This window comes from Scomber japonicus, chromosome 24 (genome assembly GCF_027409825.1).
Source record: "Scomber japonicus isolate fScoJap1 chromosome 24, fScoJap1.pri, whole genome shotgun sequence".
Classification (NCBI taxonomy): Eukaryota; Metazoa; Chordata; class Actinopteri; order Scombriformes; family Scombridae; genus Scomber; species Scomber japonicus.
The window spans coordinates 16,912,303-17,056,481 of NC_070601.1; the positions used below are offsets into that span (position 1 = coordinate 16,912,303).

The 144,179-nt window shown below is 39.1% G+C and overlaps 1 protein-coding gene across 8 annotated transcripts; it reads left to right on the forward strand.

Moving 5' to 3' along the window:
- Positions 1 to 21,934: 21,934 nt before the first annotated feature.
- nlgn4xa (neuroligin 4 X-linked a) lies at positions 21,935 to 119,296 on the forward strand. Of its 8 annotated transcripts, XM_053314327.1 has the most exons (8): positions 22,052 to 22,389; positions 30,436 to 30,453; positions 32,642 to 32,682; positions 38,793 to 38,849; positions 52,754 to 52,906; positions 105,537 to 105,722; positions 110,426 to 111,215; positions 118,402 to 119,296. In XM_053314327.1, the coding sequence occupies exons 1-8, from the start codon at positions 22,196 to 22,198 to the stop codon at positions 119,294 to 119,296; spliced, it is 2,334 nt and encodes a 777-aa protein (XP_053170302.1). In that variant the 5' UTR covers positions 22,052 to 22,195. The 8 variants fall into 8 exon arrangements, with proteins under 8 accessions (XP_053170299.1, XP_053170300.1, XP_053170303.1 ...); XM_053314326.1 differs by lacking the exons at positions 32,642 to 32,682; positions 38,793 to 38,849 and adding an exon at positions 50,696 to 50,797 and having other exon boundaries at positions 22,067 to 22,385; positions 30,441 to 30,453; positions 52,749 to 52,906; XM_053314324.1 differs by lacking the exons at positions 30,436 to 30,453; positions 32,642 to 32,682 and having other exon boundaries at positions 21,935 to 22,385; positions 38,790 to 38,840.
- Positions 119,297 to 144,179: the final 24,883 nt, after the last annotated feature.

Genomic DNA, 144,179 nt, shown 5'->3' on the forward strand with positions numbered 1-144,179 from the left:
CAACAGTTTCTAGAAATTCTTAAATTGACCAGATTCTAATCTGACAGAAAAAGTTTCCATCATATAGATATTTTGAATTACTTCAACCCACTCTTTCATTTTAGGTCCTTCTGTCTTTAGCCACTTCCTGGTAATGGCTTTAGGGTTAGGGTTAGGGTTACCAGCAACTAACATGATCCTGTACATACTGTATCTGTATGTCTCCTGAATTTGAAATAGAATAATTCAGATTCTTAATCAAGTTTCCTGTAACTTTATAATCCAAACTTAACCTTTCATAATCATTCAGAGTCCTGGACTTTTCCTTTTACACTGTCATTGTTCACAAAGCTTGAAATCTCAGCAGAGGAGTGACTGCCATCGATCACTGCAAAACACGAGTGTAAAATGTTACTGATTGTTCCTTAAAATAGTAAAAGAGAGGCCGTCTGCTTCTTCTCTATTGCACCAACACAGTGAAAAAATTCAATAAAGGCAGACAAACTGCTCTTGTTGCTAAGTGTCTGGAGGCCTCGTCCTCGTCTTCACGTGTCAACACCAGAGAGCTCGCTGCTCCTGAAGAATCCCATCGTCATGCCTCAACGGTCTCTTTTACTGCCTTTATGTATCTGTTTGCTACCCCGAGGCGACAGGAATCGTCTGTGCTTTAAACACAGAGGAAGAGAGGAGTCCTCGCCATCCCAGATCTACCACCCCCCCCACCACCTCTCACCCCACCTGCCACCGTCTCTCCCTGCATGCGGTTACTGCCACTGTTTGTCTAAATCATCAGAGGCGAGCGTGTCCTCTGTGAAGTATTAAACGGCACACTTCTTTGCCCCTCATCTCATGGCGCTTGCTGTGAGTCTACAGGTCTGACAGTCTCGTCATTCTGCAAGAGAGCACACAGACCGTTCTCCATCCATCCATAAGCATCCAATCCACTGCCTGGATTTACACTTTGTCTCCATGCTGCTGGAGAAACTGACAGCTGACTCTAAAATACATGTTGTATAATGTTGTTCTGTGGAAGTGAATGAATAACCCTGATGATGTCATAGTGATGTAATCAGGGTAATCTCAGTTTAGGTTTGGAGACTACTCATGCTTAACGCAGGACCAAAGTGTGACAAGTGAGGAGATTTACACATGAGGGCATACACCAGGCATTTTTATAAGATGCAATCCAGTTGCATCATGGGATATGTAGGATCCATTGTTTTGAAGCGTGACCCATGGACCCATAGTGTATCATTCTGTAGTTGGCTCAGTGATAAATAAATGTTGGCAAGTTGATCAATTCAAAACTATCTTAAAAACTAGATTTAAAAGCAGCATCAGGTTTGTTAAAATGTACATTTAGTATTTTTGTTGGTTTTATATCATTTAAATGACATTTGCACCATTTTTATCAAAAGTAAGACTGAATGCTCCTGAAAATGTCAAATGGTTTAACCACAAAATAATGATAAATATTACATATTTTATCACCTACAGTGTATTTAAGTGGACTTATACTAATAATGACTTCCGTTACATAGTGCTCAGAGTCAAATTTGACCCAACTTTACATTTCTTTTAGCTGGACCTCTCCCTAAATGTGGCCCATAATAAACAAAAATGAAAATAAGAAAAAAAATGGTATTCAATTTTTACATTTTTGCGCAGCTGATATACATATGTACAAGTTTGACCTGTGTTTATAAAAAAAAAAAAAAAATCAGCATACAAACATGTTGTATTCATCATATTCTATAAAATGTTCTCCTGGAATCTAAAATAGTGACTTTTTTCTCCCCATCAATAAATAGAACACACTCTCTAACAGCTTCATTAAGGATAAATCAAACATTATTAATGACTGATAGGGAATTTATGAATATGAATTGGTGTAGAGACTAATTATGAGTCATAATATGAACAGAAGGGTTAAAAATGTAAATGTTTCCTGATCTCCACGATTCTCCAGATTAAATGTAATATTTAGAACAATAGTATTCCATTAGCTTTATTTTATATAAAAAGTTATAATGTAAGATCATGCCAAACTAGTTGATATGGTGTTTTATTGACTATTTACTGTTTTTAAGCAAGTTGAATTTTTATGGTTACACCACTTAGACATTTTTGCCATAATCCTCTAATATATTATTAATTAATTAAAAGCAGAAATGTTATGCTGAGTCCACAAAACAAGAATGTGTGCAAGTTATTCATGTGTTTATTTTCACATTTTAACCGTTTAAATTTGACTAAACCACATGGACACACACAAAAAACCTGTCATTGACCCAGTCCAATTGCAAAAAGACCATGTGACTCATAAGACAACTAGAAATGAAATCAAATATTTAACGCAAAAGCAAAGCACATTTAGCTAAAAGCTAAACATGTTTTAAAGCTTCTTAATTTGATGATTTGTTTGACAGTGAAACGATGCATAATGCTATAACTAGATAATAAATCACATTAATTGCAGACTAGCTACACTGTGTTAACAATAAAAAAAGAGATTTTCCAGTGTTCAGTTAAACTAGTAAGATGAATTTACATTATGAATATGGATTAAAGGGTCAGCTGTAGCAGTCATGATGAAATCCTCACTAACAGTTCCATTGTGCAGCATATTAATCCAGAGGAGAGAGGTCACATGTGTCATAATCAAAGGTCCATTGCCACAGGTTGCAGGGTGGATTTATGAATCCAGCTGTACATTTGATGTGCCTTCACCAGGCGGCAGAGAAGTCCCCCCCCCCCACCCCCCATCAGTCTCATGAAAGTCACACAGTCAATCTGGGCCCAGCCGCTGACTGAAGCTGATATATACTTCAGAGGCGTGGAGGATACCCCTGACTGCTGAGGGTTATGATGTAGGGGAGAGGGAATAAATGATGACGATATCAAAGAGAGGCCTGCTGCTTTCTCTGCACTTCTGAGTCTGCCTTGTCCTCAGGCTTTGACTCTATTGCTCAGTCCTGCTGTAGGCCTGACTTCATGAGAAACACTAATTTTATTTGTCTTATAGTAAAACCTTCACCTTTGCTATCTTATGGAATCCTATTGAAACTCGAAAGTCCTTGTAAAGTAAGAATAAATATGTGTTCTGAGTTTGACATACCACAGTTAACCACCCTGCCAAATTTGAATGATTAAAAAAATTGCCAAATATATGAAATCAGGCTTCAAAGTTGTGTAAAAATCAGTCTCTTTCTCTGCTCCCAAACGCTTTGGGAGTGTCCGCCGAGTCCGCTGAAACTCTGCCCCCTACCAAGTGTCACCTGTCAATCAAAGTCACCACCTTTACCAGAAACATGGACGCTAAGTCTGAGAGCTTTCTGCTGCTAACTCAGCTGCTAGCTCGGCGGCTAACTCGGCTGCTAGCTCGACGGCTAACTCGGCTGGTAGCTCGGCAGCTAGCACGGCGGCTAACTCAGCTGATAGCTCGGCAGCTAACTCAGCGGCTAGCTTGGCAGCTAACTCGGCTGCTAGCTCAGCGGCTAACTCGGCTGGTAGCTTGGCAGCTAACTCAGCGGCTAGCACAGCGGCTAACTCAGCTAACTGGCTAACTGTAGACTGTAGTAGTAGTAGTAGTGTGCACTGAATGTATTTATACCTCTACAGCAGCAGGGGCGGGTTTATGCTAACGCAGCGGTGATTTTCAGACCCGCCCACTAAATCCTGAACACAGAAATCTTGAAACGCAGTTTGTGAGGCCTAGCTCCACAATTCAAATCTAAATGATTGAAATTCTTTTTACACCTTTTTTAGAAATATGTGTTTAGAAGAAAAAGTCTGAATTCACTTTACACGGTCTTCAAAAGCTTCCTTTTCCAGCATTTTATCATTATCTCAATTTCAGCATGGACTGTTGAAGGGCAAGCTCAACATCTACGGATTATGAATTCTCCTCCTTGTGTTCTTGAGTTCAAGTAAAGCCATTAAGTGAATTGCATATGTTGGCTTATATCTATAGATTAACAGTTATACTAGCTGAAGTTAGAGTACAGAAACGTGATGAAAATATAACATCCAAGAGTGAAAATAATATCCTGGATGAGCTTAAAAGTAAAAACTGTTATTTATTTTTATACACTTATATATTCTCACTAGAAAAACAGCAGCATCTGTTGCTTCAAATAATTAAAATAACAACTGACCTCTCCTGGCTGGTGTAAATAATAAGTGTTATCTCTCAGAAGCAAAAGGAAATAGCATGACATTGTTATAGTGACTAAAACACTCTGAGGGAGGAGGTCACAAAAGCATCTGCAAGGAGAGCAATATTTACTCCAAAAGGTCTAGAATATCTTTAAAATAAAAAGAAAAATTTCCTTGCAAAGTAACAGTGCAGATGGTAGTGAGAGGGTAGAGGATGAGATGCATTTAAAATAAGTAATACTGACAAGATGTAAAACCACATATAAAACTGTCTTCACCTCCAACTTTAATAAACAGAGTCTAAGATCTTCAGGAGCTAGGAGATTTTCAGAGATTCTAGTCAGTTAATCTTTATTTATATAGCGCCAAATCACAACAAAAGTCATCTCAAGCACTTTACACATAGAGCAGGTCTAGACTCTAGAATATAGCATGAAGTCACAGAGTCTAATATGGTTAAAAACTTACTTTATCACAATTTTTGAAACATTCAGTTCAATAAGCAATAAAAATATGTTTTTTTTAAATGGTTAAAAACATACTTAACAATAAATAAAATGCCCTAAATAGAAATAAATGAACTCGAACAGTTACGGTAAAAATTAATATCACACTCAACTTATTAAATATGGAAGTTAAAATGAAATCATCATAGGAAAATATATAAATTTACACACTAAATACATAGTAAGTGTCTTCCCTAATAATATCTGCTGTGTAACATACAGTATACATATTTCTTTTCTCCTAACGTGACCCACAGTATACTAAAATGGAAATAAAATGAAAATCATTTATTTATTTGTGTGCAGCTGATACACATTTTTATATATGCAAACATACAAGTGTGACCTGTGTTTATTAAAATAATTATTCTAACATATTCCTGTCTCTTTAAGGCGACCCTCATGATGAGCCTGGTCTCTTCTGATTGGTCAGCTTCATAAAACAAAACTATAATAGCAGGATTTCAACACTTTTTTAAAACCTCTCAAATCCATCCATGCATCAAGTTCAAGTGGGAATCTGATCTAAAAAAAATGAGACAATGCAAACAACACATGGAATAACATCATAACAGGATATTAATAACAGCAAATCACAACAAGCATACTATGACTCCTTTAAGCTTATAGAGACAGATCAGGGTCACAGGTGTAGAGTGACATCATCAATCTTGTAGTAGAGTGTGATGTCACCTCCTACCTCCAGTCGGCTGTTTATCTGCTGCTTGTCACATGGTCTGAAACACAATCCCAGTATTGTATTAACAGTGAGGTATTAATAGTTTTACATGTTTAACCCTCCTGTTGTCCTTGAGTCAAGGAAGGAAGGAAGGAAGGAAGGAAGGGAGGAAAGATGGAAGGAAAGGAGGAAGGAAGAAGGAAGGAAGGAAGGGAGGAAAGATGGAAGGAAAGGAGGAAGGAAGAAGGAAGGAAGGAAGGACGGAAGGAAGGGAGGAAGGAAGGAAGGAAGGAAGGGTTAGTTAGAAAGAAGGATGGAGGGAAGGCAGAAGAAGGAAGGAAGGAAAGGAGAAAGGAGAAAGGAAAGAAGGAAGAAGGAAGGTAGGATGAAGGGAGGGAGGAAAGGAAGGATGGATGGAAGGAAAGAAGGAAGGCAGGAAGGAAGGATGGAAGGGAGGAAGAAGGAAGGAAGGAAAGGAGCAAGGAAAGAAGGAAGAAGGAAGGAAAGGAGGAAGGAAGGATGAATGGAGGAAGGAAAGGAAGGAAGGACAGAGGAAGGAAGGAAAGAAGGACAGAGGAAGGAAGGAAGGAAGGAAGGAAGGAAGGAAAGAAGGACAGAGAAAGGAAGAAGGGAGGAAGAAGGAAGGAAAGGAGGACGGAAGGATGAAGGGAGGAAGGAAAGGAAGGAAGGACAGAGGAACGAAGGAAGGAAGGACGGTAGCAGGGTGGAAGGAAGGAAGGAAATAAGGACAGAGGAAGGAAAGAAGGAAGGAAGGAAGGAAGGATGGATGGAAGGAAGGAAGGAACGATGGATGGAAGGGAGGAAGAAGGAAGGAAGGAAGGAAGGAAGGAAAGAAAGAAGGAAGAAGGGAGGAAGAAGGAAGGAAAGGAGGAACGAAAGATGAAGGGAGGAAGGAAAGGAAGGAAGGACAGAGGAAGGAAGGAAGGAAGGACGGTAGCAGGGAGGAAGGAACGAAGGAAAGAAGGACAGAGGAAGGAAGGAAGGAAGGAAGGAAGGAACAGTCAAAACAGACAGGTCAATTTGACCCGGGAGGACGACACAAAGGTTAATATGATCATTTACTATATGTGCCATCTTTTACAATCATGTTGGTTGTTGACATTTGACTATTGCCCTGTGTGTGTGATATGTGCAGCATGTGTGATATGTGCAGCATGTGTGATATGTGCAGCATGTGTGATATGTGCAGCATGTGCTTTCATATCTTGTGTTACTTTGTACTGCTTGGCATGATTTATTGTCTGTCTTGTGCGTTCTGATCTACTGTCCTACATTTCTATTTTTTTTTTCTTCTAATCTGTCACTTTATAGGTCTTAGAACATTGTGCCAAAAAGGACCGCAGCTGAAATTTAGCCAGCTGGCTCACAGCAGCACATTTACGGAAACATTGATTCATGTATGAATAATAATAAAGACATGAATTGAAATTTGTAACATTTACTGCCATTTGACTTCTAACTTAAGTAGCTGCTTAAACTGAACTAACCTTAGTCACAGAGGTGATGGAGATGATGTTTATACATGAATATGTTTTGTGTGAGTCATAATCAGAAGATGCTGATAAGATCATTTTGATATTAAAGAGTCATTTAGTTAATCAGGTTGAAGAATGTATTTTACAACCTGGGTTTTAATTGGGGTTGTATATTGTATGCATGTATATTTCTGAAGATGAGGTCAAGAAAACATTAAGCTTTCATCTAGATCAGAGGTGTCAAACTCATTTTCATTCAAGGGCCACATACAGCCCAATTTGATCTCATGTGGGCCGGATCATTAAAAAGATGGAAGGAAGGAATGAAAAGAAGACAGAAAGGAAAAATGGAAGAAAGGAAGGAAGGGAGGATGGAAGGAAGAAAGGAAGAAAGGACGGACAGAATGAAGGAAGGAAGGACACATGGAAGGACAGAAGGAAGGAGAGATAGAAGGAAGAAAGGGATGAAGGACAGATAGAAGGAAGGACAGAATGAAGGAAGGAAAAAAGAGGAAGGAAGGAGGGAAGGAAGGAAGAAAGGGAGGAAGGAAAGATGGAAGGAAAAGAACACAGGAAGAAAAGTGGGCCGGATTGGACTCCTCGTGGGCCGGTTCTAGCCCACGGGCCGTATGTTTGACACGCCTGATCTAGAGGGATAAATAATAATAGTGCAGATATCATAACGGATATATAAACACATAATATGAGAAGATAAGTATAACAGTAAATGTCATGCAGTCATTTCTAAACAAAGCCTATGTTACAGAGTTTCTCCACCAGAGGGCACTGACAAGTGTATTTTACACTGTAAAATGTTCCACACATAACAATCTTATCAAAGATGTTTATTAAAAAAAAAACTGTTAGACCTCAGTTTCTGTTCAGGTTATATAAAACATCTCACTGTAAAACAACAATACTCCCAGCAAAGGTTTTTCAATGTAAAATACATTAGTTTAGACTAGAGTGTATTTGTGTAGCTTATTTTAGAACTGTGACTCATGCTTGTCCTTGGGCTTTACTAGACTTAGCTTTTACTAATGATTTTAATGTGTACTCTTCCGGATTCACTGTTTTTATTATGTATTGCATTTTTTATTCTACTGCTAGTTGTGTCTTCATAAATCTACAGCTCTTATTTTTGTATATTAGATGATGTATTTTCCTTTATACCACAAAGATGTAAAGTATCCTTCCTGCTTCTGTTGGAATGCTCAAAGGGTCCCTGTGGGGCCCTTGGCCCCCACTTTGAGAAGCAGTCGGTGCCATGTTCCATGCACCATGCCAGAGCTGCCACAACACAGCGCCTGGTTAAGGGTGATGGAGAGAATGCGGCAATCCATTGGCTGCAGGCTTAGTAAATTTCAGTCGGTGTAGTCCAATGGCAAGCGAGAGAGAGAGAGAGAGAGAGAAAGGGAGAGAGAGAGAGAGAGAGAGAGAGAGACCTGGTTTCTATATCACTAATCTTGTCCTCGCAATACACTTGCTCTATGAGAGCAATTAGATTCAGCACCGTTTCCAGTGCCTCTGCAATGACTCATTGAAACATCTTCTGTGCTGATAAAGCCGCATCTCTACCCCCCCTCCCCGCCCCCCCCCACACCACCACTACATATACAGACATACTCTCACAAACACATGCGCGCACACAGGACGTATAGTTGGGCTGCCCTTCAGTGCATCGGGACTGCGCTTCTTACTTTGGATTTGCAGAGCGGCGGGCTGGACGTGGACTTTATTCTATTTTTCCTGTATATGTGGTGTGTAAGTGTGTGTATGTGTGTGTGTGTGTATTTTTTGCCTGAAGTCGGGACTTGCACAAAAGAGTGAGACGGTGGAGATACAGGCTGAGGTAAGTGTGCTGCCTGCTGGATGTGATGCTGTGAGCCTTTCAGCTTTCCTTTCAACAGGAAAACAGACTAAATATAAATATATAGACGCGCGGCTGAATTTCTGTGCGTTTTCAAGCTCTGACCTCCTCTTCTTCCTCTTCCTCTTCTTCCTGTAGTCCTACAAAAGGAGCATCATCTACAGGGAATTCATCCAGCGACATTAACTGGTTTACCTCATTTGGATTGTGCTCATTTTAACCATCATAACTTATCAGAGGCAGATGAGGAAGCAAACACAGTGTTGGAGGGGTTTTTATTTTTTATTTTTTTATTTAGAAAAGCCCCGCAGCAGCAGCAGCAGCAGCAGCTGATCATTCTTGCGCACTTTCATCTACTTGAGCTTTTAATCGCTGATTAGAGAATAAATGATAAAATAACAGCAGCCATAACCAGCAGTGATGCATTACAATCTCACAGTTGTGTGTAAATCAGTGTGTTGAGTGTGCAGACACGCAGGATCCAGCTCGGTGATCCTTCTGTTTTTTTACGCTTAAACCAAACTCGGTGCCAAAACGCAACAGCTCGGTTAACTTTAAGGCAGACAGGAAGGACGAGAGAGGCGGTTGTTATCTGGCACATAGAGAGATTCCCCCCTTTTCAAGATGGCAAAGCATTTAAACCCATCTCACACCTGCGTTTTTTGCCACAAACTCTTCCAGTGTCTGAACAAGGTGGCTTCCTCCAGCTTGCGCTCTGTGCGCGCATCTCTCTCTACACGAGCAGCCACAAGATGGTAGTATGGATATCTGGATGTGAAATGTGTGGGGGAAAAGGAAAGAAAAAAAAGTAGGGAGAGAGGGAGGTGGAGAGGTTTTTTTTGGGGGGGGGGGGGGGTGTGCCTTGCATGAATTTTTACAGCTACACCGCTGTTAATGCTGTGATTTTCAGCTTGTATTCACACTGGGTGGCATTCATTCTGGCTCTGCGTGAAAGGTGGACTGCAGCTCACACAGGCTGCTGCTGCTCTCACATGTGATGACCTTGTGTGTTTGTTTGTCATGCACATATACCTGGGAGATGTAATGATCATATTCAGAGTGGAGGACGTTTGGGGGGGGGGGGGGTAAACTTGGCACAAAAGAGGACACAAGTCTTTTTTTTAAACTAGAAAACTATATATATATATGTGTGTGTGTGTGTGTGTGTGTGTGTGTGTGTGTGTGTGTGTGTGTGATCTTTTGTATTTCAAACCTGCATAGGTCTGCACTGGTGTTGTACCAGAGGTTGTAACTGATAACTAAATGAATCTCTAAGGGAATATACTTCATATCATCCAGTGCAGCAAAGCTTTGACTCATTCTTGGTGGAAAGAAAAGGCTTGCAGGAAAAATTTGTCCATCATGTTCTGTAGGTCTCTGTTCTCTATCTTTCTATAATTTCCTCCTTTCGGCTTTTCTGACCAATTTCCAACAAACTGCACAGTTCATCCAGGAGGAAAGTCAAGTCATTTATAATGAAAGTCAAACATGTACACTACATGCTACATAATCCACTATTGCATGTTCATCAAATCAGACATTCCTGGAAATGACATGAAAATGAAATTAAAAACAGGAAGTGGTTTTGATGCATCACCATCGTACCTCTGTTTCCATAATGTTATAATTGTCACAACTGCAGGTCTACCATCATATGGTTCATCATCATAATCATCTGACAGATCAGTGACAACATAAGGATTCTATGCAGGCAGCTGTTTGCTGATCTGTCCGAACCATATGCACACACACACATGACTAACAGGTAGAAGCAGCAGGAGTTGTGTTTGTTGTGCAGGCCTATCTGCTGCTGGTATATTTCATTTCTTGTAAGCAGAGTCACTGGAGCTGTGAATGAAGGATTATTGCACAGTGAAACAGCCTGTTGTGTGTCAGTCCTACACACACACACACACACACACACACACAGTCATGTTTTCATCAACCCTGCATCGTATGTAATATTTTTATAGCAGTAAAGACTATAGAGGGCGGCAATAGTTTTAGTAAGTATGGCAGCAATCTGAGCAATCTCTACTGTTAAATAAAACTGTGATCATATTATTTATGTGAATGGCCTGTGTGTGTGTGTGTGTGTGTGTGTGTGTGTGTTGACTTGTCCTCTACCATCTGAGTTGTAAGTGGCGTGCACAGACTCATAAAGGGAAGGGGTAAAAATGAGAACACGTCTTCTCAGAGGACAAACTAACTCAACAGCCGCAATCACATCTGGTCAGTGTTCGGCTGGTGACCATTCTGAAACAAATTGGTTTGGAAACGTGTTTCTGTGACTTTATTGATTTTTGGGGGCTTATGTATGTTATATTGTGGCTGCTGGGACCAACATTTCGTTTTTTTCTCTAACAGTTCAAATTGGAATAGCACTTAAATTAAATGGCATGACCAGAGATGAACCCTGAAGCCTTCAAGACATTTATTTCTATGATTCTGTCATAACTAAGTTATATTCTTATATATGTTTGTGTGGTAAATAGAGTTAACCTCATTAATAATTGATAACCTGTAACTAGTGTAGGTTTGCTGGATTGTTTTGACATGGACTTGTCTCAGTTTGATGGTGTTTTGACTTAGACTTTTTATTAGTTTCGTGTGTCTTTTGACAGTCTTGTCTCGTTTAGGTTTTGACCCCGACTCAGTCTCAGTTGAATGGATTCAGACTTCAACTCAGACTTGTCTTGTCTTTGACTCTCACCAGTCTCTATGTTGTGGGTGTTTTAACTTAGTCCAGTCTCTGTCTCATGGATTTTTGATTCAAATGTGTCTTGTCTAGTGGAGGTTTTGACTCAGACTTGTTTCTATTTCGTGGGTGTTTTGACTTGGTCTAGTATCTGTCCCGTGGGTTTTTTGACTTGGTCTAGTATCTGTCTCGTGGGTGTTTTGAGTCAGACTTGTCTTATGGGTTTTTTGACGTGGTCTAGTATCTGTCTCGTGGGTGTTTTGACTCAGATTTCTATCAATTGTGTAGATGTTAAACTCACACGTGTCTTGTGGGTGATTTCACTTGGACTTGCATCAGTTTTGTGGGTGTTCTGACTCTAATGTGTCTTGATCTCATCTTGAGGTCTATTATCCAGTTAGACTTTTCCCCCTTTCCTATACATTAGAGACTTCTCTGCTTCTAATCAGCAGGCAGTGTGTCATAGATATACAAAATTCCTTCATTTTACGTCACTGTTCTGCATAGTCATTTACACGTCAACCTAATACCTATTTTTCTATGTCAAGTCAAGTGTGTGTAATTTTATATACAGATGTGTGGAAAGGTCATTCTTCTAACAGTGTTCCTTTTTCCTATCACATTTCAAACCTTTCTAAATCGTAAAGGTTATATCACAGTTACATGCTGTGAGCAACAGTAAGACAGCAGTTTGAAAGAAATTAGATGGTCACTGTTTTATGTGTTTGGTTCCAGGTTGCAGTCCTGATCAGGTCTTGAGCCTGTTTGGACTCCATCACATCTAAAAACTGGTTGAGCTTTACACTTGGGCTTGATCACAGTCCTGGATGAAAATTTTTCTGACATTTTTGGGACTATCAGCAATGACAGTGAGGATTGACAGCATAACACGGAGCTAGACTACTAGAGATGACACATAACAAGAGTCCCAAGCAGGAACTGAACTGGAAACATTGCAGTTACATAGTACACATTAGACTACCGTACCACAGGGACTCAACCCTAGATATGACAATACGGCACAATTGAAGCATTGAAGCATTGCGTTAAGACAGTTCATCCTTCATCATCCTTAATACATCATCCATTTGGAAGCACCCGACTCATGAGGGAAATGTCTGTCTCTGGAGCTTATCTCGAATTGTATCTGTCTGCTGTTTGGTGCTGAGCAGGTATTGTAGTGTACAGTTTTTCCAATCACAGCATCTTTTGCTTTAATGACTATGTTGTGTGCAGCATAGTGGCACTTCTGTACAGGCTGTCTGGGCAATTCAAAGTCCTCAAGACATTGACACATTGTCTACTGTAGCGTCACGTTGGACAGCTGTTGCCCTCACGTTCTTTTATAGCCACGTGTCGGTGATTTCAGGAGAATTCACGGAGCTCCTACAGCTTGTACATGTGTTTTGATGTATTGTACTTGGCTGCTAAAGTATGATCGTCATTGACAGCATTGTCCAGATTTACACTGTAAATAGAATGTGAATCATATCTCACACACCATTTGAACACACACACCCTTTACAGATGAATGCTGCATTGCTTTCAGCCCCTCTGGAGACTTATAGATAGGTCTTTTCTTGGTATGCCAGGAATTTCAGATGGAAGGAAACATTGTGAGCATTTTAAAGGATGTTTAAAAAAAAAGGAAAGAAGAGGCACTGCACAATCTACAAGCTGGCTCAGTGGTTTGCACTGTTGTCACAGCAGCAGTTAGACCTTTCTTCTAGGTTCTACATCATGTATTTTCTCCCGCAGTCTAAACATGCAGGTTAGGTTAATTGGCAACTGTAAAGTTAGTGGCATGGCTCCACTGTTGGCCATGTTGATCTATGGTCTGTTGATTCACCACTTTGCTCTACACTGCAATATTTCAACAAGTACTGAACAGATTGCCATGACATTTTGAGTACACATTTGTATTCCCCACTGGATGAATACCAATGACCGTTTTTGATCTCCTGGCTTTTCATTTAGCATCACCATCAGGTTGACATTTTTGTTTTTTTTAGTGAAATATATTAACAACTGTTATGAATCGGCATGACATTTGGTGCAGATTTTCATGGTGGTCAGAAGATCATTAGACATTTGTGGTTTAGTTTAGTTTATTTTGTCACAAGTTAAAAATGACAGATAATATACAGAGCAGAGAGGCAGATGACCCGAAACTTGAATTCTGCCAGTAAGAACTTAGGGTGGATGAAGATCTGATGTTTGATGAGTTGAATATGAATGCCAATGGGAAATGTCTTCATGATTGTTACATGTAATTACATGCATTTTGCTTCAGTTATTCATGTTTCTGTGAACATGTGAATAGTGTCATAATCAAGTAAAATTGAGCTTTACACAACATTTTGGTTTATTTATTGAACAGTTTATCCTTTACAACATGCAACAGTTTGTTTGTTAGAGGAAAATGTGACATTCTTTGATTAACATTTTTTTTCTCATTCAATCAACAAACTATTCTTCCCAAACACTCTACTTTTTGTAGAAGAAAAGACTTCATAACGGCAGTTCTTTCTGATTGTGTCATTTTTTTATACCAGCATTTCTGGCTCAGTGGCAGAGCACACACATTCTTTTGCATGTTAAACAGCCCAGCAGCAGGTCTTAATACTTCATGCAGTGCATTCAAATGAATTTGACTCAGGCTGTACCCATTTAGTGTTATACTCTACGAAAATCTGAAAAGATGCAGAGATGTTAAGTTTTTTGTGCTAGGTTTAGTGAAAAGAACACAAGAACATACACACTAACACAAAATGCAGCTAATTATCAACTGCAGCGGTTCAAAGTGTCAGTGACATTTTATAGTTAGGAGAACAGGGTGGCTCAGACAGGATCATTTTATAATGATTGAAATGCAAATGACAGAGAGCACCTTCATTGGTATTCATAAGACTTATCTCCTATAATCATTAAGAGTGAGAACAATGTTCGCAATCTCCTGTGTGCTTCTGCCAAGGAGAGTCTCGATGCACACTCTGCATTCAGCCTGAGCCGTCTGAAGGACAGTTTATCATAAAACCCCACATTATTACAAATACTGTACACTGTGTCAATTTATCACAGAAACATTTACAAGCCTATAACCTCGCTGAACAATGAGCAACAATTTCACCTGTGCAAAGCGCTGCAGCATTCATTCCCTTTTACTCTTGGATGCTTTTTATGTTGCCATGTGAGAAACCACTGCCACTGATATTCTTCTTATAGTGGTAAATTTCATTATTATATAAACATTTTTGTAGCCAGTGATGAACAGCCTGCTCAAGGCGATATATCTCCCGTTGCTAGGATATCTATATGCAGTCATAATGCAATCATTGAAACTATAGTTTAATTTCCATACGGTCAAAGGTGAAGAGGCTAGTAAATAGCCCACCATAATTACCATGATAAACTGTAGCATGAATCAATAAGCACATTTTTCTTACCTAACATGCTTATGCTTTTATGATGCTTGTGGTTTTAAAATGAACTCGTTGTCTTAAGGCATATAGGAGTTGAAGCAGTTTGAAGAAAATAGGTTTTTCATTGTTAATATGCAAATGTATATAATGTAATCAGTGGAGAGAGGAGAACCTGTGGGGTTAATAGGAAGATTCATTATGTTCTATTCTTAGCTAACTGTGTTCAGTAACCCATGGCCATAATAACACTGAATAGAGACACTGGTAATATGAGTTTACTGTAGTTTCAATTAAGTTGAAGAACAGGGCATGCTGGGAATTAAGGGGTGTTAATAACCTGAGGCAAGTTAAAATTCTACAATTAAAGGATAAATACAATATGGGATTGTTCTATAGTTTTCAGTCTTGTCGTCTGACAGTTCTTTTTGACTTCCATACTCTTAGCACCATGCCCAAAAATGTAAATGTATCAAAAAATACAGCTCCAAAACATATAGTTAAAGATTCAGTCATTTCAATAGACAGCTGATCACTGCAGTTTTTAGAAAACGTAACTCAAAGAGGAGGAAATAGTGTAGTGTGGGGACTATTTTCAGCAGTGGATGAATCTACATTTGGTGCTTTAGTGATTATTTCTGGTACTAGGACAGTATGTGTCGGATTATGTCGAAATAAACTACAGTGTGTGTGTTTATGGTAATGAAGGAACATGTCAGTGCAATATTCTGACTCATTGATGTTTTTTTTGGTCGTTTTTGGAGCTCTACATACAGAGAAAGATACTGTATTTAAGACTTGATGCATTTGTTGGTAGATACATTAATTGTAGACAAATATAGGATATCACCAGATTTGCACATAGTGGGTTGACTCCATATATTTAGATTTAACAAAGCTAGTAAAATGATTCAGTGTATCTTCATCACATTTAAATTCCAGGCTGCAAGGCTGGATTACCAAGTAGTCAAAGTGGGCAACTGTCCCAGACCCTTGGGAGGCCCAAAGGCTCCACGTTCACCCTAGTCCAATTAGTTGGTGGTAATTGCAAATATGTTTGCTAATACCACAACAATTGAATGATAGGCTCCATTGTTATTTCTGTTTTATTTGACAACATAATGCACATTTATGCTTTAATCAAGATACTCCACACTAATTATTGATTCTAAAAGGACCTTTTGTGTAGGGGGAGGGGTGTGTTGGATGGACTTGTGTGCATCAGTACTTTAAAAATCCTGGTTGGTCCCTGTTGAAGACTGCCCATGCAGCAGTGTACTGTCAACCAAAGACAGGAATCCATAGAAAAAGTACCACACCCTTCACTGGCAGTTTAATCAATACGTGAGCAGCTATGTCCCAGAGCTGGTGACACTTTCTGTAGCCGCTCCATTAGCAATGTATTGGACCGGGGCTAAGTGGACTCACAGTGTGCTTACTTGAGTTTCTACAACCCAAACAGCCTTTTTTCAAAATAAAACTCATTTATCAAAATACATATTTAGTGTATAATCTGTGAGATATCATAAGGGTACCGTAACAATGTCTTCAGAGAGTCAACACATGATCATGTTACAGAATAATCTTGATTAGGCTCTTGTTTATAGACCTGGTATAATTGTCTTTATGAACATAAATCAAGTCACATTCATGTAAATGATCACAAGACAGGAGAGACTAAGATATATTAAGATTAAGAATATTTACCAAGAATTTCAGAATAACTTCTAGGAATCATACCTTGGGCTAAAACCAGTCCAACCGGTCCTAGACAGAGTATCATTGAGAATTATTGATGATGCTTCCTACACTGATATTCAGTAGAAGGAAGGAAGACTGCTGAGAGAGTGAAGTTGCCTATGATGGCATATTAAAGTTATTAGTTAAGGATAGGAAATTACAAAACAAAACAAAAAAATCACCATTGTCATAAACTTTTGTGTAGTACACTGAACAACCAAAACATTAAAATCACTGACATGCAAAATCAATAACAGTGATTATCTCAGGACCTGTCGATAGGACCTGTCAAGGGGTGAGATCTATTAGGCAGCTAATGAACACTCAGTCCTTGAAGCTGATGTGTTGGAAGCAGGAAAAAACGAGCAAGCGTAAGGATCTGACCGACTTTGACAAAGGTTGAATTGTGATGGCTAGATGACTGAGTCAGAGCATCCTTAAACATCATGTCTTGTATGGTCGTCATAGCCACCCAACGTTCATTGATACCATCGCCAACGTCCATCAACAAAGCATGTGAGCATCAGAACTGGACCATGGAGCCTGGTCTGATGAATCATGTTGTCTTTTCCATCATGTGGTTGGGTGTGTGTGCATCATTTACCTGGGGAAGAGATGGCATCAGGTAGCACTATAGGAAAAAAGACTAGAAAAGAGCAGTCCATTTACCATTTATTTGTCAGGTGGTTTTAATTGAATGAATCATTGGTGTATGTAAACACTAGTGCCTGACCGATATATCTGACAGTAATAGTGCACCTTAGCTGAAGAGTTTTAAGTTAGGGTTAAATGTGTGCTCAAGTACAGCCTTGCTATATCTCTCAATTGTCTTGTTACTACAGAAATAGTTTGTTGTGATAGTTTCAAATCTGCATTCTGTCTGTGCTACGGTTTTGAGGACCTTGGGCTTTGGGCACTCGTTTTTTTCTCTACTTCATTTTGCACAAGGTCAGGCTTTTATTTATTTATTTTTTAATTATCATTAATAAAACTGTATTTTTCCAAGCCTGACCTCCAGCTTGTGCAAATCCTAATGGGTAAGAACACCTCTGGAGTTCTATTAAATATCGCACAGATAGGACAGATTTTCTAAGTTATGAAAGTTGATCAAATTAATTTTTTCTCCAAGTCAAAAAAGCAAGACCAAAATGCTTCATGTTTGTCCAGTTAGGACTTATTTCCTACTTCACAATGCTTGATAAATGCAGATCATGTGCTTGTCTGTCATTTAAAGAGAATGTGTCTAAACTAAGCCTGACAATGTCGTGTAGGTTTCAGTATGAAATACTAGCTCCACCAACACTGAAACTGTGGCATCACACTGAAAGATAAGCCATCTGTAGTCAACCACAGACATTACCAGCCAACATTTCAAAAATGGCACATTGCAGGTGTAAAGAGATCATGATGTCATCATGATGTCAACCATGTTTTCTGGATGACCATGCTGTTTTTAGTGGAAAGCAGTTGAACTTGGTCCAAGGTCCGTCAAAAAAGTGTTTCATTCTTTTTGACTGTCTTAAATAGAACCAGCATGGAGCTGCTGGCTGTTCTACCTCTTTCATTACCAGGATGTTTTACTGGAACATTTAGAGATGAGATTAACAGTAGCGGGAATTTAAGAAACTATTTTCCTCTCAAAATATTTGTAAGGACTTGTTTACTGTTGCCTTGAAAAATGCCTTCCCTTCTTGTTGTGGTTGGCAAAGCAGAAATGATCAGACATTTTTGGCTCAGCTTTTGCCAGCTGTCGGCAGGTGTGCTTGTTACCACGGAAACACTGCTGCTATCTATAAGATGACCCTGACAGTAAGATGGCAAACTTTTTAGGTTTAAAGATTTGGTTCGTCCAAATTTCCCGAAAATTGACACTTTCTCATGCAGTTTGGCTTTTGTTTGTCCAGGTTTAGATGTACAGTATCTGTCTCTGAGGTTAATAGAACTTCAGTAGTCTGTGTGTTCACCCAAACCAACAATGTGCAGGTCTTTAAAAATGTTACTCAGCAGTAGGGGAACAGTGCAATGGTTTGGGACTATATTCAGTGGCAGATTAGCCCACATTTGGTGCTCTGTGAGTATTTCCAACAGTAGGATGGTGTATGTGGGATTGGGCATTCGTGGTAATGAAGGAATATGTCACCCAGTGCAGCAGTGTGACTCATTTATGTGTTTTTAATTGTTTTTGGAAAGCAGAGGAGCTCTTGTGTGTACCCTTCAGGTCTACAAAACATGTTGAATGCATTTATTTAATCAAAAAACCTTTTAAAAGAGTTTTTATTTTTATATTAAAACCATCAATACATCATGGATTTATTATCCTTTATTAACTGAATATTGGACTCCAAGATAGTGGCCATTCATTTGCATGAAAAAAGCATATGCCAAAAAAAAAAGTTCTCTCTTCCCAGTGGGTTTTCATTAGTGTCTCTGCCCCTTTACCTGACACCTATGTAGCTCATCCTTTACTTTACACTGAGGTTCCATCACCGCCATTTGAATTTGGGAACATTTCACAATGGTTTAATTATATTAAGTGTAATAATTGACCTTATTTGCAGCAGTTCTACAGGGAAAATATGTTTTGGACCACAGGGGTCACTTGGCTGCTCATTAAAACATTGCACCATGGCATTACTAGTAGTCAAAAACATTTGGTACCCACTCTTATGAACACTGAGGGAAATATGTAAACCAAGAAAAAAATCCATTTTATTTTATTTATTTGAGGTATGGTATAAAGTCAGGGTTTTACAAAGAAGTTCTGATGACTTTATTGATTGAACTTCTTAGTTACACCCACAAGTGCAAGAGTCAACACTGAAGCCAGCTAGCAAGTTCATGTGCACTGTTTCATGTGATCTTTGACCTGGATGTAGTTTAATTTTAGAATATGAACAACAGTATGGCTGCTGAGAGCTGCTACATGTTGATCGAGAATAAAACATTCTTGTTTCTACTCTGGGAGACAGTTTTCAAACCCGTTTTAAAAAAAACTGCATTTATTTTATAATTTACTGCACTTTTTACATAGTGTAAGCATGCAGTAACAGCTGTGCATGAATACTTTTATAATATATTAATACTAACTCTAATGACTGTTCTAACCAGTGATGGAGCATGCATTATGCTGCTAAAGGGGTGCACAGTGCTATAGTGTTATTCTTGGTCTAACCCTTTTACTATCATGTAGAACTTCTATCAGCACTGTTGTTGCATGCCAGTAATCAAGCCATGCCATGCACTCTACCACAGTAACATAATATAGCTTTTGTGCTTATTTCACTGATGTCAAAGCCACCTGCTGAATATCTTAAGGTGGACTTTCAGCAACCATTTCCTTCCCTCTGAGCTGATGTCTTGCCAGGCCTACAGGCTTACATGACATATCCTTGCAGCTGTAGCCAGTAACAGCTTGATTCCTTTCTGTTCTGTTTCACTAATCCATGTTGGAAAACTGTTTAGTTTAAAAATGCTTGCTTCCAAAGATTGACATGTACTCTATTAGTGGAATTCCACTAATTTATTCATGCAACTTTTTCATTTATATTTGATTTCAGAAAGGAGCCACTGCTGGTCAGCACCAGATTTAATAATTGATGTTGTCCGTCTTTAAGTGGCACACAGTGTTACTTGAGTGAGAGGTAATTAATCAGCATTTTTGGATTGGAGCAGTCAGGCATGAGATTTCCTTCAACCAAACCACTACATATATATTTAAAAAATGTCTCAAGACCTGGGGGCAGTGGAATGAGGCGAGAGCTCCAACATGAAATTGAATTAACGGGTTGCATGCCATCTGGTTTTGACACAAATGTTCATGAGACGCCTCCAAGCCCACAGAGCAGATTTCTAATTCAGGGAGCTTTCCAAATCTCCCTCACAGAGGAGCCTAAGAATTAAATTATTTCAACCAAACTTAAGACCTCAGCAGGCCTTCACTAGTTTTTGATTCATTTTTTTCCAAAAACCTGTCAATTTTTTATTTGTGTCACTCTTTAAAGGTGAATATTGGAAGAGGGTGTCTATTTGCACCCCTGGTACAAATAGCCTAGGGCACACAGCTGAGCTTTTGCACCCTAGGCATATAACAACATGAAAACATGGCGGATATTCATCTTCCACGCCAGCAGAAAAGTAAATGCATACAACCTGAAAATATCTGAATTTACAACCTTCAGTTTGTTATAAGATGGAAATCAAATCTTGACAGACAAGTCTATGGTTGCCATGGATACCAAATACATTTCAGACCTCTCAAGTCTTAAGCATTGGTCATGAGACACATGCATTTCAAGCTGCTCTCACGCTCACACTTTTTCACGCCAAGAAGTGATAGATCTCACCGGACACAAGACGGGTGAAAATACAACACTTTGCTATATAAAGCAGGGTATTTGCACCAGGGTTGCAAATAGCCTTTGCTATATTGGAAAAGCCAGCACCATCACGACTTAACTACCATCTCCCCATCCAACCTGCACAAACATCATCAACACTCACAATTGCAGTTTATTTGTTCTTTTAATTGGTGTCATGATTATCGGTTCAGTGCAGCTAACTAGTTACCTCCATTATGCATAACCAACAGAACTATAGTGGCGTAGATTACTAGATTACTGAGGGAATCTGAGCATGCAGTAGATCTGACTGAAAGTATAATTTCACCTTTGACCTTTACAAGAAAATGTCTGTTGATCTTAAACTCTCTGTAGTCTTGACAATGGAAGTTCATTCTTTATAGAGATCTAATATAGGTATTGAAAAGCCAGTAAGGAGGCTTTTAGGATATCTTTTTTCCCCTTTTCCCATATAGCATTGTTCAGATTCTGAATAAAAAGTGACAGTCCTAGAATGTCTGTGCCAAATTTCATGGCAGTCCATCCACCAATATCAGAACCAAAACTCAGAGAAATCAGAGCCAAAAATAACCTGATGATGGTTTTGGTCAAAAATTCAGTTCAGTTGGCCTCAGTGTAATCTCTGCTTGTGTGAGAGGTTGCACACATTAACCATGTCTAAATCTAGTGTTAAACTATTGGGAAAAATCTGCAGTATGAACAAATGGATGTGTAACTATGATGCTTTTGTGGATCAACTAATGTTTTCCTCTTCTTGCAGAATCCCATCAAACTGGAGCCCAGGTAACCAAAGAGCATCCTAGGCTCTCTGCTGTTCTGCACGGGGGGAGTTGTACAGCAGCCGCTAATGTCCATGCAGGCTCTCGTGATGGGGAGCTCTGAGAAAGCTGCTTTGATTGGCTGGGGCTCCGTCTCTCAGCTCACAGCCTGAGGAAGGACCAGAAGGTATCTCGGTGGAGGGGGCAGGAGGGACGCAGAGGTCCCGAGGGTGGACCATAACCACGACCTACCAGGCTCAGCACAGCGGGAGCATGTCAGCGCCAGGAGGCCCTTCATGGATGTGTCCCGCCACAGCTAAAGCCAGCCTTCTGCTCTGGATGGGGATCACGTCCATCTGCGTGGCTGCTGTTCAGGCTCAGCAGCACCCAGTGGTCACCACAAATTATGGGAAATTGCGAGGAGTGAAGGTTACATTACCCAATGAGATTCTCGGACCAGTGGAGCAGTATTTGGGGATCCCGTATGCTTTGGCCCCAACGGGGGAGCGGAGGTTCCAGCCGCCAGAGTCGCCCATGTCCTGGCCGGGCATCAGGAATGCTACTCAGTTTGCTCCGGTTTGTCCTCAATTCTTAGAGGACCGCTTTTTACTGAATGATATGCTGCCTGTGTGGTTCACCGCCAACTTGGATACAGTGGTAACCTATGTCCAGGAGCAGAGTGAGGACTGCCTTTACCTGAACATCTACGTCCCTACAGAGGACGGTAGGTCAAAGACTTTTAGTCTTATCGTCTTTCTTTTACATCTTCTTGTATGTCTTCGTGATGTTCTGTCTTGTATTTAACATTAGCTTGCACAGGTCTAGTTTGAATTTAAAGGTAGACTTTTAATGACAGTCCTACACTCTTTGCACAACCAGTGCTGGATTTTTACTCACAAGAAATGGCTGATTAACCCTTGATAGAGCACTCATTGAAATACTTGGACATTTGAATTTCAACCCTAGAGAGTTATTGGGGGGTATAACATGACTTTTTTGCTATGGTTCCTCAATGTTCTAGGGTGAAATATTTTCCAAAAAGGCTATAAATAAAAACATAACATGATTCTACAACCCTAGAGATGTGTAGAGAAGTTACCTAATATAATTATTTGCCCAATAAAGGGACGAAATGAATAGCATTGCTTGATATTCATTATAATGCCAACTAGCACTGGTGTTGGTGTCTACCTTCTTTTTTCTTAACACTATCAAACTAAGAACAGCTCCTTCATTTTAACATAATCGTGTACCAGAATCTAGTTTATCATTTATTATAATTGATATCATGTTTAGAGCATGCATATTGTAAATAATCATATAAAAGGTAGGAAGCCCATTTAGTAAATTGAGCATACTATACCATAATATTTTCTCCATCAGTACAACAAAATGATACTCGCCACTGCTATTTCCAATGTCTTTTTTTTTTTTTAAATACAACAATATTTCCTACTGGGAATAGCAAGGATTATGCCTTGTGAGCAGGCTTTTCATTACAAACATCAGTAATTTAACCATGCTGGAAAACTGGCAAAATGGATCACCTGGAAATAATTAGTGAATGATGTCATATTGTGCTGGAGAAACTGGAAACAATAGGATGATGGCATGTCCTTGGATGTACTAAAGACCTAAATGCAGTGGCGCAAAAAGTGGGTATGCACTATATGCGGCGCATAGGGGCGCCACAATGGAGGGGGCGCCAAAGCGATGGGGGTAAAATTATTTCGAGTCTGCATTTTCTGTATATAACAGCGTTTGTGCATGTGTAGTAAATGATATGATCAATAATAGAGGCACGTCACTGATTAGGCGCCCCTCCGCCTCCCTCCCCTGCCCCTCCGATAATCGCCTCCCCTCCGGGGAGAGAGGTGAAAGCACCGGAGCGCCTCTCCACACTATAGGCGCGCCGGCGCGCGCCCCCTCAAGCACGCGCTAGAGCAGGAGTATTTTCATTCGAATCGTGTTGTCATTTGATGACAGGGACCTAATGACATGGAGAGACAGAAAATAAAGCTCTCAGGGGCACAACACAGAAAACGGAAGAGGGAGAAAGAGAAAGATTTTGCAGGGATGAAAAAAAGCTTTTCAAAGTGGTTGAAAGACAGTAGGTAAGTTATGTCAGTGTATCAAGAGGAGGCTTATAAACATTCAGGTTAGCTAAAGCTACTACTAGTAAAACAACAGGTTACTGTTGTCTGATCAGTATTTACAATATAACAGATCATGACAAGAAAAATAAAGGAACTGGTTTGTGGTTATTTTGTTGTTCAGACAGTTATCTTTTTTTTTTTGACTAGATGGTGAATCATAAAACAGATAAATTATAGAACTTGGGAGTGATACACTTGAGTTTAATGTCTTCACTCGGATATAACACTACAGTGCTGTTGTGATGTATCTGATAAGTCAGATCAGATGCAGCGTCCAATCAGTAACTGATATCTAATAAGGATATCATTTACAATTAAAATTTCATATTTTTATATGTGGTTTGACTGCTGTATTTTTGAAACCTCCTTAACACAAAGTTCATGTCATTCAGGTGTGAGGATGGAGAGAAAGAATCCGGACACACATCTGAGCTCGCGACGCTCACTAGGGGCACTATCGTAAATCTCATGACTGTCTTAAAACTGTCATAATGTGATGTCGTCTTAACCCTTAACCCCTTATTTCGCTCAAATCATACAAATAATACAAACACAAATAATACTAATACAATAACATAAAGTGACTGAAATTACAGCTGGGTTACATAACCATTAAAAAAAAATTCAGGCGGGGGTGCCGGGTGGGGGGGCGCCTGCAATGTATCTGCATACCCCTCAGAAAGTAGGTAGTTGCGCCCCTGCCTAAATGCCACTGCAGTTGAGGTCAGTACAGACACTGCCCACTATTTAAGCATTAATGGTATTTCTCAGAAAACCTAGGCTTGGTTGGTTTCTGGAGCTCTGGGGGAAACTATGATGAAGAGGCTGTCCTCCTAAGAAAAACAACTAAATCATTTCAATGCCTGAACAAATGCTATATGTTTATCTTCCAGTGACATCATCCTTTAGTGGCTGTAGTAATTCTAATGGGAGCCAAGGAGTAAATCAGGTAACATCATGAGGTGCATGGATGGATCAATGAAACTTCAGGTGTTATCACAGGAAATCACCACCACAATAACCCCCTTACATTAATTGCGGTTATTATTGTAACAAAGCAATTGGGTTAGGTCTAGAGTTAATTGTACCTATTATGGATAATTGTACATTATCTAAGCAGACCTTAACAATAGTGTTTTCACATCATAAAATAGGTTGATAGGATGCAGTGCATGGACCAACAACACAGTTTGCTGTTTAATGTAGAGGACTTGAAAATGACAGTATGTGTAGTCTGCTGTGTGTTCTGTAGTGAATGGGCCATTCACAGGCAACAATGCAAAGATAAAGAGAGGAACCAGAGCAATGAGGACCAACAGCTCAGTTTTGCTCTGGGTGTCCACTTGCCAGTTTTTCTGACCTTGTTGCTACACCCAGCAGGGGGTTGGGAGGGGTGGGGGATTGGACTCTTGATCCTCTAGTTAGCCAAACAATTGAAATCATAGACATTAGTCTAGTTAAGCTTGAAAACGCTCGATCAGGAGATTCATAATATATTTTGGACAATTCAGCATAATTTTGGAGAGTAAGATAATAAGGTCATTGTTCATTTGCAAGTATCATTTTTGCTCTTGTATTAATGGACAAAGAAGTACTGTTCTCAAATTGGCCTTAACCAATTACACACCTGTTTTTTTTAATTTACCTTTGCAGTGATTGATGTGTCTGAATAACACAATGCAAAGATTGAACTTCATTCTGCAGTAATTACATGAGGCACCTTCAAAGATTCTTTGATTTTGCCAATAGTCTACAATGGTTTCTCCAAAAGAGAAGAAATGCAGAGCCTCTTCTCAAACAGCTGAGAGCTCTGCCAGTCCTGCTTTGTACTACTACCGCTGCTAAGAGTGCTGTTAGTCAAGAGTGATGTCAGATTAGAATGAAAAGGAGCACAGAATGTAAGGTTCTGTAAATGCTCTTAGGTCAAGGGTTCATCCATTATGGCTTGTTTGAGTGAACACTTGTGACTTGGAGTGGGTGTGACACTCATACCGGCCCAGTTCCTGCATTAGTCTCCATGTACGGGACTCAAAGTGTATGTGTGTGTGTGTGTGTGTGTGTGTGTGTGTGTGTTCTGTGTGTTTAACATAACCTGGAGTGGTTGGAGGTCAGGGAGGTGAGCAGGCTGTGTTTTTAGGATGGAGCAGGAACTAGCGTGAACGGCCTCTGGAAGAACAGCGAGGCACATTAATGTGTGTGTCGGGCTGAGATCTTTGACAGCTCGCCGCTAAATTTAGTCTGAGCTCTAGAGTACATGGTAGATTAAAAAGTGCAGGAGAGGGATAATCTCACAATCCTGTGTCGGTGCACAGTTAGGGGCTTTTCTCAAATGATTCAGTATCTCCCCCCCAAAAAAAACAAAGTTATTGTACTCAATAAATCAGAATGCTATATAACACAATTTGCCTGTATGCTTTATTTATGACCACAATATTAGATTACATCGAATTTGAAATAAATTACTGGTTGATTGGTAGTTTTTTAAAAAAAGCAGCCACTAAATGCACTTACTAGCTTTGTCTGGTGCTGTCAATCACATCTCATGGACTTCATCAGCAGACATAGTTTGCACAATGTAAAGTTATATCATTAAAATGAATAAAAACACAAAAAACTGGTAAAGACCATGAGATATTGGCATTGCTGTTGAAAACTCAAGAAATACCAAGTAAGTGGACCTTGAATTAAGAAGTATAACCCTAACCCTAGTTTACACAGATATGTCCAAACTATTCCAGGAATAGTTATAAAAGGACTGTGATTTGCCCAATCAGCTGACTGATATCAGTTGATTACATGTGCTCCTGCTTGGTTGAAATGAAAACCTGCAGCCACATGAACCTTTATGGAATAGTTTGGACACCTCTGCAGTAAATACAAAGACATTCTCGCCTTTTTTCAATACAAATCTGCATAAATCCCACAGCATGAAATGTTTGCAGGCAGGGAGCTTGTATCTTTGGTCAGTTACTCTTTATCAGTGTGAATCCTTCATTCTCCACTGTGCATATTGACACTGGGTCTTTTGCAGAACAGCATGTGCAATTACTTAGTGTCAGTTCATTTATTTGTCGTAGTGGGCATCAATGGAAAATCAGATACTGTAAATTCTCAAATAGTGGCCTCAGCCTTTATTTACCTCAATGGCTGAGATAACCGCTACTTTATTGGAACATGCTTATAATAGAGACAGGCCTTTAGCTCTATCAGTCAAACAGCTGTTCTCATGACTCTGCTGTTCAGTTGTTCATGGTCTTTATTTTTCAAACTGATACAGAGATAAAGAAGTTCTGAGAGAAAGATAAAAGTAACAATCCTTCACTTTTACTTCGACTCACAAATCTAAGAAGAAAGAAGTATTCGTCAAAATTCTTCAGGAGCTGCAGAGGTGTGTTCAGTTGCTTCACAGTAGATCCAACAAGCCAAGCAAACCTCTGTTTTTCTATCTGATTGTACTAAATATCACTGGCCATGGTGAATAATACATTAGCTGAAGCAGTACCATTGAGTATACAGTATTGGCCTATTATTATTAACATTTGGACATTTGATAGGAAGTTGCACCACTTTTTATTTATTCAGTATTTATCAAGGCAGTAAGGATCAATCTGATTTTATTGATCTGCACTCACCATAAAACTACATTCTCCTTATTATATATATCATATATATATATATATATATATATATATATTTATATAAGATTATCTGATGATTTCTCCAACAGCAGAATTTAGTTTCCATTTCAGACAACTTTTTATCATTTGATCCCTATTTAGTATATTTCGACATTTTAAATATATACCAGTGTTTTTTGGACATGGAAAAATAAAATGAACATAATTATACACAATATGTTGATACATAAGAATAAATAAGGACTTTTGAAAAAGACTGTACAATATATCACATAATAATAATATCACATTTGACCCAAACAGCCTCAATGGACAAAAATCTGCACAAACGTATAACATTTAAAATATTTTTAAGGAAAAGTCATGACATTTCAAAGTTTAAAAGATGCAGTGTTTTTACAGCTGTCAAATGTCAAATTTGACCTGAACAGTATGTACTGTAAGGGTTAAAAGTGACTTTCACACTTGGCTGTAAGTATAAGTCTTAATAAATAAGGATTCATGCTTAAACTCAATGAGGAATTATTTCACTCTTTACTTAGTATTTTAGAGCGTTCCTGTCAGCTTGGTGTTTTTTGTCTGCCTTTATAAGCCACTCTGCTTTATGTGTAATTATAATGAATTTATGCGTACTGAATGGATCCCCCGTTGTCATAAAAACATCACTCAGGTCTGTCGGTCTGTCTGAAATGTCAACTTTCCAAAAAAAATTCCCAAATAGATTCCTGTTCAGCTCGGGCCACTCTGACTTCATCCATTTATCCGACAGGATTTTGAAAGGTTTTCATCAGAGCAGGTATTGTGCAACATGACACACTACATTAGTCTGGCCAGCACTATGTCTCTAAGCTATTTTTAATGGATTTTTGAAAGCTATGTGAACCGGTGTGCATTTAGAGGTGAGGTGAAAGTGTAGGAAAAAACAACGCCAAACCACTGGACTAGGTTTTTACCCAATATAACACAAAAGGTGAGGTTTGCTGAACATATAGCTTTGTAAATAGACCCAAAAGTGCTTTGCAGATGTAAATATTATACTGGATTCCATTTTTCTAACACATTATGTCCCATTATTGCACATAGAGAAACACAAATATAATAAAAATAGTCATAATGATGTGTCTACGCAGTCTGAGCTCAGCAGGGAGTGACATATCTATCCCAGTTAGAGCTTCCCTCGCTGCCCATCATCTTTATATCCCCCGAGTTGGCCTTTTCAGAAATCCGGTGTAATGTCAAAATATCCTGCCAGTCGAGGATCAGGGATGGATTTATAGTTTTACTGCACCTCAAGTGGGTTGACAGATTAAGTGACACCTATTCTTTGTCATCTGATTTTGAAAGTCGAAAGAGAAAATCCAGCACGGCCCGCGCCGAGCAACGCTCAAATGACTGTATTGTCATCGCCTTTTTAGATTTTGTGCTGAATCCATTGGCCGAGCAGACAAGGTGCTTGGCTGTCTGCAGCTGAAATGCTCCAAGAGCTCCTTTCATTTGAGTGCATAAAGAGAGAAAGAGGCTATGTGGATATGGATGAAGTGTGGAGGAAAAGAAAAGAGAAAGGGAGGCTACGTTTATGTGTGTGTGTGTGTGTGTGTGTGTGTGTGTGTGTGTGTGTTAAGGCAGTAAAGCTGGCTTTATCAGCCTATGCAGTATAGCAGCAGAGTGACTGGGGAGGTGGCATGCAGCTGTATGTGAATTAATCAGACTGAAGATGTTTCCTTTTGGGGCGAGAGGGAGACAATACCACAGTCGCCTTGTCTCCATTTTTTAATTGTCGACAGCGGCCTGTTCCCTTCATATCCCCCATCCACAAGCACTATACTAACAGCTTAAAATCTGTGTAAAGTAAGAATAAATATGTTCTGAGTTTGACATACCACAGAAAAGTGTGTTGTTAACCACCCTGCCAAATTTGAATGATTAAAAAAATTGCCAAATATATGAAATTAGGCTTCAAAGTTATGTAAAAATCAGCCTCTTTCTCTGCTACCAAACACTGTGGGAGTGTCCGCCGAGTTCGCCGAAACCCCGCCCCCTACCAAGTGTCACCTGTCAATCAAAGTCACCACCTCTACCAGAAACATGGACGCTACGTCTGAGAGCTTAACTCAGCTGCTAGCTCGGCGGCTAACTCAGCTAACTGGCTAACTGTAGACTGTAGTAGTGGTAGTGTGTGCTGAATGTATTTATACCTCTACAGCAGCAGGGGAGGGGTTATGCTAACGCAGCAGTGATTTTCAGACCCGCCCACTAAATCCTGAACACAGAAATCTTGAAACACAGTTTGTGAAGCCTAGCTCCACAATTCAAATCTAAATGGTTGAAATGATTTTTACACGTTTTTTAGAAATACATTTATGACCTATTTAATGTGTTTAGAAGAAAATGTCTGAATTCACTTTACACAGTCTTTAATGTTGCAGCAGAAGCCGTGATTTATTCCACACAAGCTCCCAAAAACCTAAAGACGTTTTTTTTTTCTCCAGCTTTTTGTGCAGCATTGGAGCAAAGCTGTTCCTTAAATTAAAACACCTCGTGCAGCACTTTATATAGGCCGAGGCTAAAATGAGGTAAACCAAGGTAAACAGAAAAGAGGAAGTGGCTCTAAGACTGCATTTTCCGAGCCACTGCAGCTCATTTTTATTTACTTGCGTCTCGATGCCAAACACATTAAGTGATTATGTAATTTTTTTGTAGGGTGTAAAGTCAGCACTTCCACTTTATTTGGTGTAGCCTACAGTCAAAAGCTGTGCTACACTGAGCCACAGCCTGCATGATACACATAAAAGCAACTAACAGCACCCCATTTGTTTTCTAGATATTTCTCTGCTATAAAAATTATACTTTTTTTTTTTTAGAAAGAAAGCAGTTTTTTGCCTCATTTCTCTGCATTGAACTCCACTGATCATTAACAAAATGACAATAATGCTTATTTTACTGCTGTGAAAACTCTCCTAATTTGACACATTTTGCATAGAAGAGTGAAAAAAGTTCTGTTTCCTCCAATCAAAGCATTTGTTCAGCAGCAATCAATTCTAATGCTCAGAGCTGTATTACCAAGCAGGTTCAGGGGCCCCAGGCTCCTAGACCTCCAGGGGCCCATAAAGCCTCTGGTTCATTAAGTGTTAATTAGCTGCACAAATGTTGCATTTGTACAGGATTGATCAATATTAATTTGTAGTAAGGAGCCATATGTCAAAATAGAAAGACTTTAATCAGATTGTGCTTGCATGGAAAATATCCATTAATACAGTTTACTATAATCAAATGTCTCATACTAACTGACTTTGGGCCAGATGGTATTTAACCAGTGCTGATTGTTATTCTGATCTTAACAGACACGGTTGGGAAGGTTATATGGAAATGTAATTATTTTTTTCTCAGTAACTGTAACAGATTACACTTGAATCAAATGGACCAATGTATTAAATGTTTTTTCCATTGGGGAAATTTAGGACTACACATCAAATAACAGCTGTTCTGATCTATCAGATGTAAAATGATGCTTGCAGTCTTCATTACAATCCTGGATGATATGTAGAAAACATGAAACAACTAGTTAAGGATGGAATCTGCAAGATAACACTGTCGTCATTTCATCTCGCCCCCAGCTCGCATATTTGACTGCTGGGACTCTTAGCAATAGATGCACCAACCATGTCTGTGTCCCAGTACATTCATTTGATTTTATTAGTTTATTTGTTAGGAACAGTGCTAATGAACCTAGTGCAACTGCAACTTTAGCCTACTTTTAGCAAACGAGCTGCACTCACTGATCTTATAGCTGTTGCTAGTTCCCATCATTCTGGGAAATTCTCACACTTTTCACTCCAGTTGAAACATTTTCAACTCATACAGACCCAACTTTAGCCTGATTTGTGTCTAATTGCATCTTTCCGTTGTGTTTGTATGCAACTGCTCTACTAAAATATGCTTTTTTTTGTCTGAACCCAAAGCCATCACTCCTTACTGTTCTCTTATGTCATGATGTCACCTCTAGCACTGAACACAGATAAGAAAACAGCATGGACAGTGTTGTTTCTTGTCGATGTAACCCTAACCCTAACCCTAACCCTAACCCCAACCAGTTCACAGTACCAACAAACAATCCTGAGAAATCCAGTAGAATCTGGTTTGTGCCTGATTGTTACCACTAGCTATGATAGCTTCTAACAGATCTCACATGTTACACATCTGCATGACAAAGAGCCAGGGCAGTGACATGGAGCAGGCAAAGATGCTGACACTCAGCTAGTGACTCATCTTGTACGACAATAAGCTTGTCCCTTTGCACTAAGCGTGAGTGTAGTGAACTTTATCTGCCCTGGGTTTTGCCTCTCAGGCTTGCAGGCTGCTGTAATCCTGTGACTGGAAAAAAAGACTGTAACTGAACATCTATCATAAATCCAGCTGTGTTATTTGAAGTAGAGATGAAAAAAACTGATCGGTCATTTAGAACTCTATCAAGAAAACACAATCTATGTGGGTGTATTAAGATTACATTTCCATACATTTAAACCTATTTCATCCTGATATGTTATTTGCAAAGTGATATAAATCATATACTAGCTTAAGATTGAGGATTATTGGCAGTGTATGTAAATCCATTCTTGGATTACCTGCTTTAATCTGATTTCTCCTGAGCTCATGCATGCGTGTAAATATAGACATGATGAATGATGAAGATTTTGGTTGGCTTTGCAGGATCAGCTTGATCCATCTATAATTATCAGTTATTTGCAATTCTACCTTGATATGGCAGTGCATTAGCCGCAGAGCTAATTGGATATGATTTTTAAGATGCTCAACACTGATTTGGACTGTAGAATTCAGCTTATTTTTCATGTTTATCGCCTCACACTCTGCCTGTTTAGCTACTTCTTGCTGCACAACATTTGGTGAAATGCTCAAATATCCTTCAAGCTTCTCAGTGAGTCACATCCACATTCATGTATAAAAATGAAATAGCAGCTGCAGTCACGAGCTTTTGCCACCTTTCAAAAAAGCCGACTCCCTCGAGACTCTGCCTATATTCCTGCTTTTATTGTTAAAGGCAACATTTTTTTTTTTACTGATACACTTGTGATCTTCTGGCCCGCTTTTCAACACTAAGTGACCTTCCAGTGCTCAATGTGCCTGTGAAAAGAGGTGCCATTCTCCTTTAACCCTCCTGTTGTCCTCAGGTCAAGGAAGGACAGGAGGAAGGGAGGAAGGAAGGGAGGAAGTAAAGGAATAAGGAGGGAGGGAGGGAGGAAGGAAGAAAGGAAGGAAAGGAGTAAGGAGGGAAGAAAGGAAGGAAGGAAAGGAGTAAGGAGGGAGGGAGGAAAAGAGGAAGGAAGTAAGGAGAGAAGGAAGTGAGGAAGGAAGGAAGGAAAGAAGGAGGTAAAGGAGTAAAGAGGGAGAGAGGAAGGAAGGAAGGAAGGAAAGGAAGGAAGGAAGGAAGGAAAGGAGTAAGGAGGGAGGGAGGAAAAGAGAAAGGAAGTAAGTAAGGAAGGAAAGAAGTAAGGAGGGAGGGAGGAAAAGAGGAAGGAAGTAAGGAGAGAAGGAAGTAAGTAAGGAAGGAAAGAAGTAAAGGAGTAAAGAGAGAGGGAGGGAGGAAGGAAGTAAGGAAGGAAGGAAAGAAGTAAGGAGGGAAGGAGGAAGGAAAAGAGGAAGAAAGGAGAGAAGGAAGGAAGGAAGTGAGGAAAGAAGTATGGAAGGAGGAGGGAGCAAAGAAAGAGGGAAGGAAGGGAAGAACGAAGGGAAAATTAAAGAAAGAGGGAGGAAGGAAGGAAAGAAGGAACAGTCAAAAGAGATGGGGTCAATTTGACCCGGGAGGACGACAGGGTAAAAAAAGAAAAAAAAATCTAGCGCCTGAGGTTTGTGACAGCGCAGTCATACGCAGGGAGAGGCAGAAAGGAAATGACTTGAGGCAGGGTCATGAAGAGAGGGAGAGAGAGAGAGAGAGGTGGAGAAGTGGTATCTGTGTGGTCTCTCAGTCTGCTCTGTGGTGAATCAAAGACGACAGATAAAACAACAATCAGGATGTGACATTTAGAGACTGTGATCTAGTGACACGCAGCACTCGCTTTGCCATCAGGCTGAAACCCTGAAAAACACACTGAGTGATGCATCTCAATATAGCAACAGCTTGGACACTTTGTCACTGACATTTTTCCATAAGACTCATATTTAGTGTGATTGCTGTCACACATTCCATTGCATACTTCTGATATCTTATTAATCTTATGTCATTTATCTTTACATTTTTCTGTGGTGGTTTCAGTCTTTTTGCAATGATTTCATTTATTTAGTCTTTTCTGCCTACTTTTTAATCAAAAACTCCTCTGGTCATATATAATCCATTTTTTCTCACTTCCAACCAAACCATGAATGCTACAGTTTGTACCGTTTATTGACATGAGCATATTGTATGTCTCTGCATGTTTATTTCCATGTTTCTATCAGAAAGCATCAAACTATCAAGAAACACTCTTTTTTTAACACCTCTTTTTTGTTCACTTTTAACCTTTGTGTCGTCCTCCCAGGTCAAATTGACCCCATCTGTTTTGACCCTTCCTTCCTTCCTTCCTTCCTTCCTTCCGTCCTTCCGTCCTTCCGTCCTTCCTCTTCCTTCCTTCCTTCCTCAATTCCTTCCTTCCTTCTTTCCTCCTTCTCTCTTTCTTTCCTCCCCTCTACCTTCCTCCCTTCCTTCTTTTTCTCTGTCCTTCCTTCTTTCCTCCCTCCCTCCCTCCCTCGCTCCCTCCCTCCCTCACTCCTTTCTTCATTCCTTCATTCCTCTCTCCTTCCTTCCTTTCCCTCCTTCCTTCCTCCCTTCCTTCCTCCCTTCCCTTCCTTCATTCCTTCTTTCCTTCTTTTCTCCCTCCCTCCTTCTCTCTTTCTTTCCTCCCCTCTACCTTCCTCCCTTCCTTCTTTTTCTCTGTCCTTCTTTCCTTCCTTCCTCTCTTCCTCTTTTCCTTTCTCTCTCAGTCCCTCCTTCCTTCTTTCCTTCTTTCCTCTGTCCTTCCTTCCTTCCTTCCTGTCTTCCTTCCTCCCTTCCTTCCCTTCCTCCCTTCCTTCTGTCCTCCCTCCCTCCTTCTCTCTTTATTTCCTCCCCCCTACCTTACTCCCTTCTGTCTTTTTCTCTGCCTTTCTTTCCTTACTTCCTTCCTTCCTTCCTTCCTCCCTGCTACCGTCCTTCCTTTCCTTCCTCCCTTCATCCTTCCTTCCTCCTTTCCTTCCTTCTTTCCTTGCTTCCTTCCTTTTTTCCTCTGTCCTTCATTCCTTGCTTTCCTTCCTCCCTCCCTTCCTTCCTTGACTCGAGGACAACAGGATGGTTAAGTCAAAATCCATTAATGTCACCATTCCATAACCATTCACATATCAACACATACTGAATTTATGCAGTGATGTAATGTTATTTTTCCTTCACCATTGCATTTATTAACGTCATTGCTGTCAGCAAAATCACAATGAAAACCATTTATGCTTTTCATACATCAGTACATGTTATTGTTTTATACATTGTCATAAAATGTGCATTCATTTGCATATTTAATGAGACTTTCCTTAAGAACATGACTTGTGCTTCTTGTGATGTTTCTTATTAGTAACTGTTTAATAGTTGTTATGTTTAAAAAACAATCATATACATTCATGTCACTGTTTATAAGTCAATATTTGTTATCATAAAATATGCATTTACAAGTAATATACATTAGCCCTGTTTAATGCAATCAAGCATATCTGACAAACATTGCAATATGTAACTCACGGATGCTTTTATTTTGTAATTGAAATGTTTAATGTAGCCTGATTCTTTGTAGATAGTGGATGTGACTTTTTACTTTTATAACTGTCACACTTAAAACTTTAACTCCACTCAAATGTTTTTCTACTAGTTCCTACAGTTGATGTTTGAGCTTCACTCTGCAGAAGGATGAATGTGCACAGTTTATTTTTACATTCATCTGCTGAAAGTGGAAAGTTTCTCTGAGCTCATTGAAAATCTAATTTTAGTAGTGGATCGACGAGCATGATGTGTGACATCACAACTACTTTGGAGCCAGTCCTGGTCCAATAATCCACTTAAACGTGTGTGATGTGGAAACTTTGCTTTGCAGTGATGTAGGAGACATTTTTGGTCCAGCAGTGAAACTTCTGAGATAAAAATATCTTATATACATATTTCTAGATTCTGAAATTTTTAATGAGGTAGAAGGAGCAGATGTCATGGTAACAAAATTATTGAACTTAATTTTGAATAAAAACCATATCACACACAAATTACATACATGTGTAAAGGAATGATGTTAAGTTTCACAAACACACACTTTGTGCATCTGATTCAGTGTAAATACAAAATATGATCATATTTTAAAATGCCCAGTATTGCACAATAATCATGTCATTATGGTGACATATACCATTTATAAAGCATGCTACTTACTGTAACACTAGACTGATGTGCCAGATGTTTGCTGCACAGAACCATCTGAGAAGTCTTCCTTGGAAACTGTTGCCAGGTGATTGGTAGAACTTTCTGCCTATAGACCCTAACCCTAACCCAAACCTAACCCTAACCCTAACCCTAACCCCATCACTGTTACCTTGCAAAGCAACTGGATTTACAAGCTCATGCAAGAATCCTTATAGGAACCTGCTTGGTTGAAACATAAGCCTGAAAATATGGATTTGAATCAGCTGCTACAAGGTAAATATTATATGTGACATTAAAGTGTTTAGAGGAGCATTCTATTAATAACTTGGCACATGTGTACAGAATGTCAATTTTAAAATGTTCCATACTGTGCACTGATCAAGTGTGAATAATGTCATTACAGTCATACAGTGTATGAGCTATTTACAGTAATGCAGTGTCAATCAGCAGCAATGCCTACATAAATCACATGCATTTTCTTCACTATATGCTTCATTCAGCAACATGCTTCATCCACTAAATCCACTATGAAATATTGATTTCATAAGTCTGTGGGTGTGCGTATCTATATATGCATTCAGATTGTATTCACTGTGTGCATTTCTGTATGTTTGTGTGTGTGTGTGTATGCGAGAGAAAGTGTGTGTGACCAGCCAGAGCAGATGTGGACATTCACGCTCGGCCGGGTTACGCCGACATGGCACTAGCCCGTGTTTGTGCAGCTTGCTCTCCCAGCGAGCGGCTATATTGTGCAAACACTCCACCATCCCAGCCATGCCGCCACATCATGTGCCTGTTGAGACCTATTCTCCGCTATTTGCTGATCAGTGAACGCTACAGCACACATCATGGAGGGGCGAGCAGATGATACGTTCAGAATGGTGTCAGAGCTCGAGGAATATTGGGCAGCGTGGATAATTGTAGATAAGCTAACTGTGTCATGTCTGCTCTTTTTTAACTTCTACTCCAAAGACAAATGCCATATGTTTGTTAAAGCACTGAGTAGTATCATCAGGGAGTCGATGGTGAAATGAATAATTAGGAATAAACAGAAATGAATGTGGAAAAAAACAAACAATTGCTATTTATTCAACATACAGAAGCCTTCTAGTGGTGTAGTAATTATGAAATCAAGTGATGAACCTAACTATAAGTCTGTATAAGGAGGAGAACATCGTCAAAGTTCCACAACTTGAGGTGAATGTATGTAGAAAATGCTGCCTGCAAGTCTAAATCCAGGGCTTCAGTCTGCTCTCAATACTTTGAGACAGTTTTTTCTCCCTTGCCAACAAGCGGATGTCAGTATATTGCACATGCTCATAAATGGCCATCCATTCCATAGCTTTTGTTGCTAAGGTTTTTCCATGTCCACTCTCATAATTAAGATGGGATATTTAGACATTTAGACATTGATAGTAAAGAACAAGAAAACGCAACAAAATCCTACAACTATAGTTTGTTTCATGGGTTATTGATGTAGCCTGACGTGGCCTGACGTAGCAGACAAGCAGTAAGAAGTTGGTCATGGTGCAGATTTCTAAAGCTGACCAATTGGAAAAGAGTAGGCTCATTGCAAAGGGGTGGGAGCAATCTGAAACCTGTTTGAACTATAAAGCATGCAAAGATATTCCAGTAGAGCCCCAGATTAGAAATATAGACCAGGAAATGTGCAGAATATTTCCTCTTTAACACTGTTTGTTTCCCATTTCCAACCATCCAAACACCATTTGTTATTAAACCATTAATTATGAAACCAACGATTGTCCTCTAACCATAACCATGTAGATTGGAACAAAGGTCTCCTAACTCAAACTCATGATCTTTTCCTAAACCTAACCATCCTGCTGATATTCGCATGTGTTGTTCTGCAGTGTATCGACCAACAGTGACTTGTTTTTATGATGTCCCTGTTGTCTCATACCTTTAGACTGATAAGAGGACAAGTTATAATAAACCAGGATGTACCTCTGACATATCTACAGCATTATAATAAACCAGGATGTAGGGCTGGGCAATTAATGAAAAATAATCGAAACCGACATTTAGAAACTATAATCGACTTAATCTTGCTCATGTCAATTAATGGTGGTGTTCACTGTTGCCATGACAGTAAAGGTTGCATATCTTTAAGGAATGTATAACTTGTCTCCAGTGATCATTTGAACCCAAACCATGATCTTTACATAGTTCTAATCAAGTAAAGTAGACATTAACCACAGCGTCACACCTTAAAACATCTTTATTTTCACTCCCTAAAGATACTCATGTGTGAAAATACTAAACTAAAGAAAGTGTGAAAATACATCATTGTTCATCAAGGGTGGAGATATCTACAGCATTATAATAAACCAGGATGTACCTCTGACACATATACAGCATTGTATTAGAAAACGAGGCTCATGAAGTTGAATCCGATGTTGGTCATGGTGAGTTCTGACTATGAGAGAATGCTATTACCAATACAGTACATGCTGCCACTATATTTCTCACTGTGTCTTTAATGTCTTTCAACTACAGAAGCATTCTTTGAGCGATCATCACAATACGACTAAACTTAAGCTCATCCCTTGTCCTCTGAGAGACACCAGCTTTTCATGTCTTGACTGCCAGCCTGCTTTGATGCGTCATATGGACCGTAGAGTTAATGAGAGCGCGTATCACACCAGTGTGACTCCACTGTTTCAGCTGATGGAACTGTCGTTGCTGTTTTTTGGCCTCCGTCATGCTGCTGCTGTGGCTCCTTGTTAATCAAAGACACTTCATCACAGCTTGTTCACTATCAATCTGTTGCCTCTTGTTTCTCACACAGCACCCCAAACTCTGAAACTCTTTTTTGGGGGGTTGGGGTCCTTTTTTTCTATTTTTTTCTTTTTAAATGTTTCCCCTTATTGTATTTTTCTCCTCAACACCAGGAGCCAACTCAAACAGACAAGGCGCAGATTTCAACAGTAATGATGATGGCGGTGCTAAAGGTATTTTTCATCATTTTTCCCCCCTTTTTTTGACCAACAAAATGAAAGCCTGACACTTGTGCATGACAGCAAACCTGCAGACCTCTTTTTTTCCCCAATTCTTTTGAAATCCCCCTTGCTCCCCATTTACTCCCCTTGAAGGTGCATCTCAGTGCACTGCTCTCATTTTTTATTTGTATCAAACCTCTTTCCTCTTTGGAGCAATATAAAACAAAGGATCTTGTCTGAGGTGAAAGGTCACTTCTAAACAGGAAGGAGGTCCCAATAATCCTTTTTTATCTCCTGATTTTGCCGACTCAAATGTGCTCTGAGCTCAGCTATGCATGTGATTTAGCCTCTTCTGATGAATTACATTTTTAAAAACAATCATGCCCCCCTCCTCCCTTTTGACATTTTCTTTTTTTTCTCCTTCCTCCATTGCTCGGTGAAGCATGAGCACTAACCCATGTTGTTTTGACAGTGGAAATTTGTTCATCGGTGGCTCACTGAAAATCTTCGCCACCTGTTTTGTTTTTTCTTCTTCTTCTCCCCCTTCTTCTATTAACACCTCGCTCCTCTGCATGATAATAACCAAATGCTGGAGTTTTATTTTTTTTTGCGCTGTGTTGGGTAATCTGTGGGGAACCAGCAGAGAACTGGAGGTGAAAAAGCCATAGGAGACGTTTCAGTTAAAGGGCACCATTTGTCTTCTGGTGGAGGGGGGGGAGACCGGCAAGTTGCAGAAAAAGCACTGACATTTCTGAATCACATTATTACGGACATTTGTTCAGTTTTTATGGATGTTGCTCCAGAGAGAGTGATATTTGACATAATCCTCACCATGCGTTCTTCTACACGAGTTAGCATTAGCTAGGTGTTAGCCTCTACAGTTTGAGGGGGCTTGAGTCAACAGAGATGATCTACTCCTTCATGGAAACTTTACTATTTCCATTTAATACTGCAGATTTTTTATCGTTGGGCCATAAATATGCCTGTTGTTAAGCATTCAACCCTCGTGCCAAGCAAATATATATATTGAAGTATATGTCTATATTGGCTGATTGAGTTGCAGAATAACTTTTTACAGCTCCACTAAATATTTTTTATGTATGCTTTTTGGAAAGAAATCAAAGGTAACACATAAGGGTGCCTGGAATCTAAATCTAATACAACTGACCACTGAAAGTCCATTCTGATTACTGACTATCTTCTACAGAGGAGTTATGACACTTCCCATATTCACTGAGCGCAATTTCTCAGTTTAACTTTCATTCTCAAAAAACATTAATATACAGACTCTAAACTTAGATTACTTCTGCATTAAAATAGCATTAAAAGTTAGGCCTGTCACAATAATTATGTTACAGCTAGGTAAGAAACTTTATTTATCCCTCTAGGGGGAATTAAAAATTGTATTCTTAAGTGATAAAAAATAAAATAAAATAAAACAATCTCTAAATACTATAAAAGATAAACAACAAATATACAATACATTAGTGGGAGTGGGACCCAGCTGACACAGGACATTGTATTAATGTTGGTCCTTGGTTGGATATCGGTTGCAACGTCAGACAACTAAAAGCCAACGTTGAGACGTCTAAAGCTGACGTCAGTTTCACATAAAAATATCAACATCAAGCTGATGTTGATATTTAGTTGGTTTTAAGTTGTGTTGGTAAGCAACCAATATCGAACGTCTAGTCAACCTCACCTGTTTAGGTAAAATATATGTAAAATTCAGTTGTAGGGTAAATAACCAAAGCCCAACGTTGTTTCAACGTTATATTGACATTGAATGTCTATTTAACGTTAGGTTTTAACATAAACCCAATTTTCAAATCCATATCATAATCCAATGGTAATCCAACGTTGTTCTAATGCTGCATTAACGTCAGCTGGGGAGGTACTGGGAACTGTGGTGTTGCACAGTCTGATGGCTGATGGTACAGTAATGTAATTATCAGCATCATCATGTCTATATATGGACTTATCATGTGATACATGGACATGACTTTTTTTTTTTTTAAGTGTATTTTTTGGGGCTTTTTGCCTTTATGTACAGGTTAGTAGAGATAGAGACAGGAAACTGGAGGCAGAGAGGGGGGAATGACACGCAGGATAGGACCGCTCGGTGAGGGATTCAAACCGGGGTCGCCGGGGTCGCCTGCAGCGAGGACTGTAGCCTCAACACATGGGGCAGGTGCTCTACCCACTGAGCTATGCTCTACCCCCATGGACATGACTTTGATCTTTTTTTTGACCTCATTATATCAGTGGTATAAAATGATCTTCAAATGACAATCATATCGTTTATCGTGATTATTTCAATCTATCTCCAGCTGGTAGATAGCTACATTTAACAAACTGTCAAAGTAGACAATAAAGCATGAAGGTATCCACCATATATTGTTGCTTTTGTCATGTTTCTACTTCTTCCTCTTGCAAAGAAACGCCTACTGAAAACACCTACAACTGTCTGTTTTGTCAATGATATGACAGCTTCAGTTTCTACAAAGCTTCATTTTCTCCGTACTCATGACATAACACCAGACCAACAGATGCTCCACTCTCAGGGGAGAAGAACGCTGCTTTAGTTTGGGTGGGGGTTCAAAACAAATAGAAGTTTAACCTTCCTGTTGTCCTCGAGTCAAGGAAGGAAGGAAAGGAGGAAGGAAGGAAAGGAAAGAAGGAAGGGAGGAAGGAAAGGAAGGAAGGACGGAGGAAAGAAGGAAGGTAGGAGGGAGGGAGGGAGGGAGGGAGGGAGGGAGGGAGGAAAGAAGGAAGAAAGGATGGATGGAAGGGAGGAAGAAAGAAGGAAAGGAGGGAGGAAGGAAGGGAGGAAAGATGGAAGGAAGGAAGGAAAGGAGGGAGGAAGGAAGGGAGGAAAGATGGAAGGAAGGAAGGAAGGTAGTTAGGTAGGAGAGAGGGAGGGAGGGAGGGTGAGAGAAAGGAAAAGAGGAAGGGAGGGGGGGAAGGGAGAGAGGAAGGAAAGGAAGGAGGGAGGGAGGAAAGGGGATGGAGGAAGGAAGGAAGGAAGGAAAGAAAGGAAAGGAGAGAGGAAAGAAGGACGGAGGGAGGACAGAAAGGAAGGAAGGAGTGAAGGGAGAGAGAAAGGAAGGAGGGAGGGAGGAGGGGGGATGGGGGAAAGAAAGGAAGGAGGGAGGAAAGAAAGAGAGGAGCGAGGAAGGACAGAAGGAAGGAAGGAAAAAAGTTAAAAAGTGTGGACTATTAGCTTTTCCTGGAACAGTAAAGGTGTTAGAATCCAAAAATCACCTTGATTATAAAAGGTGTTGTTTTTCTCAGATGCTTTCTTTTAAAGATAAAGACTCATTGTGCTGGTGGTGTGCGTCTCTGTGTGTTATATTTCATATTTTTTAGTCTACATTGCTCATACTGTGCTCCCAACCTCTTCAGTCTGCATGACAAATAACTATGACAATTGAAAGTCTCCCTCCAGTCAGAAGTATGTGTGGCTTCTTGAGCTTCACTGTACAGAGTGATGTATGTTCACGCTTTCACTGTACAAGGCTGTACTTCACATTCATCTCCTGAAGGGGAAACATTGTATGCTCATCATTTGACATCAACCTAAAGGCCAGATTTGTGACATCGCCAGTGTGAAACCTCCACAGTGGCAAAACCACAAACCATATTATTCCAAACTGATTATATATTTACTGAGCATCTTTACGATTTACATTATTTAAAACTCATACATTTATTATAATAAAGCCATTCAGTGTATTTATGATTGTACATTATCACTGAAAAAGTCCACCTTTATTTTACAGGATTCAAACTGATCTCAGGTATCACAGGAAATGATGTATACCTACTCACCTGCTGCTGCTATTTCACATTAAAAGGCAGTCCACACTTGTATATAGTATAAGGAATTCATGTTTATTGTTTATTGTATGTAGTATTTTAGACATTGTTTATTATATATTTTATTTTATTTTATTTTTATTTATGTTTTATCACTTCACCATTACAATTTTGAATTTCCCCCTAAGGGCATCAATAAAAGTTTCCCTTACCTTACCATACCTTACTTTACCTCACCATTCAACTGGCAAAAGACAGGGTTAGGACTTTTATTGTGAAGCAACCACAGGAAACGCAATCTTGTCAGTGAGGTAGCACTGACTGCCACTGATCACCAAAAAACAAACAAACACACCTTAAAAAAATAAACTTCACATTGCACATATATAATAATACTATACGCTACAATAAGTACATATTGAACATATACTAAACAAAACTTTCAGCTCAAAACATTAACTGCCAGAGGCCTGTACTACGAAGCTGGATTTTCTCTTATCGAGGTAACTTCAGGATTAACTCTGGGTTTTTCGTCCTACGACGCTGGCTCACTTCTTACCGGGGTAAATCACCATGGTAACTGATGCTGAACGGCTAACCTGCTCCGGAGCAGGTTATGTTCTGGATAAGAGATCAATGAGTATAAAAGCACCACCTCCTGACCAATCAGGTCTCTTGGAGAATGGCCTGTGAATTGTGAATAATCATACTGTATGTCCTTATTTTCTTCATTAATGAGAAACTACATAGATAAATAAAGCCGTTTCTGATTGAAAAGGTGTAGCCTGAAGCAACACCCACCTTTTAACATTAATCTTTCAAATAGATCCCAATGTACATAACAAACACAAAATATTTATAATAATTGGCTATATACATAATGCATATAATACATAATGCACATAATAAGTGTGTTCAAAATGACTTCTAACCTTTAAAAAAATGTATGGCTTTAAAATAGCTGAAAACATTCAATTAAAGTCAAAGTAAAATAAGATGAATTAAATAAGTGGTGTTGTCGGCTAAAATGAGACCTGCTCTGTCAAATATGATTAAGGCTCTGTGGCCTAAAGGATGGATCATTGTTCCTGCCTTTGGAGTCAAGTGTACAGTGTGCATGAGTTGTTCATTTATGTTCAATGCACTTACTGTAAGGGAGGATCTCTCATATGATAGGACAGTGTGATTAGTTTCATGCACTTTACAATGGCTAGTAAGTGAAAATGTGTCATCCTGTGGAGAACAGCTGTTAATAGTACTGGTATGTAATAGTTTAATGACTATTACATACATTTGTGTTACTCCACATCGATCAAAAACCTCTGAATGTAGAAGTGACTCATCGAAATCAGTTGAGAAATTTAAACATCCAGTTTATTATCCATAAAGACTACAGCTACTACTAATTGTTTATAGACAGTCTAGCCTGGTCCAGTACGATGGTGATATTAACATAAAGCATGGAGCATGTATGTTTATATGTATATTAGACATTGAAGCCTTAATGCTGTTTAAAGCCACTTTCACATTTCACTGATATTTCTCCATCCAGATCCAAACCCACTTTACTGAGATCTGTCAAATCTGGATTAGATTACCATGGAGACTCTGGAGACTGTCAGACTTTCTTTTAAAATAATTGTAATAATTTCTAGTTTTGACACAGTAACTCTGATGTCACTATGTAATCATCAGGGTTATACTCTCATAGATAAATCCCCCTCAGAGCAGAGCAGGGTTCATGCTAACCACTGATTGTTGGGTAAAATGGGTGAAATGTCCCTTTAATCTAAGACAGGGGTGTCAAACATGCGGCCCGCGGGCCAGATACAGCCTGCTGAGGGGTGCGATCCAGCCCACTTGCCATCCAGTGCTCTTTTCCTTCCTTCCATCTGTCCTTCCTCCCTTCCTTTTTTCCTTCCTTCTGTCCTTCCTTCCATCTGTTCTTCCATTCTTCCTTCTGTCCTTCCTTCCTTTCTTCCTGTCTCCCTTCCTTCCTTGTCTGTCCGTCCTTCACTATCTCTCTTTCCTACCTTTCTTCCCCCCTTCCTTTTGCCTGTCTTTCTTTCCTTCCCATCTTATTTCCTTCCTTCCTTCCTTCCTTCCTTCCTTCCCTCCATCTTTTTAATGATCCAGCCCACATGAGATCAAATTGGTCTGTATGTGGCCCTTGAATGAAAATGAGTTTGACACCCCTGGTCTGAGACTTGGTGGTTTGTTCCCTTCTCTCAATGTATGTGTATGGGACATAAATGTCAGCTGTAATGAAATGATAAATTAACGTTTAACAATGCAACTCACATTACCATAACATTTCAACAGATAGTTTTTATCTTCACAGCAGAATGATCCTCGCTTGTTGTAGAAAGTAAGAAATGAAACCTTTTATTTTCAGCAGGAAAGTGTAATTTACTTAGTCTTGCTCTGTATCTCGCTCTGATCTTCTAAAAAGCTTGAATGTCCTCTGGGATTTCTTCACGCCAGTTAGCAAATACTATCCTATATTGGATTTGCACCTAACAGATGTAGCATAGTTTAGCTCATATTAGAAGGGCCAGATCATTGGGAGATGTTGTTGTTAAAATATTAACAAAAACACACACACACACACAGACACCATCTGCCCACAGCAGGTGTCGCGGGGAAAAAAAGACAATATCCACCTTGGAATAGTGAGAGGTAACCGTGCGCCTTTGATTATACAGCGCAAGAGTTCCTACTGAGACATTTCTAACTCTCTTTCACTTTAAAATAAAAGCAAAAGAACTGAAAAAGTGTCGGTTATGGATGATGTCAGTTTTATTGAATTTACTGGAAAAGGGTTGATGCTTGAACACTTAAGCCTCCTGTTGTCCTCGAGTCAAGGGAGGAAGGGAGGAAGAAGGAAGGAAGGGAGGGAGGAGAGAAGAAGGGAGGAAAGACGGAAGAAAGAAGGGAGGGAGAGCGGACGGAATGGAGGAAAGGAAAGAGGGAAGGGAGGAAAGGAAAGGAAAGGAAAGAAGGAAGGGTGGAAGGGAGGAGGGAAGAAGGAAGGAAAGGAGGGAGGAAAAGAAAGAAGGAAGGAAGGATGGAGGGAAGAAGGAAGGAAAGAAGGACAGAGGAAATAATGAAGGGGGGAAGGTAGGGAGAAGGAAAGAAAGAGAAGGAGGGAGGGACGAAAGGAAGGAAGGATGGAGGAAGGGAGGAAGGAAAAGAGGAAGGGAAGAAGGAAGGAAAGAAGGACAAAGGAAATAAGGAAGGGAGGACGACACATACTTGTATATGATGAACGAAGAGCATGTTCAGTTGTTACCTGGCCGCCTGTGCTGTGAAGGATCGATGCACTCTGACTGTTTGAACATCTGCAGTGGCAATGAATTAGTGGTGCAGCTCTCCTGTGGTTCACCTCCACCTCAGCTGCTACTGCTGCAGAGAAACCTGGCAGCACTGCACACTTCCTCTCTCACACCTTTATGTGCTCTAACTCTCCCACATCACATGACATCACATCACATGACATCACATCACATCACATGACATGACATCACATGACATCACATGACATGACATCACATGACATCACAACACATCACATGACATGACATCACATCACATGACATCACATCACATGACATCACATCACTTACTGTAGAAGTTTCCTCCGTGCTGTTAAATGAGCTTTTGTCAGAAGTGCTCGTCCTTTGAATCAAACGCACCCTCAATTATAATTATTCAATTATATGAGCAGAAGAAGAAATGTTAAGGGTTGTTACAAGGACTGCTTCTAAAGGTTTACTGTAATTACTTTCCTCCTTTTGAAAAAAGACACTGTGGAAAAGAACATTGTGGTTTATTCAAAGCACAGAGGCTGCTCTTACTGTATACATCATTTATTTCTATACACAAATACAATTTATGATCTTATACTGTATGTAATACATATACACACTTGTGTTTATGTATTAAAAACTGCATTGAATTGGAGTCTTATTTCAATTAAATAAACGACTTAACTGAATTATACAAGTAAGGATGATGAATAATGCATTTCTTAAAGTTTGTTTAAAGAATTAATCTAAAAGTGGAAATGAAAACATTTTACATAATGAGTTTATTTAATTTTCAAATATTTTGCACCAACCTGGGTATAATTCATACTGTATGTCTGTATTAAGTTCATATTTTCATGTTAAAAGCTCCCATACATACAAGGCTAGGGCACAGCGTATATTATATTAGCATATTTCACTTTAAATTACTGAATAGAGATTGTTTATTATTTTATATGTCTGGGTTTCATAATGATTTATTTAACATTGTCATTGAGCTGACAAACAATATGAGTAATTATGTTTACGTTATAATTACGTTCACTGCTGCTTTATTTATTATTATCTTCTTCTTTTCCTAAAATGGCCCACAATGCACAAAAATGACATTTTATTATATTATTTTATTTTATTATGTTATACTTTTGTATAGGTGCTACAAAGGTTTGTCCATTGAGGCTGTTCTGGGTCAGATTATCTCCGTATCTATGTCCATGTGTTTTAGTGAAATGAATAGTTAATAGTTTTAATAAGATAGTAGTTATGAGGATTTCTTTTTATAATGTAGCAGAAGAAGACTGGTGGCTCTAATGGTTATACAATAAACCCCACACTTCCATAAAGTTATGAAATACATTTCCATCATTATTGCTATGTTATATTTTCATGTCTTGGTAAAATAGGACATGATATTGTGATTTCTCCATAAATGAGTGGTGTAAAAGCTAAAAAATACACTCTCTCTGCTCTCTGAAACATGAATCAAGGTTTAATCACATTTATTGATCAGTCAGATCCACTATTGATGCTTTCTAAACACATCTGTGCTTCAATATTTGGTATAGACACTTTTTATGAGTGGATTCTTAGACCGGGTCAAAACTGACTGAATCAGAGACATACATTCATACTACCATATATGTGAACAATGAAAACTTTTGCATATATGTTGGCAGGTTTGTGTTTGGTTGTGGGCCAAATAATGACCTTCTGTGAGAGGGGGGGGGGGGGGGGGGGGGGGGGACTGGAGATCGGCACGCACTTTCCCACTGCTCCCCTTAACCGCTACAAGCAAATGGAAAAAAATCAGACAAACCCCCTTAAACATGCTCCCCCTCATCTCTCCTCAACCTCCCCCTGAACCACCCTGACCCTCCCCCCCCCCCACATAAAGATGAGTAATGCGTGAAACACCGTGCAGCCGGCGGAGGAATATATTATCCCTGCAGTCTAGGTGGCAGTGATGAATGTTGGGGGCCCAGCCTGAGAGAGAGAGAGAGAGAGAGAGAGAGAGAGAGAGAGAGAGAGAGAGAGAGAGAGAGAGAGAGAGAGAGAGAGAGAGAGAGCTCTTCAAGCAGTTTCTTTAGTTTTAAGTGCACTCCACGCTGACAGGACTGGGACATGGCGCCGTGAGACCACCCTCTTCTTCCCCAGCCATAAAACATAGCTCTAAATCTGTAGGGGGATCTCTCTGTTGGATCAAAGTGCCCTGAGTAGACCCCCCCCCCCACTCCACCCCTCCTCTCCTTTTTCCTTACTTCTGACTCCTCTGCTGCACCAAAAAGACCAGAGCATAAACACCCAGTTTGAACCGACCGAATAGTTCAGCCTGCAGATGTGTATCAGTTAGAGACTATGACATCTTGATGGCAGCACTCTTGTTTTATGTCTATCTTCCTCTTCAAGGTTGTTTCCCGCCCTCCCACCAACGCTGTTCCATCGGGTCTCTCCTAATGTGGAAGTGGATGACAAACACAGGAACTTATTGACATCATCCTGCCATCCCTGCCTCTGTAATTAGCAGCTCTGTATTTAACACAAAGCCAATCTGTGCAAGGGGTCAGTTCAGGCCCTATAGCTCCTCTTCGGGCTCAGTTGTTTAGGACCCTTCACTCCTGCCTCCCCCGCCCCCCCATCCCTCTCGGCTGGGTTGGAGGTAAGGAGTTGTGGAGATACAGTAGACGCAGTCGCATTAGCAAAAGCTGAGGCGCCCACTCAGACTACGGCAAAGATTAATAACCTGTCACTGCGGGTTGCTTTCGACTCCTTCGCCTCACTGTTTTCTTTTGCGGAGGAGGAGAACGATACACCCCTCCCTCCTTATCCCTGCGCCTTCCTGCCTGCTCGGCTGGCTGGCTGGCTGGCTGGCTGGCTGACTGGCTGCTTTGCATTCTGCCAGGCCTACTGAGGTGCAACATATATACAGCAGCCAGCATTCTAGTTGCACGCTGTTGTGCATCTCACCACAGCCTACGGCAATTGGAAGAGAAACCAATAATTGGTGTGGGCAGTGGGCCTCCACTTTAAACCAATTACACAGCACAGACTGGAGCTCTTTAGATATATTTTTTTCATACAGCAGCAGAAGTAGCTCTATTATAAATGGCATATGTAATTCTAAATAATATCCACGCTCCTGAGCATTCACTATATTTTTAATAAAAAGCAGTTCTGTTGCAAAATCTGAAATAATAGACGAGTATGAACAAATAAAGGCTGGTCGCTAATAGATACAGAATAAGTTGTTTTTCTGTTTTTGAAGTGCAGTTAAGGTACAATTCATAAAGCTTCCTGCACTGATGATTCACATCAAATCAAATCAAATCCTTCCAGTGGCTCCACAGGCATGTTATAGGATGAGTTCACAATTTCCTGACTGTATTTGACAGACTTAAAACAGCAGTCAGGCCTCCAAATGAACATTTCCTTTCTATAATCATTCCTCCTGTTCATACTGACCATTAGAAGATCCCTTCATAATACACTTACAATGGAAGTGATGGAGGACTAAATCCACAGTTCTGTATTTAAAAGTTGATCTGAAGCTAATATGAAGCTTCTAAGAGGGAATTTGATGCTAAAAAGACTGTAAATGTGTCAGATATCCACTACATAGAAGCTTTTAAGTGCAATTTTGCACAAAATGACTATGATTTTGGCTCTAATCCTACACTGAAAGCACATTTCACAAGGAGATCCTTTAATAGTCAGTATGAACAGGAGGAAAAACGCTATCACTGTTCATATGGAAACCTGATTGCTGGTTTAAGACACACTTGAAAACACACTTTAAAGAGTACAGTCTAGACTGTAGAGGGTAGAGTTAATATGGTGAGGGTAACACTAACCCCAGTGATAACCTTAACCATAACCTCAGAGTTAAAATGCCATTTGAGCCACTGCAAAGCATTTATCTTTATAGGAGGTGTTACATTTCACTGACAGTAGCTTATAATAACATTATAACATTTGAAGCTGATGGAATTATTGAGCAAACTAAAACAATTAATAGTTAGAAAAACACAGCAGTAGAGTAGAAAAAGTAACCAAATACACTGAGGTATTATTTGAGTATTTTCATGTGATGCTACTTTCACTATTAACCCTCCTGTTGTCCTCAAGTCAAGGAAGGAAGGAAAGGAGGAAGGAAGGGAGGAAGAAGGAAGGAAATGAGGAAGGAAGGGAGGAAGAAGGAAGGAAATGAGGAAGGAAGGGAGGAAGAAGGAAGGAAAGGAGGGAGGAAGGAAAGAAGGAAGGAAGGAAGGAGAGGGAGGGAGGAAGGAAGGAAAGGAGGGAGGGAGGAAGGAAGGAAGGAAGGGAGGAAGAAGGAAGGAAGGAAGGAGGAAGGGAGGAAGAAGGAAGGAAAGGAGGGAGGAAAGAAGGAAGGGGAAAAGGAGGAAGGAAGGGAGGAAGAAGTAAGGAAGGGAGGAAGAAGAAAGGAAGGGAGGAAGAAGTAAGGAAAGGAGGGAGGGAGGAAGGAAGGAAGGAAGGAGAGGGAGGGAGGAAAGAAGGAAAGGAGGGAGGGAGGAACGAAGGGAGGAAGGAAGGAAAGGAGGGAGGGAGGAACGAAGGGAGGAAGGAAGGACAGGAAGGAAGGAAGGAAGGATGGAAGGAAGGGAGGAAGAAGGAAGGAAGGAAGGAGGAAGGGAGGAAGAAGGAAGGAAAGGAGGGAGGGAGGAAAGAAGGAAGGGAGGAAGAAGTAAGGAAGGGAGGAAGAAGAAAGGAAAGGAGAAAGGAAGGGAGGAAGAAGTAAGGAAAGGAGGAAGGAAGGAAGGAAGGAGAGGGAGGGAGGAAGGAAGGAAAGGAGGGAGGGAGGAACGAAGGGAGGAAGGAAGGAAAGGAGGGAGGGAGGAAGGAAGGAAGGAAGAAAGGAGGAAGGGAGGAAGAAGGAAGGAAAGGAGGGAGGAAGGAAGGAAGGAAAGGAAGCAGAGAGGAAGGAAGGGAGGACGGAGTAAAGAATGAAGGAAGGAATGAACAGTCAAAACAGACGGGGTCAATTTGACCCGGGAGGACGACAGGAGGGTTAATATTCTAATGAAGCTAAATCCTGCTCACTGCATTTTTAAGTAAATGGTCTGATGACTTCTTCCACTACTGTTCTAGTGTGACATGACTATCACTGTACTGAATGAATCCAGCCAACAGGTAAACACAGAAGAAGTGATTTGTCGGCATTAAAACAGCAACAAATCTGAAATATAGAAGCCTCTCAATAAATCATTTCTAAAACAGGAAACTTGCAGTAAGCTCCTGTCTCTCATATAAGCCTGTTTCAAACAGATGCCTGGATTTCTCTGCAGTTGAGGTAAATTAAGTCCCTAAAATGAGAATTTACGGTAAGCTCAATATCGTGGCTTTGAATCTCTCGCTTTGTACACAAGCCGGCCAGCCTCCCCTCTCTCTCAACTGGATATTTTCCTCAGCAGATGCTCTCATCCCAATGACATTTGAGAGACTTCCAAGCCGGCTGGTCGGCAGGGCCGGGGATAATGGGTTTGTTCTGCTGTTGGTTCCAGGCAGCCACAGCTACAGTATAGTAGATGCAGGGTCATGTGAGGACAACAATATGATACCTCACGTTAGACTTTTTTTTTCTTGGGTTAAAAGGAGTAACGTGACAAAAAATGCTTGTCTTAGCTAAAGTGCACCCAGAGGATTTGATGTAAAAGCCCCCCTGATAATGAAGATGCCGCTCTCTTTTGTCAAGAGGATTTATATCTTCTCCCTCCATCTTCTTCCATGGAAAGGACCCACTCTTAATTTATAATCACCACCTACACATGTACTAATCACCAAGCTTAATCACAACTGGAGAGCCTCATGAACAAGGTATTCATGTGGCCTAATTGCAACGTTCCCTGCACATTACACAAAGAACAAATGGAGCAAGCGGGAGAGGAGACAGATGTAGAGATTGCAGGGTTAAAGCCATGGTGAGGGTTTGATCAGGGTCTGCTGGAGAACATCAGCAACCATATCTCAAACGCCAACAATCCTTCTTAGTGGAAACATGATCTGTGTTAAATTAGAAAAGGTTAAAAGGAAAAGTCAGAGTCATTTCCCTGTTGTGCAGACACTGACACTGTGTAGTGTTTTCCTGCTGATTACAGCGTTATGAATGATTGTAATCCATGTTTCCTGTATGACAGTGATTTGTTCTGAGTTGTTAATGATGTAAGCCTCAGACAGGAGTGGAAGAAGAATCCAGTACATGTAAAAAAAAATATATATTTTTTTGTTTTGTTATGTTATTTATTTAATTTAATGTATTTTCATTATTATCATTATTATTATTATTATTATTATTTAATGTGTTTTTATTCATTATTATTATTTTTTTTTTTCCTTTTCTGATTGATTTATGTAATTTTGAAATGTAGAAAATTAGGACAGCCTTGATTAAGATGCAATGCAGCCCAATGATTTTGTGTAAATTAGTTGTCATTTCCTGTGTTGATTTTAGATTTTATGCTTAAAAGCAATAAATGTATGTCATCACCACACACTCTAAGCCTGACCACAGAATGGGGCATACCTACTTATTTTCTAATATTATTTTAGGCAGCTATATTAGTATTGATACATATGCAAAAATGTGTATTCTCCCTGTGTGTTGATTTAATTAGAGGCAAAAGCACTATATATAAATCTAATTTGTTGTGTTTATCTTTCAGATTTTTTGCATGGGATTATCTTATTTAACTGTCAAACAATACTAACTAGTCCGTGTCCATCACTGAAGTCAGTTTTTAAAATATATTGTCACTCATCTGCTTTTTTTCATCACAGATATCCATGATGAGAACGGGTTGAAGCCAGTCATGGTTTACATCCATGGAGGCTCCTACATGGAGGGAACCGGCAACATGATTGATGGCAGCATCCTGGCCAGCTACGGGAACGTCATTGTCATCACAATCAACTACCGGCTCGGGGTTCTGGGTGAGTCTATCTATTTGAACCTTTAATTAGTATGACGAAGGCAAGAAAGTGAGTTATTGATTTGAGGTTTGATTTAATGACTAATTGGCTCTCTCTGTTTCACCAGTTGGCTAGTTTTTTGTATGACTTTTGTAATGCTACATTTAAATTCCTCTTTGGGTTGACAGTTGAAGTTCTTTTCGATTACATTTCTGGATCTTTGATTCTTTTAATTAAACTGGAATTACTTGTGATCTATATATTCCATTGGATTCTGATATCATTCTAATAGAACAAATATATGCTGAAACCAATCCAATGGGTTAATCCTTTTATACACACACACACACACACACACACACACACACACACACAGTTGTTTGATAAAACTTTTTCGCTCTTGATTGCCTGTACTGTTTGTAGGGTCCTCCGCCTCCTCCTAGCATTTGTTTTCCTAGTGCCAATCAGCCACTAATGGTGCAGTGGGTGGTGGTTTGCATTTCTCTGCACTCTTTATTCATTTCTTTATTCCAAATAGTTATATTCAGATGCAGCCTCGGATGACCCCTCGCAGCATAAGAAAAGTCGATTTAAATGACTCTTACATGCGTAGCCTTTTCAGTGACTTTAATCAGTGTGCAGCATCAAACATCAAGCAGCCTCAAAATTCTGTGCCAGATAAATTGATCCGTTGTGATCTGAGCTGGTATCTACACTGTGCTTGCGCATCTTATTTTGTTTCCGTCTGTGAGATGAAAGTGGTTTCAGGCTCAAACAGGGATACTTTATCTTGCCTTTGACATGAAGGTTTGAGCTCCGAATGTCTGTTGCTCAAGAAAACTGGCTTGAGTCTGAGAGGAAGCTGATAACATCAAAAGTTTGGAGGGAAACAGTTTTGAAATTCAGTCACTGAAATACTGAAGTCCTTCTGGTGGAAGCACAGCTGTAGCCACTTTCTGTTTCCCTACTGATACTCGACTGTGTCTGCAGAGCATGTTTTTACTTTGTTTCTCTTGAGTAAATCGAAGTGTAACCTCTGAATAGGCCAGAAAACAAACTTGTGAACCTTTCTTACTCTTTATATAGTATCCCCATTATAAAACAGTCAGCCTGAGAAGTTTAAATGATGGCTGCAAGTAAAGTTTGTCCCTCACTACGCCTTAGTCAGAGCTGTGAAGTATTTCCGCACATTGATTGCACCAATGGGCGATATAGCACCTAATTTGAATGTACTCCTGTAAATGTAGACCTGATGCAGAGCGTTTTAAGAAGCATGTTGCATATGCCTGCAAAAATAAAGTGTAAGTTCTCTGCTACTGAGCTTGAAATATTGCAAAATCTTGGAATATGAGAAGAGTATATGTACGACAGTGGAACACCGAATGGCTGGCACATAAGCATGCAGGATTTTATAGCTATTTGATGCTATGTAGGTGATTACAGATGAGCATGTTCACTGAGGTGATGTATATGATTAGGTCATGAGGTTCTCTTGAATACACATCTATAGAAGAGAAGTGGAAGGACTGTAAGGCCTCTAAGGGCAGAGCTACGGCTCTTGAGGACTGCTGCTTCCAGATTCTTTTCCTGTACACATGCAGATAAATGTAAAAAAGAAGAAAATGGAAATGAAATCTTTTCCAACTAAAAATATAATCAAAAAAAGGAAATACTAAAGCTATCACACATGTCACAACACTATAGTCACACTGTCCCTGCACCAGCTTCTAGTCATACTTCCTTAAATTCAGGTGACCTTCATTGTCAGGACAACAGTAAAGTCCAATTTCCTGACTAGAGGTTGGAAACCTGACAGTCATGAAGTGAACAGTGGCTTACTGGTCAATTGATCATCTTATCAAGTCACTCTATATGCATATACTACGTTACTTTCCCCGTTCATAATTACTACGGCCACTAGATGGCATAATTGTAACTATAGGTCGTTTTTGCCTGCCTGAATTACTAATGTTTTTCTGGTGAGGATGGGCTGTCCTGCAAGATTGGAGGCTACGATATGTGAGCGCAAATGGCAGTTTAATAATTCTGTTATCTCAACAAATAGCTCAGTGGCTGAATTAAAAAACGCTCATCACTTGGAGTTTGGTGTGACTTTGGAAGGAAGCTTGTCAAATTTTCTCCCGTTCTCCTTTGACAAACTAAATGTCCCCTACCAGGCCAACACTGTCTAGACACCAGCATCACGGATACAATTGCCTTCACAGTGGTTCTACTACTTGTTTAAGGTAGAGGAAGATTGTGGTCATGGTTGAGGAAAACCAGAAGAAACCACAACACTGACTGTGGCAGGAAATTGGAAGCGAGTAGTTACTGCTTGTCTCAAAGTCACACACTCTGTTGATTCATCCAGGCATGCTGGCCTCCTCTGTTAGAGCTTTTTTAGCACTATAACTACATCAACAAACCACAAATGCTGGAGTTTTCATTGTTAGGACTCTTCACATCAGCAGGTGTTGTATGCCATATAATGTCCATATAATCCTCCTGTATGTTGTTGTGCTACAAAGAAAGATTCATTTAATTTGATCTTGACGCAACTTTAGGGTAAATAAACACCAGCAGACTCATGAGTGTTGATGATGACGATGGTGGTAGCTGGGATGTCATTGATGGTGACAATGGTTTTCATGCCTACTACAGTGTATTCAGTGTTGGGGAGTCACTAGTTCCATAAAACAGTGTTACATAATTTAATTAGAGAATAAATGTAACTGTAATCCGCTACAGCTGATGAGTTATGGTTGAATATGTTGATGATTACAAAGGAGGTTACATCTGAACCTTATAGTAACTAGTAATCTGTAACCTATAGCCATATATATTCTTTAAAATAAGATTTACTGGACATATTTATAGGATACAGCTGGAAATCGTCTATTTTTGGGTCGGTGTGAACAAATTTCATGTGCAGAAGCAAACCAACAATGAACTGATGTACTAACAAATAATGTGTGAGCATCCAAAGCCTGATATACCATACACGATATTATCTTGTTCTATGCCCTTTGAAAAATGAAGCCAGTTGCTGCACATGCTCAGTGGAATCTGCTATACAAGGAAAGTCACTACTGATGGTTACTATCTTATCACTGTTATTAGTCTTAGGAGCCTTTTCTAAACAAGGTACAGTAACCATTCTCTCTTCAGGGATGAAGAACATGTCAGCCAGTGCAGCAGTGTGGATCACTGATGTGTTTTTAATAGTGGCTCTACAGCACAGAGGAATAAGATATATCTTTGGGTACACACACAATACTTACCAGTAGATCAGTTCATTGTTGGTTTGGATCCAAACATGAGATTTGTGGACAATAAGAAAAATACAGGACGAAAGGAAGGAAGGACAGATGGAAGGAAGGACAGATGGACAGATGGAAGGAAAGACAGAAGGAAGCAAGGAAGGATGGACAGATGGAAGGAAGGACGGAAGGAAGCAAGGAAGGAAGGACAGAGGGAAGGAAGGACAGAAGGAAGAATGGAAGGAAAGACAGAAGGAAGAAAGGAAGGAAGGACAGATGGAAGGAAGGACAGAAGGAAGAAAGGAAGGAAGGAAGGAAAAGAGCACTGGATGGCAAGTGGGCCGTATGTTATGTTTGACACCCACAGTTCATCTGATTAAGAAACACGTGCAGAAAACAAACTAACAATAAAACCACCCAGCTAAATGAGAGTTTTGCTGCTGGGTACAGTTAAATCTCTGCTGCTGTTATAATTCTTATCTTATCCTCTCCTCTTAAATAAAACAATATTTCCTTGGTACCACTTAATTTGAAGTACAGTTTATATAGTCATGTTTCAAGGCAAATGTACTTGTATAGACTTAGCCTTGGTTAACATATAGCTATGTACAACATATATTTGTATTGGATGTGATTTCTATTTCTCTTTTAAATCTCAGTGTGTTTTCTGTGTTTGCATGTGGTTCATTGTCTGTTGAAGTGAAGCCACAGTACATCCTTATGCACACGCTGCTCCGCTCCGCTCTGCTTACCATTTGTTATAAGGCCGAGCTGTCTGCACCAGTCACTATATTTAGTTGCTGGAGAGCCGGGGGGAAAAGGTGTTCTGGAAAAGTGTGCACTGCGGAGAGGAAAAGAGAGATAGAAACAGAGAGAATGCAGATGAGAATACAGATAGAGACAACAGCACAGAGGTGTGTAGAACAAGAGAGAGGGAACAGAGAGAGAAATGTGGAAATGGAGATCTTGTTAAGCTGCAGATTTTGATGTAAAAACACACCTGTCCCTAAAACAAGTGGAGTCGTGACAGGAAAGAGTGTTCCATCTCCACTAATTGACACACAGTAGATTCACCCTGTGTGTTCATATTAAATTCTTGTGTCAGGTGCAGTCAGTGGAGAGAAACCATTTGCACATAGAGAGTACTAGCTGGTGTTTGATACCTCTCTGGTCTCTTTGGTATAATTAAGCATTGTAGACTGGAGCTCTCTGTCCCTTCATGCTGTTGCAATATTTCAATTTTATGTACCGTGAGAGTTCAATAGGTGGTATGAGAGAAAACAGCAGGGTGGAGACAGATGACTTTTAGGCAGAGCTTTACTGTAGCTCCAGGCATCAGAATCCAACAACAACCACACTTCCTTGTCTCTAAACCCCCAGGTGACTAACCCAACCAATCAGAGGCCAGGAACGACCTAGAATTAGACCTAGGCAAATGTAACTGTAATGAGGCAAAACCACAGAAACAGATTCAAGAGACTATTTGAACTGTTTCAAAAGATGCTGGTGTAACTATCTGAGTCTGTAAATATGTAAATAATAAAGCCCAAATATATAACTACTTAACTGCATAAACATTGTAAATATATTGCTGGTAATGGTCATCTAATACTTAATGTGGATACCACAACTACTCAAGCTATGGTGATAGAGTGTGAACAGTTTACCACAGAGAATCATGGAAAGGTAGAAGTGGTTGTTTACTTCTCTTGTTGGAGGTTAATGAAGCACAAGCGTGTGCTGCTCTAAATGTGTTACATTTACAGCTCACTGTGGCTTCTGCTTCTTGTTCTAGCACTGATCCGCTGACTTAAATAGCCCTAAATATGTCCACATCTTCAGTAGCTGCTCTGGAGTTTTCAGTTGTAGCAAACATCTGTCTCAGCAGATGGAAGATTTCCATTTTCCTGAGAACATTAAAGGTTTCTCATCCACGTTGGCCTAAAACAGACTGAAAGTTCATTCTTGATCTTGTTAGAAGCAGCTGACAAAATAATTCATCACAAGGTCCGTTTGGTAGGTGTTCTGGAGCTTTGGGGTGCAGGGTTAGGGTTAAGGTTACTGCTTTCAAAGTCAAGAAGGACCTTTCAATCTTTATGTCTTTATCTTTTAAGGTTCACAGTGTTTAGCAAATCTCACCAGAATTAGTGATAATGTTAGAGCTGAATCGGTGGTGGGAACAAAACAACAGTGAAGAAGCAGAAATGTCTGCTTTACATTAGCTGTAAGTTGATACAGCTCTACAAACAATGAGTCTAGAAGGATGAACAGGAACATAGGAGGAAAACTAAAGTTCAAACCACACAGATTCACCAAGTAGCTACAACAGTCTTAAGTTTTAAATTATACTCACCAGCACAGACACTCACACGTTGAGCCAGTCAGTTTAGAGCAGGACACAGCTTGGTTTGAGGTGCGAAGTTGTCCCAGTTTGGCCCCAATTAACCCTGCTAAAAGGCAGAAGCAAGCGTTTGTTAGTGAGGTTATCTCCTGCTGGCCACAGTCGCTGTGAATGCTCTCAGCTTGGCACAGGCTTGACATGATTAAAGCATTCTATACCAAGCCTGTGGAAGAAAAAATGGCCGTAGTAATTGTTGAGATTTGTGAAAATGGCTAAACAGCTTAGAGCGAGATTCAGTGGGTCAAGAAACACAAGCAGTCAGGCTGTAAACAAAGCAGCAGTTTATCCAGATGATCGAAGCCACTTTACTAGAGGTCAGACTGAAAGTGAGTGGAATCAAGTGGAATCAACTCATCTTTTGTCCCAAATATAAAAACAAAAGTTTAATCAATTTCAAGTTAAATTAACTTCAAATTGGAAAATTTCAGAACAGTCCTTCTGACTTGAAGTGTTTTGAATTGAAATGATGAGTTGAATGAATACACCATTGATAGTTCAAACTCATGAAATTAAGGATCAAATCCACAAAAGGATTGTGCAGCTTTTGTGGCCTCTGAAGCAGTTAAAATGAGAAAAAATAGCATCTAATTCACAAAGCACCTGCATTTCATCCTGCAATTAGGGTGGTGCTATTAGTGTCTTCACAGAATTGGTGTAAACTGTGTTCAAGCTTGTGAGGCTCAAATTGATGCTTAATGATGTCAAGGGCAGAGTGGAATGTAATTAAATATGTAATAATTCATATCAAATATAATATGAATGTAATATACTTTTTGGTTTTGCTTTTGATCTAATTTCTTATGGTTCTTAATTTATTCATTTCTATGTGCTTTTTCTTTTTTGGAAAATTGTTTAAAAGGACCAAAATAAATGAGTAGTACTATTAATGTTTACAATAGTCATCCAATGCAGTAACATTAAATTCTGCGCCTGGCTCTGGGTGCTATGGGTGCTCTGGGTGCTCTGGGTTCTCTGGGTTTAGGTCAGGATCTTGTCAACTCCTAAATCCACCCCTGAGTCTAAGTTTCTAAAGAAACAGGATCAGTATGTAAAGAGACTTTGATAGCACACGTTGGTAGAGTTATTTTTGTACCTTGAAGAAAGCTGATAGAACTCACTTTGGGTCTTTAACACACTTAAAGATCAGTCACACTAACAAAGTCACTGAGAGGAGAGCAGCGTTACATGTTGTCTTTGTACTGACTCTGTACCACATGACTCTAACTGCAGCAGCCACAGCTCCAAACTCTGTGTGATGAAAAACTGAAAAAAAAAAAAAAAAAAAATAAAAAGCTAATGTGACTGTAATGTTTGTCAGTAGTGTCAATGAACATTTTATATCTTCTATCTACGTTAATTCAATTCATTTTACATTTTTAAAAAATCCTGAAATGACTGAGCTAATTATTAAACTGAAGCTCAGTTAATCCACATTTTTAACCCTTACATATTGTTCGGGTCAAATTTGAACCATTTTGACATTTGACACCAGTAAATCCAGTCCACATGTTGGTCTTTTTACCGTAAATGTTTTATGATTTCCCCTAAAGTGGCCCCAAAATGCACAAAACTAAAAATATTTCAAAATCTTATACTTTTATATAGGTGCTACTTACAAATTGTTGTCCATTGAGTCTGTTCTGGGTCAAATTTGACACATTTTAATGGTTATACAATAAACCCCACAGTTCTTATGGTGTAGAATATGAACAATATGTAAGGGTTAAGGCAGGTTGAGACATTTTAATATGTTTTACAGTTCATCCCTCATTGAACAGAAACACTGTGCTCAAAACTAAACTAATTCTTGCAGGTCTTGTTACTTAATTTATTGTCATTGTTCATTGTGTTTTTTGACCAACCATACCTCTGTTGCTATCCTCTGAGATTTTAGAGGTTAGGTTTGTTAAATTTGCTGATAGAAATCATTGAAAAAACAACCACAAAATAAAGCAGGCACATTATTAAGGTTGTGCTTTCCATGTTCTGTGCCTGCAGACAGCTGTTGGTCTTGCTGACACCCACACAGTCCCATTTATACTCTTTTCAGAGCTCTGCAGGCACAGACACGTTCCAGATGTGCTGCTACTAAATATGGTTGCAGTGTGATAACGAGCATATGCACAGTTGACTCGCTCACAACTAGTACAGTCTGTGCAGTCAAATGTTGGTATGCAGGGGTGGATGATGACATTTACATCATGCTAATCAACGTGGAATCTTGCTGCCATGTGGACAATGCAGATGTAAAGTTCTCACTTGTTTGTGGTATACGAGGGGCAACCCAAAAATTCCTGGGATTGTTAAAAAGAAAAAAAACTGCCATTATACATTTTTTCTGTAATAACTTTCTAATACCCTTCAAAGTAGCTCCTTGAGATGTGATATACTTCTAGGAAACCTCTATTTGGGAGATCGGTAGTTTGATTCCCAGCTCCTCCAGTCTGAATGTTGAAGTGTCCCTGGGCAAGATATAATCCTCACATTGCTCCCAAAGGCTTTGCCAATGGTGTGTGAATGTGATTTGTAGTTTAAACGTGCTTTGAATGGACAGAAAACTAGGGAAGCACGATTCCTATAAAGGTTGAATTTGGGCAGCAAATATGGGTCCTAAGTGGGTTTTTCTGCAGTTTACATGGCAGCCCCACCTGTTTTGCTTCAAGTGGGTTCTGACTGGGTTTCAGGAGAGGCCCAACTGGGTGAGCTATGGATGCCCATATGGGGCCTACTGTACATGGGTCTCATCCAGTGGGATCACAATGGACCTTAAATGGGGACCATTCAGCCAGCCCACATGGGATTCACATGTTGGGCCCATGTTACTGAAACCATGTGGGACCTGCAAAATGTTCCCAGTTCAAGCCCATGCCCACTCAATACCCATGTGTGGCCCACATGGACATGCTGGCTGGTATATCAGTATAGTGCATTTACCATTTACCATAGCTCCTTGTTTCTTTTCTGATTTTCTGATTGACTACTCTTCTCCCTTTTCAGTCCAAATTTTACTTTCACCAAGTTGTAGGTGTGTGATACCTAGCAGAACATCTGGTAACTACTCCTTACTCCAGCTATCAGTGGATTTTGTTGATTTTTTTGGTCCTCCTTGTATTCTCAAACCACAATCATCCATTCATCCGGTAAGAATGCTGTCTGTTTTTAATTTAGTCTTTAAGGAGGCTCATTTATTGCTCAGTATTTCCTTCTGCAGTGACGAAAGAACACAAGAGTGAGAATGCTCTGCTAAATATCAGACACAGCAGTTCCCACACCTCCCAATATTCCAAGGTACTGTTGTTCAAATGATTCAAACTGATACCTCCAGCTGTTGTTGGGAAGGTGCTAACATGCGATGCTGCAGTGAGTGTGTGTGAACAGTGTGACGCTGGGCCAGAGCAGACATCTTGTGTGAAGGAACAACGAGCTCTGCAGGCCGAGAGGATTTTAATATCATCTGTGCCGGCAGGCTGATAGAGGAGGAGTGAGAGAAGTCATCAGACACTCATCACCCTTCACCACTTTAACCTCACACACCCTGCTGGACAGCTGTCAGTGGCTGTATCGCTTACACTGTTTCTCTATGCTCACTTTCCTCTGGTTGCTTCAAAGGCACAAGTGTACTACTGTATCATGTACAAACATACAAGGATACACTGATGGTAGAGTCGTCTAACCTTACTCCCCTTGCTTTTGAAATGCAGAGGGTGGAACATCTCTGTAGGGCTAACATTAATCTGCACAACAGCACAAGAGTTATAACCAAATACAATATATAAGATCCCTTACTTAGGTAAAAGTAAATAAGTATTATAAGATTAATGTATTTAAAGTATTAGTACTGTACTGTAGTATTATGAGTGATGTAGTATGCAGTATTACAGTAAAAGTACTGCAGTATTATGAGTGATGTAGTATTACAGTAAAAGTACTGCAGTATTATGAGTGATGTAGTATGTAGTATTACAGTAAAAGTACTGCAGTATTATGAGTGATGTAGTATGTAGTATTACAGTAAAAGTACTGCAGTATTATGAGTGATGTAGTATGCAGAATTACAGTAAATGTACTGCAGTATTATGAGTGATGTAGTATGCAGTATTACAGTAAAAGTACTGCAGTATTATAGTGATGTAGTATGCAGTATTACAGTAAAAGTACTGCAGTATTATGAGTGATGTAGTATGCAGTATTACAGTAAAAGTACTGCAGTATTATGAGTGATGTAGTATGCAGTATTACAGTAAAAGTACTGCAATATTATGAGTGATGTATGTAGTATTACAGTAAATGTACTGCAGTATTATGAGTGATCTAGTATGCAGTATTACAGTAAAAGTATTATGAGTGATCTAGTATGCAGTATTACAGTAAAAGTATTATAAGTGATGTAGTATTACAGTAAAAGTACTGCAGTATTATAGTGATGTAGTATGCAGTATTACAGTAAAAGTACTGCAGTATTATAGTGATGTCGTATGCAGTATTACAGTAAAAGTACTGCAGTATTAATGTGATGTAGTATGCAGTATTACAGTAAAAGTACTGCAGTATTATGAGTGATGTCGTATGCAGTATTACAGTAAAAGTACTGCAGTATTAATGTGATGTAGTATGCAGTATTACAGTAAAAGTACTGCTTTATTATGAGTGATGTAGTATGCAGTATTACAGTAAAAATGCTGCAGTATTATGAGTGATGTAGTATGCAGTATTACAGTAAAAGTACTGCAGTATTATAGTGATGTAGTATGCAGTTTTACAGTAAAAGTACTGCAGTATTATGAGTAATGTAGTATGCAGTATTACAGTAAAAGTACTGCAGTATTATGAGTGATGTATTATGCAGTATTATGAGTGATGTATTATGCAGTATTACAGTAAAAGTACTGCAGTATTATGAGTGATGTAGTATGCAGTATTACAGTAAACATACTGCAGTATTATGAGTGATGTAGTATGCAGTATTACAGTAAAAGTGATATATTATTATATATGACATCATTAGATTATTAATAGTGAAGCATCAGTGTTAGAGCAGCATGTTACTGTTGTAGCTGCTGGAGGTGGAGCTAGTTTACACTACTTTGTATACAGTTAGCTAATTTACACTACTTTATATACAGTTAGCTAATTTACACTACTTTATATACAGTTAGCTAGTTTATACTACTTTATGTACAGTTAGCTAGTTTACACTACTTTATATACAGTTAGCTAGTTTACACTACTTTATATACAGTTAGCTAGTTTATACTACTTTATATACAGTTAGCTAGTTTATACTACTTTATGTACAGTTAGCTAGTTTACACTACTTTATATACAGTTAGCTAGTTTACACTACTTTATATACAGTTAGCTAGTTTACACTACTTTATATACAGTTAGCTAGTTTCGTCCAGTGGTTCCCAACCTAGGGGTGGGGCCCCTCCAAAGGGTCAGCAGATAAATGTGATGGTGAGATGATTCATGTAGTGGAGTAGAAAGTAGCATCATGGACATACTCAAGTAAAGTAAAGTACTTTGAAAAAATGAACTTTCCACAACTGATTGTCAGTCATTGTTTTCCTCTGTAAGGCCAGAGATTGAGCCACTTCATTATGTGATTTACGGTAACAGTAATACATTGATGATGAGTAATACAACATTATGGTCTGTGGAATAGAAGTCAAGGTCATATTTTGAATGTTTTGTTGAAAAGCTGAAACTGAGAAAAAATGGTTAGGAAATGTGCTCATATAAAAGTAGATTGACTCAAACTGTTCCATGACTCAGCACAAAGAATCAATGTGACACCAGAAGTGTTTGATTTAATTTACCAACTGTAAGATGGAGCATACAGCCACCAGCAACCACTGATAGAAAATAATTGAAATAGTAAATGTGGCCTCCAGTTGGTGATGACTTTTTCATATCTTGACTTACTAAATAAAATATGTAAATGTACAATGTTTGTATTTTTTAAGTTTTTAAGTTTCCACGTCAAATAAAAATTGAAATTGGGCATATTGTTATTATCTTATTAATAGCAGATTTATCTAGCAGACAGATGCACATTGTGATTGTTTTTAGATATGGATAGTTACATCTTGGATTATAGAGATTTTATGACACTGATAAGGGTCACTGAATAACCTTTTGGGACCCTTTTTTTAATCTTGTCACTGCTACTCCCATTATTTAACCCTTACATACTACTCATATTATAAATTATATGTTATAATTAGGGCATATACCACATTTTGAACCACAAATGTATTTTATGTTCATGTTTTATTTAGATTCTTTAGACACTATTACACTGAAAATAGATTCACAGTCACACTATACTATGATCTAACGATATAATTTAACAATACGATCTAATGATAATAGCCATAGTTATTTATGTCAATTTGTTTTTAAAATGTTATTTTTTGGACATTTTAGGCCACTGTAGGAAAAGTCATAACATTTCAGACTTAAAAAACAGTATGTAAGGGTTAAACACATGGTTTTGCTTTTATATAAAATGTTGATTGTTCCAGATTAGACAAGAATTGGGAGAAATGTAGAAAATGGGACCTAGCCAAAAAAAAAAAAAAAAAATCACCACACTGATTAAAAACCACATTGGGGATCTAGTCCTGAGTGGAATCATGTTTAGACATTTATTTTCTTAACCACTATCTTGAAAATTAGATTACACCAAGATAAGGTTGGCATTTACATAGTCTAATTCCCAAAATAAAAGTTTTAGTTTGTTGAATATATTTAGCCGACCCCAACCCCATTTTGTGCCTGTCCTCCATCCAGAGCATTTATTGGTGTTGCATTCAAAGACAGAGTCACATTGAAACTGTCTCTGTACATATATCCTGTCCTTTGCTATACTCTGCTGATACAAAGGTGACTCCTGGATTTGGGAGTGACACTGAGGACTCCCCCTACAGACCATGCACAGACAATGCTCCTCTCAAGGTGGCTCTGGTGCACCGTCAGCTGGTGCAGAACAGGGACAATATATTGGCATAGGGAATCAGTGACACATTCCCAAAGATGACAGGGAGAAGGGAGGTGTGCAGATCTTTTGGAGCAGGTATCAGTGCGATCCTTTAAGGCCAACATAATGGTGAGAACCTGCAGTGAAGTAGCAGCATCATACATTACATCAACGGGACACCTGGTCTAGGCCACCCCCCCCCCCGCCCCCCCCCCTTTTTTTTCTTTTTGTAGCTGCAGTGGGTCATCAGTGTGTACAGATTGTGGTTCCATCAATGTGGCGCTGGAGTTGCCAGGATGAGGTCTCTTGGATAACACAGAGTGCCATCTGGCTCCAGGAAGCTGTCACATGAGCCAGAGTGACGGTGAGCTTCATTAGACTGCACTGTGATCTGTCAGAGGCACATGGCGCTCTCCATTTCCTCTCCCTCCTAACCCCCCCACCCCCCACTGCCCATTGTGTGCTAGACGTGAGATGACTAGCGATGGCTGCCTGATGGAGATGTGTTGCCACTTTGCTACAGACCAACTTCTCAACCCTAACCCACCGTTTGACTCACTCTATGCATTCATTACAGGCACATCAGCTGCCCTTTACAGCCAAGCAATTACAATATTTTTATTCATCGTTCAATCACATTTAATGTAACATAATGTCAAGGATTACACAGTTGACCTGGAAAGTATTCAACCTTCAGCAGATTGCTGAACCAAATACAAATAGTGCTCTTTTTGCTACTATAGCTAAAATAAAATAAAATAAATCTTGTATAACTCCCACACAGCTTTATTCAATCAGGGAAGAAATGCATGTGATTAAATGCATTATTAAAAGCCAGAATAATTAAAATGTTGTTATTATTATTATTAGGGCCCGATATCATTATTATTGTATTTTATTTACTTTAAACCCTTATAAGCTGCAATAAATTATATTTTTGTCCACTTGGGGGTAGTGCAACAAGTTGTAAACAACCCGTATGAAATATTATCACATCACAATCACACTCATAAAGTTGAAAAACAGTTTTATTATTCTTTAATTATATGAACGGTATATAAAGGGTACATACCGTTCATATTAATTCCCCATCAGTCATTAATTCATTTTTGATTAATCTTATAGAAAAAAGGCATTCAAAATCAATATTTTATAGTCCAGTAGAACACTTTAAAGAATATTGTGAATACAGCATGTTTGAATGCTTTGATTTAAAAAAAAATGAAACCAGGGCAAATCTTTATATTTAAGTATTTGCACATATAAAAATATGTATCAATAAAAAAAATGATGCATTTTATGTATATTTTTGTATACTGTGGGTCACATAGAAAAAGTCTTACTAAAATAAATATGTATATGGTGTTTTTACAGCTCTCAAATGTAAAAAAGGGGGAAATCTGACTCTGAACAGTATGTAAGGGTTAAAGCTAAACTAACATTGCACCTGTTTAATGTCAGAGTGAATATGTGGTAAATTAATAATACATTTGCCAAATCATCATTTAGTGTTGCTTTCACCAGCAAGAGACACCAATAATTGACACAAATGTGATTCAGCATCATGTGATTATGAGAACACTACTGTATAATTATGATGAATGAGGAAAGCACTATATTATATATTTATTTCATGTATAGTGGTGATTGGAGTTAATATAGTTATACTTTTAAAATAAAAAAAATATTCCAGCTTGGTTTGGTAAGCAGAAGTTTGACAGTCTCTCTCACAGCTTCATCACATCCATCTTATATGTGAGAGTTTCCTCTCAGGGTCACTGACTCATACTAAGCAAGAGGTTTATTGTGCAGTGAAGTAACATCACAGGAAGATAACCTTTTACTCAACCTGTCAGTGTCAGAGCACGATATCATATCTTCCATCACACTCTGACAAGCTTTACAAATCTGAATGGAATCTAAAAAAAAAAAAAAAAATTCTGATTATGCTGCATTATGATATTCAATTATATAAACTACATGAACACATCATTTAAAATATATAATAATTAGATGGAATGAGTTGAGTAATTGTTTTAGAGTGAACAGGAGAGGAAGGGAAGGTGTGCGGAGTGTGTGTGTTTGTGTATGTGTAACGTCAAGTGTTAGAACTTTGACCATGTTTATTATAGATACCCAACATTAAAGAGCATCAGAAGAAACATCACATGTCTCCTATAATGGACATTCTACAGAAGTGCAATTAATGATGTCATTAGTTACATAGATCCAGATGTTTGATACAATTCACTGCTTCCTTGATCTAATCGTCAAATTTAGGGGGTGAAACCTGCTACCATTTCATAATAATGTGTCTATCAAGCAAATTGGTGAAGGCCAGCACCTCTTACCAAAAATCTCTCTACATTGTAACCTAAGAATGTTGTGCTGTAGTGTTTCAAATAGTTAAACCAATAATCAGATGTAAAGGTTCACCTGCTGGTCTCTTCCAAATCCTCTGGACTTGTATTTATCTGTTACAAACATCTTTGTAGTTAGGGAACATTGTTCGGTAGTTTAGCATTGGTATAATTGACTAGTAGAAGTAGTATTCTGCACTGGAAGAACCCATGTTGTGCACAAATAGAGGATTAAGAGTACCAGGTAGAGAATATCTTCCCATTAATCATCTGTAAATTTTGTGCCAAGATGTTCTTGACACGCATTAGAGGATTTGTTTTGAATGGATTGAGTAGGTTTTTGATTGAAATGATACGGTTTTGATGTGGGTGTAGCTCCAGGAGGTCATCCAGGGGAGACTTGGCAGAGGGAGGAAAATGAGGGAAGTGCTTTTGAACACAATGTCTAATCTGGAAGAAATAGCTTGTTTTCATGCAATTCCCATACATCATATGTACATTCAAAGAGTTATTGTCCATACTAGCCATGCTGTGATGCTTTCCTAGCATGACTCTATTGTAATAGATGGTGGGGGACAAAGTCCACAGTTCTTATTCTGTGGAATAATGCATTCTAACGTTCCATCACCTCCTCTACACCACAGCAGTCAAGTACAATCCCTGCATTACTGCTGATAGAGGATTCATCTGCCTGTCAATGGAAAGTCCCACCATACGCTCACTCATTAAAAGAGCCTGAAATACTTAAAAAGTAGTTATAGGCATGATGGATTTTACTGAAGCTCTAGATTACCACTGTATCCAGGTTTCAGTTGAGTTGGTTCAGCATGCCTTCCTGTGGTATGCCAGGCACGTCCAATTTGAAGGAGACCCTGAGGCAAAACCAGAACACACTGTGAGGATTATATAACTCATCAAGTGGCTGAAAATGAAAGGATGGATAGATGGAGTTCAGCTAAAGCTAATATGGGGCTTCCATAGTCTGAGTTAGACTTATCAAGTGGATCTCTTTGTCCTGATAGTTGTGTGTAGATTCATTGCAAAGGTACGTACACCAATAAACCTTTATGCGACTACCAGGATGTATCCATATAGCGTTCCGAAACAAAACACAGACTGTAGCAACACAAAGAGGGTTTTTTTTATAACAAAAAGAGACGTCTAACCCATACTGTGAAGCGTATTAGCTGTAAAGTCCTCTTTGGAAGCCGAGAAAGATTTCATGTTATATTCAACATTGTGTTTCTGAATAAAAGATGCTAACCTGAATCTTTATACCATTGCTAGTATCAGAGCTCTCTTTACCATTCCCAAATGAATTAAATTCATAGAATTTCCCTTAGTAGACATTTTTATTTCTCTTTGGATGATATTCACTGGTGTAGTTAATAATATTAAGGAGGGCATATTATACACATTTGCAGGTCTATATTTTACTGTACTGAAATATGTTTGCATGATTTACAGTTTGAAATAACTATTTTGACCAGAATATAAATTATGTCCAATAATGTAGCAGTCATTTTTCTTGTTCTGTACTAAAATGTCAACTTCTCAAATACATCTGTACATGTTTGAGCCGGAATCCAATCTGAAATATGAGTGCGGACATGAATGAATAAGACATTGAAAAACCTTTGAAACAAACTGACTAACTGTTTACAGGCTTGTGCAATGAGCAGATGTCAGCAAGATAGAAACAAATTGCTGCAAATGAAGCATTCAGAGTGGGTCAAAGCCATGCCAAACTTTTTTACATACAGTAACATCGCGTTTTAGAACTTTGACTATGTTTAGTATATATCCGACATTGTAACAGTATATGAATACCAGCATCACACAAGCCGTAATATGTCTCCTATGATCAACATTCCACCTTTTATTGCAATACAGAAGTGCAATTAATAGTATCATTAGGTACACAATTGTTCAAATTAAAAATGAGGTTGTAAATTCAGACACTATTGAGTGGCCGTTGTAATTATGACATGGAGAAGCAACGCAGTTCGGATGACCCCAAGTCATGGTGCCATGAAAACAAAAGTAGCTTAACTTTTTTTAAAAGTACTAATCATGTTTCAAGTGATCATTTTAATCCAAACTATAATATTTCCCTTACCCTGACCAAGAGTCAGGGTAAGAGTTATTGTGCCTAAACCTAACCACACCATAAAACATCATTATTTTGTTACACTGGTTTGTAATGGTTTTGGAAAATGGCATATTATGCTCTTATTTTGGAAAGCAGCATATTACACTCCAGTGGGTGGTTCTGGAGTGCAGGTACAAACTACCTATTTGCTTTAGATTAGATTTATTGATCCCAATGGGAAATTAATGTTTCCAGCAGCACAATATAAGCATAAAAGTAATAAAGCAAACAACAGACAATAAATAGACAGTAGGTAAGGAGGTGTAAGAGTAAAATAAAACAGTCAATAGAGCTTATTGTAACGTGCAAGATAAAAAACATATGTAATGTCTAAAAATAAATAAGGTTAATAAAATCTGTTGTAAAAACACATTACCTAATAAAGTGGAAGTTTAAAAAAAACATTGTACTGTTTAAAAGTACTGGTTATTTATAGCTTCACACTTAACTAGTACAAAAGCTAAAAGCAAGTAGAAATAGCACACCTATTGTCTCTATCTCAGTATTCAGATATCCACTTTTAGTTTTTAGGTGACATCAATCCTCAACTACCTTCCACTTTCTATGTGTATTTTAGTTTTTCCCTTACTTAAATTTCTCCTTATTCTGTTATATTCTAGTGTGTTAGACGCCTGTCTGTTAGCCAGAGGGCAAGTACTCAGCCTCCCAGCAAACCGCCTCTTCCTCTTCTTTTATGACTACTCTGCAAGGACAGCAATGGTTAGAAGGAGGTCATTACCACTCCAAAATCCCCCCCCCCATCCATCCACCCACCCATCCACCCACCCACAAGCAGTGGAGAGACAACAGCATGTGAGGAGCGGGAGGGAAATGTGCCATCGCCGTAGCTGTCTCATGACAATCGTCAGCAGCAGATATCCACTTTGTGATTCAGGCGATGAATTGATGCCTTCTGACATGACACAGAAAGGCAGAGAGCTGCAGCTGCAGTTCAGACCCTGCTGCAAGAAAAAAAGAAAAACACCCTGTGGAACATGCTTTTCGTCTTCGCCGGCACACATGACCCACGCAAGGGGGAGGAGGGTGAGAGGAGTCGTCTGTCGCTTTGGCAAAACAGTCATTAACATGACAAATGGTGCTCTGTGTGTGCTTTTCACAATGTGTGCCACTTCCATGATCCTGGCTAATCAGCAGTGTCCACTATAGCTTTCATTACATCAGAACATATGACAGCTTTTTCCACACTGATTCAGGTTATTCAGGTTCTTTCTGAGACTGAGATGATCAGATGGGTATCAGTCTGGTGTGTGTTGGGTACAGAGCTGGGGTCAGACATGAGCTACATATCAATCTGAGCGTCTCACTTTTGGAAAGAAAGCAAATGATCTTTAAAAGGGCATTTCTTTGTAGCCACCGGCCCTCATTGCATTGCAGGAGAGTCAAACTGTGGTTCATTTTCTCTGTGGAGCTACTTCTTACTTCACTCTGTTTGCTTTTAGAACTTGTTGGAAAGTTTCTTCTTATATAATCCTGGTCTCTGTGTTTTCTAACCAAACGTGGCTTTTAAAGGTCAAAGTTGTCACAGCCCTTTGCTCAGCTTTCATTGTGATTCTAAACAAAAACCAAACCGTATTGATATTCATGTTGAAGTTGTGTATTTTCTCCGAACTCTCACCGGCTGAAAATAGATAGAAAAAATGTTGGCTAGCAACAAAATGTTGCTCTGAGGAGTCATTGTTGAAATGACTTATGAAATGTTATCATTTCAAGCGGTTAGTTTTCCCAGCCAGCATGTCCATGTGGGCCTCATAAGGTTTAAATTTAGGCTGCAAAATTTGGGTCCCAAGTGGGTTTGTCCGCAGTTTCAATGGTGGCCCCAACATGTGTTTGCCCATACGGGCTTCAAGTGGGTTCTGAATGGGTTTCAGGTGGGGTCCAACTGGGTAAGACCCATGTAGGCCCCATATTTTTGCCCATATTGGGTGAAATTGGGATCAGAATGGATCTTAAATGAGGCCCATTTAACCAGCCCACATGGGCCTAACATGTGGGGCCCATGTTTCTGAAACAATATGGGGCCCATACAATTTGCCCTGTTTATGGCCATGACCAGTTAGCCCATTTACGTCCCTTATGGGGCTCATACAGTCAGCCCACATGGGCTTCACATGGGAGGCCCATGTTACTGAAACCATGTGGGACTCACAAAATGTGCCCAGTTCAAGCCCATGCCCACTCAGTACCCACATAGCTGCGCTTAACCCATGTGGGGCCCCCATGGAAATGCTGGCTGGGTTTAGAGCAGCTATAAGTTGCAACAGATACACTGTAGGGATTTGAGGTTTTGTGTTTCCATGTATATTTTTTTTAGTAAACAGGGTTGTAGCGTGATAGCTTTACAGAGTTGTAAAATCCAGTGTGAGTCCAACCCGACTTTCTGGATTGTATTTCATTGTCTCATCAGCACTTTAAACAACATACCCACTCCAACACAGCTCCTTGTATAGTTTTCTTCTGGGATATTTAAATGCAGTGAGGACTTATTGTATGTTATTGAACAAGATAAAGGTGAAAACTAAAATAAAAAGCTAGAGCTTAATGAGAACAGGAATACAGCACATATACAGTGGGTGAGACACATCCTTGTTGGCTTTTCTAGGACATGCACAGTGCAGTCCACATGGTCACCAATTTTGGGCTGCATGCAGGTAACCACAGAGGGGCTGTGTGAACCCTTGCAGCCATGAAGATGTGGAAAGAATGAATTGGCCTTAAAGCTGCAGTTGGTAAGTCTTATAAAAGTAACTGTTTAGTCATATTTGCTAAGACTGTCACTATGTAAAGACAGTATTACATGAAACTAGTAATCTGTAAAAAAAAAAAAACAGGCTCATTTAGCCCCGCCTACTGCTCCTACTGCAAATTGCCAGAATCCACTGCGACCCACACACAGCCCCCTCCCCCTTCCTCCTCAGCTTGGTCAAGCTCATATCTCTAGTTTCTAGGTAAGGTATAGCCATGTGAAAGTCACTGTAAAGCATTTTATATCTAGCTGTGTGGAGTGTAGTTTATGTATTACCAATCGTGTGCACGTGGTCGCGTGCACCTGGCGCGCATGTCAGCCTCCTCTGGGGGAGAGACTTCGGAGGCAGGGCAGGAGTGCAGCGGAGAGGGAGGGGGAGGGATCTGACAGTTGTACTTCTTCAAATTTGATGCTAAGTCCTCTCTCTCCTCAAAGTTACCAACTGCAGTTTTAATAATGGCTGATAAAATGGTGGAAAGTAGGATGTGGTTTTTTCTGTGTTAGCTGCTGAGTTAATCACCATGATCCAAAGCTATGCTGTTTTCTATCTCCCTGCCCTCCAATGACAGATGATAGCTATAGCTGCAAAAACAACCCTCCGACCCCATTTCCCCCACCTCTACACCTCCGTCCTGCTTTCTCAGAGAATGTGTTAGATGAGTGTGATATACTTTCCTTTTCAGTAAATGCTGTTATAAGCAAAGGATAGTCAAGATAATTGCACGCTGAAAATGAATTTTCAGCAATTACAGTTGACGAGATGGCGGGCTCATTTTGCCTGAATTGAAAAGCAGCGCAGCAGGTCTGGGGGATAATGAAAGGGAACAGCAAATAGCTCATCCAAATGGACGTTTTGACAAAACAAAACACAAAAAAAAAATCCCCAAAACATCTACGTAATTCAGAGATGGTTAAGTGGAGCCCGAATGACAGCGAAGATAGTCACATTAGCTTTTAATCTGTGATAGCAGGGTGACAGAGGGTTGATTTGTTATTCCAGGGCTGGTGTCTTCACTGGTTTAGCAGTTACAGTCACTCATTGGAAATCAGCACGGTCCATTTCCCTTACTACCTCCCGGGACTGTGTGACTCACTTCCTGAGACCCCACCATATTTCACTTCAATCATCGCCTTCAAATGGAAAGCGTAAAATTTCATACAGACGTCCATATGTAATTTCCTCAAAAATGGCACGCTGTGTGTTTGTTAACATAATGGGGTCACCCATTATGTATGTGGTGGGAAATACAGTGGGTAAGTGTCTGCCATTGCTGAAAGTGTTTCCATTTGTAGCATGGTTGGCTTTTGTGTAAAATAGGCTTCTAACTGTGACATTGTTACCTTACTTTAACTGCTGATTTGCAAATGAAAATGCACCAGAACTAAACAGAAAAAATTATAAATTAAATAAGTCTGGGAATGTTCATTATTTGATTATATATCCATGCAGTATCCATATGTGACCAGTACTGTATCTCTAAGGTATGGTTAAGGTTAGAAAGACTGTGGTCATGGTAAAGGAAAACTAGCAACACTGAGCTTAATGCTAACTACAAAGTATTTTATGTTTAGCAGGCACAGTGTTTACCATGTTATTAGCAGGTTGACATTTGCCAATTAATACTAAACACAGAATACAACATTATATAGAAGCAATGTGATGAAACAATAAAAAGAGACCACAGAGAACTTTATTCTGAAGTAGAAAATTAGGATGTAAACCTCAAATCAGCAAGCTGTTACAAATTTTTGGAGCATTAAAAATGACTGTGCTATCATTAGTCTTTGCATGAACTACAGTAACTTGAAGGAGATCGCTATACTTATACCAAATTTTATGGCAGATCCATTCAAAAGTTGTTAGTACATGTGCTCAAAACTGGAAAAGCCAACCTCATGGTGGCACCGAGGGAAAAAGGGATCATTGCCATTAGTAGGTTTCAACCTCTGAGAATCATGGTTATCTATACTAAATGTTGTGCCAATCATCTAGTCGAAGGAAATATTTCATTGAAAAATACAGGGATATTTCAGCATGAGAGAAAGTGACAGTTCTTCAGATGACAGACCAATATCATTGCTAGAGTTTAATTGCCAGTGTGGCTAAGAATACATTTAAATGATCTACTTAACCCACCAAAGTAACATAATAACAGGAAACTCAAGTCAGAAATATACTGTGATGCCACCAGCATAGAAGGAAAAAAGGGCCTTAATTAATACACCAATAACAGCATGGTCCTTTCATATTTACTGTTTTCCAGATAATTGCACTGTATGGCTGATTTCACATCGTAGCTACAGCAGAATCTTTTAGATGAGTACAGTAATGATCATACATGGTGAAGAACCAAATGTTTTGAGGTCATTTAATGAGCCCCCTTGGTAAATGTTAGCCCAGGGTTAGTTCTACTGTATATTTCTACTGCTTAGGGCCCCAAACAGGCTTCTGAAATATATATATATATATATACTGTACAACACTAGTGATACTCAGCAACAGCTCATATCACTGACATGTAAATGGGATGCTAAGCAGCTCAGTTGTGCTTTGATTTCATCAAAGGGTTTTTTGGTTTTTTTCTTGTGGTCAACCTTTATCATCAGTATTTAATTGTCTGTGTCACCATTTAGCCATTATCTAAACATCACTTGATATGTCACATTAGCATTTTATTTTCAAAGCTTATTCATCTGTGCACTCTAAGATGTCATCCAGCCCAGGCCTCGGAAATCTGAGTGACAAGTGAGGGGAAAAAAAGCGGTAATATGAAACAGTAAACAGCATTGAAGACTGGCTCGACAGCTTTGTTCCAGATTACTCAAAGGTGTCTGGGAATATACAGTTGTCATTGTGAGGTTTTTAAAAATCACACTCGCTCTCTGTTATGGCTGAAGAGCAGGATGTCTGCACAAAAGCTCAGTTGTACCTTCACTCAACTCCTGCAGACAGTGACTACATCAAAGACAGCACTTCCTTACACTTGCAGAAAGGAAAAAGCTGCCGTCAGAGGATATTACTAAAGTTCTCTTATCTGCAGGCTGTCATATCCTGTATTAGAATGGAAGAGGTATGGAAATGAATGAGATAGAATGAAAATAAATGTGGATGGGCATTCCTTCTTATAGCCACTGCACAAGGATTATATGTTCAGCCAGTGAAATGTGCACATACTTGGTACAATGGTATAATGTGCATGTACAAGGAATGGCAAAATACTTTAAATCAGCTGTAATGACAGTGTACTTTTCTGAGCCTATTTTGCTGTTTGTTGGTGTGGATTCTTGGTCAGTTGTTGATGATGGAGACAGAGTTTGATAGCTGAAAGGAATTGAAATCATAAGCAGTAAATGTCAGGTTTTGTTGTCAGAATCCAAGAGTTGTGTTTTTTCTAAAACTGTTGTTGTGTACCGACATCCAGCTGTCTAAAAAGGTCGACGCTCCAGCAACATCTGTAGTACTGCAGAATGACTTTATTGTTGGACCAGTGCGTTATCAGGGTCATCATCAAATAACATTACAGATTCCAGCTTGGTTCCCAACAGCTGGTCAGATCCCAGCTTGGTTTCCAATGGCACTACCCCCACAAATCACTTCTCCTGACCTAGAACCATCTGGAGATTCTTTCAGTAGCCTCCGATGTGCTCCACATGGCGATCCTCTTTGCTGTCCCCATGATGCCCATTAGTGTGAATACTCTGCACAGCAAGCAGCCAGCAAGGCCTTTTCATCCCATCTATGACACTGCTCTACCATCTCATGTTATTTGGCCCTTTCTTTCTCTTGTGGGACTCAATCTGATCGTCCCTCGCACAGTCAGTACTCAATGGTATGAAAACAATTTTGCTTCTTAAGGTGTCTTTAGAATGTGTGAGAAGAACTGTGTGAGTTTATCATGTTTCACATTGTGCAAGACACTTCATCTTCAAATCTTCAGACTATATCAGACTGTAAAATATCAGTTTGAATCTGTCAGATTGTGTGGTGAATCATAGTGCCATGATGTAAGTAAAAAAAAGATATGAAGCAGTCATTTCATGTTATTTTCTGATTGGTTGGTTAGTCACATTTTGTGAAATTAGTGTTACATTTCTGGCACTGTCAGAATTTTGTCTCAAAATTCCTTTGGTTGCCAAAGATCCACATTAGTCATCAGTGCATGAGATATACAGTGAGGTTTTGTGCATTGGTTTGGACTGACAAAGATTTCACTACATTTTTCTAATCATTTCAGACTTTCATCTCCTTTAGGCAGGTGGAGGTGCTAACTCCTGTTAATGGCTAGTGCAATATGCTCTGTCACTGTCTTCAAGCCCACTGGGCAGCTTTGTTCCAAGGTTCCTTGACCAGACATTGGTTACAATATAAAAACACTTTCAATTAACCTTTTCAGAGGATTGTCAGGAAGGATTCCTCAGAAGTCATTGGTTCTTGTCGGAACATTGCCTCTATCTGGAGAACCCTGTTAGAACATGTCTTTCTGAAGGTGCATGAATCTGGAAAATTACAGTGTTAATAAGTATCTAAAACAATATGATGTACTTAGTTCATCAACTGTAATGTACCCATTCTAAAGTCTCTGGAAGTTGTGTCCAAACCTTTGACTGGTGGTTTAGATTGAACAAGATTCTGATACCACTGAGTGGTTTAGATACATCACCAGCACCAGCAGAGTTACAGACCTCTTATGTTCAATTGAGATTCACTAAGTTGAACATGGGAGACACCTGCCACAAGACACCAGCCACCAAGTATTTACTGAAAAAGGCTGTGGTGAATGAAGCCAGAAGTAACATGTTCATTGACCCAGGTGCACACCCACAGGTACCTCATGAGCCAAAAGAAAAGCTCACTTTCCAACTCCATCCATCTGGAAGCCCACACAAACAACTAGATTCTTGCCAGAACTCAATTGGGGGTTAAGAGTTAAACTTTTTTGTTCCTGTGAGACTGCTGAAAAAGCAGCGCTGCCTTTTGCTAAGACCTGCAGAAATCCAATCTTATGTAATGACGGAGTATTCCAATGCTGACCACACAGAAGCAGACCACCAGAAAGCATCAGGCCTTAAAAGGCACTGCTCCACCAAAGAGCAGTGGGCTCATTTGCATGATATCTTGGGGCATAGCGTTCCCCAGATGCAAAGCTGATTAAAGAGTGATGTCGCTCAACAACTTGAGGGCAGAGAAAGAGAAGAGTGAGATGGCCGACCACCAAGCGGGCCAACAGTGCTTTGATGTTCTGAAGACACAAGCATTGAGGCGGCGGCTGCTGGTTTTCGCCCTAATTAACCCGTTGGAATCATAATGAATGTGCATGATGAGCGCTCCTCCACTCATATAACCCAAGTTGTGAGGTCTATATTACCCACATTCTTTTTCTACATGCACCATAATCTTTATGCATCAGCACTAATGACACTTTGCTCTACATATATTTGCAATAAAAAGTGGGTTTTGTGACTTTTCTTCAATTTAATCTGCAATATAACGACTATTGTTTGATCTGTTTTCAGTGCATTCTTGTCTTTTTGCCATTTGGTTTGAAAATGTACAGAGACACAGCTCTTCCCAGCTGCAGATATTGTGCTTATGAAGGAGATAACCTGTAAAGACACTGGAATTGCATTTTTAAAATTTGTATAACTTCATTTACTGTTCTCTGCTTTTGCAAAATTGTCCAATATCAACTTTCTTGTCTGGTGACAGGGTGGGGAATTCACATGCTGGATATTATTTTGACAGGGATTAATTGACTTACATTCAGCCGCCAATTTATTACAACCTACTAAGCTTAAAAAGCCTAAAAGTAAAGCAATCCCCTCCCACCATGAAGGTTCACAAGCTCACTTTTTCAGGACCTTGTTGATAAGTTTAGCTGGTACATACTAGAAATAGCAATCCATTTTTTTAAGATCAATTTTTTGGAAGATACCAATGATGACCTGGTGAAAAAGAAAAAGAAATTTAGAAAATAAAATAATAAAAGTGTTGTTCTTGTGCAAATACAAAAAAAAAGGATTTTGTCATTGAACTTTGCATAATCAATTAGCATTGTCACGTAATTGCACCACTTTCTCTAAAGGGCTTGTGTTGTTTACTCTGTTAACTATGCACTCTGGCAGTCAGATGATTGCTGGCTTTTATTTTCATTGTAGAAGATTGTGAAGTTGATTCGTAGAATTTAAAATCAAATGATTCTATTGGCGCCATGAGTGTGCAGAGTTTCAGAACACAGAATATTAGATTTTAAATACAGATGTTATGCTAATGTTCCATAATATCTGAATTAATTCTAGAGATCTGCTGCTTGAGATGACTGATGTCCTGTTCTGTGTTAACACCCGGAGGAGATCACCTGTCACAGCACTGCACTTCACTGCATTCATGTGTGATAATTACAAAAGCAGCCAGTAAACCTCAATCAGCCCAAATAAAACAGCTGCAGAAGACAGCTACATATTCAACTTTAGAAACTTCATTGCATTAAGTAGAGCATAGCTTGCCACCCTGACAATTAAAACCCATTATTTCAGGTTAAACCACTTTGTGAAGGTTTCTCAAAGCCGAAGCAATGACTTGAAGTAACGGCAGTGTAGTGAAACAATTATTTTTGACATGTTTTGCATATTACAATGATAGGACATTGATTTCACACTTTGAGGTTGCCGTTCACTTCCCTGACAGCTTCCCTGCAGTAGCTGCTTCCTGGAAGAGGCTCTTGACAAAGAGGATTAGCAGCTGCTTTGACATGCTTGTATGTTTGCTTAGTATTGATTCCTTGTGTAATTTTTCTCAGCTTTGTGACCCACTTTTGTTGACTTGGCACAATGGTTGAGGTGGTGGGAAAGCAGCCCAACAGCGCTGAATGAGGCCGACGCTGTCATCAGTGGCCTCTGGGAGTTAATCTGATGTGTAATCACAGATATCGATTGTTTATTATATAGAATTTCTCCTCACCGTGCTTCACATAAACCTGTCAATGCTTGAACACTACAGTACGCGGCTGCAGTTTGATTTGGGAACCGCTCAGGTGGTTTAAAACAGCGCTGTGGCTTGACATAACCAATAACTGCAGGCTAATGCTTGGTTGAACAGAATGTCTGCTTGCAGTGTAGGTCAGTTTTCTCATCTCCCTTGATTGATTTTTTGAAGTAAGAGTGAACATCAGAACAACTGAAGCATTTTATGATAAAGTTTGACAGTAGATACCGGCTGGAAATACAACAGCTGTGCTGATGTTTTATCTGAAAATTCGGCTAGCATGGTTGTTTTGTGCTTCCCCTGATCTCTGTCAGACAGTCTTTGCTTTCTTATTCCACAGAAAGCATTCCTTCCTCCCTCTCTCTCTTTCTTTCTTTCTCTCTCTCTCTCTCTCTCTCTCTCTCCCTCTCTCTCTCTCTCTCTATCTCTCTCTCTCTCTCTCTCTCTCTCGTAAGTCCTGTTTGTTCTCCTTTTTATGGTCACTTCCATCAGTCGGCCTTTCAGTCTGCCTGACAGGATTCTACAGCAGTCTGACCAAGAATGGTAAGGCTGCACTATCTCCATATTGCATTCCTGTAAGGAGGATCAGTCCTGCCAAGAAAATACATACATAATGAAAATATGTAGGTATTAAGGTAGAAAAAAGCAGCATAGGATTTTGAAAATGAAAAGTGTTTTATCTGTGTTATGTCATACTTATGCAACCATGTATCCTAAAAAATATTTTAGAAACTATTCATTTTCAATCTCAAATATATATACCTCCTTTACAACTTTATTGCTCACTCCCTTTGTTTTATTAACAGAATGAAACGTTTTGAATTTCTCAAAATGTGTTTTTTTCCCTATCATATCCTATATCCTGTTATCATGTGTTGGTAGAGAGAGCATGATTACTATCAACCATCAGACTCCCTTTACCTCCAACCCCCACTAAAAAGACTGAGGCTGTCTTTACTGTTTAATCCCAGGAACATTGCACACTTATGATATAGTATCAGGAATGTATCTATATTGCATATTTATATAATTGCACAATATTTTATTTTAAATTGTTTATTGTATATAGTATTTATTTATTTTGATCACTTTCACCATTAAGAGGCTACTGTTGTGTCAGTTTTTGAATGTCTCCCTATGGGATCAATAAAGATAGCTTAGCTTAGTTTACCTTAGCTTACCTTGCCTTACCTTACCTTACCTTAGCTTAGCTTAGTTTACCTTCCTTGACCTTAGCTTAGCTTAGCTTATCTTAACTTAGCTTAGTTTAGGGAATGCTGAGTTGAACCATGAAACATTATGTCACCTAAATTAATTGCTTTTTTAAAAAATTTGAGAAGGTGTAAGGTCATAAGACAAAATCTGTTGGGTGTTAATGAAAAAAATAATATTTTAAATGAAATTTTGTGATAATGTGAATCTGACTGGTAAGTAATAGAAAATCACTCCTGAGCATATTAGGATAATTCATAATTATTCATCTATTCATTCATTTCCCCCTTTTTCCTGTAAGAAAAGGTCTTCAATAATGGTCACATCACATGGGTTTGGTTTGTTTTTATTTTCAAATGTAGTATACCTCATGAGAAGAGCCAATAATAATAGTAATTTCCTAAATAAATAACCCTGACTGGCCAGAGACACCGTTTCCTTTAGTGGAAATAATTGCTTCCAGCTGCAGTGAATTGAAATATAATGTGTTATTTTGAAACCTTCTTTTAAAACCTTTTTTTTCTAAATTACATTAAAAAAAGGTTTTGGATAACAACATATTTATGCAGTTTTTTATGAGGTGCTGTGCACAATTTTCAGTTTCAAGTCCAACATTAAGCCATGACGTTACTAATGTGACCATCATTGACTATTATAATAAAACAATTCTAATAGTTATGGCAGTTATGTAATGTAATTACAGCATGATAACACATCTTCTTCTATAATGTGCTTTTAATGATGCTAACAAACATCTTCATTACAAGGAGCTTAAACTGTTTCACTTGATAGTTCTTAAAAAATAATAAATATAGATAATAAAATCACCACATTTCCAAAATGATCATATTTACTACAATAGGTCAATTATGAAGATATATGTTCATGCAGAATCTGATACTGACAGATTAAAGAAGCCAAAGTGAAAAAAAGAAACAAAATGAAATTAAAGATGAATCCATCAACATTTCTTTGATGTATTACATATGCACAAAGCAATTAAAAAGAAACGTGATTTCCACTGAATGTTTTCCAGTGTGATATCAGTGTGTGGAAGCAGTGTTGGTGTCTTCCAGTAGAACTTCCTTCCAGGCTGTGTTACTGTGTAAGTTAGCACAGTCGTGGGCCTTTATCAGCTGGCTGCTTCACGTGAGTCTTCCATCTCTGCGGAGGTTGACCTGCTAGACCCCGATGGATTTGATAGCCCAGCTTTTGGAGGACAGATGGTATGCGGTTAGGTGACGGTAGTGGGTTGCAATGTGTGTGTGTGTGTGTGTATGTGTGTGTATGTAAGGGCAGCTGATGAACAAGGGGATTTAATGCCTTGTGACCCAGATCTAGCCTAAGCAGTGATGTGTGTCCAGTGTTCAGTGCTGTTGTAGGGTGAGTGTGTGTAAGGCTGTCACGCTGCAGTGCAGTATGTCTACATACTGTATTATCTTCTTTTTACTGCACAAATCTCCACACACTCCTGGGTTTTTTAGCAGTATAGAAAGCCTACAAAGAATAGTGACTGTAGGGATGCATGGACAGTGTGTGTTGGAGCTGCTCTCCCTCCATCACTGTCACCCAGCTGTCCCCCACCTGGACGAGCTGTCACTCTGATGGAGATCCTCCCTTCCCTTCTATCCACCCCCCCACCCCCCTCCCGGTTACTCCCCTCCGTCCCGCCTGTCCTCCCCACGCTGCTCCTCGCTACAGTCAGTGCATCTGCCGCACACAGGCTTGATACCTGTGACAGCTCTGTCACACATCATACACCCCTGCAATATGTACGCCGTTGCTGGGAGAGGGGGGGGGGGGGGGGGGGGGGCGAGCGCAGCTGGGGTCAGAGCAGAAAGCTTGTTAAGCTTCCCTGAGAGGTCGACTGTCTCTGCCGCAGCCTTGAATTTCCACCAATTTTCCTCTTTGCTGTCGGTGGTTTCCCCAAAAATGACAAGTGCAAAGTCCTGAGATGACAGAGAACTGGCACCTCACTTTCTCCTCATACTGTACACATGCAGTGTGTTGTGCAGCCGTCGAAGAAATATACTGTGATAAAAGTAAAAGTTTTTTTTTGCTGAGGTACAGATGTTAAAATCTGTGTAAAGTAAGAATAAATATGTGTTCTGAGTTTAACATACCACAGAAAAGTGTGTTGTTAACCACCCTGCCAAATTTGAATGATTAAAAAAATCGCCAAATATATGAAATTAGGCTTCAAAGTTGTGTAAAAATCAGCCTCTTTCTCTGCTCCCAAACGCTGTGGGCATGGTCTCCAAGTTCTATGAAACCCCGCCCCCTACCAAGTGTGACGGCCTCTACCCGAAACATGGTAGCTGAGAGCTTTCTACTGCTTAATCGGCTGCTAGCTCGGTGGCTAATTCAGCTAACTGGCTAACTGTAGACTGTAGTAGTAGTAGTGTGTGCTGAATGTATGTATACCTCTACAGCAGCAGGGGAGGGGTTATGCTAACGCAGCAGTGATTTTCAGACCCGCCCACTAAATCCTGAACACAGAAATCTTGAAACACAGTTTGTGAAGCCTAGCTCCACAATTCAAATCTAAATGGTTGAAATGCTTTTTACACCTTTTTTAGAAATACATTTATAACCTATTTAATGTGTTTAGAAGAAAATGTCTGAATTCACTTTACACAGTCTTTAAAGAAGAGTGTTAAACATGCACTTTGGTAGATATGAGCTTTTTACAAGGAGATGTTTTTTTATGTGTATAGGTCAGTAGGAGAAGAAAAGAAAAAGGGAAAATGTCAAGAAAGGGAAAAAAATGAAATGAGGGAGAGAGCAAGATCCAAAAGAAAAGCAAGAAAGGAAGGAGGCAGGGAGGAAGGAAAGGATTTACTGAGAGAGGGGACAAATGAAGCAATGACAACAACAAAAAAAAGTGGGATAAAGCAAGAGGAAATGAAGATTAAAGGAAGGACAGATTGTGAGGATGGAGATGAAAGGCAAAGAGAAGGACGGAAAGCAGTGTAGGAGAGCAGGATGGACAGGAAAAGGAGGACTACAGGAAATTAAGAAAATAATGATACAATCTAGGTTAGTAAAATAAAAGCACAGAAAGAAAGAAGGACAAAAAAACAAGGAAAGAAGAAAGTAAATAAATAAATAAGAAAATAATGATATAATTATCTTATTGAATGTAGAATATGAAAAGTGAGCAGCAGCAGGAAAAAACAGAAACCAAAGTTTTAGAAGCTTTTAAAAAAAGAAGGGAAGAAAGAAAAGGACAATTAGGAAAGAAACATGGGTAGAAATGAGGGAGATAGAAGGAAATACATGAAAAATATATGAAAGGAAAAAAAGTAGAGAGAAGGAAAGAAAATGAGAAGTGAAGACATGCAGATATATAAGGACAGAAGAAAGAAAATAAGGAGCAGGTGAGAAGAAGCAATGAAGTATAGAAGGAAAGAAAGTAAAAATTAGGAAGGAAGTAGATGAGGAAATAAAGGAAATACAGATTGAGTAATAAAAGAGCAGAAGGAACTCAGGAAGTAATGATTATTATAGTAGAAAGTTTAAAAGAAGTCTGTTACAGTTATTTGCTATCACTGATGTGTGTGTGTGTGTGTGTGTGTGTGTGTGTGTGTGTGTGTGTGTGTAACTCATCTCCACACACACACACACACACACACACAAACAGTCATAATCAAATCATTTTCTAATTGCCTCCTCGTCCTTGCATGAGGAGCCTGAAGGTTGGCTTTTATCCGCCGCTATGACTAAGTGACTCCTTCACCCTGTTTTTAAAAAAAGCCTGTTCCCCAGGAGCCATCGCACACACACACAGAAACATCTACATGTTTCATTTTCGGAAACGTTATTCCTCTCCGTGTTGCCCTCATTCCATCCTCTGCCAAAAAAAAACGCAGATCTGCCATGGCTGGATAGGTTTTCGGGAGCAATTTGGGAAACTAAGAGAGGGGGAGACTGACATCCCCACTCAGCTCAGAAGCATGAGGTGAGGGGGAGGGGGCGGGGTGAGAAAAGTGTGGGTGCTGAGAAAAGACGGAATATTTTTAAGGGGAGCACACCCTGTAGCCCCCCGCCCTCCGCCCCCCCTCCCCATCTATCAGACAGGCACATGGGGGCCCATTTGATTCCTCCTAGCTAGCTGTTCAGAGCTCTGTCAGAGACTCTACATCAGGCCTGTCAGTCTCCCAGCTGTGTGTGTGTGTGTGAGGTGTGTGTGTGTTTGTGTGTGTGTGTGTGTGTGTGTGTGAGAGAGAGAGTGTGTGTGTGTGTGTACAGAGATGATAGGGGTTTTAATGATATGGGTGTCGGAGCTGCAGCATCCATGCCGAGCCGCGCTCCGGGTCTGGAAGTTAGAGAGGAGGAAGAGGAGGAAGAAAAGAAGTATAGGCCTGACTCGGACTGACACATGGTCAGAGTCTGACAGCTTCCCTTAACTTTCCATCATAGAACATGAAACACGTTTGAGGATCATTTTTAAGGTCATCTTTTAAACTGATACTAAAAAGTAGGTTTTCGTGTCCAGTGGGCCCCATATGGGTTACATTTGGGCTGCAAATATGGATCCCAAGTGGGTTTGTCTGCAGTTACCATGGTGATCCCACCTGTGTTTGCACATATGGGCTTCAAAATTGTTTCAGGTGGGGCCCAAATGGGTTTGACCCATGTAAGTGGGCCCGGAATGGACCTTAAGTGGGGCCCACATGGGCTTTACATGTGGGGCCCATGTTCTGAAACAATGTGGGGCCCATACAGTATACCCTGTTTTCCCTGTCATGTATGTGATGGATCTATTTTTCATGTGGGTTCAAACAGGGGATATCTATATTTTTTAGAATATAGAGGCGCCTCTTTAAAAAAAAAATCTAACTATATAAATATGACAGCTGTATGGCCTGATGCTCTGGTCCTATCTATATATTGTTCTTGTTTATCACACTTATACAGAAGAGGATTAGGGCCACTGTGGAACAAAAAAAGTGAGAAAAAAGTCAGTTGCCCTAATCCTCTTCTGTACATTTGGGTCATAGTACTATCATTATTTTGTATTTATGTATATAGATATATTTTTGTCTCATTTTTATTTATATATTTTGTATTATTTTTAGTTTGTACATATACTGTATGTACACCTGAAAATGATGAAGTTGGATTTGCATGTCCTGTGACTGTCAGGTGATCTGGGTCTTGGTCTCTGGAGCTTGAGACATCATACTGGTGATAGTCATAATGAATGTACCTGCATTGGGAGCAGCAGCTGTATGCACACTTCTTTCTTCCTTGTAGCATAAAAAGCCTGACTATCTGACTGAGGTTTGATTGGCTCGTGTTCCATGGCTCAGTCTTTACCAGAGAGCCACCAACCGTTCCCTCTGTGTTCTCACTCATTCATTTAAAGAATTGTAATTATACGACAAGACATCCACTGAGAAATACAAATGACAGCAACGTGTAGAACAGTTATACTAGAAGTGGAACACAGTAAGCTTGAGTTTGAAGAAAAGAAAGGCTCACTCTATAGGAAAATAAAAATCTGATATTAATGTGATACCAGAAACATTTTGATAGGGAGGGGGAGGGGGGGGCTGTTTCACAGTCTCAGGAAGGGTGGCACATATTCCTTCCTTCCTTCCTTCCTTCCTCCCTTCCTTCCTTCCTTACTCCTTTCCTCCCTTCCTCCCTTTCTCCCTTCCTTCCTTCCTTCCTTCCTTGACCTGAGGACAACAGGACACACAATTTATATCATGTAAAAGTAATTTGCAAATATAAAAACTTAATAATTATAATTATTTTCTCATAATCATGAGATTCTGATTTTCTTTTATGTATCAGATTAGTTGAAAGTTAGGACACACCTCATTCCAATACTTTGCTTCTGTTTTTAATAGAACACAATAGAAAGCTTTATTGTCATTATATATTCTATATGATGAGAGAACAGGTGTCATTTCATTTGTGCTTCAAAAACAGATAAAAAAAACATGACACGTACATACTGTAACTAAAAAAAGATGACATAGAATAAAGACATGAGCTGCAACTATAATAGCATCATGTGGATCATATAGTAAACAAACACCAACCCAAAATATGCTTCATATTTTTGATTCCTCAAAGCAGCCTCTGTTTGCCTTGATGACAAAATTGGCATTCTCATCAAAGTAAAAGGCTTTTACTTTGAAGATATTCTGCTTTATTTACTACATAATTCTATATATGTGTTATTTAATAGTAAGTATAAGTATATCCAAACTTCTGACTGTGTAATTAATCATTAAGAAACACAGATAGAAGATACGGCTCATGCACTGCTCATATTTTAAAACTCACTTGTGTCTTATTTTGAAATATGAGCCACTTAGAAAGAAGTTTCAGGAGTCAGTGTTTTGTATTTAAAGCAGCCAAACCTTTATATGCACTGTGTCTGTTGATTTATAGTCAGTAGATGAAGTGTAAATGTGTCTTTGTACTTGTACTCATGTTTAACCAAAAAGCCCAGAGAGGGTCAACAGAGGCCTTTGGTTTGGATAACACAATTAAAAAAGTCTATATTAATATAACATTTATCTTATTGGCAGCTTCTCTGTTGACTTTACAGACCTTTCAATGTTACTGTCTTACAATCTAAATCAAGAGGAGATATGAGACTGTACACATACTCTTCCTTCTTTCCTCTGTCCTTCTTTCCTTCCTTCCTTCCTCCCTCCCTCCCTCCCTCTACCGTCCTTCTTTCCTCCGTCCTTCTTTCCTCCGTCCTTCTTTCCTCCCTTCCTTCTTTCCTTTCCTTCCTTCCTTCCTTCTTCCTTCTTCCTCCCTCCTTTCCTCCCTTCCTTCCTCTCTCCTGTCCTTCCTTCTTCCTCCCTCCTTTCCTCCCTTCCTTCCTCCCTTCTTTCCTCCCTTCCTTCCTCCCTCCTGTCCTTCCTTCTTCCTCCCTCCTTTCCTCCCTTCCTTCCTCCTTCCTGTCCTTCCTTCTTCCTTCTTCCTCCCTCCTTTCCTTCATTCTTCCTCCATCATTGCCTCCTTTCCTTCCTCCCTCCTGTCCTTCCTTCCTTGACTTGAGGACAACAGTGATGAATATCTGCTGTCAGCTCTGCTTATAATGTTTAATAAATGAGTAATAGCCAAAAGTGCTTTTATTACATGCACAGCTATGAGTAAAGTAAGTCTGCTTTATTTACTTAGCGTACAATACCTGCATGCTTTAATGGCATTTTTTCCCCATTTGAAATGCCTGCCGTGTGCACGCCTGCTTGTGCCCGTTGAATTGTTTGTGCACTTCTGCAAGCTGTGCAAATGTCTCCCCATGGATGTCAAATAGATTCTAATTAGCTCTGCAGAATTTAATGAACATACGCCCGGTGGATCACTGGGGTAGCGCCCCGGCTCAATGGATGCGGAACCAATCGCACTTTTTCTACAGCTGAAGAGGGGGGCTCGCTGCAGTACAATATCTCTCTGGCACATTCATACTCTGCCTTTTTATCCCCCCCTCCCCCACCCCCCTCTCATATGCCCATGATATTCCCTCTGCATATGTATCCAAGGAAGCAAAGTGAAACCAAAGCGCAGGAAAAGCTTTGTTGGATTCACTCACTTTTATTTTCTTACCTTTGATTTTCACACTGATTTCCTTTAACCCTCCTGTTGTCCTTGAGTCAAGGAAGGAAGAAACGAAGAAAGAAAGAAAGAAACAAACAAACAAACAAACAAACAAACAAACAAAGAAAGAAGGAAGGGATGAAGAAGGAAGGAAAGGAGGAGGAAGGAAGGATAGAAGGGAGGAAGGAAGGATGGAAGGATGGAAAGAAGAGAGGAAGAAGGAAGGAATGGAGGAAGGAAGGATGGAAGGGAGGAGGGAGGAAGGAAAGGAGGGAGGGCGGAAGGAAAGAAGGAAGGAAGGGAAGAAGGAAGGAAAGAAGGAACAGTCAAAACAGATGGGGTCTATTTGACCCAGGAGGACGACATGAAGGTTAATTGAAGCTATTTTCAGCTCTTATAGTCCATCACCTCTCATCCCTGCTGATCACATTATAATCACATCAGATCCACATCTACATGCTGAACATCTCTTCTAAACTCCATCTCTGGAGCCTCTCACAGATTTGGTGGCATTAAAAACAAAAAGAGGTTGCTGCCTTTTTTACGCTCGATGGAGCTCAAGTATATTTACGCTTGCTATCAGAATGCAGCTCTGGTACACACTGAAAATAATCTGATTTCTCTTGGCCCGTCAAATTTCAATTTCAAAAGGAACACACTGACATTTGAGGAAATACGCCTGTTCGTCGTTTTACCACAAGATCAATATGAATCTCATCTCTGTGAGTCCAGCACATACAAGATGTGTTTAGCTTAGCTTAGTTTAACTTAGCTTAGCGTAAAGACTGGAACCAGAGGCAAAATAGAAGCTTTGCAGCATCCATCCCAAACAGCTGTGCATGAAATATAGAATCTTGTTCTAGTTAACATGAGCTCCACATCAGCCAGCTTTTTAATTGTTGCTTTAATCTTCCTGTTGTCCTACCGGGTCAAATTAACCCTGTCTGTTTTGACTGTTCCTTCCTTCCGTCTGTCCTCCCTCCCTCCCTCCCTCCCTCCTTCTCTCTTTCTTTCCTTCCTCTCTCTTTCATCCTTTCCTTCCTTCTTCCTTCTTTCTTCCTCCCTCCTTTCCTTCCTTCTTCCTCCCTCTTTTCCTCCCTTAATTCCTCCCTCCTGTCCTTCCATCCTTGACTCAAGGACAACAGGAGGGTTAATGTTTACAGTAGAAGCGGTTGAGGCAGTCTGCCGCTGCACACAGCATCCTCCTCATCCTCCTCCTCGTCATCCTCCTCATCATCCTCCTCCTCCTCACTGCAACATACATCCAGCGCACTCTTTTGATCTTGATGCTGTCTTTATCTGGATGTGAGATACACAGGACTGGATTACCAGCTGCACAACTGCCGCAACTGCCTCGCTCCCCCAAACTCTCACGGGGCCGAGCTGACATGTGGTAATTCAATTAATTGCACAATTATATGAGTAACACTGTTTGCACCGCTAAAGCACATTATAATGTGAAACAATAGGAGCTGGAAGGGAACACATGAACATGTTATTTTGCATCAATTAATCAATCAATCAAACTTTATTTGTCTAGCACTTTTGCTTTACATAGTCAGAATATAAAAATAGGAACTCAATGAGGAAACACCAGCGGTAGGATAAAAATGTTAAATAGATCAAATAAAATGTAATAAAATATTAATACAAATATTAAACATATATAAAAGGAAATAATAAAATAATGTCACTATAGAATAAAGTGGGTAAAACAGGAAATGTTAGGATTAAAAGAGTAAAAGTAATGAAGTATAATAGACATAAAAGGTGGGTTATAAAGAAGAAAACAATAAAATAGAATAAACAGTGTAATGAAACAGGCTAAAATAGAAAATAAAAGACAGATTAACTCAAAAATTCAATTGAAAGCCAAGTTAAAAATGAAGGTCTTAAGTTTGCTTGTTATTTTCCAAAATAAAAGCGTATTTAATGAAGTTACCACAACTTAACTGCTAATTCTTATACAAAGCATAGAGAGAGGGTCAGACATGTTTGGTCTATAATGGGTTAAATAATGTGTTACTTGATCTAAAGGCAGAGTCACATCATACATACATGTGTGCATCTGGTCACAGATCAGCAAAGCAAACTGGCTGTTGTTGTCTTTGATGCAGTGAAGAACATCTCTCACTGTCAGAATAAACAGCGAGGAGGGATTGTTATTGGGAGAGAAGTCGCATCTCATCAAAGACTTTCTCACTAAAAATGAGGAAAAATCCAGACAACAGATGTATATTGTTTACCTGCTTCCAAAAAAACCCTCCCCAAATAATGAAGCTGGCCAACATCTGTGTATGAACTATTAAGAGAGAAGGATTCACAGGATGGAGGAGCTGAGCTGATGCCTTCAAAGCTCACTGCTCCTCTCACTCTTTGCTTTCAATGTATTTATAGCTTGCTGTTTATAAAATAGACATTTCTCCATTTCGAGCATGTGTGATAAGGTGACTTTAAGGATCACATTTGTCTGTCACTATCAGAACAAACAGTCTTAAACCATCAGAGATAAAGCTGCATTATGTTTATTTACCACAGCTCTGACAAAGCCGCTTTCATTGTTTTTAGAATATGAAAAGAATATTTTAAGCCCTCTTTGTACATAATGTATGTTACTATTTTTTTAACTTTATTTTTACTACAATTGTTTTTATTGCTTTTGTACTTATTATTTAATGTTTTATTGATATTCTTTCTATTTTTGCTCTCCACAGTGGGACTAATAAAGGAATATCTTATCTAATTTAGCATTTATGTACAGTAGACATGCATTTAATCATATTTTATGACAGCCTGTAATATAAATATAATAAAAAATAAGTTTATGTATCACATTCATACAGTATATGTCATTGGTTATAACTTCCCCTGTGAAGACATATTTCATATTACTACAGCTACTTCATATCTTCCTTGTAAATGCTAATTAGGAGCTCTGACGGCTAATTCTGTTATAAAATAGCTTTTAAATCATCATGCTAAGAGACAAATCTGGCAGAAACATAACTGATCAGTTGAAAAAATGAGCAACATACTGTTCATATTCTAACCCGGTTTGATTAACTTGTTTGATAATTAGTGTCTATACCGCATTTTACTATACTATAACTATATTATGATCTTATGTTATGTAAGCCATGTACTCTGTAAATGTAATGAAAGTGAATGATGCAACATTTGAATAGTAAGTTTCACAATTACTTTGTGCTAAAATGTATACCAACTGCAAAAAAAAAAAAAGAAAGAATTTTTTGAATTTTTGTACATTCTGGGCCACTGAATATAATTTATGGTGTTGCTTTCAAATGTGAGAATGGATCAATGGACCCAAACAGTATGTACAGTAAGGGTTAAGTGAATACTATTTCCCACAAACCCAAAACCTTCACTGGTTAAACCTCACCAGCTCAACAAACTGAAGGGGAACACACCCCAGCTTCATTATGACCAACATCAACACATATTACACACAAAGATTAAAATCTGGACAAATAACATGAAGACAGGGTTTGGTTGATATCATGGACACCAGAGAGACTTTTTTGTATTCTAACTAATGAATAATTAAAGCCGTCCTTTCATTCACTGATTTGCATCTGTTGTTTCATTCATGCTTTACAGACTTCTATCAGCTGATGATAGAAAATAATACTGTCTAGTCAAATCCATACAGGTGTATAATGCTGCAATTACAACCCTAACCCTAACCCTAACCCAACCCAACCTCCTGCTTATGTGCTCAGCTTTCGATATTGTTAATTTTTATTTATTAAGATGTGTACCTATGTAGAAACCTATGTAGAAATGCTTTCTGCAAGTTAAAATCCAGGGTTTGTCTGCAATGGGTTTTTTTCTACCTTGTCCCACATATCAATCTGTTCCATAGCCCTGGTTGCTAAGGTTGTTGCTAAGGTCTTTTCATGTGTTCACATTGTCCACTCCCATATTTGGGATCAGATTCAAACATGTACGGATGGATTTGAGAGGCTGATATTTAGAGTAAAGAACAAGTAAAAAAGTGAAATCCTGCTACTACTGTTGCGTGTTTATGTAGCTGTTAGAAATCAGCCAAGACACACAGCTTCCAGGGGCTAACAGAGTGGGAGGAGGAGTTTTATTTTAAACTACTGTTTCCAGTAAAGCCCCAGATTAAAAATATAAACCTAGAAATGTGCAGAATGAGTCTCAACTGTCTTTGAAGTGCAGAGCCTTTTCCATAAAATCTTAGCATTTAACCATTTGTTCAGTTCCTTTTCTCTGGATCAATTTTTTTAAATCATAAAATGTTCAAAGCCTAATTCCCTAGAAATATATTACTGTCTTTATTTTCCCTGAAAGGCAGATGAAATGAACCCTCAATGAGACGCTGCACTGAGTCACAGGAGCATTTTTTAAAAGCAGCTCAACAGAAATTTCACTCTTTATTGTGAAAGGGTGTTAATTGTTTTTCTCTAACATGACTTTATGATGTCATAGTCATAACAACTGCCAGCATGTCCATGTGGGTCCCACATGGGTTAAATGTGGGCTATGTGGGTACTGAGTTGGCATGGGCTTGAACTGGGCAACTTTTGCAGGTCCCGCATGGTTTCAGTAACCTGGGCCCCTCATGTGAAGCCCACATGGGCTGATTGTATGAGCCTAAGGGATGTAAGTGGGCTAAGCAGGCATGGGCATAAACAGGGCAAATTGTATGGGCCCCACACATGAAACCCATGTGGGCTGGCTAAATGGGCCCCATTTAAGACCCATTCTGTTCCCACCGAGACCCCATATGGGGCCAACATAGGTCTCATGCAGTCAGAACCCACTTGAAGCCCATATGTGCAAACACAGGTGGGGCCACCATGGAAACTGTGGACAAACCCATTTGGGACCCATATTTGCAGCCCACATGGACATGCTGGCTGGGTCTGTTAGCAGTCAATGTGCAGACATCACTCTGCTTTCAGTTTGTTTAGCCTCGTCACACAGCAGAAGTAAGTGCACAGTAATGGGAAAAAAAGTTTGAATGCTTCCATTAAATTTGTAATTAGCTGCATAATAAAGTCGCAGCAGGACGCGACTGCAGAGCACGTGTTGTTGAACGTGATGGATGACATCATGGCAGCACTGTGAGCTCGCTCTATTGGATTTGAAGGCTTTTGGGAGGTGTGGTGAACAAGCAGTTTTCCAGGAGGTTTTTTGTCTTTTTAAAATACCCTCAAATACATCTAGGTGTGACCCAGTCAACCCCAGCTAATCTGCAGCTTAAGTGAAAAAAAAGAGAGGTTGTAGAGGAATGTCCACATTTATCTTCCTCAGTCATTATCATAATGTCATTCTGAGCGTGACTCATTGCTGCGATGTCATCCAGAATTTGCCACATGACGTGACCCTCAGATGCACCGGCGTGGGCTTTCTGACAGCTGTGGTGTGTTTGTTTCACTGCTGTACTGTCAGTCAGGGGGGGAGGTTATGTTTATCACCAAGCGTGCCCCCATGTGGGATTGAATATTTTGGCCTAATTACAGACCTCAGCCGCTGCTTTGATTGTCGTCTACTTCGCCTTCCCTTATTTCCTGGTTCCGGTTTCGGCTCAGTTGGGCGACGTTCCATGTGACAGACAGGAGGTTTGAACGTCGCTACGGCTGAGCCTAGCTGACCTTGCTGAGCTTATCCCAAACCATTCCCTTCCCATCATTCCCTTTGATAATTAACATTTCATCTGGGAGCCGCGGGGGAGATTATCTTCTGGACAGAGAGCACAATTAACTACTATTACTGTCATGTTGTCAGTGTGCTCTGCCTGTCTCTATAGAACAGCGTGATAAAGGACCTCTACAGTATGTGGAGAACCTCTACCTTTCCCCTTCCTGCTGTATTAGAAAATATCTGCTAAGTAAAAAAGGTGAAGATTATTTGCTGCTTTCACTAAGGCCCATTTTTGTGATTACAACCATCTGCTTCCCAAAGCCAGACAGTAGAAAAGCACGACTCTGCCTGCTCCATTTGCTATTAATTTGCCACTGACTGTGAGCACGGACTCACAGGATGTTTGTTTGAGCTTTTATACCCAAATTATGATGTCATTAGTGCTGAGTGCTAAAAATGTGTGCATAAAAATCACCAAGTTCAAAAACTGTCAGAAGAGTGTTGTCATGACTTATTTTCTTGTGCCTGTCATGTTCCCAAAAGTGCCCAATTAAATTGTGCTGTTACATGTTGTGCTGCTTGCTGACCTCAATCATCCTGATTCTGAATCCATTTTCCAGAAAGTCAATGAAAAAAAAGAACCCAGAAAGCTTCATCTCACTTATCCACTTCATGACCTGGAATCAAAATCCAGCTGCTCACATGTATTTTCCTCAGATGATTAAAAGGTATAAATTTATCCATCTCTCCAAGATGCATCATAATGTAATCTCCTCTCTCAAATGTGTTCTATCTCCTTATCATAATGGCAGCTGAAGTTACACTTAAATTAGCCGTCTTGTTTCTTATTTCAGTTTAGTTTTAGTTAGTTTAACAAGTGATGAAGTTAGGAATTGACTAGTTTGAGTTTAGTCTTTGTTTAGTCTTAGTTTTTCAGGTATTAGGAGGAAACCTTGATTGGTAGAAGTTGAAAAGGATGACATAATGTGTGACAAACCACAAAGTAAGGTTTGTTGTGTTTATGGTGCAGCTGTCTGACTGTGAGCTTATGTTAGCTGTCTCCTGCTTCTCTGTGAGAGCTTTGAAGGTGGACTCTCACATTAGTGGGATTTTTCCCTTTTAGCTGTATCCTGCACATGTTCCCATCACTCTTCATCACCAAACTTTTACTTTGATCAACTGCAGGGTCGGAGTCTAAATATTCCCATGTTGGGCTGTGACGTTTTCTGCCTGGAACTGGCAACCGGCATCTGTTATGCTGCCACCTACTGGTAGTAAAAATGGAGGGAGAAAACGAATCAACAACAAAAACAAAGCTGATTTTATCTGCAGTTTCCTTTTTTTTAAAAACTTTTATTTTTATTTCAGTTTCTTTTTTCACTGCTAGTTTCTACACATATCATTAAAACTGTAGCATTCACCTGATCCCTCAATAAAATACTGCAAACAGGAAATGACCTGGGTGGGTGAGAGCCTGTGGAGACAAGCACAATTTGTTTTCAGGTTGTCAATCAATATGTGTTAGTCATGTGTTTGTGGAAGGGGGAAGTTAATAAATTAGACCTCACACAGTCTTTATGTGAATGGTGAAGTGTGGTTTTATTTGATTTACGCAGATAGCTTATCATCTCGAATCAATCAGCAAAACTATTGTAACGTTTGAAGAGAAAAACGAGATTTTTAACATGATTTGATTATGTATTTAGCATATTTTAACCATTTAAAGGTACAGTGTGTAGACAAATTTAGTGACATCTAGCATAATAGACTTGGGCGAAATGGAATATAATACTCATAAATATGTTTTAATTGGTTTATAATCACTAAAAATAAGAATTGTTGTGTTTTCCTTACCTTAGAATGAGCCCATCATATCTACATAAGGATCGGTCTTCTTGGAGTCCACCAACTTGCATCGTCATGTTCCTACAGTAGCCCAGACAGGACAAACCAACATCCTACATGCTTGGAAGATGAGGGGAGGCGTATTGAGTTTGTTGCAATCTGCAACCTCACCACTAGATGCCACTAAATCCTACACACTACTCCTTTAACATAGGTTTACAGGACTATATTACTTTTTCTGGCATTTTTAGGCAGTTACTAAGGCTTCAAGTGCATTGCCACCACTGTCAGGAGTCAGGTGGGGCTAGTCCTGACTTTCACAACCACAACAGGCCAAAACCAAAACCAGTTGAAATCATATTTGTGACCAGGCTAATGAAAATGCAAATATGTGGCATCTAGATGTCACACTTGATGAGACACTTGATGAGACACTTGACATGGCATGAGAGAATTGAGAGTGTAAATTGTGCCATGTGCTTCATATGACCATAAATAAGTGTTAGGTAGTCATTTCCCATTGCATTAACTGCATATAATAGCGCAGTGTTTATTTCTATATCACACTGTACTACATGAAATTTTGAGGATATAAAATAGAAATTTCTCCATTTCTAGCATGAGTGATGTAATGAAATTAAACACATGCATTGACTCATATGGCGCTCTGGCCTGTGAACATTTTGTGCTCAAAGCTCTAGCAGTTGGCATTCTGCCGGGTCACCGTCTGTCCACAGTGCTGCGCTGCCATTTCACTCTGTGTCATTTGTGTCACTCATACTGCTCTGCTGTCATCTGATGGTGCTACAACATTAAAACTGTGTACAACGCTGTGGCATTTAGATAACACTCAGATGGTATTTTCAGGACTTGGTTAAAAATTCACTTTTTAAATTTCAACTCTGATGTTTTGTACAGATTAAGTCATTTCAGCTGGTGCAAATGGAACAGAATGACAGTGCTCGTATTTGGCTCTTGCAAACATATTTCGGCTGTCAGGTGGAAATCTCTTGTGTCCCCAAAATGCCAACATTTCATGGACTTGTTCAATTTGATCACATGGATTTTGGAGTTCTTCCAGTTTGAGTTTGAGTACTGCTGCTCAGTCAGAATACTGAATTATTTTCTCAGTTACTATAAATGACATTTTTCACCATTTTGTCATAACCTCATTAACCTTCGTGTCGTCCTCCTGGGTCCAATTGACCCCGTCTGTTTTGACTATTGCTTCTTTCCTCCCACCCTCCTTCTTTCCTTCCTTTCCTCCCTCCCTCCTTCTCTCTTTTCTTCCCTTCCTTCTTTCCTTCCTTCATCCCCCTTCCTTCCTTCCTTCTATCCTTCCTTCCTTCCTCACTTCTTCCTTCCTTCCTTCCTTCCTTCCTCCCTCCCTGCTTCTTTTCTTTGTTTCCTTCCTTGCTCACTCCTTCCTTCCTTCCTTCCTTCCTTCCTTCCTTCCTTTCCTTCCTTCTTCCTTCCTCCCTCCTTTATTCTTTCTTCCTCCTTCCTTCCTTCCTCCTTTCTTCTTTCTTCCTCCTTCCTTCCTTCCTTCCTCCCTTATTCTTTTCTTTCCTTCCCTCCTTCCTTCCTCCCTCCTTCCTTCCTTCCCTCTTTCCTTTCCTCCCTCCTTTCCTTCCTTCTTCCGCCCTCCCTCCTTTCTTCTTTCTTCCTCCTTTCCTTCCTTTTTCCTCCCTTCCTTCCTCCCTTCCTTCGATCCTTCCTCCCTCCTTTCCTTCTTTCTTCCTCCCTTCCTTCCATCCTTCCTCCCTCCTTTTCTTCCTTCTTCCTCCCTTCCTTCCTTGACCTGAGGACAACGGGAGGGTTAAATGACTACCAATTGAATATTTTAATACTAAACAGAAAACATGAACAATTATTCCAGATTATTACTGAGAGTGAGCAGATGTTTCAGTATATACTCCGACTGAGAACATCAGATGTGTAACCTTCACAAAGAAACGAAAGCACAGCATGTGAAAACATCAAATAGCTGGATTAAAATAGGTGAAGAGGAGTCTGTGAGGTCAGTCATTAGACTTCCTCCCACACTGCTGTTTAAACCTTGTGATTGTGTCCACTCTGTGCTTTGTCATGACTGACCTACATTAAGCGGCCAGACCCTGCCAAGGCAGAATTAATACAAATAGCGGAGGGGAGGGATTAATGCTTCCTTCCCCCGAGCGGTTGGGAGAGCTGCTGATGATGAAGAGTTTCCTCGGAGGGCTCAGTGAGAGATCACAGTGTCACTGACAGCACAGAAAAAGCAGTTATTGGTCAAAACTCTTCTTATTTTTATTACATCTTTTGTCTTTTCAAATCTGACTCCATTAGGTCGAGACATGAAACAGGCTAACATAAACACTCCAGATACCCATATTAATAACAACAGAAGAGATTGAACACACTGTAAACTTCATAAAAGCTTTTGGTGATATGAACATCTGTGGAAACATCTGGTACAGGAAGTAGTGTATACCAGGCTGTATTTGATCTTATTAGGAATTTTCAAAAAACTATAGAATTTGATCATAGACTGTATAAAGATATTGTACCTCATTTTTGAAACATTATAGTCAGGTGGCAATATAGGTTTGCAATGTTTTCTTCACATTTTGCTTTTACTCTGCTATGAACAACTAGAACGAGGTTCAGTGTTAACCTTAGAACACAGTATGAGAAAAAAAATTGTTATCACAAGCTCCACTTAATTGTTTTCCCTGAAGCAGTCTGCCATATTTCATAGTGTTACTCAGTCGATGCAGGCTGCTAAGTTGTCATGGAGATGGTTTAGTTGTACAGCATATAACATTTACAGTATATACATAACCTCTCAACACGGCTAGTTAAGTATGACACAGTGTGTATGCAGTCAATCCACTTCTTTACTCTCCTGTGAATATGACATCATGGAGTCAAATGGCTTCTTTCTGAAAAGATCATTTAAACAATTTGATAATTCCTCCAATTATATTCCTTCTGTAACCAAATTCATAACTATTATACACATAACTTTAAACTCAGGCCTCCTATCTGTCCAACATCTCACTTACAGTTTGGTCTAATCTACAGAGGTTCACTGATATGGAATTCGTTACCATCACAATTCTTTTTAATTTAGCACCTCCAAATTTTAAGAAAGCTGTAAAGTTTGTTTGTATCGCTGCATCCTTATGGATTATCTTTATAATCAACCCACTACTCCTAATTTGAGTTTTCTTCGTGCAGTTGTACAGCATATATGTAAATCTGTTATCTGTTATCTGTCTTTTGACCTTCCTTTTAATAATCTTAGTTTTCTCTTTATTCTTTGATTAATGTAACCCTAGCACTGAAGAGTACCTAGAATAAACCCCCCTGTGGGTTTTTTGCCCATCACATTTTATGTACATGATTTGTATTATATATATAAAACTAATACAAATATTTTTTAAAAAATAATAATTTTGTAGAATTTATAAGCAGCTAATTTCTGGAGGAATTTCCTGTTTTGTTCAATTTGTTCAATTGTGGGGTCGTCTATGATTTACACATACAAACAAGACCTTTTTCTATGTAAGATTTTCTTTTATGTAAGTTCTGCCACCCTGCTGTGCACTGACTAAATGACTCTCAGGTATAAGTAGCAACAAATTGCATAGTTCTTTACAGGGCCCTGCCCCCTGCTGGGCCAAGTTGTAGCCTTTATTATTTACCAGAGGGGCTAAGCACTGTACTACATGCATGAATATGTATCATTTGAAAGTTACGTTTCCAAGTATCTATCACAAGCTATTGCTAACACAAAGTTTTTGAGTAAAAAGAACATATTTTACTCTCTGATAGGACAGGAAGTTAGAACACAAGTACAGAATGCAGGCAGATGTAGAAATAAACATTTTTTTTGAGTTTTTTGAAGGTGGCATGTTTTTTTAAAGGCTACCAGCTGGCTAGCATCTGTAACAGCACCACAGGAGCTACTGTTAACTGTCACAGGTGGTCTCTATCACCATCCAACCTCACCCTAACACCGCCTACACTATATCAACCAAACACTTCTTCTGCAATTGTCAAGGAAAGAAAAATTGACATTATTTGTTTGAATTTTGTATTATCAATCCAGCTGTAAGAGCAGGCAGCATTATCTTCACATAATGCACCTCACAGAGTATTTTATTTTCCATTTCAGTATTGACATTTCTCCTCTGGCTTTAATTCCAGCAGTGACTCTTTGATAGACACGGCAGGGGGAAATGTTCCTTGGATTTCCAACAAGTCAAAATTTTAGTGATATTTCATTCTTTGCCTCAGAACATTTTTTTTTAACTCATGAACTTGTCACTGAAATGAATGACTGTCTGAGCGTCATACTGCATTTCTCAGGAGGTAAACAAGGACTTTGAGCAATTATAGCTTCCTATTCATCAAACATCTGTCATGTTTTACATCTTCTTTTATAGGAAACACCAGTGTGATATCAAAGACTATTTGCAGTGTTTATTAAGGAAATGTATCAGAGGATATGTTTTTTTGATGACTAACAACTGAGAGCACAGAAGAAATAATACTGTCTACAAAGTGCTCATTACTATGTATCAGAATATAAAACTCAACAATCTTGGAAAAATATCTAATTGTGTTTCTCTAAGCGATTTTGTGGTTGAAATTGCTGTCATTTATTTATATTAAATAAACCCCCAGGTCTATATTTGTGTTCTACATAGAGTTAAAGATGATACCTTTGCACCAAGCATAGTCTGCAGTTGCTTTTGTTGCCTGTTTGTGTTCTTTTGTAATTTATTCAACTTCTGAGAACATTTTCTATGGAAAAGTTGACTCATTTAGTGCAGATTTAATATTATATGACATAACTCTGTGTCCTTGTGTTAAATGGTAAATGGACTGTACTTACATAACGCCTTTCTAGTCTTTTATGACCACTCAAAGCGCTTTAAATTACATCTCATTCACCCATTCATTCACATTCATACACTGATGACAGGAGCTAGCACACAGTGTACCAACCTGCTCATCAGGAGGAAGTTAACCATTCATTCTCATTCAGCAATGGGAGCAATTTGGGGTTAAGTGTCTTGCCCAAGGACGCAGTGGGGCGTCTGTGGCTCAGTAGGTAGAACGGTCGTCCACCAATTGGAAGATCGGAGGTTCGATCCAGTCCACATGTCGATGCGTCCTTGGGCAAAAGACTGAACCCTGAATCGCTCCCTATGACTATGCCACCAATGTAAGAATGTTAGCTTCCATCTGATGAGCAGGTTGGTACACTGTGTGGTAGCTTCTATCATCAGTGTATGAATGTGTGTGAATGGGTGAATGTGACATGTAGTGTAAAAGTGCTTTAAGTGGTCATAAAGACTAGAAAAGTGCTCTATAAGTACAGTCCTTTTACCATTTAATGATGTATCAACTCAGCTAGTAGTAGCATGGACCACTCCTTAGATGATCACTTTCCACAGCTACTGTTCATCATCTCACTTATATTACATTTTCAGCCTAAAAGTGATTAATGGTTCAGGCCTACACAGGTATAATGTCTCAATATTTTTCTTATTCCTTATTATCTTAGACATAGAAGTTCTTTTAGGGCTCTTTGGTCTCAGATAAGTCTCTGTTTCTTAGACATTTGTCCATGATGTATCTCTAGGCAGTAGGCTTAGTGATATCTGCAGTCTATTTTCAGGACATGGTGCTTTGAAATGAAGCTTTGACTAATCTTCACACATCCTGGGGAGGGCCTGGTAGGCACGCTTCTCTCCACGGTTCCTTTGTGGTGAAGGATGAGAAGGCAGAGGAAAAAAAGTAGGGAACGGAAGAGAAATGACAAAGATGGAGGGAGAGCAGAAGTGAAAAAGGTGGAGTAGAGAGGGGAGAGAAGAGTCAAAGCCAGGGCCTGTGGTCATCCTACAGGGTGTGTAAGGCTGCCAGAGGCCTTGTAATCCTTCCCCCACCCATGCCCTCCATCCCCCTCTCTATCATCCCCTCCACCTCACCATGACAAACCGGATCTGCTCTCTATCAAAGAGCCACAGGCTACCTCTCCTCTTTTTCCTCCTTTCTTACCCAGCGGTCCTCATCCCATTTGTCATTTACACTGCCTGGGTCAGCTCGCAGGGACGGACTGTCGCTGCCAGCCTTGGCCACCGAGCTCCCAGGCCTGGCAAGGAGGAGCCACCAGTTTCCCCAGTGGCAGCATTTAGAAAGCCACTTAATGGGTTTAGGCGCATTTGCTAATTTGTCAACAAGTTTCGGATGTGGAGCTCGCTGCCAGGCCAGTTGGTCTGGCACTTGACTGGAAGGGATCTCTATTGGCTGACCATTTCTGGAGCCATGGGTAAAATCAAATTTAAAGGCCTTTGCATACTTGACTGTGTATGTGTTGGCGCTTGAGGCAGCTGAACTCAATGCTGACTGGCTTTAAAAAGAACAGACTGATGGACTGAATGCTTGTTGTTATTATAGGAGGATGGCTATGGAAGTAAATAGTAACTGTTGTGCATATTTGGATAAGAATATAATGATCCTCATTCATACATAGGTGAGTGAGTTTTTTTTGTGTCTGTGTGGTTTAGTCAAATTTAAAGGGGTGAAAATGTGAAAATAAATATATGAATAACTTGCACACATTCTTTTTTTGTGGACCCAGCATAGAATTTCTGCTTTTAATCCATTGAGAGAATATATTAGAGGATTATAGCAAAAATGTAACCAGTGGTGTAACCATGAAAACTTTGTACCAAATAATTCAACTTGCTTAAAAACACTAAATTCTCAATAAAACACCCTATCAACTAGTTTTTTATATTAAATAAAGCTAATGGAATACAATTGTTCTAAATATTACATTTAATCTGGAGAATCATGGAGATCAGGAAACATTTACATGTTTTAAATGAAGTCATTATTAGTATAAGTCCATTAAATATTTGATCAGCTACAGTGTATTTAGATACACTGTAGCTGATCAAATATTTAATATTTATCATTCTTTTGTGGTTACACTATTTGACATTTTCAGGAGCATTCAGTCTTACTTTTGGTAAAAAATGGTGCAAATGTCATTTCAAATGATATAAAACCAACAAAAATACTAAATGTACATTTTAATAAACCTGATGCTGCTTTTAAAACTATTTTTAAAATTTTTAATTGATCATCAACCCTTATCTTTCACTGACCCACATACAGATTCAAAATAGCAGGTTCTCTCTTGTCTCTGAAGAGCCTAAAGCTTTTGGGTATATTTATGTTGAGTATGTCATTTACATACTCAACATCAGCTCTATTAATGCAGTTATTTTCTCATGTTGTCACTATATGCTGCTGAAAAGAGTTGTCTTTTCCATAGCATGGCTCTCCTTGTTTGACTCCTGGTAGCTTATTAAATTCTATAATAGAGAATTGGGAAGCTGTGACGATCAGCTCTCAAGTCTTTTACATGGTTGAGTGGAGTAGAAAACAACTGTTTCATAAAAGGATCAAAACAAGAGTGGTTGGTTGTCTCCAGATTGGAGCTCCTGCCTGTCAGATGATATTTGCATGAAGTCTCAACTTCCCCATTCTGAACCACTAAACACCTTTTGAGTCAGGAGGCCACCTGCATATATTTTGAGGTTCAGCCAGCATAGCTAACATAGCAATTCATCTCAATGTCCACTGGATGCATTATGGCTGTTGGAGAAGATCTGCTGCCATTGTAGCCAGTGTGCCAAAGTCCACAGACATCTATTATCTCCACTTGTTATCATGACATGCTTTATCTATTTGCCAGAGTATCCAAGATTTTATGAAGCATTTCACTAGGGAATGTATAGAAATGCCTATCTCTACAGTTGACATGAAATGTGTAAATATAATGATGCATTTAATTTGGACTGACTTTATCTTTATGTACATAAAGCATCCTTTGTTTATTGGTTTGTTCATGGTACTTCTTCAGCAAAATCTCTGAAGAAAGAGAAGGACTGCTGTGGTTTCCTGCTGCTTTATAAACATTATTCAGCAAATACAATTACAAAGTGAAGATAAGATTGTGTGCTGCATAAAGTTATTAAAGTTTCGGTTACTGCCTGCAGCAATCACAAATGAGCTGCACTGATGCAGATGTCTTTATACATACTGCAAAACACAAAATTGTCAGCAAATCAACTCCACACTTTTGACGTGTAGTATTCAGTGGGTATTTCAAATATTGTGAAGAGCATCCCGTGGACATGAGCGGTTACTTTTGATTTGGTTACTTTTAGGGACCCCACTTTCTGGATTGTTCTGGACTGTGTTAGTGAATTAGCATCAGTGGTGAGAAATGTTCTTCATCATTGCTTTCTCTTTGTTTTAATACAACACCTTAGAATTAAAATAAATTCAATGAATCTTGGTTTTCTTATTTATAGTATCAAGCTATTGATTATGGCCCCTGGGAGCCTATACAACAGCGTATATTCAAAGTTGGTGAAATTACAGGTAGATTTATGCATATTGCGGCTTGAATTTAGTTATATTGTTAGAGTTTGAACTCCAATTACTAATCTATAATCTGTAATTACAAATCCCATATAAACACCAAAAACTGCAGTGTTAGTGCATTTCTCAATACTATCTGACTTCTATGGCTCTCAGTTCAGAGTTCATTGGTTCATACTTTTTTTTTTTAAAAAAGCTCACATATTTGATTCACTTTTTTTAGTCTCAGTAACTGACTAAAACAGCTGTTCACTGTAGCTTTTAATCCAATGTTACTGAATCAGGTAGAAATAGTGTTATTTGTTGGGGACTATTTTCAGCAGTGGATTAATCCACATTTGGTGTTCCAGTGAGTATTTCTGGCAGCAGTACAGTGTGTGTGTGGGATTGAGTCAAAACCAACAACAGAGAGTGTGTGATCATGATAATGAAGGAGCATGTCACCCAGTGCAGCGATGTGGCTTACTCATGTGTTTTTTAATACTTGTTTTTTTTTGACCACAAAGGAGTTCAATTGCACAGAAGATTAAGATCTATAGGATGTAGTAACCTCTGCTGAATTTTTTTTTACACTGTAGCTGTTCTCTAGTGAAAAAGAGTCATTAAGACTTTCAGCAGCTTTTTTACTGCTCAAAAAAGCAGTTTAAAGTAGGAAAACACAGCACTCAGGCAATAATGAAGGCATTACATGCTGAGAATACAACCTGCTATTTTCATAAAATACTGAAAACCCACTAGATGAATTCAGATGAGTGCTATGATGCCTTCTTAAAGGTGCAGTGTGTATCATTTAGTGATATTTAGCAGCACAGACTTGGCAAAAAAATGGAACATAATATTCATATGTATGTTTTAATCAGTGTCACCTATTTTTTCGATATATATCTACATAGGGTGCAGGTTTCAGTAGTCTAGAACAGACAAACCAGAGAGGGCTTTTCTGTGTATTCATTTGGTTGCTCATTCTACATGAAATCAACATAAAAAGAAGTAAGTTTGATGGGTTTTTTTTCTCTTGTTTTCATCATTTCAGGGTTTTTAAGCACAGGAGACCAGGCAGCCAAGGGTAACTACGGCCTGCTGGATCAAATTCAGGCTCTCAGGTGGATCAAAGAGAACATCCAGGCCTTCAAAGGAGACCCGAAGAGAGTGACCATTTTTGGCTCTGGTGCTGGAGCATCGTGCGTCAGCCTGCTCACCCTCTCGCATTACTCAGAAGGTACTCGCTCACAGGCATGCAGATGAACACAGAGATATGCTCACATGCAAAGGGTTATTAATCATGTTCTTATTTCTTCTATGTGTCATTGGCACTTTGTATCAAAAGTAGTTTCACAGCAAGCTCTGGGTCTTTGGTTTGAGATCTTCCAAATAAATCCAGCAAGGCCCATAAAGTTCAAATACAGTGTTTAATTAATAGTAAGGTAAGCTTATTGCCTGCCTGGTTACATCAGTGTTTATTTTAGCCTCAAGTGGAAGGAGAAAGAGAGCGAGCGATGTTATTAGGCTATCACTGCCTCTAACACCAAAGATTACAAAGTAAAAAGAAATTTGTCTTACTGCATGATTCATTATGTGGAAAAATCTATATAGTAGAGGCTCCAAAGGTGTCCTCACAAAGGTCTGTGAAGCAGGGGAAGGGCTGTAAAGTCTTCACATTTAATGCTTGACAGGAATAATGACAGCCAATCCACACGCAGTAATTATGCAAGTGTTCAGAACCTTGACCGAATGATTGATTCATTCACTGTGTTTATTCAACATAGGGCTTTCTTAACCATGAAAAAACTATGTGAACTAAAAAAGAAGTTTAAGAAGTTACCTATTTGACTTGGCTAACTAAAGATTTACAAGTATGTGATGTCAACTTTTTGTAAATGGTTTCAGCTTGCAAATTGCACACACATTGTAGCTAAGTCCTACAGGGCTTCCTGAAGTTCGTGCACAGGTTGCAAATATGACATGTCACAAAATAATAAAGTAATCAGGTAAATAAAGCAACCACAAATTCTCACAGACGCTTCTTTTGATTAGTTAAATGTGGCAAAAATTCATGCAACGGGTGCAGGAAATGATGTCATGTTGAAGATAATGAGAATTTGGTGAAATGGGCCCATGGTTTTTAGTAAAAATGCATTTTTAGTATTGTTTTCAGATAGTTTGCCTGCATATTTCCTGTTCTGACGTTAGTTTTCTGTTATGACATGTAGTGTTTGGGTACAGGACAGGAAAAATGACAAACTAAACATTGCATTAAGACATACGCCAACAAAGCCCAGAAGCACAAACACCACCAGAGTAGCAGGAAGAATGCACTGGATCAGTTTAGCAGCATCAGTTATTCAAATACCCTCTGTTGCTTTTCATCAGATAACTCATGGAGTCATATTTGATGACCACATGCAGAGAACACAATTTAATAGGTGTTTATTCAACTGTGCTCTCTGCCTCAGCCTCTAATATATCTGTGACCACCCACAGTGGGATGGGAACAGATTCCAGATGTTGTATTTACATCTTTATTTATATGTTTTATTAATGGGAATTTTAAAACCACAGAGCAAAAAAGGTTATTGTTAAAGTTTCCCTTTGGGTTTACACAGAGCTTCACATGGATTTCACAAATGAATAGTTCCTTCCAACTCAAATTTATACAACATCGCCTGACCCATCTTTCATAAAAAAGAGGATTTGGAGGATTGGATCTCAAAAAAAAGAGTAGCTGCAGTTCCCAGGCCATTTTCCTCCCTGCATGGAACAAACAGGCTTAGTGGAAATGGCACCTTCCCAACAAAATCAACATTTTTATCTTGCCAGTAGAAATTCATTAGGTTTACCTTTAATGCAATCAGAGGAAGGGAGACTTTCTATTTGCTCCTGTGGTGCAATTATTAGGCCTTTCATTGTTCCTTTCATTTTGTTCTCATTTTGTAGGGAATACAAAATTGCCTTAATTTAAAGCCTTTATGTGGTTTTTTTTAAATTGGAGAAATAGTGTGACCAAAAAAAAAAACAAAGAAAAAAGAGTGACATAGAAGATACATAAAATAGACATAATAACCGAACATATAGAGAATAACATAAGTCAAACTAGTCCACATTAATCAGTATTGTTTGGTAGTAAAATTTCAGTATCACAGTCACAGTCAAATGGAGAGAAAAAAAAGTTTAGGTGCGTGAGAACATGGATCTTCAGTTTGATATGTGTGTCGTAGTATGTGTCGTGTATATGTGGCAGTGTGGGACTGTACGTGTCACTAGCCAAGCCCCAACAAGGACAAGAATGTGGACCATCATTCTGTGATGTTGCTGTTATCATTAGCAGTGATTTTTATTTATTTCCATATATATGCACTCTGAAAGGAGGTTGGTCCAATGGTTAATATTCATAGAATTTTTTTGATTTCCAATTTAGGAGAATTGTTTTTCTCGGTGACAGACAGAGAAATGAACAAGCTGCTCTACAATCATTTGTTATGTTGATTTCTGAAGTGTCTCCTAGCAGATGGAGCTGTGAGGATGGAGGCATTCTGTAGTCCAAGGTGGTGGAGAGTTAAAGAGTCCCAAAAAGAGTGGGCTGGTTGGCAAACCCAGAATGCATGGAAATGATTATCTATTGTGCATTGTGCCTTTTTGCCAGTCCCATTTTGTACCTTTTGTATTGACTGATAGATGATTTAGTATTGGATTAGCTGTAGGTTTATATTGGGCGTCACAGCAAAAATGTTTTTATTCATTTCTATCCAGAAGTCGGTTGAGTGAGATGGTTAGATCAGTGTTCCAGCTGGCTGCTGGGACTGTTACACAATTATCTGATGTTGATAAAACTTTGAAGTTTTTATTTAAATTTGTAAATTGAATTATGTCATTAATTATTTTGGAAGGTTGAAGTGGGTTATAAATTATGTTAATTTTTGCTCTGATTATGAATTTAAGTCGTAGGTATTTTAGAGCCTGGTGTGTCCCAACTCCATGCTTCTGTATGAGGTCTTTGAAGTTTATGAACCGATTGTTGTGGAAAGGATGGGGAAGTTGTATGATACCTTTTAGTACCCATGTGTAATGCGGAGAGGGGTGCTGTGGAGTTGGAATGGTGTTGGAGTAGAATAAAAATCTTAATGACTTTCCACCAGGTTTCAGAATGTGGAGACTACAGTAATTTTAAAGTAGGGATGTTGTTTTATGGCTTTGTAAAGGAAAGTTAAAAATGAGAGTGAGATGTTCTTGCAATATAATTGCTCCAATTCTATCTGTGGGATATTTTGGTTGGTTTGATGGATCCATTTAGAAAGATATTGTATTACATTTCCCAGGCAGTAGAATAAGTCTGTAGCAGCTGAGTGCTTGGTGTTCTTGGTGATGTATAATACAATCATGTTTTTTCCATTCGCTGCTGTAAATTGGAGCTCTGCTGTAAAGCTCTCTCTTGTAAGGCTTGGATGAAGACACAAGTATGATCAGCTCATCAGTGTGTCTGTATGTATAGTTTTGACATTAACATCTGACTTGAAGTTTAACTGATTTCACACACATCTGACTAACAGCAGCAGTAAAATATTGCATGCTGCTAACCAGCCTTGTGGGAAATGTCTACTGTGTGCTCAAAACATACTTTTCAAGTCGGCCTGGTTGAGTCACCACCACTGCATGTTTGCATGAATATAAATAGCACTCTTTGAAACAAGAAAAAATGCATATACACACATAACTTCAGTGCTCCTACTGGATTGTGGCCTACTTGCTGATTGGCAGTCCGTGAAGTTGTGCTACCAATATTCCAGGATGTGGATACTGCCTAAGGTATCGTTGCTGTATAAACAGCAAATATCTTTCATGTTGCGCTTTGTTCATTAGGGACACAAAGATGTAACATCAAAATTCTGAATCATCCCTTTGTTTGCCTTGAAATGTTTTTATGCAGCTATGAAAAGAGGTCGAGTTTGAATTCTGTGTGACAGTGATGTTTGGAATATGCAAGATTGGAATATGCATTTTTTAAAAAAAAGATACTTAAGTATACCCTAACCCATACTAAGTATGGATGCACCAATCTCATTCCTTTAGATTAGTACTGACTCTAATACGGATGCTTAAGCCGATTGGATATCTGCTAAACGTGACCAGTCCAGATGAATACAGTTTTCTATTAGAACACATTCATTTGCTGCTATATGCTAACATTGATACTAAAAGCTACATTTGAATGTGAAGGCAATGGTAGGCCTTAGGGTTAGGGTTAGGATTAGGGTTAGAGTTATACACACGAACACCGATAGAGAGAGCACACAAACACACACATGTTGTTCTAGTTCACTTCTGGGGACATTACATAGACTTAATTCATGTATGAGACTTAACTATAACCATAACCACTACTTGCTTAAACCTTACCCTAATGTCAACCTAACCTTAGCATAACTGCTTTTCACTTTGTCCAAAAATAAAAAAATAAAACGTAAAATAAATGATTTAGAATAAAAAGATGTTAAGTATACAGATACAGTGTTAAATGCATAACTATTCAGCTTTTCCAGGCAGAACTGTAACTATCTAACTATGATAAATGTACTGTGTTACAACATTGATTTCTGAAGGGGACAAAATTTGAGATCTGTTGTAATTTGCCTATGAAATGAACAAATGGCCCCACAGATGTTTTAGGTATACAACCATTCCTGTATTTATTAGAACACCAATATCACCAAGCAGAATCCACACCAAGTGTTATGATACAGTACAAACATACTCATTAAAGATCAGCCCTTTTTTTATTGAACAAATATCTGAAAAATGAATATTATGTATAAATGGTCTGTTGACTAGCAGGAGAGAAATAATGTCTTATGATGACCTGAAGCATGAACTCTTTGCTGCCATCATCTCTGTGTGTGTTTGTTTCACTAATACCACCTCCAATGTCAGATCTGTTCCAGAAAGCCATCATCCAGAGTGGCACAGCACTGTCCAGCTGGGCAGTCAACTACCAGCCTGCCAAGTACACACGAGCCCTGGCTGAGAAGGTGGGCTGCAACATGCTGGACACCATCGACTTGGTGGAGTGCCTGCAGAACAAGAACTACAAAGAGCTGATCGAACAGTACATCACGCCCGCAAAGTACCACATCGCTTTCGGCCCTGTGATCGATGGCGACGTGATTCCGGATGACCCTCAGATCCTCATGGAGCAAGGGGAGTTCCTCAACTATGACATCATGCTGGGGGTCAATCAGGGCGAGGGATTCAAGTTTGTAGATGGCATTGTGGACAGCGAGGACGGGGTGTCAGCCAATGATTTTGACTTTGCGGTGTCGGATTTTGTGGATCATCTCTACGGCTACCCAGAGGGTAAAGACACTTTGCGTGAGACCATCAAATTCATGTACACAGACTGGGCGGACAAGGAAAACCCAGAAACACGGCGCAAGACCCTGGTGGCTCTGTTCACTGACCACCAGTGGGTGGCGCCAGCTGTCGCTACAGCTGACCTCCACGCCCAGTATGGCTCCCCTACTTACTTCTATGCTTTCTACCACCACTGTCAGAGTGACATGAAGCCCAGCTGGGCCGACTCAGCCCACGGCGATGAAGTACCATATGTGTTCGGAATCCCCATGATCGGTCCCACAGATCTCTTCAACTGCAACTTCTCGAAGAATGACGTGATGCTGAGTGCTGTCGTCATGACCTACTGGACTAACTTTGCTAAAACAGGGTGAGTGTTCCTTTTTTTCCCCCTTTCATTTCTACTCATGCTACATTCATAATTCAATATAGAACCTCTTTAGGAATTTCTGGTTGTGCTGTCATACACTCAACATTTTTCCTCCCTCATGTATGAGGACAAAATATTGGGAACACTCAATATAACACACTCCAGTATAACCACTACGACCTCAATAATAAACATGAAGTGGAATTATCACCTTTCTGGCAATGTCAAGAAAAACTTGAAATGTATGAGCTTCGTAAAAGTAGAATTGATGGCAGAGTTGTTGTATTGGATTGCATTAGGTTGCATATGTTCCTTATAAAGTGCACAGGGAGTGCATGTCCTGAGGGATAAACAGAGTTTTACCTTTGAGCCTGAGTCCTACTGATACTCTGAGGAACTTTGAAATACAGACATTGTTTCTAAATTACCTCAAACATATATTTGATGTCTCTGAACTCCATTTTCTTGTTCCTTTCGTGGCTGATATGTATTCTGATGCCGATGATGCAACATTGGCTGATACTTTGATCCAACTTCTTATCAGCTTATCACCAGCTTATCAGTCTAGCTCTACTTCAAGTGTCTGTAACTAAAAAGGAAGTTCTGGTTGCTGATGTGGCATGTTGCAGATTAAAAACTTTCAGGAGGGAAAAAATTGCCCCAATGTATTGAAATTCTGATCTCAATAGCCGTCCTGCATTTGTGCTGTCTGATTCTAACAAATAAACCAACTTTCAAGCATGCAGAGCGTTTGATACTCCAAAGATACTTCAGGTGGGGTATCAACAAAAAGTTTATTTATGATTTAATGTTTTAATAATTGACTCACTAGTATAAGAGATCAAGTGAAGGTTAATAAGACAAGTCAAATCCTCCCCTGGTACTGTTGCACTGCTGGATTTGATGAGAGGATTTGCAGGCTGTTTATATTTGGATCACGTTTTTGTTTCACACACCTTGAGATTAGCTAACAGGGTGTTTGCAGCCCAGTCATACTGAAAATTCACTTTCAGGTGAATAAATAAAGTGTTGATCAGCTTCATAGGCTGTACCGTTCACTCCCCTGCTCTCTGTTTGGCTCCCATCCAGTTGTTGCCTGAGCAGTGGGGGGTAGGCTGCCTTATAGACGTTTTTGGGAAGGCTCTTTTCTATTGCTGTTTTTTTTTTAGTGTGCTTCCAATAAAGCAGTGACTGAAAGCAAATTCATCACTGCGATTGGGGCCAGTTTTCAACAGTTTCCCATTCTCTTTGCAAAGATGCCTGCTGTGAGAATCATATGATGTTTTGAAACTTTCCTGATGTACAAAATACTGCTGAGTATGGCTACAAAGTATGTATCAGCAGAATATGAGTGTTTTGCTGCTGTTATTCTACACACAGAAATACAGACAATTGCTATTTCTATTTTATTGCTATCAAAATACAGGTCTGTCATACTCAAAATTATCTGCTATATGGACACTCACTAAATGGTGGGACTATTTTGGAAGCCAAAAGCTTAAAAGGTGAAACTGATTATTACAGTTTGACACAAAAGTAATGGGGAATGCCATCAATTTCATACATTGAAATCAGAGTCTTCTGTAACAGAGCATTATTTTTTCTTGTTGTAATGATTCCTCCTGTTCATACTGACCATTAGAAGATCCCTTCATAATACACTTACAATGGAAGTGATGGAGGACTAAATCCACAGTCCTCCTTCTGTGTAAACATGGATTTAAAAGTTGATCTGAAACTAATATGAAGCTGCAGTGTCCAAATGAGTCAAATCTTCATCTTCTATGTTTCAACGTTACAGTGTTTTTAGTAGCAAAGTCTTTTTGTTACTATACTTCCACCACAGCTCAACAGGAAAAACTAAGAGGGAATTTGATGCTAAAAAGACTGTAAATGTGTCAGATATCACTGATATGACTAACTCACACTCACACTGCTGAAGCTCAATAGAAGCTGATCATATACTTTTAAATGACACACTGTGGATTTAGTCCTCCATCACTTCCATTGAAAACACATTTGAAGGAGATCTTTTAATAGCCAGTATGAACAGGAGGAATGATTGCAGTGACGAGCACCTCTTAATGTTCATATAAACACCTGACAGTGAAAGATTGTAAACCTATCCTTTAAACTAATGGAAGTCTAAAGGCTAAGAACTTAAGTGTCTCTTTGGCAATATGCAAAAAACATTTTTTCTCTTAAAATAACCATCACAAGGGTTGAGTATAGGTCAGTGGATAGAGCGCCCGCCCCATGTGTTGAGGCTAGAGTCCTTGCTGCAGGTGACTCAGGTTCGAATTCCCCACCGAGCAGTCCTATCCTGCATGTCATTTTCCCCCTATCTGCCTCCAATTTCCTGTCTCTCTCTACTAACCTGTACATTAAAGGCAAAAAGCCCCAAAAATATACTTTAAAATAACCATCACAAGTTTCAACAGTTCAATCTTATTTATAGCACCTGTTTTACACTAGACAGACTTCAGAGTGAAGAATAATATTTCAAAAGTACTCTAGATGTAAAACAGAGAGAGGTCCGTCATTCTTATTAGGCATCACATTTTCACAATACTGCTAATCAAAGTTTTCAGTAAAGATAGTTTTGTGGAGTTTGAAAAATACGGCCGATACTAGATACTAGATAGCAAAGGTAGAAAGGAGGTGAGATTTTGAGAAATGAAGTTGTTTTGAGGGTTTGATGCACTCTAGGGCTTAGTTTCTACATTCCTTATTGACAGTACCAGTATGTGGGATCAAAAACTCTTGACTGAAGAGACCGACGAATCCTGAACACTGTCGATAACGCGCTCCCTTTATGAATGTTTCAGTCCTCAGACCTTCCATCAGGTCAGGGTCTCGCTTACCAAACTGTCTAGCAGAGATAGCACAACACAACAGCACCTAACTTTTACATTTAAGACTGAAAAAGTCAGCAGTCCATGCTTTTTTTTCCACAAACATTTACAGCTGATCTGGTGTCAATTGGCACGAGGTAACACTGAATCCATTACAGCTCATCCAAGTGCACAAAAGCATCTGTTCCATCACCCTGGTGACACATATTTCTTCTGTGAATTCTCAGTTTTCATACACCTGTCAGACTGAGAGGAGGAGTACAGATTTAGAAGTTCCACCTATGGCAAGAGTCATTGCTATTATCAACAGCTTGGATGCTTGATGGAAACATATGCATGTATTTTTGCAGTTCAGTGAGCATAAAAAGGCCTCGATCGTTGTCTTTTTCAAGGCAAATTCAGGAGCCGAGAAGTGGCATATTGTTCCAGCATATGTTAGTGCTGAGATGACAGGCCTTAAGTGAAACCCTACCACATGCTTGCAGTGCCTTATGTATGGCTCCATATGTAGCCACCAGTTGGAGGGCAGACCTTGTATTATAAAATCCAACCTTTTGTAATTAGAGAGCTACATCAGACTAAGGCACAGGTGTAGCAGTGTGCATTTTCGGACTCTATTATACACTTTGATCTATATTAACAAAATAGACTAGTACAGTATTATAATGTCACTGTTAAAGGGGTTTATGATGCTTTGTGGGATGTTCCCCAGAGTTATAAATTCATGTTTTTGCTTTTGCAGTTTTAAAATATTCTAAATAAGAAACCCTGAATATTTCAATATTTAAAATCCCCCTCCATTCAAACATGTGCTTAGCTAATTGTTACATCACTCTGATGTTTGGCCGTCATTGTGCAGAGGTTGAGACTAGAAGACTGTTTTCAAATGTTGAAGGGGAAATGTATTAATACGATCATCTTAAATCTGATGTACATAAGCAGGATCATCACAACTACAGATGGGGGACAAATTGAAGGAAAAACTGGTTGAGGTCTGACCCCTACACGTCTGTTATGATGTGGGGGTTAGGGTTTAGGGTTAGGGAAGGGTCACTAAAAATCAATACAAAGTAGTTGTGAGTGATCACCTTTATCTTATGATGAAACATTTCCTGATGGGCGTGGTCTCCTCCATTCATAGGACACAAGGAATCACTGAATGGTTTGATGTTGAAGTAGGTCAAGGTAACTTTTTAGTAAAAAAAAAAAGAAAAAAGAAACCATTTCTCAGTTCAGAGCACTCTCGCTACTACAACTTGACCACTAGCTTATGCTGCCTAATTGACAGCCACAGAGGCTGCTGTTTATTAAGATGTTGTAGTTTTATAGGATATACATTTATACGTTGCTTACATTTTTACCTTTTAAAATGATATATACTTCAATCATGAGAAGAATGAACCACTGGATCAATAGACACTGTGAGTATGAAAAGTGTGTCCAAAAAGACTTCCAAGAATATTTCAGGATATATGTAAAGTATATCTATATAAAGATATATCTTCAGTAATCATAATGTTAATCACAGAGAGCATGCATAGTAAGATACAAAGCCCAAAAATAAAGAAATATAAAGGTCCACTTCCACTGCAGGAACTTTTCTCTGGGCTGGGAACCAATCTGCAATTTCAGCCAGAGAAAATAAGGTCTAAGTTTATTTCCTCAGTCATAATTCCTGGTGTCAAAAAGTCCCAGATTTGCAGGTGGTACTATCAATAGCCTGTAAAACAATCAGGACAGCAGCAACTTATGCAGCTTCATTCACACAATAAACAGTACTGAGTAATGACTATTCCTTGTAATTTCAGTCATGGTAAAAAGTTGAACGATAAAGCTTCTGTAGACATGGTGGAAATACAAACAGAAATGCACAAAATGTCCCTGAGTTCTTTGGCTTCATCGCTCTAGGAGCTATCTGGCCATGATGACTATAAAAGGTGCACATAGTCACTGCAGGATGATGTCGTCTTAGCCCACAGTGAAGGAATGTGGAGCAATATGAGTTTCAGTGGAGTGTTATTGAGTCTGTATTGACTGGTTGACTAGCCAACTGACACACTGACATAATCACATAACTGCTGGTATAGCAGCGTGTTAAGTTACAATGGATTGTTTCATTCTACTATTTAAAGTCAATATATTATTTGGTTATAGAATATCACATTTCTAATCTAATTCTTATCTAATTGATTTTTTATCAGATATTTTGAAATGGTACAATAAAGTTTGTTACAATGAAGGGTTTGAGTTATGTTATTGCTAGTAACACTGCCCAATCACATTGTGCAATAAAATATGATAGTGTCCACAACATAAAAGCGACACTTATCAAAACAGATAAGCTAACCTACCACCAATCAGCCTTGTTAGTAGTGGTATGGTTATGGTAATGGTTATGGAAAGTAATCAAGTAAAGCTTTGTGTGTTTGTGTATGTGTTGTGTTCCACTCTGCAACAACCATCCACAATCTATGATTACTTTGTTTCAGAGCTCATTGATCAGCTTTGTCTCCCAATAGACTTCTATTGCTTGGACAATCTCCTGTTCTATGCCTGGTTTAGATTCTATCAAACCAACATCAGCCAGTTTAACAGTGTCTATAGGGAGTCTTAACTCAGCTGATTCCTAACCCTAACCCAAACCCTCTAACCCTTTAATGTGAGACACAGACCCTAACCATAATCCTGTTCTGTGGGTGATTGTTCTGGAGGAATGAGTGGTTTGACCCTGATGGAACTGCTGTTTGAACACTGCCTTATGTACATACTATAAAATAAATAAAAAAGTAGGTATTTTGTCACTTTCAAGGTAAGTTTAGGTGTTAGTCGGTTCACAAAATGTATCTTATGACTATGATTATGACTCGCTGGAGAAACTGGTGTGTTTGATTGTTGTGGTTTTCCAGTCTGTTAAAAAAATGAGGACATGGAGTTTTGGTTAAATATGAACAGCTATGTTTTACTGTTGACCATAATGAAATGAACACCTCAGTCCCTGAATGTTGTGTTTAATCAGAAATAGCTTACACACATCAAAATCACTACTTCAGCAAATTTTCAATCCAGACTCTATTTTACCATCATTTTGTTACGAGGTGACTAATGGGGACAATTTTTGAAATTGGTCCTGTATTGAACAAGAGCGTTGCTGATGTAATGTAATCCAGAGCAATAGCACCCTGTCAACGTATGTCCATTAAGAGTGTTTGTTTTTGCTACTGGCTCAGATTGTCTTTTTAAGTGTCTGACACCATTGTGGAAAGACACATACAGATAAATCAGTTGTTTTTCTTTACATTTCACTTGGTTTGATCTGTTTGTTATTGTGTCTAACCAAGTCTGGCTCGTTCTGAAATGACACTTCTGTCATTCAGCTACCAAATAAACTCCAAAGGAACCAGAGCTGCATGTCACACAAGTTATGCTTGTTTTGCACATACATAACACATTCTTATTCCTATGTTTATAATAGATAGAACCCACACAACAATGCACATACACATAACCACACACAACCTTTTCAGGCCCAAACACAAACACACCCTCAGTGATTGTCTCTCATACAGAGGCAAGGAGTTCATCAGTGTTCCTTGATGGCCCCCAAGATGCAATGCGTGACTCAAGATGAGTCCTTCCTATTCAGTATTCAGATATACACCCACCGCCCACCACTCACACACACACACACACACACACACAAACACTGCAGTGTGTCGGCTCCAAGGTTGTTGTCTAGCCTTCACTCCCCCTACCTCTCTAAAGTTAATGAAATCTCTCCCACCAAGTTGCTAGAGAAGCAGCTCTATTCCAAACCCCCCCCCCAAAAAAAAAAAGGAATACACAGACTAACAATGAATATTAAGAAAATGTGACAACAGACCTAGAAATGTGTCATTTGTGTATGAAAGACTGAGAACATGTAGTCAGCTCGAGCATTCAAATTCTGAGTCACCTCGAAATGCATTAGCTTTGAACAGAGGGAGCGGAAAAATGGAGTAATGACTCATTTGGAAATGTCACAAAATTAGTGCTAAGTGAATCTAATGGACAGTTACATTGTTGGGTTGTATTATCGTGCTGCTTTAAAGTGATTTGAAGCAAAAGACAATTTATAGTGTCACATAAAAATCTACTTTTTAAATGGGGTCATTATGTTTTAAATGTTGATGAAGGTGCATGTAATATTTAGTGTGAGTTCTGATATCTTTTGCCAAGCATGTTAAATCTCAACAAATTTGAGTGAGATATAATGTATTTTACATTATATTGTCTTGCTCTACACTATCTCCTCATTTGATTTCATCTTCTCTTATATGTTTTGTCTCTTCCAGGGATCCGAACCAACCAGTTCCACAGGATACAAAGTTCATTCACACGAAGCCCAACCGGTTTGAGGAGGTAGCCTGGACCAAGTACAACCCCAAGGACCAGCTCTACCTTCACATTGGCCTCAAACCTCGAGTCCGAGACCACTATCGCGCCACTAAGGTCGCCTTCTGGCTGGAACTGGTTCCGCATCTCCACAACATAAATGAGTTTTTTCAATACGTATCCACTACCACCAAGATACCTCCGCAGGACACCACGCCGTACCCCTACACCAAGCGATTCCCGGGCAAAAACAACTGGCCCTCCACCACCCGCCACCCAGGAGTCCCACCTGCCAACACCAAGCAGACCACCGACCAACGCAAGAGCGGCGACCTCACCGACGAGTCGACGGTGGTGATCGAGACCAAGCGGGACTACTCCACCGAGCTGAGCGTCACCATCGCTGTGGGAGCCTCCTTGCTCTTCCTGAATATCTTAGCCTTTGCTGCACTCTACTACAAAAAAGACAAGCGGCGGCATGAGTCTAACCGGCGGGTCCCCACTCCTCAACGCAACTCGGCTCCAACCAACACGCCGTCCACCGCCAACGACGTGGCCCATCTGCAAAGCGAGGAGCTGATGTCGCTGCAGATGAAGCAGCAGCAGCTGGAGCACGAGCACCACCATGAGTGCGAGTCGCTGCAGACCCACGATACGCTGCGTCTCACCTGCCCACCCGACTACACCCTCACCCTGCGCCGATCGCCTGACGACATACCCCTGATGACGCCCAGCACCATCACCATGATCCCCAACTCGCTGGCTGGCATGCAGCCTCTGCACAACTTCAATACTTTTGGTGGCAGCCAGAACAGTACCAACTTGCCCCACGGTCACTCCACCACACGGGTATAGCTCCGCTGGGAAAAGGACGGAGCCGGATTCCCTCTGGATCAGCCGGGTCACTTTGCAAAAGGCAAATATGAGTGACTTGACTGTGTGTGAAGCACAGACTCCAAAGTCTCAGCAGATGTTATTTTGCTACCTTGCCTTCTTGAAAAGTATATACATTATAAGTGATTATGAACCCATGAAAATATAAAAGTGAATGTTACTACAGTAATAACTCTATCAGGAGCTAAGTTTCATGGAAGGTTTTCGCGGAGTTTTACCAAAAGAAAAGGCAACCAGGGGATGACTGTTAATATTCTTACAATTCAAAATGAACTGTTTCAGTGTGACAAAGAAGCCTTTGCTGAGGCTTTTGTGCCATAAATACACAATAGGAAGACAGTGGCATCAGTTGTTGAAAAGCAACAATTGAACGTCTGGAACATCTTTTCATCATTCATGCATCAGACACCTGACTTGGGCACAGAATTCTACACCCCAGCCTGAAATGTATTTATGAAAACTTTGTTTATAAAACAAAAGAAAAAAACGTATATAGTTGTGCGTGGAAATTTAAAAAAAAAGAACAAAAAAAGATATTAAAAAAGCTCCTTCTATTATTGTTTTTATTTTGGCTGAGATCTTTTTGTTTTTTCCAGCTTGTGCTTTCTATTGAGGTGTGTGTAAATATATCCGAAACATTATTCATTCTTTTACAGATTACGACTTGTGTTTCATTATTTTGTCACAGAATGACCAAAATGCAAACACGATCTCATCCTCTTGAGAGTTGCGCAATGTGCGTCTGCAGGCCATTCTATACACTACTGTCTTGTGCGTTGCTTTGTGTCCACTCTTTAGACATTGCATGTCCAGGAAGAGCTTTACTTTCCATTTTCAGACACGTTTTCTGTCTGAGAATGAGAACTGACTGGATCCCATCTCCCACTGTCATCCTGTTATGCTTCCAATAGTTTTCTTTGTGGGCTTTTTTCTGTCTTGCAATCTCAGCACTGCCTGAGCTTACAATGTGACCAGCAATGTATTATTTAGAAATAAAAAAGGCAGTGACTTTTTTGTATCAATATTAGTTGGATATGTTTGTAAAGAAATATATGTTAGATATTTCAAATTGTCATATGCTAGCAATATGTAAAGTATTGTGCCAGACTTGTGATATTTTGGGTTACAAAAGCAAGTGAATGAGTGTAAATATTAATGATATTAATTATTATAAAATTACAACAAAAGTAATCATTAACTCTCTTTCCGTTTTGCATCCTATTACAAAAAAATGGAAGTACATCCAGAAGATTTTAAGCTACATTTGTAAATTCTATAAAAAGATATATTCTTGCCATTTGGTCCCTAAACTGGTCAAGATAACAAGGGTTTTAATGTAGAGTTTTAAAATCCTTAGTTTGTCTTATATTTGTTTGCAGTTTTGCCTTAAGTGATAATAGAGATATTTCTGGCTGGACACCTGTATAAACTTTTTCTGCAACATTTTTAATAAAATATCACAGTATTTTCTAAAAAAAGAAAAAAAAAGAAACATGTAAGGCTTAATTGAATTTGATTGGATGGTTGAGTGTAATGCGAGTGACGATGTGATTTCATGTGTATGCGTGTCAGTTTGGTTTTACTGTAAATTCTCATAGGAGTGTCTTTATTCATCTGAGCTGCAAAACCAGGGCCTATAATTTATTTTCAAACTAGTGAACAAAGGGTCAGTTTTTTCTTATTTTATCATTTTTTATTTTTTTTTTTCAAATTTCTTTATTGAGTTTTTGCAGACAGTACAGAATAAAATCTAAGTTACATATTGTGTTGGAAAGCGTCTGCATTACAGTGAAGTACAAAAAAAAAAAGAGAGAGAACAAGACAAAAAGAGGACCCCAACATGAATTTTATCATATTTTAACAAGATGTCTCCCAGCTGTTTTGCTATTGTTCTGATTGAGGCTACTAATTAATTTCATAGCGTAATAGTTTCCAATTTCTACTTCTTTCAATCCTCATTTGAGCTCAGTGAAACTCAGTACTGCATACAGGGGCGCAAAGTTAGGATGATTCTAACAGGGGCCCTAATATTAGAAAATGAGTTGATTCTTGGTTGGTGTGACCTGTGCATTGGTGGGGCCCAATGTGATATCGTTTCATGGGGCCCAAAATCCCCAGCAGCACCCCTAAACTCATATGTATCACATTAACAACCCTACAATAGCTAAATGGGCATAATCTCTCTAACCTAACAGGTGTTTATTGTGCTTCCCAAAAACAAATGAATAAATTACTTCATTAAATTTTGAAAATGGATCAGTAATGACAAAAAACTAAGGAAGCGAGAGTGAATAGTAGCAGAAAAGTGAAATTAATCGTACATGCTCATTCAGGCCCCCAGTATTATTTCAGTAGTGGCAATTATATGAGAATTTACAGTAAACAGAATAACTCATGTGGGATCTTCCTGAGTTAAACAGGTTTTCCATGGTACAATGAAAAAAAAGCCAATTTCAGAAGTATATCTATCAGTACAACACCAGATGTTACGCCAATACTCACCACTCTGTTCTAATTCCAACTGCTGCCAACACACCAACATAACCGCTCCCATTCCTTTCAGTATTTTAATGTGAAACATCTACAGGAAGAGTTTTCCACAGCAGAGGCAATTTCCAGTTGATTAGTAAATGAAAAACAGTTTTCATCAGAGTGCTGAATATCAGATGACTGTTGCACTGATGAAATTAAGCAGTGGAAATTACACATTATACTGTTTTCCATGTGAGCTATTGGAGTGAAGGTAATTTCAACCCTAGTCAATGGCCATTATTTGCTCATACCAGCCAATATTTGAGACTTTAATTTAAATACTGTACAGTATTCAGTATAAATAACCAACATCAGTTGTGTGTAGAGTCTTGCTCACAGTGAATGCAGCTTTTTTTTCCTATGATATAAATGAAACTCGCCCATTTTCAAGCAAGGTAGATTGACTCTTCTAGCTGCAGTGATGCAGCTATATGGCGCTTATTGAGTTCGACTCAATCAATAATGGCAATCTAGCACTTGAAACTTTTGAAACATTGAATTGCATCTGCAAACAGTTTGAGCCCTGCCAGCTAAGCTAAATTCTCTGACTGTTTCAGCCTTTGTGAATTGCAGTTGTGCTCTTGTAAGGGAAAACAAGACGTGCTTCTGAGCTGAATAGCTAAGAGTGCTGCTGCCGTGGTTACGAGGCCTCCCCTGACACTCACATCCAGCTTTTTAAGCATCCCATATTCAGTAAAACTGTCTTGAAACCACCACTGCTACACCTTACCTCCCTTTTCACTATTCAATCTATTGATCCCTTTTGCAACAAGCCAAGCAAATTAGCTTTTGACTTAAAACTGAAGTGACAGGGGGAAAATTGAAATCTTTAATAGTAATCTGCAGTTACTGAGGCGCAGTGGATGTCTCCATACAATCTCCTGTGACATTTGCAACCCCCCCCCCCCCCCCATAAGTAAAGGCTGAATTATTTTGTATGAGGGGGAAAAAAACTTTCTTTCATTAGCAAGATTGTTTGATCCATAATATATGATCCAGCAAACAAGCCTCATACATTCACAGATGAATATTTATTTTCAGACTAGTGCGCAAACAAAGCAGCGCTAATGTGCAGGCACCCTTTTAATTGGCATGTTGTTTATGCTTAGGGTAATGGGGTGGAGGTGGTGGGTGGATGGGGAGGGAAGGAGTGGGAGACGCGGGCGAGGGGGGGGGGGGGGCTGCTGAATGTGAATACTGGAGACTCGACTGGAAGTTAATTAAGCTGACAACAGCACTCCATCACTCAACCCACGGTCCCAGAACTGTCATTCAAGCGCACCGCTCTCCAGGCAGCCATTACCAAGGCATATCGATCGCCACGGTGACAAGGTAGTGCACGAAATGGGAATGGGCAGAGATGATGGTTGTGTGTGTATGTATGTGTGTGTAAGGTATAAGAAAGAGAGCTGAGGTGTTTCTAGATCCTACAAATGCCACAGAAAACACAGCTGCGACCCGCTGCACCGCTGTGTTCCCCAAACATGAATTAAAATGCAGGTAAATACCTCAGCAGCAAAGCTAGTTGATTGCATTCCCTTCCCTGGGTAGCTGGAACCTTAATAGATGAATATGAAAGCTTCTGAGTCAATATATATGCAGTTAAGTGGTGAGGAACCGAGGTAGCGATAACAGCCTCCAGAAATCCCCTTCAACAATCTTTTTTCACTTTGGAAAATATTGTCCTCGATCTCACATTCAGACTCCTCGATAGTTTCCTCATCAGTTGCGGCACGAGGTAAGTGACCTGAGGAGTTTTCTTCATCACTTGTTGTCAATGTAAATGAGTGACTCAGAGGTGATGGCAGCAAAAGATCATGGGACTCATGCCAGCTGAATTTCTAAATCCCCTGCCACGAAATGCGCCTCCACACTATTTCTAAAACTGGCTGCATGGCATTAATTAATCACAAGTCTGTATGTGTGTGTGTGCCTCCTTGTATATGCCATTAGAATTTACTCTGCTGTAAAGCCATGTGACACCAGGTTATTTGTCATATCCACATATTTCTAAAACACCTTCATTTCTCCAGAGGTATGTTGACACAGCGGGCGGACTGTGGTTTCAGAGTTGTCATAGGTACATGTGTGTGTGTGTGTGTTTGTGTGTGTGCATACTGTAGAATGCAAAATCTAAATGATATAAAAGAAATACAACTACTCTAGGCTCTGAAAACTAAAACGCCAAAGTACATACATTACATAAGAGTACATACATATTACATTACATAAGAGAAGAATACCATGAATATGAATGTTTTTTTTTCTCTATATATTACCATTTTTATTTCCAATCCAAAATCTAATTTCTGCTTTTGTTCTTACTTCATAACCAAAGCTCGACACTGAAACTGGTCTGTGTTGCATTCAGAGAAACAGACAGTAATCTTACCTGGCAGCATACGGACTGAACACAGCAGGGAGGTGGTGTGTTATACTTTATGTCCCTGTTTGTAAAACTGAACATTTATTAACAGCAAAAGGAACAGTCTGCTGCATGTAAACTGAGCTGGTTTTTCTCATATGTGTGTCTATAGATAGATAGATAGATAGATAGATAGATAGATAGATAGATAGGGTTAGAGTTAGGGTTAGATAGATAGCTAATCAGTAGTATGCAATATTTTTTTTAGACACGGTTGTAATTTACCCCCATGATATTTCCAGTCGTGGTTACTGGGAGACGATGATGACTATTTGTCATGGAGACAGCTGTTGGACAAAATCAAATTCATGGCATAATGTTGCAGGTGGTACAGTACATGCTGGCTTCTGGCCTGTTTCATTCATTCATTTGTGCTGACTTCAATTGGAGAAATATGTTCTTTGCAATTTGCTGCACTAAAATTGGACTTTGATCCAGCCCATTGTATAGGCTTCATTTGTGTGTAATGGACTGGCCAGCAGCACCCTGGTGATCCCGGATGGACTAATGCTGTAAGCTGAGGGCATCTGGGGGAAGCAGCTGGCCTGCTCTAATGTCCTCATTTCTCTTTACTCTCTTATTGTCTCGTCACAACATCCAACTGATGCCATCCAAATGTTTACAGTGGATGATGTGAACTGGGAGAGCAGAGGGAAGAGATGAATGCAAAAGTGTCCTTTTGTTTGAAGGAGGGATGCAATGTGATTACACTAGTGGATGAGTCTATGTGACCGCTGAGCAGATGTACTACCATCGTGTGTGCTAAGCTGTTGTACAGTGGATTCCATCCAACTCCACAACTCCAGACATGTGTGGACCAGTTCAATTACTAACATTACATCACATTATTATTATTGTATTGTTGAAATATCTGTGTTTCTATGAATGTGAATGTGAGTTAAAAGACACATTAAATGAGTTTTTGAGTTTAGGGAACATGGTAAAAAGTCATGGTCAAGTGACAGTATCAGAAGAAGCAGTGCAGATGAGGTTTGCTCAACAACCAGAAAAAGCTTCAGTAAATTACTATTATTATTATAATAGGTGTTCAGCTTTGACAGGAGCAAGTATTAAGAAATTCTGAGTGAGGGGACAGTCCTTGGGTTTGATTTTGCAGAGGGCCCTTTTTCCTTAGAGGGAATAGTCTAAGGAGTTTTATAATTGATAAGAATCATTTGTGGCAAGGATCTTCTGCACCACATGAAACACAGAAGCTGTTTAAGTTGCTAACTCCATGGAAGCTGTCACACAAACATTATTGTTCCAAGCAGAATATTTTTATGTATCTTAATACATGTCTGGAGGGGAATTTTAAGTAAGAATCATTGACAAAAAATAGGCAATATAGCTGAATATACATGTAAATTCAATTCAAGTCAGTTTAATTTTACATATAAATAGAAAAACATTTGCCTCAAGCATTTACAATCTGTACAGCAACACCCTCTACTTCAACACCCTTGATTGGTACAAGAAACAACTGAAGACAGTCTGCCTCAAACTTACATATAAATAACATGTCATCACAATGTAAAAACCAAACATGCACATATATACATATATGTAATATAACAGAAGACAACTAAACACCTTTATCAAATCATTCTAGGTGCTTCAGGGTGGAGTCAGCTAAAAATGTACCATCATGTAGATAAGGTTGGAGCGTCATAGCCCTTTAAAATTTCATATCCAATCACAATAAATGATTTTACATTGCTGCTACAACACTAGCAGACATGTAACAATAGTTTTGATTGGTCTGAGGTTGATAAGGTGGGTTAGTGTTAGGGTTAGTGTTTGTATCATAAGGATGATGCACTTGTTAACAGTTAATTATGCTTTTTGCAGCTACCGGATCTAAAGCGAGAACAATGCCTTATTAAGGCTAATAAATATTTTATTATGCATTTATTAATGATTAACAATGACTTTCACAGTTTCTGGAATGAACACTACATGTGGTCAAGGTTGATGAAATGGGAAGAAAAAAATTGCACAATAATACAAATATTTAAGCCCAAAATTGTTTTATTGATTGCTGCATGTGGCTTTCAAGTAAAAAGGCCATTTGACTAAAAATGTATAAAAATAAAAATCATCTAAAACAGACATTTGAAAAAAAGACTACACTTTCTAGCACATTTAAACATTGAGAAATATTATGCAATCAAACACAGTCTGAAAATATTATACAAAACATCAATAAACACAAAAAAGTGCAATTTTGCCAAATGCAACATAAAACTGAGCCAATTATTATAATTTTCCAGTGTACAATTATTGTTTAAACATTTTGCAAAGCAACCGCTCCTTTGCATTATTTGAACATGGTCTATTTGCATTTAAAGCAATTCAAAAGTTCCCCTTCCCAACAGGCAACAGTTTCCCTGATTTCTTAAAGGCCTGAACTGTGCTGTCAATATCTGGACTGTCACGGATGGCATCAAGACATTTTCCAGCAAAATCACCAAGCTTGTGCTTTCTTGTATGCTCATCTTTGAACTCTGCAAACTTTTCAGGGGCGGGAATGGCAAGCTCTGCAACTGGTGCATTCAAGGCAATTGTGTTGCGATCCACTCCCACCATTTTGCAAGCAGCAGTGATGCTATTCTTCTTCTTGTAGGCCTCATCTGGACCACGTGCTGATGTTGAAGAAGAAGGAGAATAGATATTAGTCTCAGTGACATATTTTCCATTCAATAACCTTTCATGAAATAAACTAATTATGCAACACTAACTAACTTACAGCATTTAGCAGGCATAGCCTAACAGTCACAACAGCTTTCTTGCACATAGCTGGACTACATAAAGTGTTTGTCACTTTTGCCTTTTACCTGAAAATTCACTCACCTTCATTCAAACTGACATTAAACACCAACAAAAAATAGCCAGTAGCTATCTTCTAAATCTTAGTTTTAACTGATTTGCATGAATTATCCCTTGAAACACAGCTCCGTCTGATCGTTTTGCTTCATTTCTCCCTTATTCCTTTCTTTCCCTTTTTTCTTCTGTATGTTCTTCTTTGACTTCTTCCTCTTCTTCTTCTTGCCATCATCTGAAGTTGAGGAGCTTGAGGAGAATGAGGAGTCTGAGAAGGGGTTGGTAGAGGATGAGTAACTTGACTCAGAGGACCCTGATAAATCAGAAGCTGATGCAGCAGATGCCTCAGGGGGGGGGCTCATCATTTCTCATGTTGGTGTTTCTTGATGCTGTATAAAGAACACCAATAGATGGTTAGGAGACAGGTTCAAATAAAGCTTTAGGCAGTTTACAAATAGACTGTGTTGTGTCCTACTGTACTATTAGAAGGATGGTATCCCTGATGCTTAGGACACAAAGTGTACATATTTATGAGATGAAATATACTTTTCTTTATAACATTTTTCTTGGGCTCAGTGCTGCATAACAACATAAGAGTAGTCATGTCATTGATACATAGGTTAAAAGGACAAAGTAAAAGATAAGAAATATAAAATAAAGGGAGCACATACATTCATTCACACATAATATAAAATCACTTAAGAAAAAACAATCAAACAAATAAAAACACCATTATTTGTGTAACAAAATATATTAACTCAACTTATTGGTGAAAGACAGTAATGATTTACTTACCCAGAGACAGTTGTTCTTTTAAGAAATCTCTCTCCTTGGTTAGCTCTTTGATCATGTCTTCCTGACATGCTATTTTCACTTTAGCCAGCTCCAGCTCTTGTTTGTGCTTTTGGTTTTGGAGTTTGGCAGTGGGGGCCATTTGGGCAGCACCTGGCATTGGTTCAGAAAAAAAAAAACATTTCAAGATTAATACTAATCATGGATTATGCCAGGTTTATTATTCCAGGGGTCCAGGAGGGGTATATACAGTACAGGTGCAATTAAAGACACAGATAAAAATCATAACACAAACCAAATCACAGAAAGTTAATAATTGGTGACAAATGATGGACAAGCTGGCAAAATAACCAACAATAATGAGCTAACTTTGCATCACTAGTACTTCTAGGACAGGACTGGGCAACATTAGCTAATATTATTGTTAACCCTCCTATTGTGTTCTGGTTGAACTGGACTGATTTTGCTCTGATGGGTGAGACTACAATTAGTATATAACATTGAATTCAGGCCCATGCCCATTGATCAGATGGACACACGTCCTTTCCCATACCCCCATGTGTATATATGTTTGAGTGTGAAAACATACACACACACCACCTTGGCTTCCATGGCAATCCCCACAGCAAATATCCTATTTTAGAATTTGAAATGGTTTCAAAACACATTTTCTTGGAATCTGTGAAAAAAAGTTAGGGTTAGTTCAATATTTATTTAATCATTATGGATTTATATAATCAGCTATAATGGAGTTGTCATTTTAGACCAGGAGCACAGATTTAATTAACATGAAATAATCTTTTTGTCTCCAGCTACTTGCATAGATAAAATATATGATGCCGTTTACCTTGCAAATGAAATATCCTCCAAAAACACTACAGTTGAAATGTTGAATGTTCAAGCATTTTAATGAGTGTTGATGTAGCACATTTCATTATTTGACTCAAATCACTGTTCTGTACTAAAACGCTGTATTAAAATGTAAACAGCAGCAAGTACCATGTACAGAAATGTGTAACATATCAGACTGTGCACAACTAAAGAGAGAAGCTATATATTTCCACAATGTAAACTGCATATGTGTATTAGCATATAATTAGCTGGAGACAAAATATAATAATATAATATATACTATGTTTTATAGTCATTACTGTTACTATCTGCATATATTAGGGTATTTTAATATGAACACAGCGTTATATCATAGCCACATATCTGATGTTTGTAACAAAGAAAACCGTGTGAAAATCGGTTGAGAATTAAGTGAGTTTGATTATTTTAATTGGGCTAGCTACATAGCTAGCTGCGTGTTTGGGTTTGCACTAGCTAATTAGCACCAGTTAAACTTACCAGAACAAAAAAATAATAATAATAATTACCAGAAGAGTCATTCTCCGTCTCACAACTTCCTCTTTTCAGCTACTTCTTTTCGAACCCTAACCCCAGCTCAGGTTCCAACTGTACTCAGGGCGAAGATGTTGGAACAAACTCCATTTTGCGTGTAGGAACAGAGTCACGTTCACGTTCACGTCAGCCGCTAGCTTAAACTCGAACTTCCGGTTTTACTATCTTAAAATAAACGCTCTTAAATGAATGATGTATTGTGAGAAGCGCAAGAAGACGTAGAAGAATCACTCAGGATGTCAATAGACTGAAAAAAAAGCAGAAAAAGAAGTGGCCCGCCAAAAACATCAGAAGGAGAAGGAGGAAGAAGAAAAAGAAGTAACTTTACCAGGATGGCGCTGCATAGGCATGGGCCGGTTAGCGGTTTCAAGGTATACCACGGTATGAAAAAGTCACGGTTTCAAAACCACTAAAATTTTCCGTCATACCGTTCCTGCGGTATGAGCAGGTTTTTTTTTTAATGTGACTTCTCATCAGAGAGAAAGTGGAGGTCCCTCAGGTCGCGTGCAGCTGCAGCGTAAAGTACCCCTCCCCCCACGCACCTCCGGTTGCTGTTACAAGCAGGTAGCTCTGCAGGCTGTATGATGGCTGAAGGAGGCGAGCCCCTCGAACTTTCCCCCCGTCTAAACGGACCAAGTCAGCTGTATTTATACTTCGGCTACCGTAAAAAGACAGACTGCATTTATTTATATTTATCTTAGATGTGTTTTTACTTTTTTCAATTGTGATTACATTTATTTGCATTTTGTATAATACTTCATTTATGTCGTGACTTGAGTTGCAGGTTTAGCCTCAGTTAAAGGATTGCACTTATTTTTTTTATTATTTATTTAGAAATAATTCAGTTATTTTTATTATTATTTATTTTAAATACATATTTACTAAAAATAAAAGACTGTTCAATGGGGAAAAAAATCTCTTTTTTTTTTGTTTTAAACACAGACATTTCAAAATATCACATTTCATAGCCGTAATCATAATACCGTGAAACCGTGATATTTTTACCAAAGGTTATCATACCGTCAGAATCTTATACCGGCCCATGCCTAGCGCTGCAAATCCAATACAGAAAACTGATTTTTGAAGGTAGTTCAACTAGAAAAATGTTAAAGCTAATTAAATACCTTCAGAGAAAAAAACTTCTTGTGAAAAAAATCAAATGCCATCTGTCACCAGAGGATGAAACTGACAAAGAAGACAGGCAGAGACCATTACAGCTGGTAATAACTTTTTCCTTAGGCTAATGTCAGTTAGTTAGCCTCTAGGTAACTGTCCTTCAACAATGTGTGCCTAACAGCACTATTGACTAAGCAGTTTGTTGCCTATACATGCATTATTTAGCTGCCATCAGAAGGGATGCTAAATGTATTTGGAAGATGGATCCTAAACCAACCTTTTTGACAGATGCATTTGTAGGGCACAAAATGCACAAAAATGTAACGTTAACAGTGATTGATGCACAGTAATGGTATTTAGCCAGTTTCATATTTTCACCAATTAAACATTACTGTATGCTTTTATTAAGGACATGCCAGCGAGCAGTGCACCGAGGGACCAGGACAGTGAAATCAGTTAGGGACAAATCTCTTTTCAACAAGTCCAGACTATCACTCTTTCAGTGGATGCAGTTCATTTATAGGTAACACATTTGAACAGGGCCTACGTCTCAGACAGGTTGATATGATGGAAGACAATATTGCTGCAAGTACTGCAACCCTCTCCAAGATGGCCAAAAAACTAAGGAAGGTCTGTAGAAGGGCTGTTGACCGAATGAGACGACAATGAGGACAGCTCATTGGTGGACGGCAGGAATTCGTTGTAATTGATGAGAGTCATTTCCGCCATAAGAGAAAGGTGTGTAGAGCTGAAATAAAGGGCTTACTGTTAATGGTTTGTGGTGCGCAGTGAGTGATTGGTGTAGAATATTCATTAAAAATAAGAATCTGTTGGCCTTAGATGTTGGTATTGGTTACTTGTACCATAAAGCTTAAACACTCTCAGCCTACTGTCAGATACTGGTGTGTCTGCAGTTACCGAAGTATTATCATATTGAATGTTTTAATAATCTTAATGCAGGTTTTTTTTACATATATGAATGGTAGAATGATGATAATTGTCGTTATCGTGTAATTTGCTAATTATCACACTCTAAAAAGTGAAAAAACTTTGAAAAGATCCTATTTCTTAAATTAAATGTATTTCATTATAGTTCATCATTTAATTTACCTGAAAGTTGTTCATTACACCACATGAGCTGTTTGTGTTACTTTTTTTCTTTTTTTTTGCTTCATTGGTCATCATCGCAACAGTATGGGAGAGGAAGAATGGGTGGCACTTGGAGAAGACGGAAATGGGTCTTCAGCATGCTTGGTGTGCAGCAACAGAGGAGCAAGAGAGCAAAGCGAGTGCTACGCCTTGTAGAAAGAAGAGGACGACAAGACCTCATCCCACTGATTTGCACATCATGTCAGGATAGGATCAAACATCATTAGTGATGAATGGCGTGCTTATCGTTCCCATTTTGGCCTTAAATATTTGTATTATTGTGCAATTTTTTCTTCCCATTTCATCAACCTTGACCACATGTAGTGTTCATTCCAGAAACTGTGAAAGTCATTGTTAATCATTAATAAATGCATAATAAAAGATTTATTAGCCTTAATGAGGCATTGTTCTCGCTTTAGATCCGGTAGCTGCAAAAAGCATAATTAACTGTTAACAAGTGCATAGTTAACTGATAATAGATGCACAATAAAGTATATTTTAATATTAATAAAGCAAACAAAAAAAGATTAGTAAAGGCATGACAATAACATAATGGGTGGGTTAGTTGACTCAATATATGTGTTTGTAATGCTATTATGAACAATTATAAGATACTCATGAGGCTTTTATTAATATTCTTAAGCATCTACAAACTGTTAAATTTCTTATAAGTTCTTATAAATGTCTTATAATCTGATATTAACTATGTTATAATGGTGTTATTAACACTTATATAGTCTTATAAACACATACTAATGTTAATAAGCATCTTATAAGGGACTTATTACCTATTAACTAATGCTTATTACAAGGAACTTAATATAAAGCGTTACCCAAAAATGTTTATGAATAATGTTTTGACAGGTTGTTTCAAATAAAAAAAGTTGAAATTTAAAAAGAAACGTAATCAGCAACTGAAAGGCTGCTGTCGACAATTTTCTGTCAAAATGAGCCAAAGTTACACAGACATTGAGGGAGAAACAGATTCATAGGTCTAGAAATGTATCCATACAAAATCATAGTAGTTTCTGACTGTGGCTATGCATCTAAGGAGAAAATACCTGCCAGAGGAACCTGAGAAACACCTGGCCAGTCTTATGAAGCTCTTCTCCAAAAGAGGTTTCCCCCTCACCAAAAGAGATGTCTAGGTAATTGCATTTAGCTATGCAAAGGCCAATAATATCAAAGGCTTCTCTGAAGTAAAAGGCACTGCTGGGTATTACTGGTTTCAGAATTTTTTTAAATGGAGCCAAGACCTCAGCATTAAGAGAGCAGAGGCTCTTTCAGCAACAAGAGCAGCAGGGCTGAACCCTGAGGTGGTAGGAAAGTGGTTTCAACGGTATGAAGACCTGCTGGAGGAACTTGAAATCAAAGGTGCTCTATGACATCTTTGGAATTGCGATGAGTCTGGCCTGCAAGACTAGTTTTGCATGTGGCTGGGGAGGTGGGTAACTGCTACGGAGAAAGCGAGAGACCTTGACAGTCCTGACAGCCTTCGTCGCACAATGGTAATCGACTAAGTTGTTACTGGCTTTTTGTTTGCCCAGAAAATGTTGTTAGTCTCTGAGAGTGGTTGGATAAACAGTGACCTGTTCCTGTAGTGGGGTCAGATGTTTACAGAGCATGTGCTAAGAGATGAACCAAGGCCCCACGCCTTCCTGTTACAAAAATTCCACATAAAGTGGTACAGAGTCGCTTATTCTTCTTGCAGCAAGGAGACAAGTCATACATAGCGGTACAGAGTTGTCTGACTAAATACATGAAGCGATAGTTCTCATACTGTATATGAAGCTGTGACAGGCTAATACAATGCTACTGTAATTTATGACCTATGCGGCCATACTATATTTAATAAAGGTAAACTCCAGCTGGTCCTGTGACGAAGCGCATGTTTCAGTACTTTTCCCATCTTGATAAGTGTAAGTTCATACATAGGTCAAACAGTCCAAACAGAGTACAAATTGTAAAGTGGTGAGTTCACACATAGTGCAGACAGTGCTTTCTTAAGTGTAACAGACATATCAAAACATAATAGCAATATTTTTCTAACACTTCCTGTTGGAAGGCCACAATAGCCATGTAGACAATTTGGCCTTCATAGAACTGATGAGAGCCAAAAACATGCAAGTGATAGCCTGTTCATCTCATACCACACATGACCTCTAGCCTGCTGACAATGCACAAGGAAGATAGCAGGATAAAAGCTCCCTAAAACAGAGTCATTTTTGTTTCACCAGGCCTGGCAGAAGTCTGCAACAGATGACAACATCCTGGCTGGATTCAAGGACACAGTGATGTTCCTTGTTAACAAGAAAATAATCCCTGATGATGTCTATACATCAAGCATCATGACTGAGAGGGCCATGCTAGACACCAATCTCTACTTTAAGTGAGGATGCGGTCTCTGAAGTGGTGATCGTCACATCTCAAAAGGATATGGAGAGGTCCTTATTCCATGTCTTCCCTCCCGAACAAGACGCCTCAAACTATCAGGAGGATAAACAACCCTCAACCTCTGGGTCTTTTTATAGAAGTCAGCACATCAGTCAGTTTAGTGATATAATATCTATTCCACAACAGGAAAGAAGCATCAGAACACATGCCAAGACCCCTTTCTATGAGCACATACCATATCAATTACATTACTACCAAAGAGAGACAACAAAAACAACTAGCTAACCGACTAAAGCAAAAAGAGCACAAAGCAAGAGTGATAAATGATCCTGCACAGCCTGCCAGAGAGCGTATGGTGATGTGAGTGACGCAAAGGCCACTGAGGACTGGGTGTGCTGTTGTCAGAGCAACTCATAGTACAATGAGAGCTGAAGAGAGGATAATGGCATCTGTGATGACGATGGTTACCTCTGCAAAGACTGTGGTTCGAAAGGACTACAGGACAAGACTTAACAAGACTTGACTGACCGAGAGGTCAAGACCTGGTTAGAGGAAACGTTAATGCTTTTTGGTGCTGTGGTTTGTTTTTTACACACACACATATACACACACACACACACACACACTAGACACTATCCAGCCTGTGTCATTATATTGCACCACATGACCCTGAACATGATAAGCAGTTTAGAAGATACATAGATGAATATCATTTTGCCAAAGCGTGCACACTTTTTAAAGAATATATTTGGTTGATCTTAGCTTGAAATGTCAAAAGTTAAATGTTAATCGGTGCATACTGCATGGGTACTGTAGTAATTACTTAACATTATTCACTAGAGATCAATTGGGGCCAAATTATGGTAACTTGTTGGCGAAATGAGTTTTAAAAACAAATAAAACAAATACTGACTGAAGCGTCTCACAAGGAGATTCCAACCCTCACAGAAACACCAGCCCTCAGATACAAAGAGATGTACGGTGGCTAGTAGCTACTTAGCATGTCAAGCATTGTGCTGTGTGTAGCCCATAGATAATAATAGTAAGGTGTAGCCAGAGTGTCTCCAGTTTAACAACACCATGACCGATAGATGATGAGTGTGTTAATGGCATTTGTGTGCTTAAGACTTCATGGCTGAAGGACTGTTAGCCGAGCATGCTAAACCTACAGCCCATCTGTTACTAGTTACTACAATTGTTGTGCTGAATGTTTAAGACCAATACATTGACAATCATTGTGGTAGAGGACAAGAGATGTAAAGAGCTAGTTTGGTATCTCAACCATGGAGAGCTACTGTGCCTAAATGCTAGCGACCCCCTATGGGGGCCCTGCACGGGCTAAAAACCTATATCTCAAGGCCACATTGTACTACATAAATGCTATCACCTGCACACAAGATATAATTCGTTCCCTCATTTTAGTTAATTTGTGTGCAGGAGATATAATTCGTTCCCACATTTAAATGAATTCATGCTCACAAGATTAGTGTATGTACAGCGAGCCAGCACAACAAACCCTAACCAACTTCATGCTTTTACTGGTCTGAACAACAGTGCTGCCTCTGTGGATCTATACGCACATATATCACCACATTTACTTAAACATAAATGTAACAGTATGCAACAGTGTCACACACATTTGTAATGCACTTTTTGTCCCTGACACTTTATTAGGCCTGCAGTATGACAGAACTATGATGGTATCTGAATGCTATTTAAGGGTTATAAAGCATAAACCTTTTAATACCCTAGGGTGTTTCTGCTGCTTTTTAATTTCCTTCATATATTGGCTTATGGCAGAGTCACTATATGTGTCATCCAGGCATGTCGCATATTGTTTGTTTTTTCCAGGCAAGTTAGGCTATAATTTTGCACATGGGTAGACCTGTAGTCCTGAATAAGTCATATTTGATGATGAGATCTCAAGTTATAGTGAAAAAGTATTTTTTTCAGTGAGCTCAAAGTGGATTTACTGGTGGAGAAACCATCTTTTTAAAAGGTACTGTTCCATAGACTTTGACACTGTTATGATTTTGAGATTAAAGGAGAATTTTGATGCAAATAGCATCCCTTAGGCACAAAATGATAGAACTGCTGAAAGAGTAATTTCAGAATTTCTCCTTAGATGGTTCAGACACACATTCTGGATCGTTTTCCCTCATGAACCAGTCAGCTTTCATTCATGGATGATATGGATAGCTGTGGAATCCCTATTAAGCCTACTAATTCCTGTAAAATCTAGAGTTAGTCAAGCAACAAATGCATGAAAAGTGTAATAACAATGAAAATACTTCTAAACCTGACTTGCACAGGGCTATAACTGCATGTTGTGGGTAGTATGCTTGTATATTAATGTTTGTCTTTATAACAGGTACAATGTCCAAGACTGTTCATGGAATGTATGTTGGTGGACTGATACATACAGCACAGGTCTGTATATAGCACAGTGTTAGTGTGCCTGGGAGACAGGAGGGAGTGTGTCTCCCTCTGATGGAAGCCATAGCATGTAGGACGTGGAGGTCAGCACCGGATGATATTTTGCCCTGCCGCTCCGTCGCCAGATGAAACAGCACGGATGATTTATGGTGGCTGGCCAGATGGCAGCAGCGCAGGGAGGAGTGTTTTTCAGTGGCCCCGGCAGACACAGGCAAAATTGGGTTACTCACAAAATGTAAAGGGTCTGTCTCAGACTAACAAATTTAATCATGGTCTTCCTCCCCTACAGGTTGTTTTAATACTGCTGGATTACAGAGGTCTCTCATCTCTCCCTGCCTCTTCACGGCAGACACAGATGTAGTTCTGTAAAAGTGGCTCCAGACAAACATGTAGGATCCTCTGGGGATATGTGGAGGGGTTTTTTTTTAGCCAGGCTGGAACATAAATCACAAACATTAAAGGCACATCCCATCAGGTCAATGTAAAGAAACACACACACAGCAGACTCCTGCTACCTGCTCTGATTACTCAACACTCTAATAATGCTTTAATAAGCCAAAAGGCAAACATCATCCTTTGTGTCTGAGAGATCAAATCAATAAAATCAGATTAGTTTGGCACTAAAAATACATTTTCTGACAAAGCTTAGAACGGTCATTCCCAACCTGTGGTATTGCAAGTGGGCCGTCAAATCATTTTCAAAATAGTATGAATAAAAAGGTAATTATTTAAAAATAAAATAATATAAGAATAATGGTTCAGATGTTAAAACAAAATTACTTTTAAAAGATATTAAAATGTTTAAATTCTCTATGCCCTTGTGTTATTGTCTCTGTCTGTTTACTTGAGAGAAAACATAACATTGTGCTGTGGTTCCTGTACGCAGTGTTTCCCCTCTGTACATTCAGCAGCAGCGGTGCTTGAAGTAACGTGATGTTAACTCTGTCACTTGCTCGATTTCATTAGAAGTTGCTAGCAGCTAGTTAACCATATAACTTCACTTTTGGCTTCGGATCATTAACCTTGTTGCAGTGTGCTCCCTGGTTCTAGTTAGTGAACTATCAGCTTCTACCTGCTCAGATCTCACAGTCAGCAGCAGGAGAGGAGAGCAGCAGCTAGTAGATAGTAGCTATGTATGGAAGACTAATGATGGAAAAAGTAAAACTGGTTACTACAAAAATAAACCATTATTATTATTTTTTATTTATTGTTAACAGCTCAGGTTGACTGAACAACAGCAAATATCTATTTTTGTGTAGCATACATGTGTATGTTATTTTGTTAAAGCTATCAGACATTAACTATTAATTAATTTAGTTGTTTTGTTTAAATTATTATTTATAATTTAATATTACTTGAACAACTCAGAGACCTCCAAGCAGCAACATGTTGTTTGAGCACTTTGTTGCATTGTCAATTTGAAATAATGTTTTGTTTTTGAATGAAGGTGTGAGAAACTTTTTTTTTTTTTATCCGATTCATCGAAAATAATCGACTGAATAATCGATTATCAAAATAATCGTTAGTTGCAGCCCTATTGTTTTTCAAAGTCACAAAAAGTATCCTCCCCCGGACCCCCATGATGTTGCTAGGTTACCGACACACAACACCGCTGCTACAAATATTTCTAGGAGAAACACTGCTTTAGGTTTAACATTACACTTCAACAAGTGCTCCCTGCACTGTGGAGCTTCCTGCATGTTCCATATTTATCATCAAAATAAAAAAAGTGGTCTGATAACGCATTATTTAGCCTCTGTTACGTTTATTGGGTCAGAGGTGGGCCGCAAACATTTTTGAGATTTTCAAGTGGGCCCTGAGTTGGAAAAGGTTGGGAACCCCTGGCTTAGAATATCCCACCAACATTGTTCTTAAATCCCTGAACTCCTGCTTGATTGAAAACTTCTCCACATACAGACACAGATCAGGATAACCATTATGTCTCTGTATAGATCCTTTGCAGTAGTACTGTAGTAATAAATCAAATTCAAGTTATCTGCAATGGGATGAACACAGGTCAAACAAGGACAAAGCTGTAATAACTGCTTTACTTGCAAAGTACATTTGGTTTAGTTTTATAAATGATAAAACAGCTTTAAGAGTTCTGTGATGTTATTTCAACCACCACATTTCTATTATTACTCACAGTGATACCACATATCACTCTGACCAGTCACTGTAACTATGCACCACTGTTAATGTATTTATGGGGAATGAAATGCACCATAATTTAAATATATGACTCATTTGGTTAGCCCTTCTACATTTTAATGCTACGTTGTCATAACAACACAAATGAAACAAACAGACACAATGAAATGTATAGACAACAAGCACACATCCTGCATCCAGCTGGGATTAGCCTGCTAACACACATGGTTAAGGGGGCAAGTGTATGATTATATTGTAACAAAAATCCCTTATTTAAGATATTTAAGGAGGACAAAATGCTTTCACCCCATTAAAAAGGGGTACTGCACACTAAAACTTGTTTTTTTTAGTTATAAACTAAATGATATGAGTGTACTGTACTGGAACACAGTGATGGTATTAATATTGACATTGACACCCAATGTATATATCAGTATTCAATCTGTCATCTGCTGTTTAAAATCAGGCCTGAAAAAGCAGGGCCAGTGCTGATGTACAATTCACCAATCGGGCGTTTTTCTACGACATTGAATATATATAATTGGTTGAATGTTAATGCGTTTGAGTCTGTGCAACAGCTGAAAGTCATTTTCAAATAAATGTCGTTCGAAACAGTTTTAGTTTAAGCAGCAAACAGTGACGTTGACCTGCTGAGGGGAATCTTTCCATCTGCAGCTGTTTGCAGGAGGAAGAGCTGACGGCAGTCAGAGGAACAGAAATCCTCCTCACACCTCGCTCTGCAACTCTTCAACTCTCCGCCTGTCTGTTCCTGCACTTATCAGCTGCTAAAATCTTGTTTTAAAAGGTTTAATTCGCAGGGTAACTGTCTGTCCTGTCTGTCAGCTGATCCTCTCTGAACTGATCTTCTGCAGCAACAGGTTCAGTAGACAGATGTGCTGCTGGAGCAGTGCTGCACAGCTGGACAGCATCAGTCTCGTTGCACTGTTTGTCTTCTTCTCATTATTGTGATTTCACACATAAATGGTATTGTTGAGTTACAGGGACATGTCTGTGTTTTTATATTGAAAAAAAATGGAGGGTGTCATTAAAATAAGCAGAGGAACATCAGCTACTCTCTGAAAGAACATCATCAAGCAGTTGCATAGATACCACAAACACAATGATACAAACTACATGCAACCTATGTGTTTCCTGTTTGAAATGTCATAAAAACATGTTTTAAAGTTGAAACTGTATTTTCTATTCTTACTAACTCTCATATTCTATTGCCTGATAGGTGATGAACACTATTTGTATTAACCCTGGTGTTCATCAATTAGTCAGATTGATCTTTCAAGTCCTCCCATTGGATGATTCTAGTTATATTAAAGTATGGAAATACAGTGATATGCCTGATGGAGGTGACAGTGAGCAAGACAGTGTGCTGGAGCCTTTTTCCATTTTTTGAGTGTGCTTTCCTCCTACACACCTGTCACTACTCAGGTGTGCTGAGATTCTGTTCTTGTTACTGTTATTTTTAGATAGAATAGACTGTATATTGCATTTTCTACTGAGAATCATGTTTTTACAGACAGAAACTATAGAATAGATACAAAAGAATAAGCTGAAAAATGTAGGCACCTCAAAATGTTAGAGCCATTATTGTAAAACTAATATGTTTGCCATTGTGGATCATTGTGAGGCTGGATAGCTGTGCATTGTCTGCATCCTGCTCAGACTCTTCTCTTATCTGCTATGTGGGATCATGGAAACTTAATATTTGCTTAATTTGAGCCTCGGCGCTGTGGGACGTTGTTCTTTTCACTACAAATCAGCTTTAGCAGTAAAAAAAGAAGAAAGGAAATAAGGCAACTCCTCTGCATTAGGCTGACCACACTGTGTGTTTACAGAAAGGCCTTATTCAGATTAATGATGGGCTTGTGGGTGGAATAAAGCCCTTATCTATAGCGTTACATTGGTTCCAGGTTTTAGAATTAGATTTAAATGCCACTGTTTGTTATTTTCTTTATGAAAAGTTCTATAGACATAATATAGGATGTCTTAATGTTGTACCTCACACTGTGCTTCTCAGGCTGCTTTGAATATAATATTTAACACAGCTCACACAGCTTTGTTTAAACAATGTACCATCATTATATATACATGCTGTCCATTATACATATCTGAAAGATCTGAGAGCAGCTGTTTCATCAAGCAGCATGATCACTGTTACATTCAGCTAGTTAAAACTCATAATCTTTCATTTAGTGGTGAGTTTAACAGCTCTGTACACAGTAGATGTTTAGGCCTGAAAGGAAAATCATTAGTTTGAATTCTTAAAGCTGCACAGATCAATATGTCTATATCACAGTAACAATTGATGAGGATGTGTCATATGAAGGCTCACACTTACTACACTTGGTAATTAAACTCCATAGACGAACCCATACATAAACCCAGACACAGATTGCTCCTCTCCTTAAAAGAAAATGTCCATATAATTATAGATTTTGGTCAAATTTTCCTTCATGTAAGATTAACAGTCAAAGCCTTACCTGTGTTTTATTAATCAAATGATCCACATAAGGATAGCTGCTCAGGTTGAAGGATTGAATAAGAACAAATTGTTGAAATAACTTATTTACTACATGGAAAAAATCTAGTGGAGAGTGGCTGATAACATGGAGAGGTCATTTAAACTGGAGATAACAACTTTTACATTGAAGTTCTGTAGTCAATAAAACATTTAGGCCTGAAAGGTTAATGGGTTCATATAAAACACCTTAAAGGGTGACATATCCTGCATGTGTCCAGGTCTATATTTTAACCTGGAACTCTTTTATGAACTCATCCTGACCCTGTTTGCAGCCCCTCAGTTCAGCCTCTGTATGAAACAAGAAGATAAAAATCCTCCACAGTTCCTGACCCATCCCAATATAGACATATGAGTATTTAAACAGTATGTCTATATTTATCTCTGATCACTTTATACCTAACAAGTCATCAGCTGATATGAGTTTGACATTTTAATTTATGGTTTTTATCAAGAGTAATGATATAGCAGAAAATAGTTCATACATCTGGATGAAAAACTTCAGATTTCAGCATCTCCCACAAATGCTGATGATTGTGTCTTTTGATATTTTTAATACATACAATGAACACATGTGCAGTATGTCTTTGGCTACATACATGTAATTTAACAAAGAAGCAGGAATAACAATAATGATGGGAACACCTTAATAAAATACATTGATTTTGTTGCTAAGCAAAGCCTCCATCTGTACAGTTAGTGAACTTGGTCCTTGGTAAACTGGCAGTATTATGCTTGGGCATTTGTATTTAAACACCTAAAAACTCAAACTGAGACATACAGTATGTACATAATTGTGAGAATACTCAGGACAGCAGGACATGTGATCTAAAGCTAGCGAGCTGTACAATATAAAAATGCTATTTAATGTGTAAATGCTTTGATGGCATTATGTTATGGATAGTGTCCTTTTAGAGCCGCATTACTTTTCAGTGAAGCATTGTAGTGACACAACTTATACACACAGCTGGAGAATAGCTTCATTGTCCTTCTAATGAAACAAGTCAAGACAACCCTAACCCTAACCCCTAACCCTAATAAAGATCCTCGAGGTCTGAATATTGTTTAAAGAGTGTTGATAACTTGACTTGACTTTCTAAAGCATTGAATTCAATAACTGTGATGTCTGAACAATGCCTGTATTTATGTTTTTCTTCCATACTGCATCTCTTTTTCTTAAGCATAGGGTTAGAGGTAATATTACGTGTGTTATCCTGCTGACTGTTTTTATTCTGTCCTTATCAGTGAAAGCAAATACTTTGAAGACAGACTGGAAAGGAGATTAAAACAAGAAGGGTAGCAGCCGTAAAGGAAGCGCCTGGAGATGTTCCTGTAGTGTTAGCATGAGTTGAAACTTTTTAAAAAGAAATCATTTTCAAAACATCAGTCCAGTTGTATTCTTTAGTTCTGCGTGTGATTCCATCTTCTCATTCATCATTACAGCCTTGTCATGACACACCTGGGCTGCTACCTGCTAGTGTCACAACCCAGTTAGAATAAAAGTAATTAAAGTAAATAATTAAAGATAAAATTAATTTTTTATCTGTATGCAGAATGTTGCATGCATGTCTACACAGTGTTATATTATCACAGCTCATTATCAGTAGATATTGTACAGTTACAGGTAGAGGTGTGGTTACAGTAATTGCACATGGTTGGTGTGACCTGTTTGTGGTGGTGGGTTAGGGTTAGGGTTAGGGCTCCCTGGTGGTGCCCCTGTGTGGGGCGTTGAAAAGAGATCATTTACTAAAAGTCCCACATGTGTGTAAATATGTCCATCTATGTGTGTTTGGAACATTTATTTTCTAGGCTGTGCACACACACTGGCAGGGAAATGCAGAGGCACGTGTGTGTGCTGCGTGACTCCTAAAACACACAGCAGAGCGTGCATGCATACGTTTGTGTGTGTGCATCCTGTGACTGAGTTCTGAGAGCTGCAGTATTATCAGCATGTCCCTGGTGCTCCATGCCGACACTGCATTTGCATAAATTCATTCATGACAACATCAGGGATAATGTAATCAGATCATTTTGGAGTTTGATAAAAAATGTTAACGTCGTGTTTCAATCAGCAAACTTCTGTATTTCAATTAACGGTTGTTTCTGAAGTGAGGGCATGTTTATTTAAATGCGGTAACATTTGTCCCTTTGAAACCAAGCGGATGATACAAGTGAAGGTATTTTATCCAGCAGAATTTGTCAAAAGCTTACAGGCGTTTTAATTAGATCGTTTCCTATTTTGACCTGTAGGAATATAGTTGGTTAGATCTTTATTTGTCATTGTACAAAAATACATGAAAATCTATTTAGCACAAACAAAGTATATTTAACCCTCCTGTTGTCCTCGAGTCAAGGAAGAAAGGGAGGAAGAGGGAAGGAAGGGAGGGAGGAAGAAAGGATGGAAGGGAGGAAGAAGGAAGGGAAGGAGGGAGGGAGAAAGAAGGGAGGAAGAAGGAAGGAAAGGAGGAAGAAGGATGGAAAGGAGGGAGGGAGGAAGGGAGGAAAGGAAAGGAAAGGAAAGGAAAGGAAAGGAAAGGAAAGGAAAGGAAAGGAAAGAAGGACAGGAGGAAGGAAAGGAAGGAAGGAAAGAAGGAAGAAAGAAAGATAGGAGGGAGGGAGGAAAGAAGGAAGGCAGGAGGGAGAAAGGAAAAGAGGAAGGGAGGAAGGAAAAAAGGACAGAGGAAAGAAGGAAGGGAGGAAGGAATGAAAGGGAAGGAAAGAAGGAGGGAGGGAGGAAGGAAGGAAAGGAGAATAGAAGGGAGGAAGAAGGACGGAAAGGAGGGATGGAGGAAGGAAGTGAGGAAGGAAGAAGGAAGGAAAAGAGGGAGGAAGGAAAGGAGAGAGGAAGGAAGGGAGGAAAGGAAAGAAGGAAGGGAGGAAGGAAAGGAAGGAAGGAAAGAAGGAAGGGAGAAAGGAAAAGAGGAAGGGAGGAAGGAAGGAAAGAAGGACAGAGGAAAGAAGGAAGGGGGAGGAAAGAAAGAGAGAAAGAGGGAGGGAGGAAGGAATGAAAGGAAAGGAAGGAAGGTGAGAAGGAAAGAAGGGAGGGAGGGAGGAAGGAAGGACAGAAGCAAGGAAGAAAGGGGAAGGAGGAA

What these genes read in the sequence shown, in the direction of transcription:
- nlgn4xa (XM_053314324.1), top strand. Translation starts at nt 21,935, where the DNA reads ATGTCAGCGCCAGGAGGCCCTTCATGGATGTGTCCCGCCACAGCTAAA. An exon ending in CTACCGGCTCGGGGTTCTGG is followed by an intron (nt 52,907 to 105,536) that starts GTGAGTCTATCT and finishes TCATCATTTCAG; the next exon opens with GGTTTTTAAGCACAGGAGAC. An exon ending in ACTAACTTTGCTAAAACAGG is followed by an intron (nt 111,216 to 118,401) that starts GTGAGTGTTCCT and finishes TGTCTCTTCCAG; the next exon opens with GGATCCGAACCAACCAGTTC.